A 144179-nucleotide genomic window follows, 5' to 3' on the forward strand; every position below is an offset into this window, starting at 1 on the left:
AAATTACGAGCTAGACATCTTACGACTTCATTAACAATGTCGATTGAGAACGAACGACGACTATACCACTTAGCTAAGCTAAGAATTAAGTGAATAATCAAGTCAATAAACTTTGGGTAGTTAGATAGGATACAATTAATATACTGGCAAGTTCGATGTATTAGTAGCCAACTAACGTTAGGTAGCTAGCTAACATACAAGCAACTGCTGTAATGATATGCTATGCAATTTGTAAGGCTAGCGTAGCTAACAAAATGTCAGCCAATATAAAGCGTAACGTAACTTATTTGAAAAGTCATTACTTTATTACATTGCTCAATATTTTCTTAACATTTGTCATAATTAGATAAAGCAATTAATATGTATCTGCCTTCGTCGAACTTCGGCTGCATATTTTCCTTCATTTTCTTCAAATCTGAAAATGTTGTGAAGCTACGCCCATTTTCTGAAGAATTTCATTATAGGCCCTAAAAGCACAGAAATAGTGTTCACTGCTTGTCTACTTCGTATTTTGGCGAATGTAGGCCGACATCCGGGAACTTTTGGAATACTAACTATATTCATACTATTTACCAATAAGAATACTGTTGCGCCTGCTCCAGCTCTCAATCTCTGGCACTCGAGGGCGCCAGGTTGCCCTTCATTACGCACACACATCAGCGCTCAATAGACTCACCTGGATTCTTTCACCTTGTTGATTGCCCCAGCTATATCTGTCTGTTCCTCCATTGGTTCCCCGTGTCAGCATTAATGTCATTATGTTTTCATGTCCAGACGCTGTCCTGTCCTGTTTCATGTCCATTGTTAATTAAATGTTCACTCCCTGTACTTGCTTCTCATCTACCAGCGTCGATCCTTACAAATACTACATACTCAATTCACGTAACAAATAGTATGGTTAGTATGAGTATTCAAACACAGCTATAGTTTGATGCCATTCCATTTACTCCATTCCAGCCATTATTATGAGCCATCCTCCCCTCAGCAGCCTCCACTGGTCTCCTTGACTACGATCTTTATGCAGTTGAAGTCAGAAGTTTACATACACCTTAGCCAAATACATTTAAACTCAGTTTTTTTTTACAATTCCTGACATTTAATTCCAGTAACAATTCCCTGTCTTAGGTCAGTTAGGATCACCACTTTATTTTAAGAATGTGAAATGTCAGTATAATAGTAGAGAGAATGATTTATTTCAGCTTTTATTTATTTCATCACATTCCCAGTGGGTCAGAAGTTTACATACACTCAATTAGTATTTGGTAGCATTGCCTTTAAATTGTTTAACTTGGGTCAAATGTTTCGGGTAGCCTTCTACAAACTTCCCACAATAAATTGGGTGAATTTTGGCCCATTCCTCCTGACAGAGCTGGTGTAACTGAGTCAGGTTTGTAGGCCTCCTTGCTCCACACGCTTTTTCAGTTCTGCCCACAAATGTTCTATAGGTCTGAGGTCAGGGCTTTGTGATGGCCACTCCAATACCTTGACTTTGTTGTCCTTAAGCCTTTTCGCCACAACTTTGGAAGTATGCTTGGGGTCATTGTCCATTTGGAAGACCCTTTTGCGACCAAGCTTTAACTTTCTGACTGATTGAGATGTTGCTTCAATATATCCACATAATTTTCCTCTCCTCATGATGCCATCTATTTTGTGAAGTGATAGTTTGTTAACAAGAAATTTGTGTAGTTGAAAAATTAGTTTTAATGACTCCGACTTCAACTTTATGTAACAGTTTAAACTTTACGTCCGTCCCCTTGCCCCGACCTGGGCGTGAACCAGGGACACTCTGCACACGTCAACAGTCACCCTCGAAACATCGTTACTCATCGCTCCACAAGAGCCACGGCCCTTGCAGAGCAAGGGGAACCACTACTTCTAGGTCTCAGAGCAAGTGACGTCACCGATTGAAACGCCACTGTCGTGCACCACCGCTAACTAGCTAGCCATTTCACATCGGCTACATGTACATAGATGGCTGTTGTTTGCAGGATAAGAAGTGTAATAATTAACATGTCAGACAAGTTATCCAAATAATTATATCTGTCATTTTTTTTATGTATCTATAACCAAGAAAATAAGAACAAAATATTATATTTCCCTATACCACCCACCCATGGACAAAGACAACCATTTTACAATTCTAAATTATATTTATCCCTCAAATTAATTTTTAAGATTCAAATTCAATGTAGAGCGTAGTTCTATGACCTCTTTTCCATTGACCTCTTTTCCGTATCTATGGCGTGGTTTGTGTCATTGATGATGTCGTTTTAGGTCCTGGTGTGATGTAATGCCATATTTACACGCTAGTCGGAAGTAGGAAACTTGGCTTTTCTCCATAATTGTCAGCTCCACGCTCTCTAAAGCCTCCATGCACAGGGTTGCCATTCAGGATTTCCGGGAAAATTGTAGTCTATTAAATTCTATGCCATGGTAGGCTACTGTAGCCTACCATTTGATATAATAAATATGTTGAAATGACAATATAACTGGAGTCATGGTAAATCAATTTGTGCCACTTGTGTAGCCTACTTGGAGCTGGCAAACGGATTTAATAAATATCCTATAACTCAGTTTGTTGTAATCTTGTGTTATTTATGCAATTATTAATGGCCATCTTTAGTTTAGTTAAATTAAATTTAAAGTTATCAGTTGTGATCATGGTCACAGCTCTATCACAAATGTATCATTCGCCACATTTAATGTCAGTTTCACTGTGGACTACTGTCAGTTTCACTGTGAGATGTTGTCCTATCAAGGGCTATATGCTACCTGCATCTATACTGAACAAAAATATAAACGAGTTCATATAAGGAAATCATGTAATTTAAATAAATAAATTAGGCCCTAATCTATGGGTTTCACATGACTGGGCATGGATGCAGTCATGGGTGGGCCTGGGAGGGCATAGGCCCATCCACATGGCAGCCAAGCCTACCCACTGGGGAGCCAGGCCCAGCTAATCAGAATGAGTTTTTTTTGCCACAAAAGGGGCTTTATTATAGACATAAATACTTCTCAGCCCCCATTCAATTCTCTGGCAATAGCTCTGGTGGACATTACTGCAGTCATTCCTGCAGGCAGCATGTCAACGCTCTCTCTAAACTTGAGACATATGTGGCTTTGTGTTGTGTGACAAAACTGCACATTTTAAAGTGGCCTTTTATTGTCCCCCAGCACAAGGTGCACCTGTGTAATGATCATGCTGTTAAATCTGCTTCTTGATATGCCACACCTGTCAGGTGGATGGATTATATTGACAAAGGAGAAATGCTCACTAACAGGGATGTAAAGAAGTTTGTGCACAAAATTGGAGAAGTAAGCTTTTTGTGCATATGGAAAAAAAAGAGATTTTATTTCAGCTCATGAAACATGGGACAAACACTTAACATGTTGCGTTTATATTTTTGTTCAGTATAGCGCAGTAAACCATTGCAAAGTTGAATTGCAATTATAAACCCAGATTTTAATCAGAAACCTATGCCTATTGACTTATTTCAATCTCGCAAATAGGCCATTTATAAAGGTTTGCAGTCTTAACATCTCAAATCAAATCAAATTTTATGCATTCTGGAGCAAGAGACCCAACGTTAAACAAGGGGAAAATGACACGCAGATGGAAGTACAGGCAGAGACTTGTGACCAGTTTCTGGAACTGTTGGCGAAGAGAATACTTGCTGGATTTAAAGTCAGCACACTGCTGTGACACACCACAGCCCACCCCACTGAAAGCGGGCGACGTTGTACTCATTGGAGAAGATAACACACCCAGACAAACCTGGAAACTAGGAAAGATTGAGGAACTGTTTCCAGGCCGAGATGGCCTAGTTAGATCATGTTCAGTTCGTACTGCTTCAGGGACTTTGTTGAGGAGACCTATTCAGTTGATATACTGCCTAGAGATCTAGATGAACACAGTTGTTCATCGGGGGGGGGGGGGGGGGTGTTGTAACTTTAATGTGTTACAGAGTTAATGATTAAGTTAATTAATTGAGCTGTATCTAAAGATATTTCTTTACAGTTATTTACATATGTAATTGTCTTGGTTAGTATTGAATTACGCTTTTGACTGCAAGTTCCGGAATGCCTTGCGACAGGAATGAGAGAGATAACAGCCAGTTATGTGCAGGTGAAAAGTGATTCAGCTGACTTTCCGCTAGCATCTTACCTGCATTGCTCTGTAGAATCTAAAGTTGTTTAAATGTAACGTGAACAAGTATTATTACTAAAAGAAGCTTTCATATCAAACCCGACGTCCCGAGTCATTACTTTGAAGACAGTTAATCTAAAAGTCACATACACATGGTTAGCAGATGTTAATGCGAGTGTAGCAAAATGCTTGTGCTTCTAGTTCCGACAATGCAGTAATAACCAACGAGTAATCTAACCTAACAATTACATTTTTTTACATCAATTTCCATCATTAGTGGCTAGAGTTGAGTCAGTATGTTGGCAGCAGCCACTCAATGTTAGTGGTGGCTGTTTAACAGTCTGATGGACTTGAGATAGAAGCTGTTTTTCAGTCTCTCGGTCCCTGCTTTGATGCACCTGTACCGACCTCGCCTTCTGGATGATAGCGGAGTGAACAGGCAGTGGCTTGGGTGGTTGTTGTCCTTGATGATCTTTATGGCCTTCCTGTGACATTGAGTGGTGTAGGTGTCCTGGAGGGCAGGTAGTTTGCCCCCGGTGATGCGTTGTGCAGACCTCACTACCCTCTGGAGAGCCTTACGGTTGTGGGAGGAGCAGTTGCCTTACGAGGCAGTGATACAGCCCGACAGGATGCTCTCGATTGTGCATCTGTAGAAGTTAGTGAGTGCTTTTGGTGACAAGCCAAATTTCTTCAGCCTCCTGAGGTTGAAGAGGCGCTGCAGCGCCTTCTTCACCACGCTGTCTGTGTGGGTGAACCAATTCAGTTTGTCCATGATGTGTACGCCAAGGAACTTAAAACTTACTACTCTCTCCACTACTGTCCCGTCGATGTGGATAGGGGGGTGCTCCCTCTGCTGTTTCCTGAAGTCCACAATCATCTCCTTTGTTTTGTTGACGTTGAATTTGAGGTTATTTTCCTGACACCACACTCCGAGGACCCTCACCTCCTCCCTGTAGGCCGCCTCGTCGTTGTTGGTAATCAAGCCCACCACTGAAGTGTTGTCCGCAAACTTGATGATTGAGTTGGAGGCGTGCATGGCCACGCAGTCGTGGGTGAACAGGGAGTACAGGAGAGGGCTCAGAACGCACCCTTGTGGGGCCCCAGTGTTGAGGATCAGCGGGGTGGAGATGTTGTTACCTACCCTCACCACCTGGGGGCGGCCTGTCAGGAAGTCCAGCACCCAGTTGCACAGTTCGGGGTCGTGACCCAGGGTCTCGAGCTTGATGATGAGTTTGGAGGGTACTATGGTGTTAAATGGCACATAATAACGGCACAACTGCCAGAGAATTGCCGAACATTTTTAAGTTCATCCCAGTGTTTCTTGCACAGAGATTTTGAGATCCTCTGTCCAACTTATCACTCAAACTCACCTGTCAGATGTATCTATAGTTATGCACATTCACAAACCGGATTTATCTACAATTATAAACTGTGTGGTTTGAGCCCTGAATGCTGATTGGTTGAAAGCCGTTGTATATCAGACTCTGTACCACAGGAAGGAGAAGAAAAAAAACGTTTTACTATTCTAATTACGTTGGTAAACAGTTTATAATAGCAATAACGCACCTAAGGGGTTTGTGGTATATGGCCAATATACCACGGCTAAAGGGTATGTCTTAAGAACATCCAAATAGCACACCTGCTCGGCCTTACTGCTTAATAATAGCAGTCAAAACAAGTTAAATCGACATCCATTGATGGAAAATGATCTGGAGAGTTTTTAATAATGTATCTGATCTTTTCTCTTGCGAAATTCTTAAACTCTTAATTATTTTGATGTTAAACTAAATTTAGCTTCTTAGCCTATGTCGTTAAAATGACGTCGATATTTAGCTCGATAACGTTATGGGAAAAGGGTTTGATGGATAAATGTGCCAACTCGTCTCCCTGCAAAAAAATCGGCTAGTGTTAAGCACTTGTGAGCGGGTTTTCAGAGCTCACTGGCTAGACTTATTTTGCTGGTACCTGGCAACCCTGCCATCGCAGCGGGTGGTCAGAGAAGAAACGGAGAAGGAAGTTCAGGCTTTTTCTCTCGCGAGGAAGGACGCCGTTATCGAAATCCCTACAAACAACACGAGAATTCATCATTCACACGGTAATATAACCCAATCTAACACCGTACATACCCCGTGAGCCAGAAGTGGAGATACTGTATGCTTTGAAGTTGCATTCAACATTTAATTTAGAGGATTATTAATATAAGATAAACCACATCATAAATTTACAACGCGGCCACGGATATGGGCATTGAGGCCTAGTGTACCATTGTATTGCGTGCTTGTTGTACTTGTGGTTAGCACGCTAGCTACCGCAAATGCGAATTATAAATGGCTAACGTTAGTTAGCTAGTTTAGTATACCTTCTGCAATGGCAATTGTTTTTGCCCTGATATATTACATCTAAATACACAACTGTGACTCAATTTGTAGCCTCCTTTTTGTTGACGTTTTGTAAGATATGGCAGCATTCAGAAATGTTATTCCTTATTTACCATGCAAGTTAGCCCAGCTAGCTAAGTAGCCCACCTGCCGGGTAATGTCTGACATGTTAGCTAGTGTACTACTGTAATCATGGTTTGTCATGTAATAGCTTATCTTTCAGAATTTCTGCTGTTAAGAATACACATATACATGGATGAATATAGGCTTATCTAGAATGTAAATTAGACGGGCTAACTAGCGAACTTCTTTACAACTCCCTTGAATTGGCCTATATCAACGTTTCCCAAACTTACTGGGGGACCCCAAAGGCTGTACGTTTGTTGTTTAACCCAAGCAGTACACGGCTTATCCAAACAATCAACGTTTGATCATTTGAATCGGCTTTGTGAGGTTTCGAGGAGCGAGTTTGGGAAACGCTGGCCTAGATATAACTAGCTAGCTACATGCAATGGTGGACAGTCATGATTTAGGTTCAGGGACTTATTCAGTAACGTTACGTCGATTCTGTAGCAAAACCTTAAACGGAAGCAAACCGGCAGGGACCTATCTAAATTTGTCCAACAGAAACTCGAATTCGTTGCAAAACTGAACCGTTTGGACTAGTGATTACACCACAGTTTTTTTTAGCTAGTTTAGAGTCAATATCAAGACCTAGAATATCTGCAACGTTATTGTTTAAAGTTAGGTTGTAAACATATTGTCAGCGAATGAAGACATGCTGTATCATTTGTGCACAGTCGCCTGTTCGTTCAAGTACAGACATCTAGCTTTAATTCTAGTGCCATACCTCTATTTACTATTGCCAACAAGATAATGACCATAATTAATTGTAAATTGTTGATAAATAAAGTAATTTATTTTCACACCCCTCCACACAGTGGCATTCAAACCAAAATCCAGATATTTGCAAACGGGTATGTTTTGGAATATTTTTATTCTGTACAGGATACCTTAATTTCACTCTGTCATTTAGGTTAGTATTGTGGAGTAACTACGATGTTGTTGATCCATCCTCAGTTTAATCCTATCACAGCCATTAAACTCTTAACTGTTGTAACGTTACCATTGGCCTCATGGTGAAATCCCCGAATGGTTTCTTTCCTCTCCGGCAACAGAGTTGGAGAAGGACGCCTGTATCTTTGTACTGACTGGGTGTATTGATACACCATCCAAAGTGTAATTAATTTCACAATGGTCAAAGGGATTTTCAATGTCTGCTTTCTTTTTTTACCAATCTACCAATTGGTGCCCTTCCTTGCGAGGAATTGGAAACCTCACTGGTCTTTGTGGTTGAATCGGTGTTTGAAATCCACTCCTCGGCTGAGGGACCTTACATGTGTGAGGTACAGAGATGAGAAAAAAAAGTTAACTGACTATTATTGCACACCAGTGGAGGCTGGAACAGAACAAATGGAATAGTATCAAACAAACGGAAACCATGCGTTTGATGTATTTAATATAATTTACTGATTTCCCTCCAGCCATTATCACAAGCACGTCCTCCCCAATGAAGGTGACACCAACCTCTTTGTGTTGCACAGAGTGCAACTTGTCGAGCACATTTTTACTCCTGATATAATTTAGACTGCCATAACAAAGGGGTTGAATACGTATTGACTCATGACACTTAAGCTTTTAATTTAATTTGTAAACATTTCTAAAAACATAATTCCACTTAATGGGGTATTGTGGGTCAGTAACACACTTGCTTCCATTCAGCCACAAGCATTAGAGGTCGGGCACTGATGTTGGGTGATTAGGCCTGGCTTTCAGTCGGCATACCAATTCAACCCAAAGGTGTTCGATGGGGTCAGGGCTCTGTGCAGTCCAGTCAAGTTCTTCCACACTAATCTCGACAATTTCTTTATGCACCTCGCTTTGTGCATGAGGGCATTGTCATGCTGAAACAGCAAAGGGCCTTCCCCAAACTGTTGCCACAAAGTTGGAAGCACAGAATTGTTTGCACAGAATGTCATTGTATGCTGTAGTGTTAAGCTTTCCCTTCACTGGAACTAAGGGGCCTAGCCAAAAGGCTTCCCAAGTAGCGCAGCTTGAAGCGTCACTACAGAAGGGTACGATCCCAGGCTGTGTTACAACCGGCCGTGACCGGGAGTCTTATAGGGCGGCGCACAATTGGCCCAGCATCGTTCAAGTTAGGGAAGGGTATGGCCGTGGGGGCTTTACCTGGCTCATTGCACTCTAGCGACTCCTTGTGTTGGGCCGGGCGCCTGCAGGCTGACCTCGGTCATCAGTTGAACAGTGTTTCCTCCGACACCACTGGTGCAGCTGGCTTCCGGGTTAAGCAGGCAGGTGTTAATTAAGTAGCACAGTTTGGCGCGTCATGTTTTGGAGGATGCATGACTCAACCTTCGCCTCTCCCGAGCACGTTGGAGAGTTGCAGCGATGAGACAAGATCGTAATTGGTGATGAAACTGGTGAGAAAAAGGGGCTAGATACAAAAAAAATGTTTTTTTAATACAGCCCCAGACCATTATTCCTCCTCCACCAAAGTTTACAGTTGGCACTATGTATTGGGGCAGGTAGCATTCTCCTGGCATCCGCCAAACTCAGATTAGTCTGACTGCCAGATGGTGAAGTGTGATTCATCACTCCAGAGAACGCGTTTCCACTGTTTCAGAGTCCAATGGCATCGTGCTTTACACCACTCCAGCTGACACTTGTCCTTGCGCATGTTGATCTTAGGCTTGAGTGCAGCTCCTCAGCCATAAGAACTAATTTCATGAAGCTCCAGACGAATAGTTCTTGTGCTGACGTTGCTTCCAGAGTCAGTTTGGAACTCGTTAGTGAATGTTGCAACCAAGGACAGACGATTTTTATGACCTACGCGCTTCAGCACTCGGCGGTCCCATTCTGTGGGCTTGTGTGGCCTTAGCCGTTGTTGCTCCTGCAAGTTTCCACTTCACAATAACAGCACTTACAGTTGACCGGGGTAGCTCTAGCAGGGCAGAAATTTGACGAACTGACCTGTTGGAAAAGGTGTCTTCCTATGATGGTGTCACGTTTAAAGTCACTGAGCTCTTCAGTAAAGCCACTCTACTGCCAATGTTTGTCTATGGAGATTGCAAGGCCATGTGCTCGATTCTATAGACTTGTCAGCCACAAGTGTGGCTGAAATAGCTAAACCCACTAATTTGAAGGGTGTCCACATACTGTTGTGTATATATAGTGTATAGCTTCAAATACTCATTCTAACCGTACTATTTATGACGTAAATTGAGTATATAGTATGCTTATTGGTCATAGTACGGATATAGTGAGTATGGCAAAAGTTTCTGGATGTCGTACTACATTCGCCAAAATACAAAGTATACAGTTGACACTGTTTGTATACTTTTAGGCCCCATAATGGAATTCTTCAGTAAATGGGTGTGGCTTCATGTCGTTTTCAGTTTTGAAGAAAATATGCAGCCGAAGTCCAACGAGAGTGTATACAAATTCATTGCTTTAACTAATTATGACAAATGTTAGGAAAATGTAGAGCAATGTAATAAAGTAATGACTTTAGTAATGGTGTTAGTACGCTCAACTGACAGGAAACCGTTTACAGCGGGATGGGCAATTCCAGTCCTCGAGGGCCTGACTGGTGTCACAGTTTGCCCCAGCTAACAAACCTGACTCCAATAATCACCTAATCATGATCTTCAGTTTAGAATGCAATTTGATTAATCAGCTGTGTTTGCTAGGGATGAAGAAAAAGTGATACCAATCAGGCCCTCGAGGACTGGAGTTGCCCACCCATGGTTTACAGTATACTAAAATTAACTAATAGTATATAGTTATGAAGTATGTAGTGATTATTATTATTATTTGACCATGCTGGTAATTTATGAACATTTGAACATCTTGGCCATGTTCTGTTATAATCTCCACCCGGCACAGCCAGAAGAGGACTGGCCACCCCTCATAGCCTGGTTCCTCTCTAGGTTTCTTCCTAGGTTTTGGCCTTTTCTAGGGAGTTTTTCCTAGCCACCGTGCTTCTACACCTGCATTGCTTGCTGTTTGGGGTTTTAGGCTGCTTTTCTGTACAACACTTTGAGATATCAGCTGATATAAGAAGGGCTATATATATACATTTGAATTTGATTTGATATACAGTATGTTAGTATGGGCATTCGATCATAGCTTATGTGTCATGTGTCCAACTTTGCCTACTAATCATGGGATATTGTGTAGCAGCCTACAGTGGCGCAAACGGTCCACCTGTACCTTTATTGCAATAAGGTACTAAAGTAAAACTACAGAAAATGTGGCAAAGAAATGAACTCTTATGTCCTGAATACAGCACGTTATGTTTGTGGCAATTCCAACACATTACTAAGTACCACTCTTCATATTTTCATGCAAGGTGGTGGGTGCATCATGTTATGGGTATGCTTGTCATTGGCAAAATCCTAGAGGAAAGGCTGGTTCATTCTGCTTTCTTGAAAATGGCTGTTTAGCAATGATCAACAACTTGACAGAGCTTTTGCAAATATTGTACAATCTAGGTGTGCAAAGCTCTAATAGACTAACATCATAATCAAACTGGCTCCGTGTGTGTGTGCTCCATCGTGCGCATGTTGAGTTTGTCTATCCCCACCAGACATGATCAGGACACACAGGTTGAAATATCAAAACTACCGTATATAGATTTGGGGACAGGTTGAAACACATATGAAACATTCATGGACATATAATGTTATTGTTCACATACATGTGTTTAGCAGATGTTATAGCGGGTGTAGCGAAATGCTTGTTTCTAGCTCCGACAGTGCAGTAATATCTAACAAGTATTATCTAACAATTTCACAACCTATACACACAAATCTAAGTAAAGGAATGTAATTAAGAATATATAAATATATGGACGAGCAATATCAGTGTGGCATAGACTAAGATACAGTAGAATAGTATAGAATACAGTGTATATATATGTATATATACAGTGGGGCAAAAAACGTATGGTGCTTTGTGGTTTGCTTAATAGAAGGAATTTGAAATGATTTTGATACTTAGGTAGATTTGATCAATTACATATACTTTTGATACTTAAGTATATTTAAAACTAAATACTTTTGGACTTTTACACAAGTAGTATTTTACTGGGTGACTTTCACTTTTACTTGAGTCATTTTCTATTAACTTATCTAATTGGGTACTTTTTCCACCACTGCCCTTAAGACACCCACATTAGGAAGCTTGCTCAACAAGAAGCCAATATTCTACCTGTTATTATTAGCTCTATAACCCAGACACACTCAGGTAAAACGTCACACAGGGAATAGAGCAGGAAATAAATCAGACTCTTTCTCAGTTGTTTTCTCCTTGAATCTGGGGCCCTGTCCAGAACCCAAGAGGAAAAAAATCAAGGACAATCAATAACATTTTGAATTCAACCTGAATTTCAAACAGGGTTAGGGTTGAGTGCCCTCTGGTGGAAGTCTGGTGTTTTGACAAATGGAACCAGACACTAACCACTTAATACTATTAACTACATTTGATTAACTGAGTTTATAGATATTTAATAATATTGACAATAAAATGTATATTTTTACTAGCTACAAGGCTAAGAGCTCATTAATTTCTCAGTTGCAGAACATAGTTCAAGTAGTCAGTTCTTCAGTCATCTTATATCAACCTTGAGGTAATTTGCCTATTATTTGCAGGTTAGAATATTGAAATGATGAGTTACGCATATTCTATGCCATGTCAGGATTTGTGGCCCTCTAATCAAGCCTAGTAAATTCACATGACTCAACCAATATTGAAACAAATGTATCCCAGTGGTGTAGAGTGGTGATATGTGCCAAACTAGTTAAGTGACTCATCCTTGAATTATGAGGTCCAGTTAAGCAAAAGACAGAGAACAAATCACATTTGAATTGTCACATGCTTTGTAAACAAGGTGTAGACTAACAGTGAAATGCTTACTTACGGGCCCTTCCCAACAATGCAGTACAATAAATAAATAATCATATTTTTTTATATTATTATTATTAACACAAGGAATAAATACACAATGAGCAATGATAGTACTGGTACCCGATGTATATAGCCAAGCTGAGTCGATGTGCAGGGGTACAAGGAATTGGGCTATTGAGGTAGATATGTACAGATAGGTAGGGGTAAAGCGACTAGGCAACAGGATAAATAATAGACAGTAGCAGCAGTGTATGTGATGAGTGTGTAAATGTGTGTGCGGTGAATATGTGCCTGTGTAAGTGGAGTGTGAGTGTAAGTGTGTGATTCCAGTGTGTGTGTGCATAGTCAAATCAAATGTATTTATATAGCCCTTCGTACATCAGCTGATATCTCAAAGTGCTGTACAGAAACCCAGCCTAAAACCCCAAACAGCAAACAATGCAGGTGTAAAAGCAAGTCAAAAAGAGTTGACTATGCACATACACAAGATGCTCTCAATGGTGTAGGTGTATAACTTTTTGAGGATCTGAGGGCACACGCCAAATCTTTTTAGTCTCCTGAGGGGGAAGAGTTGTTGCCGTGTCCTCTTTAAAAAAATGTTTTAATTGATTTATTTCCCTTTTTCTCCCCAATTTCGTGGTATCCAATTGGTAGTTGTTACAGTCTTGTCTCATCGCTGCAACTCCCGTACTGACTCGGGAGAGGCGAAGGTCGAGAGCCATGCGTCCTCCGAAACACAACCCGACCTAGCCGCACTGCTTCTTGACACAACGCACATCCAACCCGGAAGCCAGCCGCACCAATGTGTCGGAGGAAACACCGTACACCTGGCGACCTGGTCAGCGTGCACTGCGCCTGGCCCGCCACAGGAGTCACTGGTGCGCGATGAGACAAGGATATCCCTGCCACCCAAACGCTGGGCCAATTGTGCGTCGCCCCCTGGACCTCCCGGTCGCGACCGGCTGCGACAGAGCCTGGGCTCAAACCCAGAGTCTTTGTGACACAGCTAGTGCCTTAGACCACTGCGCCACCCGGGAGGCCGCCGTGCCCTCTTCATGACTGTGTTGGTGTGTTTGGACCATAATAGATCCTTAGCGATGTGGACACTGAGGAACTTGAAGCTCTCAACCCACTCAACCAGTTCGGCCCTCCGTTTCCTGTAATCCACGATAAGCTCCTTTGTCTTGCCCACATTGAGGGAGAGGTCTTTGACCTCCTCCCAGTAGGCTGTCTCATAATCGTTAATGATCAGGCCCACCACCTTTATGTCATCGGCGAACTTGATGATGGTGTTGGAGTTGTGTGCGGCCACACAGTCATGGATGAACAGGGAGTACAGCAGGGGACAAAGCACGCAGCCCAGAGGGGCCGCAGTGTTGAGGGTCAACGTGACGGATGTGTTGTTGCCTACCCTCACCACCTGGAGGCGGTCCGTCAGGAAGTCCAGGACCCAGCTGCAGAGGGAGGTGTTCAGGGACTTAACTTAGTTATATCTTGGAGTGCATTATGGTGTTGAATACTGAGCTGTAGTCTATTAACAGCGTTCTCAAATAGGTGTTTATTTTGTCCAGGTGGGAAAGGACTGTGTGGAGTGCAATAGAGATTGCGTCGTCTGTGGCTCTGTTTGGGCATTAAGTGAATTGGAGTGGGTCCAGGGTTCTGGGATGATGGTGTTGATATGAGCCATAACCAGCCTTTCAAAGCTTTTCATGGCTACAGATGTGAGTGCTATGGGACGGAAGAAATTTTGACAGGTTACTTTGGTGTTCTTGGGCACAAGGACTATCGTGGTCTCCTTGAAACATGTAGCACAGACATCAGGTTTTTTTAGAACAACCCCCTTTGTCAAACTGTTTTATTTGCTTATTGCTGATTGTCATAAATTCACTGACATTGGGATTGAAGAGCCAGAGAATGTCAAGGCTCTTTTTATTTGCAATAATGATGTTGTTTTGTGGTCCTCTCTGGCTATACAGGTCTGAATAATGTCGGAACAAGATTTGGCGGAGATAGTGCAGATAGCAGTGGAGGACTTGGGCCAGGGCGACCAGACTGGTAAGATCTATATTACAAAGTTCTGTCCAATCACCATAACTAGGGCCATGTGACCTGACAAGGAAAACCACAAGGGGGACATTCAAAAATGTCTCTATACATCCATTTGTCTGTATTGAAAAGGAAGGGTCACCACTGACTAACTATCCATTGGCTAATGGTGACGCTTCACTTCTGGCTTTAGATGTTTTATTTTAATGGTAGCTACTACCCATGTGGGTACATTAGCAACGGTCATCGAAATTGTTAAAAGGTTAAAGTAAAAGGTTAAAGTAAAAGGTTAAAGTAAAAGATATTTGCATAAAAAAACAGGTTATAACCGTTGCAGAAATGTTACACAAAATATCTGGTTGCACTATTTCTGAAAAGACTGCGCGCACACACAAATATTGAGATTTATAAACTGGCACATGCCATACATACACATGTTTCCCGTTATAAATCAGACCTGAATGAAAAACTGTGAACCTATAAACACGCATTATAACTCTTTCTGAATAGTGCCCATCATTCACCTTTTATGGTGACAATAATGCTGTTTTTTGCTGTATACTTTGGAAGATTGGAATTAGGCCAAGACAGTATATCTAAAGGAAATATCAATGGCAAACTTGATCAAATGTCTTTGGTGGTGTTGGCCAAATATTTTTTTTGCAGTGACATTTGCTGTATCTGATCTGTTTCAAATGGTTGTGGACCTGTAAACAGATTGTTTGAATTCAATAATGTTTTGCATTTACTTTCTCCTGAACCTAAATATGCTGCACTGCCCGCGATTTCTGAAACATTGACTACTCTGAAACAAATGAAAACAACAGTAGGCCTATTTACAGTGGTAGCCTATAAACTTCAACGCAAAAGATCAACTGTCTATTCACCTGTTAAATTCTACTGTATGTTATAAACCGTGCTTCCTTTCGGATGCATAGAGCAACAACGTGAAATTATAATAATCTAATAGGCCCAATGAAATGAGAGATGCACATGGTCATTTGTTGTATGGCTATTTTGGGAATATGAACTCATGGCCAGAAAAGGTAGAATGGTTATGATATACAGTACCAGTCAAAAGTTTGGACACACTTACTCATGAAGAGTTTTTCTTTATTTTTACATTTTAGAATAATAGTGAAGACATCAAAACTATGAAATAACACATAGAATCATGTAGTAACCAAAAAAGTCTTAATAATTTATATTTGTCAAAGTAGCCACCCTTTACCTTGATGACAGTTTTGCACACTCTCGGTATTCTTTCAACCAGCTTCACCTGGAATGCTTTTCCAACACTCCCAAAGGAGTTCCCACATATGCTGAGCACTTGTTGGCTGCTTTTTCTTCATTCTGTGGTCCAACTCATCCCAAACCATCTCAATTGGGTTGAGGTCAGGTGATTGTGGAGGCCAGGTCATCTAATGCAGCACTCTATCACTCTCCTTCTTGCTCAAATAGCCCTTACACAGCCTGGAGGTGTGTTGGGTCATTGTCCTGTTGAAATCAAATTACATTTACATTTACATTTAAGTCATTTAGCAGACGCTCTTATCCAGAGCGACTTACAAATTGGTGCGTTCACCTTAAGACATCCAGTGGAACAGCCACTTTACAATAGTGCATCTAAATATTTTAAGGGGGGGGGGGGTGAGAAGGATTACTTTATCCTATCCTAGGTATTCCAAAAATTATAGTCAAACCAGATGGGATGGCAGATTGCTGCAGAATGCTGTGGTAGCCATAATGATGATGCGTACATTGAATTCAAAATAAATCACTGATGGTGTCACCAGCAAAGCACCATCACACCACCTCCTCCATGCTTCACGGTGAGAACCACACATGCAGAGATAATCTGTTCACCTACTCTGCATCTCACAAAGACACGGCAGTTGGAACCAAAAATCTCAAATTTGGCCTCATCAGACCAAAGGACAGATTTCCACCGGACTAATGTCCATTGCTCGAATTTCTTGGCTCAAGCAAGTGTTTTCTTCTTTTTGGTGTCCTTTAGTAGTGGTTTCTATGCAGCAATTTGACCATGAAGGCCTGATTCACACAGTGGTATCTGAATAGTTGATGTTGAGATGTCTGTTACTTGAACTCTGAAGCAATTATTTGGGCTGCAATCTGAGGTGCAGTTAACTAATGAATTTATCCTCTGCAGCAGAGGTAACTCTGGGTCTTCCTTTCCTGTGGCGGTTCTCATGAGAGCCAGTTTCATCATAGCGCTTGATGGTTTTTGAGATTTTCCGCATTGACTGACCTTCATGTCTTAAAGTAATGATGGACAGTCGTTTCTCTTTGCTTATTTGAACTGTTTTTGCCATAATATGGACTTGTTCTTTCACCAAATAGGGCTATCTTCTGTATACCACTCCTACCTTGTCACAACACAACTGATTGTCTCAAATGGATTAAGAAGGAAAGGAATTCCACAAATGTACTTTTAAGAAGGCACACCTGTTAATTGAAACACATTCCAAGGGACTACCTCATGAAGCTGTTTGAGAGAAGGCCAAGAGTGCGCAAAGGTTTCATCAAGGCAAAGGATGGCTACTTTTATGAATCTCAAATATATTTAGACATTTTTGGTTACTTGATTCCATATGTGTTATTTAATAGTTGTGATGTATTCACTATTATTCTACAATGTAGAAAATAGTACACATTTAAGAAAAACCCTGGACTGGTACTGTATGTATTATGGCTACTCGATAAATTTGACTTTACAGTTTTCAGACGTAGCCTACAAACGTCAATAGAAAAGGTGAACAGTCTGTTCAACCGTTAAACTGTGTTTCGGATCGGATTGTATAGAATGGTAGCCTATACAAACTTGTTGTAGGCCTATAAGCTATTTTGTGAGTATGAAACCATCACAGTCAGAAAAGGTGAGGAATTTATTCTGCAATGATCATGGAAATGAAATAAATAATTGAAAATAGATGTGTAATTATTTTAGAATGCAAAGATAAAATACGTCTACTTTTGCTCTTCTCACTAACAGCAAATGATCTTATTATATTGAGCTACCTGTTTTTTTTTGTTACGAATATGTCAAGATATTAGTCCCCATTTGCACAAGGCTGCCACTAGAAACTGTGCGTACGCATGGTCTAAAGATGGCGGGAGGATAAGTACATTCTCTCATCAAGTTCAGTTTTTATACAGCCAATTTAATGCGTGAACTGGCGCATGAATGTTTTGGGGAATATTTTGCGTTTGCACAATGTTTATAAACGAGGCCCCAGGTGTTTTTGCATATATGATTTAACATAAGGGTGGAAGAGAGCAAGTGTTGCAGCCCTATCTGCCTTACCTGCTCTGTCTAGTCTGCCTCATTAGTTACTGTTGTCACATTTTCTTGCATAATTAAACAAATGTGTCAGTAGCAGGATACACTCGGATTAAAAATCAAAATCTATCTAAACATACTTTACATTGTTTGCGAGATCAAAGATAATATCACAATAATCCGTGTTCATTTTCGGTAGTTGCTTTTAAAATGAAAGCAATCAATCCAGTGAGATGAAAGTGACAGGTGGATTTTTGCACCCCTCAAACACAGGAAATGGATTGTTCAAAAAGACAAATCCTTAGGTGGGTGGGGCGTGTGCGCTGCTAGGGTACATTTGGATAAATCACTTCGAAAGAGCTACATACCAGCAGCAACAGTGCATCTTTTTTTGAATGATTGTGTGTGATGTGTTAGATGTGTTGGACAATCATGAAGATTCTGATGACAAGCCTGACAGGAAAAGGCCAAGGGTGGACAACAGCACCCAGGATGCATCTCTAAAGGTAGGTTACTTGTGGACTACTTCAGGGGTATATTGGATATGATATGCAGTTCTAAGCTGAGTCAGTCATGTGAGCATGTCAGTTTGTTTGTCCTATGAAAATAAATCAAATTGCATTGATGTAGTGTTATGTTCCCAAACAAGAACTCCAAAAAACACACACTGCTCAACAGAAAAATGGAACAAAAAATGAGCCACTGACAACCAGTATAAAACAGGTGGGGTTTTAAAATGGGTTCTGAAAGGCATCTATGGGGGGGTGCCTACTGTCTGGGTGCTGGTCAAGTAACACCCACCATGGACGCCCATGAGATTTGCCATATACGGAGATAAAAAGAAAACCCACACCAACTTCGGTTAGAAAGTGAAAGTAAACATGGCAGAGGGATACATCCGAGGTGAGGATTTACAGATTTACTCCCGTGTACACCTGTGTCACAGCTAGGGTCCGCCCCTACATATCGACCCCATGGCCGCGACACACATTCTCTTTCATTTTTCATCTTGGTAAGTCACTGGTAAGTGAATTATACTCACTGGCTGTTTGCAGCCTGGAGAAGCTGGCCACATGCCTAGCACCTCCTCTTGAGTGCTCCACTCGCTGCACGCGTTTGATCTGTATCTTCCGCCCGTGGTTTGTCGGGATTGTGTTTCGCTAGCGTTACACTACGACTCCATGGGGATCCATTAGTATGGTGGCTCTTGCTGCCACAAACTGTAATTCACCTTACACAACTTGCCCACTGGCTTGTTCTATGTGTGTGTTGTAAATTGCTTTAACATGCTGCTCCCGATGCCATAGGTGCAGGTTTTCTGCTAATTACCCCGTGGGCTTTTTGTCTTGCTCTTTCCCCTGCAAGAGTGTAAGAGTATCGCGGTGGGCTTTCCACTACGTTGAGACTAACTTTGGAGTTCCTTAATGGAATTACTCCATCATATGATGCTGTTCTTACTGTTTGCATATTAAAACCAGCTAGGTAATATTGCAGTTGGTGTAAAAAACAAACAAAAAACAAATAAATCAAATCCATGCACAAGTGGGTCGGCCAGGCTCGGGCTCAGGCTGGGGACGAGCTCCCTCCCTCAGGAGTAGTGTACCAGCGAGCTGTTAGTCCCTCTCCTGGGCCCAGTATCCCTCCTAGGAAGCATAGCTGGAGCCACCGCAGGCATTGCCCATCTGCTGCCAGTCCTGGATGGGGGCAGGAGTCGGACCTCTGGGACCACCTTAAACGGAGGGCGCATGCCCTGCATCAGGAGGTTGATAGCTTCGATGGCGATGACAGCTGTTCCCTGTTGACCAGTGATAAGCTGTTCCTGGGGGATGATGCTGGCACTGTTCACCACCGTGAGCGGGGCTACCAGGCTGACAGGCAATCAGAAGCCGGCAGTGGGGCTTCATCGCCCCCAGAGGCTCGAGAGGCAATGAGGAGCCTACTCACTCCGGTAGCCACTGCACTGGACATCAAACTGGTGGACAGAGATGACTCTCCATCTGTCCCCATCTCTGCTGAGTTCTGCAAGGCCTTGCAGGAGAACTAAGCCTCTGCCAGAGGGCTCTTCTGACTCACAGCAAAGACTGGACCATGGAGTTATGTTACGAGTCACTCGGCCTCCGGGAGTACCCGACCATGGATGCCATGATAGCTCCCATGGTCCTCCCGGACTGAGAGATTATAGTGTGGAACCCGCAACTGAAGCCAGGACCCCCCCAGAGTCTTTGATGCGGACTTGAAAGCCACATGGGTCCCTCTGCTCTCTTGGCTGCCTTACCAACGTGGCCATGCTGCTGCAGGCCTACCTGCAGAAGGTTGCCCTGGTTGCGGGGAGTTCCTCCGGGAAGCAATGGCGGTGTCTCAGCCTCCAGTACAGGAGTATTTATGCTGCAGTAGTTTGTGTCGGGGGGCTAGGGTCAGTTTGTTATATCTGGAGTACTTCTCCTGTCCTATTCGGTGTCCTGTGTGAATCTAAGTGTGCGTTCTCTAATTCTCTCCTTCTCTCTTTCTTTCTCTGTCTCGGAGGACCTGAGCCCTAGGACCGTGCCCCAGGACTACCTGACATGATGACTCCTTGCTGTCCCCAGTCCACCTGACCGTGCTGCTGCTCCAGTTTCAACTGTTCTGCCTTATTATTATTCGACCATGCTGGTCATTTATGAACATTTGAACATCTTGGCCATGTTCTGTTATAATCTCCACCCGGCACAGCCAGAAGAGGACTGGCCACCCCACATAGCCTGGTTCCTCTCTAGGTTTCTACCTAGGTTTTGGCCTTTCTAGGGAGTTTTTCCTAGCCACCGTGCTTCTACACCTGCATTGCTTGCTGTTTGGGGTTTTAGGCTGCTTTTCTGTACAGCACTTTGAGATATCAGCTGATGTACGAAGGGCTATATAAATACATTTGATTTGATTTGATTGGCTGATTTGTGTCCTAACCAAGACCCAGGTCCTGTCAGACTGAGACATGCTCCTGACCTACATCGGTGGGCTGGGTATTACTATAAATGACAAGAATCGTCTGCCTCCTGAGTGGCGCAGTGATCTAAGGCACTGCATCGCAGTGCTAGCTGTACCACTAGAGATCCTGGTTCGAGTCCAGGCTCTGTCGCGTCCGGGAGACCCATGGGGCAGTGCAAAATTGGCCCAGCGTTGTCTGGGTTAGGAGTGGGTTTGGCTGGCAGGGATGTTCTTGTCCCATCGCGCTCTAGTGACTCCTGTGGCGGGCCGGGCGCAATGCACGCTGACACGGTTGCCAGGTGTACGGTGTTTCCTGACACATTGCGGCTGGCTTCCGGTTTAAGCGGGCATTGTGTCAAGAAGCAGTGTGGCTTGGCTGGGTTGTGTTTCGGAGGACGCACGGCTCTCGACCTTCGCCTCTCCCAAGTCCATACGGAGTTGCAGCGATGAGACAAGACTGTAACTACCAATTGGATACCATAAAATTGGGTAGAAAAGGGGTTGAAGTTTAAAAAAAGGTGGCCTTCTTTGACATGGAACTGTACTCAGTCCTCATGAGAGCACGCCTGCCCACCAGAAGGGTTCAGGCGATCTTATCTTGTTTCGACCACTTTCGGCAGGGGCGGGTGGTATCCACCCTGACGTGCCATCGCCTGTTGGGCTTGCTGACGGCGGCCTCATTGCTGATTCCCCTGGGCCTGCTCCATCTCCGGCCTCTTCAATAGTGGTTCAACTCCCACCGGCTGCACCCAAAGCGCCACCGTCACCGCCAGCTGTGGGTGACCATGCAGTTCCTCAGGGCGTTGTTGAGGTGGCGCTGTTGCTCCTTTCTCTCAGGTGTTATTCGAGAGAGAGAGAGAGAGAGAGAGAGAAAGTGCCCGCCACCTTGGGACTGGAGCCTACATCCCGAGGTGGTGCAGCACCTGTGGGACAAGTTCAGGAGGGCGCAGGTAGACCTGTTTTCCTCCCTGGACAATGCACACTGCCCCCGTGGTACTCCATGTCGGTGCCACCAGGGCCTCTGGGCTTGGATGCTCTGGCTAATGATTGGCCAGGGCTGGAGCTTTACGCATTCCCCCCCTTTCCACTGATCCAGGCTGTGCTGGACAGGATCTGGATGGCGGAGCATCGTCTGCTAGTGGTGGCCCCATACTGGCCCAGACGACTCTAGTTCAGCCTTCTCCTGACCCTGTTGTCTGGGACACCTTGGCAACTGCCCCTGAGACCCGACCTGCTGTCTCGGGCCGGGGGAACTCTGTGGCATCCGAGATCGCACCGCCTCAGTCTGTGGGCTTTGCTGCTGAACGGCACCAATGGTCCATGTTAAGGACTACAGGAGGGGGTAATGAAGACCATGCAGAGCGCAAGGGCACCGGCTACATCTGTCGCATACCATATGCACTGGTGGTTGTTATACTCTTTGTGCATCGGTATTGAGGTTGTGCCCGAGTCATGCGGGTGCAGTATGTCCTGCAGTACCTGCAGTCTCGCTTGGATGAGGGCTTGGCAGCCTCTTTTACTGAGAGCGTATTTGTGGGGTGGATGGACAGGCCAGTTGGGTGCCATCCCTTGGTCTCTAGGTTTATGAAAGGGGTTTGTCGCCTGCGTCCAGCTAGGCCCCGTTCAATAGCTAGCTGGGATCTGGATGTGGTCTTGGCAGCTTTGGCAAAGCCATTGGAGTCTGCCTCACTGAAACACCTCACTATGAATGTGGCTTTCTTGGTAGCGATTACTTCCATGAAGAGGGTGGGTGAGCTCCATGCTCTTTCGGTCCGTTCTGAATGCTACCAAATGGACCCCAGTGGGAGGAGTATGTCTCTCTGCCTCAACCCTTCATTCCTCCCAAAGGTTCTCTGACAGGCATGTGAACATCCCTTTTATTCTGTCTGCCTACGACCCCCTGGCAGTGGCGGGGGAGTCTGGGCCTCCCACCGGCATGCGGGCACAGGCTGTCTATGTGGAGCGGACACGGTTAGTGAGAATAACAGGCCAGCTCTTTGTCTGCTATGGTGAGAGTCCTGGACGCTGGGCTATCAAAGCAGAGGCTCTCTCACTGGATCGTGACACGATTACGATAGCATACCGCCTCGCTGGCAAGCCAGTGCTGGGATCTGTGCTGGCACATTCAACACGAGGTGTGGCTGCGTCCTGGGCTCTACTGAGAGGTGTACCCCTCACTGATATATGTGCTGTGGCCAGCTGGGCTGCCTCTTGCACCTTTGCTAGGTACTATCGGGTAAATGTGGCACCTCCCTCTGCAGTTGCGTCAGCAGTCCTGGGCGTCGCCTCCCCTTCCCGTGATGGTGCCGGGACCCCCTTCCACATTGACGGCCCCTGCGTCTCGGTCCCGCGCTGGGACTTCGCTGCTGGCTGGCCAGGTCCGTCTAGCACCGACTAAATCTGGTACGGGCATACCAAAATATTGGAGTGATCCAATATAGTTAAACATAACCAATGTTCCCTATGTAACCACGGTTATGTGAGCTATATGGATCACTCCAATCCTCTACGGTGCTAGAGGCGCCTCAAATTATGTAGAGAATGTGAGTTGCGGCCATTGGGTCTATATATAGGGGCGGACCCCAGCTGTGACACAGGTGTACACTGGAGTAAATCTGTAAAGTCTCACCTCAGATGTATCCCTCCGCTGCGGAGTGATACCAATATATTGGAGTGATCCATACATTTCACATAACCGTGGTTATATTTGTCACCTTCGTTGTGATGCCAGCTGCAGAGAAGTATTTAGGATTACAGTATTGTACTGCGGATGCGTTACAGGCGGTGTTGAATGGTAGTGTTCTGTCCTCCCAGGATGTCGGCCTGGGGTAGGATTAGATGGTGTTAAAGTAGTGCAATGGTGGTGTTTTTTTAATGACGGTTAATAGTTGGTTGGGTTATTCTTATTATTTTTTTTCCATTTTCCCTTTTATATCACCAAGTATAATAGATTGTACAGTAGGTGGTGGCATGCAGCTTTAACTTTTGTTTGCGGACCGCCATAATACTATAGAAGAAGAACGAAAACCGAAGTTTGTAAGAATAGGTCTACTGTAGTGCTTAGTCTCTAAGCTCATTGTAAAGAAGGGAACTTATTTCATCCACCACACCAATGTGTAACATGCATTTACACACACACACACACACACACACACACACAATCAACTTACTCTCACTCTTTACCTCTTCTGCTCTCCAGACCTTGTTGTACTCCATCAGCCAAACGATCTGCCAGCGTCTGGACAACATGGAGGCCAAGTTGCAGCTGGTAGAGGTGACGTGCCGGACCCTGGAGAAGAAGCTGGATGCCGTGGTCAACAAGAACCAGGCACCCATCCAGGTCCCTATGGTGGCCGGCTCCCTTCTAGGTGCCACCCAGACCTGGAACAAAGTGCGCTGGTGAGTTGAAGTGTGGCCCGGGTCCATATTCATTAGGGTATATCATAGCAGGCCATTTTGGCACGACAAACAAAAATGAGAGTTTCTTATTTCTTATGTTCAGGTAGTCTTTTCTGTCTCAGTCTGTTTTCTTCTGGTGCCTAATGAATACAACCTGGTTAGGACTGGGGATCATGGTGGGATATAATTCGGGGACTGGTCAGGGTGAGATGAGGACTTGAAGACAAAGGGTGATACACTGGAGGATGTTGACACTTGTTGACTTGTACTTTGAGGGGTGAGGGAGTACTCATTCCCTTACAAGTGAGTGCTTAATTAGAATGCACCTTTTCCCATGAACACAATTTGACACTGGAGCCTGTTGAGGTATTTGACACAAGAATTCCCCGTCTGCCCCTGCAGTGTTGTTCCGCAGACCAATGTCATAGTGAGCCAAGACCGACCGAAGGGTCAGGAGGAGTCAGTAACTCGAGGGGCAGATTCACTGGAGAACCTCCTTAGCAAGTGAGTGACTGACACCTGTTTTTTTTAGAATCGCATATAGAACAAATACTGTTGTGCATGAAACTGTGATCTAAAGTCTGATCTACACAGAACCGTCGTAACACGGTGGTCCTATGAAACCTGCAGAGTTTAGTGACTCAAACAGAACACGGTGGAACGCAGTTTGGCTCGGCCCATGGGTCCCTGTGTTGATACATCGCTCTAACTAAGCCTCTGTGTTTGTTCCATCAGCACAGTGGGCGGGCGGAGGCAGAACACGTTCCTGGTGAAGGTGCCGGCGCCGGAGGACAGCCAGGAGGAACAGGAGAGCGGTTCAGAGGCCAGCGACTCGGTGTCCAACAGTGGCCAGGCCAACAACTCCCAGAGCACCCAGAATGTCACCCTCATCACCCTCAACTCCGAGGGTACGACCCTGTCGGAGCGTGCACACATGATACATGCATGCGCATATACAAACCTTCACAGAAAACCATAAACATGCACACACAGAGAAACTCAGAAACCACAGATACACACACACACACACACACACACACACGTCCCAAACATGGTTTGAAGTGTGCATTGTAAAGAAAAAGCCTCGTGATCTATTCATCCCTGTCACCATTTTGTGAATCGGGCTGAAGTCTTCTTAGTTAGACAGTTACATCAACACATTTGAACTCAAATGCAGCTGGAATTTGATTTGTGGATGTGATATGTTGCCTGGCACTTCTTAACACCCAAGTACTACCACCTGTGTTCGTGTATAATGGTGCTGTGTTTACGTTTCAGTTTGTATCATTACCAGCGTAGACATCTGTTGTAGCTAGTGTCTCACACAGACTGTTTTTAAGTCTCCTAGGATGGTCTCACTCTGTCGAGTCAGTGGCTTTCCCAGTGGTCACTGACACGCCTGAGGAGAGGAAATGTTTTTCTGATTGAGCAAAGTCTCTCACTCTGCAGCTCATGCTGTTGTTTTTGTTGTTTGGGCTGTTTTGAGTGGTTTCTGGAAGGTCCTTGGTTAGCTTCAAAGACGTTCCATGCATACATATTCATTTATTTGCAGCTGCAAGTTTCCATGGCGACGTGTCTTTGTCGGTGTTAGCTGGAGGGCACCATGTGGTTTTCAAAGGGTGTGCGTGTGTGTGAGATCCTTCCACTTTTTTATTTGTTTATTTTTATTTGACTAGGCAAGTCAGTTAAGAACAAATTCTCCACACCTCTCAAAAGCTTGGGGTCACTTAAAAATGTCCTTGTTTTTGAAAGAGAAGCAATTTCTTTTGCCCATCAAATTGATCGGAAATACAGTGTAGACATGGTTAATGTTGTAAATGACTATTGTAGCTGGAAATGGCAGATTTTTTTTAATGGAATATGTACGTAGGCGTACAGAGGCCCATTATCAGCAACCATCACTGTTCCAATGGCACATTGTGTTAGCAAACCAAGTTTATAATTTGAAAAGGCTAATTGATCATTAGAAAACCCTTTTGAAATGATGTTAGCACAGCTGAAAACAGTCGTGCTGATTTAAAGAAGCAATAAAACGGGCCTTCTTTAGACTAGTTGAGTATCTGGGGCATCTGCATTTGTGGGTTCGATTACTGTCTCAAAATGTCCAGAAACAAAGGCTTTCTTTTCAAACTCGTCAGTCTATTCTTGTTCTGCGAAATGAAGGCTATTCCATGCGAGAAATGACCAAGAAACTGAAGATCTCGTACAACACTGTACTACTCCCTTCACAGAACAGTGCAAACTGGCTCTAACAGAATAGAAAGAGGACTGGGAGGTCCCGGTGCACAACTGAGCAAGAGGACAAGTACATTAGAGTGTCTAGTTTGAGAAACGACACCTCAGAAGTCCTTAACTTCAGCTTCATTAAATAGTATCCGCCAAACACCAGTCTCAACGTCAACAGTGAAGAGGTGACCCCGGGATGCTGGCCTTCTAGGCAGAGTCGCAAAGAAATAGCCATATCTCAGACTGGCCAATAAAAATAAAATATTAAGATGGGCAAACGAACACAGATGCTGGACAGAGGAAGATTGGAAAAAATTGTTACGGACCGAGAAATCTAAGTTTGAGGTGTTCGGATCACAAAGAAGAACATTCGTGAGACATAGAAAAAATGAAAAGATGCTGGAGGAGTGCTTGACGCCATCTGTCAAGCATGGTGGAGGCAATGTGATGGTCTGGGATGCTTTGGTGCTGGTAAAGTGGGAGATTTGTACAGGGTAAAAGGGATCTTGAAAAAGGAAGGATATCACTCCATTTTGCAATGCCATGCCATACCCTGTGGACAGGGCTTAATTGCAGCCACTTTCCTCCTACAACATTACAATGACCAAAAGCACAGCTCCAAACTATGCAATACCTATTTAGGGAAGAAGCAGTCAGCTGGTATTCTGTCTATAATGGAGTGGCCAGCACAGTTACCGGATTTCAACCCTATTAAGCTGTTGTGGGAGCAGCTGGATCATATGGTATGTAAGAAGTGCCCATAAAGCCAATCCAACAAGTGGGTAGTGCTTCAGGAAGCATGGGGTGAAATCTCTTCAGATTACCTCAACAAATTGACAACTAGAATGCCAAAGGTCTGCAAGGCTGTAATTGCTACAAATGGGATTCTTTGATGAAAGCAAAGTTTGAAGGATCATTATTATTTCAATTAAAAATAATTATTTATAACCTTGTCAACGTCTTGACTATTTCCTATTCATTTTGCATCTCATTCCATGTATGTTTTCATGGAAAACAAGGACATTTCTAAGTGACTCCAAACATTTGAACAGTAGTGTATATACACTGAGAGGTATAAAACATTAAGAACACCTTCCTAATATTGAGTTCCACCCCCCATTTATCCCTTATAAAATCCTCAATTTATCGGGGCATGGGACTCTACAAGGTGTCAATAGCATTCCACAGGTTTGTTGGCCCATGTTGACTCCAATGCCTCAACAGTTGTTTGTCCTTTGGGTGGTGGACCATTCTTGATACCCTGATGAAGACAGCTTGTCTGTCGAAACGTTGGACATAAATATTTTTGCATCTGAGCTCCTAGAGTGTGCGGCTCTGCTTTATTTTTTTAAGTGTTCCACTCCGCTAGCCAGCACCTCGCCTAAATAGGTGTGGACCATTCTTGATACACACGGGAAACTATTAAGTGTAAAAAACCTAGCAGTGTTGCAGTTCTTGACACAAACCGTGTGCCTGGCACCTACTACCATACCCTGTTCAAAGGCTCTTAAATCTTGTCTTGCCCATTCACCCTCTGAATGGCACACAAACAATCCATGTCTCAATTGTCTCAAAATCCTTCTTTAACCTGTCTCCTGTCCTTCATCTACACTGATTTTTGAAGTGGATTTAATAGACGACATCAACAAGGGATCATGGCGTTCGCCTGGTCGGTCTATGTCATGGAAAGAGCATAATGGTTTTTTTTTTTACACTCTGTGTAGATAGGTCTAGCTATCCCATAGGAAGTGTGTTGTTCCTTGTTGAACTCTGTAATGCCCCAGGGAGATTCCTATTGTTAGAGAATGTATAATAACCTCTAGAGCTGTGTGTTGATGTACTCCTGATGGTCTCCACAAGGCTGTGCTGTGGTATCAGCAGTAGCAGAGATAGTGAAGGTCTAGGCTTATTTTAAATGTATTTTTTAAATATATATTTACGTTTTTTTTTACCAAGTATGTATTTGCTTTGTCATATTTTTGTTAGGGGCGGTTACATGTACATTATTGATGTCAATTGACACTTAATTTATACCTCCATGTATCTATCTGTAGGCTGCCAAAAAATACATTCATACAGAGAAAGGATCATATTGATCACACAGGATTGTGTAATAATAAAATTGGTATGTAAAGCGAAACAAAACATGATGTAGGCCTTCCTGTGAACTATTTTTGCTCTCTGTGTGTGTTTGCTTATGTGCATGTGTGTTACTGTGTCTATACATATACATATTCATTAAAACATTAAGCTCAAAAACCTTCACCCATGAAAAGGTGTTAGAGCTATTGCTGCTTCACACAAATATGTCTTATAGACACCGACCTACAAATACACTACGTGACCAAAAGTATGTCTTTTATTTGTATTTATTAAGGATCCCCATTAGCTGCTGCCAAGTCCTTGACGGCAGCTACTCTTCCTGTGGTCCTGCAACATTAAGGCATTTATATACAATTTAAAATATTGCATAACATTTTCCACAACACATTGTGTTCCCTCAGTCCACTACTCTACTACCACGTGTATATAAAAAATGAATGTGTACGCGTGTGTGTGTAGAGTGCGTGTCTTATCATGTGTAAGTGTGTGCCTGTGTCTCTTCACGGTCCTTGCTGTTCCATAAGGTGTCTTTGTACTGCTTGCATCAGTTACCTGATGAGGAATAGAGTTCCATGTGGTCATGTCTCTATGTAGTACTGTGCGTCTTGATTTCGGTAGTGAAGAGATCTTTGGTGGCATGTCTTGTGGGGTATTCGTGCGTGTCCGAGCTGTGTGCTAGTAGCTTAAACAGACAGCTCGGTACATTCAGCTTGTCAACACTTCTTACAAAAACAAGTAGTGATGAAGTCGATCTCTCCTCCACTTTGAGCCATGAGAGATTTACATCCATATTATTAATATTAGCTCTCCGTGTACATTCTAAGGGCCAGCTGTGCTGCCCTGTTTTGAGCCAATTGTAATCTCTCTTTGTGGCACCTGACCATAGGACTGAACATTAGTCCAGGTGTGACAAAACTAGGACCTGCCTTTTTGATAGTATTGTTGAGAAGGCAGAGCAACAGGTTTGCTGTTATGTGGACACCTGCTCGTCCAACATCTCATTCCAAAATCATGGACATTAATATGGAGTTGGTCCCCCCTTTGCTGCTATAACAGCCTCCACTCTTCTGAGAAGGCTTTCCACTAGATGTTGGAACATTTCTGCAGGGGCTTCCATTCAGCCACGAGCATTAGTGAGGTCGGGCACTGATGTTGGGCGAATAGGCTTGGCTTGCAGTCGGCGTTCCAATTCATCCCAAAGGTGTTCGATGGGGTTAAGGTCAGGGCTCTGTGCAGGCCAGTCCAGTTCTTCCACACCGATCTCAACAAACCATATCTGTATGGACCTGGCTTCGTGAAACATGGAAGGGCCTTACCCAAACTGTTGCCACAAAGTTGGAAGCACAAAATCGTCTAGAATGTCATTGTATGTTTTAGCGTAAAACGGTCCCAGACCATTATTCCTCCTCCACCAAACTTTACAGTTGGCACTATGCATTGGGGCAGGTGGCGTTCTCCTGGCATCCTCCAAACCCAGATTCATCTGTTGGACTGCAAAATGGTGAAGCGCACTTCAGCCCTCGGTGTTCCCGTTCTGCTTGTGTGGCCTAACACTTTGCGGCTGAGCTGTTGTTGCTCCTAGACAATTCCACTTCAAAATAACAGCACTTATAGTTGACTGGGGCAGCTCTAACAGGGCAGACATTTGATGAACTAATTTGAAGGGCTGTCCACATACTTTTGTTTTATATAGTTTTGTGGGTTATACCGAGTAGTTTTGTGGGTTATACCTAGTTGTTTTGGGGGTTATACGCAGAGTAGTTTTGGGGGTTATATCTTTTGTCACTGCACCCACCCACCCACCCACCCACCCACCCACTTAACTCCCCCTTTCACCTCTCTTTATAGACGACTACCCAGCAGGTACGTGGCTTGGCGACGAGAACAATGCAGAGATGCGTGTGCGTTGCCCAGTGTTGCCGGGCGACATGCTCCACCTCAGCACCAACTGCCGCACAGCGGAGAAGATGGCGCTGACACTGCTGGACTACCTTTTCCACCGCGAAGTGCAGGCAATGTCCAACCTGTCAGGACAGGGCAAGCACGGCAAGAAGCAGCTGGACCCGCTCATGATCTACGGCGTACGCTGTGAGTCACGCACACCAACCCACTCACTCACACGCTTGACATGGCACCAGTTGCCAGTGACTATTTGATCAATCTTTCCCCATTGATGAATCATAGGCAGGGCTCAATCCCTTCACCCTCTAGCACTTAGGTTATCCTTTGACCCTGTCATCAACCACTTGTCACACCAGCCACACCCTCAACTCCAAATGCTCCTGTGTTACCTGTTAAGATAGCACTGACCCATGTTGTAGTGTAGCTCTAGTTCCATCCAGTGTGACCTGAATCTCTCTGCATTCCCCAGGCAGGTTAGAACAACACATGCATTCATGCATAACACATTTTACAACATACCAAACTCCAATTGACAAGCACATGTAGGTCGGAGTGTTCATGATGGGGCCATAGCTAATGCGCTGACCCCTTTGATTCCTAATTAAGCTTAAATGGGTAATGAGGGAAGCTGGAGGGGATCCAGGGGAGGGGAGCCAGGGGAGGCTGGCTGTGGTAGAGGAGTATTTATTGGGACTAGTCGTGTGTGTGTGTGGTGAGGGATTTGGACTCTGTCTCCCCACATCTATTACTGTCTGTTGATCGCAGGAGTGGCGGAGTGTGTTGGTGTGTGCACTTGTGTGATGCAGTTGTTTTGTGTGTGTCTTTGTGTAATTCAGGTGTGTGTTTATGCAGTTCAGGTATGGTGTGTATGTGTACCTGTGTGTGGAGACAGATTTGGGCTGACACTGAGGTATGTGGGGGCTGGAGCAGGGCCAGGTGACTCACTCACAGTAGGCAGGTTTCCATTGTCCCAGGTTTATGTCACAAAGAAATCGTTGCATGTTCAATGGAAACGGCAGATAAAGCAGAAATGTTCTAAAGATCGACAACATTTTGTATCTGTTCGGCAGGTTAATTCTTCTGTCGACAAACTTTATTGTGATAAACTATGATGGAAACTGTTTTTCTAATAAATGATGATTGCCAAATAATTTTGAACGTACACATGGCACGTAATGTCACCCCCTAACTATAATGCTCCACCCAACATTTCATTTTAAATGCCCAATACCATTTTTCTTACTATAAAAATGTTTACCCATGCCTGAATTGCTTCGCCTTGCTTTTCTGTTTGGCTGGCAAATTTAACCATCCAATTCTTTCAGATGTACAGTGCAAGTGTCACCAATACACAGACCGTGGTGATACTTTGGCGCATGAGAATTGTTATAATATGGCCAATATAAATGATTGTGTTCTATCCATGCTGTCTTTCACGGGCTACCTGAGACCTGAAACAGCTAGGTGGAAGGACATACAGGATGTCGCCTATGTATTAATACTCAATTTGCCTAAATGGGTAAAACACTTCAACCACTACATTTCTATTCAACACTAGGTTTTTCTACAAAATGTTTTGTTGGTGTGACGTCATTACGTTCAGCTGTTTTTATTGACACGATGGTTAAATGGAAACTCACCCAAGCAGGCAATTGTCGCATCTATTTTAAATGCGACCTTTCTAAATGTCGACCAAAAATCGTTGGACAAGTTAATGGGAACATAGCTACTCCTCTGCCTGCCTGTCCAACTGGGACTGGTGAGAGAGCACCTGCCTTTCGTGCCTGTACACGACTGTCAGGCGTTCTGTGTGTTGGTGTGTGTGTGCTAGAGGCCAATCCCCACACCCCCTTCCCCCTCCTCGTGTCTCAACTCTTCCCCTCGGGTGATAGCAGCCTCGTTAATCGGGGTAGAAAGAAGCTGTCAACTCCTCCGTTTCACCCTCAAACCAGCTGCTAACATAACCCCACCCTCTCACATGTTATATATCCACCTACATGGTCCCCAGGGTCGGAGATTGGGATGATATGAGTACTAGCAGTGGTACCTGACCACCTGTACCTTGACCACCAGATTTAGAATCTAGCTAGAGTTTTCAGTGCTTCTGACATTTTCACAGTTCAGGCAGAGTTGAATTGTTAGTGGGACAAGGTTGCACTGTCCAAACTACACACACAGACTTGGCATGAACCGCTCTCCATCTTAAGCAATTATTATGACCATTTCTACCTTGTCATGGTGAGTTAACTATCTTAAACTGAAGTCATCCTGTGCCCTCGGTCCTTGTTCCCCTCAGGTCACCTGTTCTATAAGTTTGGCATCACTGAGTCGGACTGGTACCGGATCAAGCAGAGCATCGACTCCAAGTGTCGCACGGCATGGAGACGCAAGCAGCGCGGCCAGAGTCTGGCGGTCAAGAGCTTCTCCAGACGTAGCGCCAACACGCCTGGCAGCTCAGGTAGTCATGATACCTGGGGTCATCACACACACACACACACACACACACACACTTTATAGTAAAACTAGTCTTTCCTCTCACTTATGTAAGTGTTGGTGTATAAGGAACCCAGTGAGTAGTGCAGATGCAGAGTGTAGCAGATGGTTCTAATCTTCACAACACAACAACGCCTCCTGTCCTCCCCTCCCTGTGATCCATCACCTCTCACCCCTGACCAGAGAGAGTGGGACAGCAGGGGAAACCCAAATATCCTGTGAGCCCACACAAGGGGTGTACAGTCATAGCCTGCTCTTTTCCCAGACCACGCACCCATGCACCCTGCAGAGCACGTTCTCTCACACTCCCCTTAATAAAACTGCTTCGACATTTAAACTAACTTTAAACCGTTATTTATTAATGAATGTAGAGAGGGCTAACACCAAAAGTACAGTCTCCTCGCCTCACTGCCAATGGCTGGACTGGGGATTATTTACATACTACAGTTCATGGGTTGAGCCCCAGATGGCACCCTATTCACTATATAGTGCACAACTTTTGATCAAGGCCCATAGAGCTCTGGTCAAATGTAGCACACTATATAGGATTAAGGGTGCCATTTGAGAGACACCTGTGGTCATGCTGAAGGTTGGAAGATGGACCTCTTACTGGCAGGAAATACAACATATTGCTATGATATGAGCTGTACCAGTCAGATGTCTGTGCCTCGTGTTTTATATGCCATGATAATATTATTTTGAGAATGAGTCATTTAGGCCTGCTTTGTCCCTTTTATGAGCAGTGTGGTGGGATGTAGGCCTACATCAATCTAGCAACAAAAACCCATATTCTCAAAGCGAGCACGCACACACCAGTGTAAACTAATCACACACACCAAGCACACACACCCCCCATGAGATAATAGATGGAGCTATGGTGGGCTGATGGGGGACGTGGGTGTGATAGTGGTGGGTGTTTAGACTGAGGCCGGGGGGGTTGTGTTTGGCCGCTGGGTCATGAGTCTGTTTGGACTGCTAGCTTGAGAGTCCTTGTTGTGTATTTAGACATGATTGATACAGTATAAACACACACCATCATCCAGCAGATGGCCTGAGCTGTTGCCAAGTATTCCTCCAGAGGTGAATGGGCTTTTATTTCAGTTTGCTATCCCCCCTTTCCACCTAATGGATCTGGGGGAGTCTGTCAATAATCAATCTGGTCCTAGATCTGTGTCTGAGCTGGGTAGCTTCTATCTTCAACCTTACTGTTGTTAACTCTATTGCATTACACTAGTGCTTCATTCTGCTCTGTGCTAATGCCCTTCCTCCCCAGAGGGTGGCGCTGTGGCGGAGGTGGCTCACATGGAGGGGGTGACCCAGCAGACTCTACACTACACCCTGGCCAACCAGGCCGTCCAACAGGTCCAGATCCACCGCATAGGAGAGGACGGACAGGTCCAAATGGTGAGTGTCAGTCTCCTCTCCATCCTGCCCTATAGCCCTGATTTATTTCGGTTAATCTCTCTATCTCATCCTCTTTTGCTTCTCTCTCATTCTCTTACCTGCCCTGTTTCTCTCTCTGGCTTAAACCCTGTCTTCTATTTATCTCGGTTGATCTTTTTCCCCTCTTTTCTTTTGCGCTCCCCATTTCTCTGCCTTTGGTCTCGGTTCTTCTTTTCACAAACCCCTGCGCACACACAACTTAGCATGATGGCTAGGAAAAACTCCCTAGAAAGGCAGGAACCTAGGAAGAAACTTGGCCAGTCCTTTTCTGGCTGTGCCGGGTGGAGATTATAACAGTGCATGGCCAAGATGTTCATAGATGACCAGCAGGGTCAAATAATAATAATCACAGTGGTTGTAGAGGGTGCAACATGTCAGCACTTCAGGAGTAAATTGTAGTTGGCTTTTCATAGCCGATCATTCAGAGTTAGAGACAGCAGGTGCAGTAGAGAGAGAGTCCAAACCAGCAGGTCCGGGACAGGTAGCACGTCCAGTGAACAGGTCAGGGTTCCATAGCCGCAGGCAGAACAGTTGAAACTGGAGCAGTAGCATGACCACGTGGACTGGGGACAGCAAGGAGTCATCAGGCCAGGTAGCCCTGAGGCATGGTCCTGGGGGGGTGTGTGTGTGAGAGAGAGATTTCCCCCAGATATAACAGACTGACCCTATCCCCCCCGACGCATTAACTATTGCAGCATAATTACTGAAGGCTGAGACCGTCCAATGATACCCCCGGACAGAACCCTAGCCAAAGTATAGCCCCCACACCACTAGAGGGATATCTTCAACCACCAACCTACCATCCTGAGACAAGGCTGAGTATAGCCCACAAAGATCTCCCCCACGGCACAAACCCGAGGGGGGCTCCAACCCGGACAGGAAGATCACATCAGTGACTCAACCCACTCAAGTGACGCACCCCTCCTAGGGACGGCATGGAAGAGCACCAGTAAGCCAGTGACTCAGCCCCTGTAATAGGGTTAGAGGCAGAGAATCCCAGTGGAGAGAGGGGAGCAAGTCAGGCAGAGACAGCAAGGGAGACAGCAGGTATGTACGGCAGGACCAAATCAGAAAGATGGGTAGGAGCAAGCCCACGTAATGCTTTGTAGGTTAGCAGTAAAACATTGAAATCAGCCCTAGCTTTAACAGGAAGCCAGTGTAGAGAGGCTAACACTGAAGTAATATGATACATTTTTTTGGTCCTAGTCAAGATTCTAGCAGCCGTGTTTAGCACTAACTGAAGTTTATTTAGTGCTTTATCCAGGTAGCCGGAAAGTAGAGCATTGCAGTAGTCTAATCTAGAAGTGACAAAAACATGGATCACTCTGATCACTTCCTGTTGCCTGTGCACCTTCACGGAGTCACAATGTTGCTCTGTTCCAATGTCCACACTATCACTTAGAATGAAGACAGTGCTTTAACCTTTTTCAGTGATAATGAAGGAAAGGATCTTAGTAAATGTTATGTCTGCCATTGAAATGTATTGAAACCCAACTAAGGAGTAAGTACTGTACTACTATCAGATCTCACGTCTTCCACCAGGTTGTCCTGTGTTATTGAGGGAAGCATTAGCTTGATAGCCTGAGTGACAGTCTGTTTGTGGTTTCATGCCAACTCCGTGTCAGTTATTGCCATGTCAAATTGGGGAAACGTTGTTTATGTTTATAAGCTATTTGAAGAGCAAGACTGTTTTAGCTTGACAATGACAGCAAAATAGTTGGCAAGAGCACAAACAGATCTGGGATCAGGCTAGCAGCTTGACTCTGTTGTATATGTTTAGACTTGAAGAGGCAGAGAGCGTTACGGGAAATGCTGGTCATATTATAATCTATGTCAGGTCAGAGGGTGATGAAGCTGGCCGTGCCCCACGCTGACTAAAATGCTTTCTCAAAAGTCCGTAACCGGTTTCTAAAAAATTGACTAGTTATTTGGGAGAAGTATAGTTGTACACACAACGACAGGCTAAGAACTGGCTAAGAACAGGCTAAGAACAGGCTAAGGCCAGAATTCCACCCTTGCAGACTATAAAAACTAAAGGATCATTATTTGTGAAAAGTATAGTTTTGTGTTCATCTCGGTTGACCCAGAACTACAATCTTGCGTAATTTGGTCAGATGCTAGTATGTCCATGAGAGATCAGTTTTGCATTAATATCCAATGCAATATTATCATGTCAGAAAATGAGAAAAATATGTATTAGTGAGTAGACATGGGTTAAACTATTTGAAATAATTGTAAATACTTATGTGTTTGATTGAGCTTGCCTGGCTTAATGGTCCAATGTAGTAGTCCTAAACTGCAAAACCCACCCATCTGGCACTCCAAGCAGGCTAGAGCAAACGATCAATGTACATTTTGAAAGATTTCAAATAGTATTTGAATCTAGGCCTAGTGGGGAGAGAGTGAATCATGATGGGGAGCTTACCGTTGTGCAGATATTACCCTCTTGATATTCTACAGAGTATTAGCGGATGCAGCCAAGCCTGAAATTTACAAGTGCTGCTAATGCAGTGGAGGAAATGTAAAGCATAGGATCTGTCAGGCAGCGACTGCAGCAGGGCTCAGACTAGAGGCTGATGGTGGAGGGGTGAGAGTGGATGTATGTGTTAACGGTGCCACATACACATTGTGAGTTCTTGTTCTCTTTCTCATTCTCTCATATTGTTCTCTCGCTCATCTTGTTCCCTCATATTGTTCTCTCTCTCATCTTGTTCTCTCATCTTGTTCTCTCTCTCCATTATCAGATACCTCAGGGACACCTCCATATTGCCCAGGTCCCACAGGGGGAAGAGGTGCAAATCACACAGGACAGTGAGGTAAGTGTTTCTGTCTGCCTGTCAGCCTGTCTGTCTATCTATCCGGGTTTCTCAGTGAGTGACTGAGGGCCACTTAAATAGTCAGTAATGGTAGCCAGTATGAAAGTCATTAGGCAGAGTTCACCGTCAACAGATGTTAAATGTTAACGGTGCTTGTTTATATCTACCGCCTGCCTATGCATGGGTTATTATACTATTTGTTTCCAAATAATACCCAGATGGTCTGTGTCTCTCACTAGACAGCCTCACATGCACACAATGGGTTGGCTCTAAGAGAGTCAGACTCAGAACTACATGGTGTTTGAGAAATAATTATCTGCCTCAGCATTATAGTTAAATATTTGTAATAAGATGTGGGGTAGAGATTTATTTTGAGGCGACACTGCGCGCGGGCACACACTTGAGTAGACGTATACATACACACACGTACACATACATGCAACCATTGTGTGTACACACACACACACACACACACACACACACACACACACACACACACACACACACACACACACACACACACACCTGCACTGCAAATAGGGCTGACACATCGTCCAGGTATTCTACGGAGGTTCCTAACCTGTACAACCAAGACACAGGGAGGAAGACAGTTTGAGAGAAACTGAGGAAGACAAGCTCTGAAAGCCTTTCCTGCTCTTTGTGATCGGATGCCAGAAAATACATTTTTTCACTCTATGATTTTGTTTGTTTTGGGAGTTCAAAGCTTAGCAACAAAATCCCACTTTTCCCAACTGTCGCTCAGTGTGCGTTTTCATTAGAAACAGGGGCCTCTTCATCAAAGCCATTGGTTTCAGCATGTTGGAAAAGGAAATAAGGCTATTTGGGAGAGATTACCATGCTGCCTGTCCATATGGCAGCTCAGACAGCATTGAATATGAAATAGAATTAGGAGTGAAAACAGCACAAGGAATATAGGCTAAATTGGGCTTGTTTTTCATGTGGTCTTGTTAATGTCATGGCGTCTGTGTGATTTGTTTATGCTGTGTGAGTGAATGATGCTGTGATTGGTATGTTCATTATGCACTATGATTAGTGTGTGTTTACAAAATGTGTGATGCTCTCAGGCTGTCTGAATGATCTCTCTCTTCTCTCTCTCAGGGGAACCTTCAGATCCACCAGGTGCATGTTGGGCAGGATGGTCAGGTAAGTCCCTTCACCCCCTGCAGTAACTTTATCCTCAAGCTTCATTACGGAAAACACTTTAAAACATTTTGCAACAGAACATGTGAAGTCCAGGTAGCTCCTCCGTTTCAGGCCGTTTTCTTCAGTTTGGTGCCTAATGAACAAGACCTATGGAGTTTTAAGGAGGTTCCCACAGATTGTTCATTACTTCTGGGTTAGCTCAGTGTGCTGGTCCCCCTCTTTCCTGCAGACCCCTTAAATGCGCACCGAGAGGAGCTAGCTCTCTATCCCTGTCTGGTCTGCCTCTCACTCTGGCTCTCTCTCTCTCTCTGGCTCTTCCTGTCTCTCGAATGTCTTTCTTTCTAATCTCTTGTTCTCTTGCTCTTTCTCTGTTTTATGTGCCTCTCTCTCACTGTCTGTCTTGCATGCTTTCTCAACTTCCTGTCAGTCCCCCCCCCCCCCCCCCATCTCTCCATCCTTCCCTTCTCTCCTCTCTTTGTGGATAGAGGAGAGGATGGTGTGTTTAGGACAGAGGGCTCTGTTCTTCCTGTTTCTCTGTTCTTTCCTCTGGGATCAAAGGGAGCCTCCTGATCAAAGCACCAGGGCTGTGTGACGATCGCAGATCATACATCACAGATGGGCGCTGTGCAGACCAGGGCATTATTTCATATTCATGATCTCGATCGTCTAGAAGCCTGGCTGTAGAGGAAGTGGCTCGCTCTCTTTCTCACGCTCCTTAGACTGTTTTTCTTTCTGAGGACAGGTGCGTGTGTGCACAGCACCATTTGTGTGACGTTAACTCTTTCTCAGCTTATGGGTTCTGCTCTTACTAAACCCAAGCTATTTTTCAGCCAATTAGCTCATCCCTTATTCCAAGGCGCTGTCATTGTTGGGAGAACAGCAAATGTTAGGCAAGGAACTCCAACAGTCCTGGCTACTCCAAACTCTAGACTTGGTTAGCTAGTCTAGAGTAAATGCCCATATTGTGTGCCAAAGGTACTTTCCACAATATAATAGTTTATCACTTGTCATTTACTTGAACTCCAGCTGTTCTCTGTATCTCCATAACTCATTGAACTCGGTGATTCTCAAATTAGTATGTGTTGATTGCGAGACTACCTGGCTTAGAGCTAGCCTGGATGCCAGTCTGTTTCTGCTCTCTTGTCATGCCAATGTTGTTTGGCTTGACGATGACAATGGAGAAGGCACACACTGAGACTAAGAAACACTCACGTCCTCATTTGAACCGGTCGTTGAGTCCGGTGGGCCTGACAGCAGCATTCCTGTTTCTCTCTTGCATCTTGGCTCCGGTTGCAATTTGGTACTGGTTCTGATTTTGAAGCCAACAAAAGTGAAATAAAAGTTACAACTGTGGTACAACTCTATTTCCAATGTTATTTAGCAATAACGTGTTGTTAACTCTGTCTTTCTGCTTTATTTAGTACATATCACTTGTCAGGTCATGGCTCGTTCCTCATTGTTTTAACTATTAAATGTAAGACTATCAAATGCATCCCCACACACTGATGACATTGTAAAACACCTTCTGCCATTAACACTAGATCCAGCCACTCTGTGTAAACACACTGTGTAGTGCATTGAAGAGCAGAGTGTGTCTTAGATCACGGAGCCCCTCACGGTGCCAGAGTGTAGCTAACTAGGTCTGTGTCTCAAATGGCACCCTATCCCCTATAATATAGTGCACTACTTTTGACTAGATAGGGAATAGGGTGCCATTTGGGACGTATCCTCGCTGTGTATAGGTACTTAACGAGGCAGGGTCCTATCCCCCTGGCAGAGCATGGAAGCCTTGTCCAATAAAGACCCTCTTTCCCCCCTTAATTTTATTTGTAGTTTGCACCTCTGTCACGCCATTGTTTTGAACTTTCTCAAGCTGCCCTCTGTTGGTGGTGCCATAGTGGTGCCTTAAAGTGTTGACAAGCCAAATATTTAGTAGGAAACAACTTTGCCAGCATTATCATGTTGTCAAATTTACTTTTGACAGATGGCAATGTTGCCATTAACTAGCAAAGTTTGTCAGAAATACTGTAGCTAGCAATACTAATGTTAGCTAACTAAAACTGGCCTACCCCCAATCTTAGCTAGCTAGCTAACGTTATACTGCATCTAAAGTCAATCTGGTGACATCAAAAGGTTTTTCTACTAATTATTGCCTCATTTTGAATGTCATTGTATTTGCAAACCACTGTAATGAACTTTTGATTGAATCTTCATCGGTGCCCATTGACGATGCATTGAGTAGAATGCTCAGTCGGGAATCAGTCCAAAACTAACGTTCAAAACAATATTGTGACAAAACTTGCAATCCATGAATAGCTAGTATTTTTTTATTGTATCTGTAAAATGATATGAGGCCCGCGCCAAAACAAACACAATAACTTATTCTTCTAGCCTTGTGTTCCAGGTCTGGCTTTTCACACACCCACACACATATAGACATAGACACAGGCACATGGCACACACGCACATGCACAAACAGTGACTCAATGGCATCTTCCTTCCCTCCTTGCTAGTGTGTTTTCCCAGGGAGTGAGACAAGAATAGCACTAGCTGACTCTGTCAGTATTGTTCATATGAGAGCGTGGTGTGTTTGTGTAATTGCTCTGAACATGGATGCAACCCAGATAAAATAAAAGGAAGGACACAGACATTCTCTCTCACACACACACACATACATACACACACACGGAATAAAAAGGCACATAAGAATGGCGCGTGAGTCACTTCTGACTTATGAGTCACATCAAATCAAAGTTCATTGGTTGCTTACACAGTTTTGCAGATGTTATCGCAGGTGCAGAAAGATCTTATGTTTCTAGCGCCAACAGTGCAGCAATATCTACCGATAACAATACACACCAGTGGAGGCTCCTCAGAGGAGGAAGGAGAGGTCCATCCTCTCCATTTTAATTATTTATTTTATAGTGGAACATTAGTTACCCTTTTTAGATAAAACTATACTAAATATATTCATGTCACCAAATAATTTCTCAAAACACACTGTTTTATGAAGGTCTACAGTAGCCTCAGCAGCACTTTCTTGTGTAGCACCATGGTGTAGCCGGAGGACAGCTAGTTTCCATCCTCCTCTGGGTACATTGACTTCAATTCAAAACCTAGGGGGCTCATGATTCTCACCCCCTTCTGTAGATTACACAGTAATTATAACTTCCTAAGGACGTCCAACAACCTGTCAGAGCTCTTGCAGCATAGGCCCCCCGAATGGGGCAGCGGTCTATGGCACTGCAATGCTAGAGGCATCAGTACAGACCCTGGTTCGTTCCCAGGCTGTGTCACAACCGGCCGTGATCGGTAGTCCCATAGAGCGGCGCACAACTGGCCCAGCGTCATCCGGGTTAGTGGAGGATTTTTCCCGGGGGGGTAGGCCGTCATTGTAAATAAGAATTTGTTCTGAACTTACTTGCCTAATTAAATAAAAAAACTAATGAACTGGCATGTTGTCCACCCAATCAAAGGATCAGAGAATTAATCTAGTACTGAAAGCCTAAGCTACAGCTAGCTAGCAGTGCATAAAAGTATGGTGAGTTGTTGACCCAAAGCGAGAGAAAGACAATAGTTGAACAGTTTTGAACAAATGTATTTCTTCAAAAATGAAGAGAGAGAGCTAGCTATATATATATATATATATATTTTTTTTTTTCACTTTCACTTCATTTTGCTAGCGAATGCAGCTAGCTAGTTTAACATACTCAAACACCCAGCTCAAACAGAGAGGGATGCTGTGTTAGCTAGTTGGCTATGGAAATCCAACACTGGAGCTCTTCCAAGTCAAGGTAAGTTTTCGTTTTGATGAATTCATTGCAACCTGTGCCCACGGAACTGCGTACTGACTGTACACTGTACTGCACGATTGTTTGCGTGTGAGTAGGGGTGTATTCATTCTGCAGATTCTGTTGACGAATGATTCTTAAACGGAAGCAAACAGGAGGAAATGGGATAAATATACCTGCATTTCGCTAATAGAAACTCTTATTTGCAACTGTTAGACTGGTGATTAAAACTTAGATCAGATAGATGCAGGCAAGAGTGTGCAAGGTGGTAATCAATGTCACGGTCTCTCACTTTGATTACTCAAATTTCTCAAGACCTGTGCACCTACATTGTAAACTTTAATTTACAGGCTAGGTTGTAGTGAAAATGTGAGTGTCATCTAGTAGCCTAAACCTATCGATGTTACTTTGAGCTGGGTGAATGGAATATGCTGTAATAGAAATAAGGCTATGTTCATTAAAAAATATATTGTCCTCCCTCATCTTAAACGGCCCTGACCGCCACTGACACACACATCATCTAAAAGTTTAAAAAAAATGACAAGAAATGAAGACATATCAGAACAGAATATATGCATGTGAATAGTGTATGGACAGTTTAAGTTAAGACACTTACAAGTGAAGTCAGATTTATCCAAATAACTACTTGATTGTGTTCTGTTCATTGGGCACTGGTAATGCTCGAACATGGTGAGGTCATAGCATACATTGTCAAAAGACCATGGAGAAATGTGGTTGTTCATTTGCAGCATATCCATTTGGGCCTGTGAATGAATCTGCTACAATCTACAAGGCCAGTTTCCGAGTAGGCAGGCTACAGCTACACTTAGTCTCTGTGATGTCATTGTTCTTCCAGTGCAGTGGGATAATGCTCACTCAGGCTATGTTAGCGTAACTTATAGCACACTGCTGGAAGACTTCCACATCTCCACCCTCCCTCCTCTGCTCTCTTATCTGGGCCGCTCCTCCCTCCCTTTCTCCATCCCTCTCCTTCTGCTATAGATAGACTGGCCCTGTCAGGCAGAAGCTGGGTGCTTCCCTCTGCACCTCTCACTTCCTCTCCTCACAGCTGCTGACCGCTGCCCTCTGAGGTGTGGCGGGGATGCTATGTTTCATGTGGTGACTGATGTTTCTGTGGTGGTGGGATCCACAGTGGTCGTTTGGGGGATTGTGGCTTGTGTAAGGGGCGTGTATTCATGGTCCAGACACAACAGTTGTAGTATAGGCCTGAGTAATTACAGTGGTGTGTAACATACTGGGGATTGGGACTTCCTATCACAGGTCTAGTTAATGGGTGAGGGTCTACAGTCTGCTCTGAGTTTAGAGGGGAAGACTAAGAGAGAGGGTTTTGGCTAAAACTAGACAGACGGAGACTGGCCCCCATCTTGCCCTCTACGCCCTCGCGACTTTACTGTGACTGCCATAGTTTCTGGACATTTCCAGCCTACTAAGAGACCTCAGCACGGTATATCACTTACCCTGTGTGTGTGTGCTCCTGTAGGTTTGTACGCTCGAATGTGTGTCCATCCCTCATTGCCAGTTTACTGCCAGTCTATGGCTGTTGAGGTCCTGGCAGGGCTGGATTATGGATCCAAGCAGTCCGATAACTTATTCATGATGCTGGAAGAGCAGGCTGGCCTGTGAATCCATAAAGAAATACTCTTCTGCAGCACTCCCCCTCAGCCCTCCTGAAGCCTCTCATCTGCTGTCCTCTCTGCTCTGATCTAACCATACCCTGATGGACACTGAATGTGTGAGAGAGGGGGCTCTGTCACACACACACACACACACACACACACACACACTAGACACCCTTACCTGTCACCACCGGGAGCTGAACCACATCTCGCTCCTGGAGATAACCATAGACGTCACCCTCTAAATTTACTGGCACCTTCTTCCAAGTCTGTGTCATTCACTGAGGCTGTACCAGAACATTCTGAATCCATGGGGGTCAGTGAGTCCTCCCCCCCTCACTCCCCCCATGCAACCTCCTGTAGAGCCTCGGACCAGGCCACCTCCTGTCAGACAGATGTTGCGTAAAACACCTGGAACATCCTGAGGTTCTGCTGTTGTGGAACAGCAGTGGGAACCGGGTCAGGGATCAGTGGTCCTGGCCGGATGGCTCAGTGTGTCCTGGTGTCTGTCCAGAACCCCAATCCCCTCTCACTTCCCCAGGCCCATCTGTCTGTCAGGGGCTGTATACTGTACACCAGAGGGAGAGAGAGACAGGGAAGGGGAAAGCGGGAGCGATAAGTGGATGGGGGGGGGATAGGTAGTGGGAGATGAGATACGGGGGAAGCAGCACCATATCGTAGCAGGGTTGTTTGGAACTCAGCTCCCTCTGCTTCTAATCTGTTGCTTCCCTCTGGGGCTCTGCGCTGGACTCTGGCTGGACTGAATTTAGCTCATGGCCCAGAGAACACAAGAAAAGCACCAGGAGATAGATGGCTGCACTCAAACTAGTGAATGCCATTTGGCAGTTTGTGTGTGTATGCGTGTGCACTTTTAGAGTTCACAAGCACGTGTGTAGGAGTTTGTGCTTGTTTGTTGGGTGTGGTGTGTGTGTTTCTAATAGCAGGTTGACATCAGTTCCTCTCACAGACGGCTGCAGTGAGTTTGCTACAAATTAGGCCTAGGTGTGGACCTTCAATCACCATGTCTCCACTGTCACTAATGTTTGACACAGAGCAGATGTTGAGGAGGTCCACAGGGTTAAGCACACAGACTTAGAACACAAGACACTCCGGATCGAACCGCTGGACCACAGCCCGAATTGACATTTAATAGTCCTATTTCTCTCTGTCCAAGAATGTTGTTGATAATATCATGGGAAAGCTTGTTGAGCATTTTGGGATCCACAATGCAGGAGGGAAAGAAAGGGGGGAGACCGAGTGGGAAGAGAGACAGTTGAAGTAAATGGCTCCCCCTGTAAATAATGTCCATGGAGGGGTGATGTACTTCCAGAGATACATTAAACATGGGACATAAAACATGCATGTTAGCAGTGTAGGATTTAAAGCTGGTACTATAACAGAGGATCCCATTTCAAAGGAACTGTTTTTAGGGAGCCTGCACCATCTCATATAGACCTATGGCATTATGGGAGGAAGATAAGGGGCTTTCCCTCAGATCACAGATCATTCTGTAGATCTCCAAGATCATAGATGGAGGTCACAGATCGCATGCCAAAATGTCTGCCTAGTTGGTCTTTGCTTTGCTGTGTAAGTGTTGGTGCACATATCTTTGTTTGATGTTTGTGTATGTGTTTTTCAGTGCAAGTCTATGTGGGGAGAGTCATCTGTGTGTGTTTGTACTGGGCATAGCTGAGAAGTACTCGATGTCCCTGGTAGTGTGTTAACAAGAACCAGATTTCTCTGGTAGCAACTTCACTGTGCCTGGAGCAACACCACCACACCCAACCTACAGACTCCTGCTGGGTTCTAGCCCACAGCCACCCCACGAAGATGCAGGGCTTAGTGTCTCATTCCCCATTTAGGGGTTAATCATAACTACTACCTAGTGTGTTTTCACACATAGTTCTGAGCTATAGTTTGAATCAGAGTTTATTTGTTAGATTGTATTTTTTTTTTAAATTTTCCCATTTTGCTTTTACATTGTCAAACCACTACAATTCCTAAGCAAAACCACTTATCCATTCAAGTAATTTGTTAATTGGACACAAATGCTCACCTTAAATCCATCTATGATTATCATGAAGCATCACTTGTGTCCAAATCTTCATATTACTTTCGCTTTTGTCTTCCAACAACATGAAGGGAGGAATTTGCAATAGCCGCTCTAACTTCAACTTGAATAGGTTATATTCAGTAGTCTATAGCCCGTCTCCCCTAACCTGCATCGGATACACTCATCAATGCACTGCTACTCACAGAATGTCTGAGATATCAAGTTATGATGCTGCATGCATTTTATCAAAAGCTTGCAGTCAAACAACTAGTAATACTGGTTATTTTCCTGTGTTTGGTCTGGACTGCATTCTCACCTGCCGCTGAATCGGACCAAGATAACTCTTTTTGAGCAAACCACGGTGCTTTGTTTAGTGCGGTGCGTTGTTTAGGAACCAAACTAAAGGGGTAAACGCACCAGAGTTCTGAAAAAACGCTACAAACCAATTAAGTGTGAAAGGCCCCGTAGTCACATTTTCCCCGGTGTGTCGTTTACATCAATACATGACTAAGGGAAAATTCCTCATCCTTTTGAAGTTGTCTGTAGGCGAGCAGTGATGGCTTCGACAAATCTGTTGTTTACTTTTGTCACAGCCAGGAGGTAGCATGATTAGCCCCCCCAAATGATGTTAACAAAGCTGCATTGCAAGCCGTAACTTCCTAAGTGTCAATACTTGAGAAGAACCTGTCCATGTTTTATTTTCTGCAAGAACGTTATTTGTTGCAGTAATATCTGAATATGCTCTCATAGTTCCATCAAGCCACTGGTGAGTTTTGCAGCTTGTAATCAATCTGCATCTGAGTGCCCAACAGAAAAGGAAGCACACAATACTACTTTATTGTCCATGTTACAGCAAACAGACTGATGTGGGTGTGAGAATACATAAGGAAATAGTTCCAGTTTTGCGTAACAATATTCCTGTGACTATTACAGAGGTATGCATGCAAATAAAAAAAGGAACCAAACTTAGTTTGAAGTGTTTTTGAGGACATTTCAACTTGCAAGGCTGCTTTGCTAACATCGGTACCATGAATTACATGCATTTTTTCCCTGATGATTCTAATCATGCTAACCCCTGGCTGTGACAAAAGTTAACAACTGTTTATTGTGAATACGGTCACTACGGGCCTACAGACACAACTCAAGGTTGTGTGTGTAGGCCAAAGAGGAATTTGACCCCAAAATCTATTTTGTATGTGCTATCCCTTTTAAGAATACACAGCCAATAAACACACATGTTCCATCCCATCCCGCTTTGATGACACAAGCAAGCAAAGATGATGAAGGGGATCCCTTTAAAAGGGTCCATCTTTTGTTTTCTTTTTCTGATGAAGACTGCTCATATAAACAGCAGTAAAAACACTGAATGATGCCTCTATATCAGGATAAAGAGGCTTTTATTTACGTCTGTAAATAAGCCAGAGATGTTCTTTCATGTAAGACAGTTGTTTCGTGCGCCATGTGGGCGGCATGTGAAAGCACGGAGGCGAGGGTGCGGCCGCTCCCTCCCAGGCTCCCTCAGAGCGGTGTTGCCAGAGGTTGCCGGGAGGTCAGAACGTTTTTGTCGTTGTCTTACAGCATATATATCATGTCCATCTAAACAAACAAGCTAATTAGAATCATGATAAAGTGATCATTGTAAATAATTATTTTAAAGGCTCTCGTAAAAATGCATTTGTCAATCAGCTAGGCCAAGCTCGATTTTTGAGCCAGAGAACAGACACGAGTGTATATAGTACACTGGGGGCCTGCCTCGTTAAAATAAAAAGGCCCTGCTAAATTACAGAAGTTATTTCAGTCATCGCAGAGGCCGACCGAAGGCCTTTGATTATACTGGTCCTGGATCAGAATTCAAACTGATCTGGTTTAGTCAAAACCACACTAGCCTTGACTGAAACTGTAGTCTACTGAAAGGCATGGGAGTTGGAGGAGAGAAAGAAAATAATATAAAGCAGGGTTAGTGTTAATGGAGGTGTCAAGCCTGTGTTTAGGAATGGTGTCATCGAGTGGGTGGAGGAGAAACAGTAGATGCAGCAGAGAGTGTGGGAGTAAGTGCCTTTAGGACAGATTTACAAAGGTTAGGGCTTTATTTTCATTTGTATTTCTGCGACTCCTCACATCCTAACTCCTTGCCACCTCCTCTCTTGAATATTAAGATGGTGGTTACATGATAGTGCCAGGAGTTTTTCCCTTGCCACCTGACGATAAAAAATAATAATAATAAAAAACATTGAGCCTACCTACTGTAGTTATCTACATGTTTTTCCTGGTCAGGTCACATGGTTAGGAAAAACTCCTGGCCTTAGTTCTATGACTTGAACTGATTCACTCCGGTAGGCATTCCACTCATAAGCAAAGCAAAATATTAAAGTTGTGGAGACTGTACAGATGTGCTATCTTATTTTGATCACTCTGATGTCGCTGAGATTTTCCTGCTAAGTGCACAAAATACCAGCGACAGTGTGTGAAAACCTTGTGAAGACTTATAGAAAACGTTTGACCTCTGTCATTGCCAACAAAGGGTATATAACAAAGTATTGAGATAAACTTTTGTTATTGACCAAATACTTATATTTCACCATAATTTGCAAATAAATTCATTCAAAATCCTACAATGTGATTTTCTGGATTTTTTTTCTCTAATTTTGTTTGTCATAGTTGAAGTGTACCTATGATGAAAATTACAGGCCTCTCTGATCTTTTTAAGTGGGAGAACTTGCACAATTGGTGGCTGACTAAATACTTTTTTGCCCCACTGTATCTGAGTTGACTTGGAGAGGGTATTTTTCAACTGACGCTCCAGGGGTAGGCTTAACTAATAGAGGATCTTCTTCTTTGTGACTGAGTGTTGGGTTTACATCTGAGCATTGTATTCTATGGAGGGATACAGCAGACTGACAGACTTTTGGAAGGATTGAGTAGGAAAGGGGACTCAGAGCATCAACTCCAGCTGCTCCCTCTGTGTCCTGATGCCCCCCCCCCCCCCCACACACACATCTGTCCTGACTGGCTCAGGAGAGCTGCTGCAGATGTTGTTGACGGCCTATAAAGCAGGGAGGAAGTTCCAACCTCTCAAACTCCAAACGTTTATTTTTCCTATTCTTTTCTTTTTACACGTTAGATCTGAGAGGATATGAGTGATTCTATTGGGACTGATAGAAAACAGATTGGAGTGGTGCCTCTGATTTATTTGAGCGGTACCTCATAAAAGTGTTTGTATGTGCTTGTAGGTCTTTGTGTGCTTGTGGGTTGCAGTGAAACAGAGCTCTTTGACAAAACATGCATTCATGCACTTAGATAAATGTGCACACACACACTACCCAGTGCCAGAGACCTGGGTTACAACATAATTCATTATTTCAGATCAATTGCACAGTCAAACCTTAACCGTTGAAGACCGAAGGGTTGTGTACAAGTTAACAAAACAAATATGCTTTCTTTTGTTTTCTAACAACTGTCTTTTTGCCCAGTATCTTTTCATTATCCAATCGAAACCAGAATCATACGCAACCAAAAGTGCAGTTTGAATTGGGACAACAAAAAAAGAGGTTGGGCTGGGAAAAAGGTCCTTGTTTGCACAGTTGGTTATTGTGTTTCAATCTGGCCCTCTCTGGCTGTTTTTTGCATTAAGACGTATTTGTTGTTTGGTTCTCTGCCTTCTTGCGCCCGACGCTGTATTTCTTCAGTATCCTGTCTCCATTACTGTTGAAAGCATTATGGCATAAAGGACAAAAAAAAAGATAGATTTATCCACTTTTCTGTTCTTTTCAGAAGGTCATCGCAACTAGCAAACTCTGCTGAAGTGAATTTAAGCTGACTTGTTTGTTCGCTGTATTTTCTCCTCCAGCTCTCTTTTGGCATGGAGACAGCGTGGGCTGTTCTGAAGCAGCCTTCTAATTCTCCCTTACACACACATACACACATACATACATACATACATACATTCATTCATTCATTCATTCATTCATTGGGCACCGCTAGTATGTTACCGGTGTGGACAGACAATAAGAAATACTATTTAGGGGCTCCAATCCCACAAGCCGGAGGACAACAGTAACTAATGCACTTAAGAGCAGCCGAACTACCAGGTCCTATTCTCATTTATGTGGTTTCTCTCGCCAAGTTAGATTTTTCTTTCTATTGTGTGTTTTTTTTTCTGACAACTCACTGCAAGTGGATGTGATTTCGAACTTGCGTAATCCGTGTGAACTTGGGTCTAAAGCACAAATGAGGCTATTGGAAGCAGTGCAAGAGTTGCTTGCCTGTGTAAAAGTCAGAATATGGCACTGAATGGATTGCCCCCACCCCCCGGGGGGGCTGCGTGTGTCTGACTGTGTCCAAGTGTGAGATGGTGTGTAGTTTATGCCGTATCGCTAACAGATCTCTATCATGTGTTTGGGTTAATGTGGTTGATGTGTTTCCCGAGTGTCAGACCCATAATTTCATACTACAGTTTGAGTGTTTTTGATCAGAACACAGTCCCTCCCCTCCTGACCTTTTCCTACAATGTGTTCTGAGAAAAAGGTGAGGAGACCGGATTTGAGGAATCATGGAATGTCAAATTGGGAAAGAGATGAGCTCTTTTTGCAAACCAAGTAGTGGGACAGGAAGTGGTCCCTGGGAGACTTCCTGTATTCACTGTAGAGATCTCACACAATGTTCCAGAACTTTAAACGCCTCTGCTCTCTGTGTGCTCAGATCCTCACAGCTGAGAATGCTCTCATGAAGGGTTGAAGTCGCAACCTTTAATTGAATTGTACAAGAGTTAGTCAACCCTTGAATCCTCCGTCCTCCTTGATTGCACACGTACAGTGCATTCGGAAATTATTCAGATCGCTTGACTTTTTCCACCTTTTGTTCCGTTAGAGCCTTGTGCTAAAATGCTTTTAAACATTTAAAAAAAATCCCCTCATCAATCTACATATAATACAAAGCAAAAACAGATTTTTTGAAATGTGTGCACTTACTACAAATAAAAAAACTGAAATCACATTTACATAAGTATTCAGACCCTTTACTCAGTACTTTGTTGAAGCACCTTTGGCAACGATTACATTCTCGAGTCTTGGGTATGACGCTACAAGCTTTGCACACCTGTATTTGGGGAGTTTCAACGATTACAGTCTCGAGTCTTGGGTATGACGCTACAAGCTTTGCACACCTGTATTTGGGGAGTTTCTCCCATTCTTTTCTGCAGATCCTCTCAAGCTCTGTCAGGTTGGATAGGGAGCATCGCTGCAGTTATTTTCAGGTCTCTCCAGAAATGTTCAATCGGGTTCAAGTCCGGGCTCTGGCTGGAACACTCAAGGACATTCAGAGACTTGTCCCGAAGCCACTCCTGTGTTGTCTTGGCTGTGTGCTTAGGGTCGTTGTCCTGTTGGAAGGTGAACCTTCACCCTAGTCCGAGGTTCTGAACGCTCTGGAGCGGATTTTCATCAAAGATCTCTCTCTACTTTGCTCTGTTCATCTTTCCCTCAATCCTCACTAGTCTCCCAGTCCCTGTCACTGAAAAACATCCCCACAGCATGATCCTGCCACCACCATACTTCAGCATAGGGATGGTGCCAGGTTTTCTCCAGACGTGATGCTTGGCATTCAGTCAAAATGGTTCAGTCTTGGTTTCATCAGACCAGAGAATCTTGTTTCTCATGGTCTGAGAGTCCTTAAGGTGCCTTTTGGCAAACTCCAAGCAGGCTGTCATGTGCCTTTTACAGATGGAGTGGCTTCCGTCTGGCCACTCTACCATAAAGGCCTGATTGGTGGAGTGCTGCAGAGATGGTTGTCCTTGTGTAAGGTTCTCCCATCTCCACAGAGGACCTCTGGAGCTCTGTCAGAGTGACCAGTCGGTTCTTGGTCACCTCCCTCTCTGATTGCTCAGTTTGGCTGGGCGGCCAGCTCTAGGAAGAGTCTAGGTGGTTCCAAACTTCTTCCATTTAAGAATGATGGAGGCCACTGTGATCTTGGGGATCTTCAATGCTGCAGAAATGTTTTGGTACCCTTCCCCAGATCTGTGCCTTGACACAATCCTGTCTCGGAGCTCTACGGACACTTCCTTCGACCTCATGGCTTCGTTTTTGCTTTGACATGCACTGTCAACTGTGGGACCTTCTATAGACAGACAGGTGTGTGACTTTGCAAATCATGGACTCTACAATCAAGTTGTAGAAACATCTCAAGGATGATCAATGGAAACAGGATGCACCTGAGCTCAATTTTGAATCTCAAAGCAAAGAATCTGTATACTTTTAAATAATATATTTATGTTTAAAAAATATATACATTTGCAAAAATGTCTAACATGTCTTTGCTTTGTCATTATTGTGTGTAGATTGAGGATTTTTTTTCTTAGTTAATCCATTTTAGAATAAGGCTGTAACATAACATAAAGGGAATGGGTCTTAATATTTTCTGATGGCACTCTAAATATACTAGTAGACAGTCAAATGCTACACCTAACACACTTGGAATTTTGCTTTACCTAGAATCAGAATCAATTAATCATTATTCGCTAATCATTAAGTACCTGCCCTGCCTTGTTTACCTACACTGTTTCTCCCTAACGCATACCAGCTCCACCATTTTTACCCAATACCTACTTCCTTACTTACAGTGGGGCAAAAACGTATTTAGTCGGCCACCAATTGTGCAAGTTCTCCCACTTAAAAATGTCTTCCATTTCCTAATAATTGCTCCCACAGTTGATTTCTTCAAACCAAGCTGCTTACCTATTGCAAATTCAGTCTTCCCAGCCTGGTGCAGGTCTACAATTTTGTTTCTGGTGTCCTTTGACAGCTCTTTGGTCTTGGCCATAGTGGAGTTTGGAGTGTGACTGTTTGAGCTTGTGGACAGGTCAAATCAAATCAAATTTTATTTGTCACATACACATGGTTAGCAGATGTTAGTGCGAGTGTAGCGAAATGCTTGTGCTTCTAGTTCCGACAATGCAGTAATAACCAACAAGTAATCTAGCTAACAATTCCAAAACTACTACCTTATAGACACAAGTGTAAGTGGATAAAGAATATGTACATAAAGATATATGAATGAGTGCTGGTACAGAGCGGCATAGGCAAGATACAGTAGATGGTATTGAGTGCAGTATATACATATGAGATGAGTATGTAAACAAAGTGGCATAGTTAAATTGGCTAGTGATACATGTATTACATAAGGATGCAGTAGATGATATAGAGTACAGTATATACGTATGCATATGAGATGAATAATGTAGGGTATGTAAACATTATATTAGGAAGCATTGTTTAAAGTGGCTAGTGATATATTTTACATCATTTCCCATCAATTCCCATTATTAAAGTGGCTGGAGTTGAGTCAGTGTGTTGGCAGCAGCCACTCAATGTTAGTGGTGGCTGTTTAACAGTCTGATGGCCTTGAGATAGAAGCTGTTTTTCAGTCTCTCGGTCCCAGCTTTGATGCACCTGTACTGACCTCGCCTTCTGGATGATAGCGGGGTGAACAGGCAGTGGCTCGGGTGGTTGCTGTCCTTCCTGTGACATCGGGTGGTGTAGGTGTCCTGGAGGGCAGGTAGTTTGCCCCCGGTGATGTGTTGTGCAGACCTCACTACCCTCTGGAGAGCCTTACGGTTGTGGGCGGAGCAATTGCCGTACCAGGCGGTGATACAGCCCGACAGGATGCTCTCGATTGTGTATCTGTAGAAGTTTGTGAGTGCTTTTGGTGACGAGCCGAATTTCTTCAGCCTCCTGAGGTTGAAGAGGCGCTGCTGCGCCTTCTTCACGATGCTGTCTGTGTGGGTGGACCAATTCAGTTTGTCTGTGATGTGTACGCCGAGGAACTTAAAACTTACTACCCTCTCCACTACTGTTCCATCGATGTGGATAGGGGGGTGTTCCCTCTGCTGTTTCCTGAAGTCCACAATCATCTCCTTAGTTTTGTTGACGTTGAGTGTGAGGTTATTTTCCTGACACCACACTCCGAGGGCCCTCACCTCCTCCCTGTAGGCCGTCTCGTCGTTGTTGGTAATCAAGCCTACCACTGTTGTGTCGTCCGCAAACTTGATGATTGAGTTGGAGGCGTGCGTGTACACGCAGTCGTGGGTGAACAGGGAGTACACGAGAGGGCTCAGAACGCACCCTTGTGGGGCCCCAGTGTTGAGGATCAGCGGGGTGGAGATGTTGTGTTTTTTATACTGATAACAAGTTCAAACAGGTTCCATTAATACAGGTAACGAGTGGAGGACAGATGAGCCTCTTAAAGAAGAAGTTACAGGTCTGTGAGAGACAGAAATCTGGCTTGTTTTTAGGTGACCAAATACTTATTTTCCACCATAATTTGCAAATAAATTCATTAAAAATCCTACAATGTGATTTTCTGGATTTTTTTCCCTCATCTTCCCCCCCCCCCCCCCCCATATACCAGCTTAAGCATTTTAATTTAGTACCAACTACATTCCTAGCCTACTGTCATGACATTCCTGCTCCACCTGTATGTAACTGACTAGGGTTGAATGTGTGTATCCCTAATAAACCGATTAAGCCTAGTCTTTCTACAGGGTTCATATGAAGGATGGCCTATCTGTATTTATTTCACAGCCGTCTGTCTTTTTATGCAGAGCTGACTTGAACTTTTGATGTGCCGCAGATGCATATAACAGAATGTTTACAATCGATTTGTCTGTCTGTAATGGCCCTTGGTCAGTCTGTTTCGCTGTGATCAGTTAGTGTATACACAATCACTCAGACTACAATCTGCAGCCTTCAGTTTGTGTATGTTCAGTCAGATGACTCTCAGCAAGACCCCTCTCAGACCAAGGCTATGACCCTCTGTAAGTGGTCAGTGTGTGTACGGACCCCTTGTCAAGCATTTCGCTACACCTGCAATAACATCTGCTAAACGTGTATGTGACCAATAACATTTGATTTGAATCACACACACCCTGTTAGTGTGTGCGTGTATATTACAATACCACAGAGCAGTGCCACTGGAGCAGATTTGGGGGGTTAAGAGCCTTGCTCAAGGGCAAAATGGTAGTAGGTAGGATATAGGATATTAGACCCAGCAACCCTCCAGCTGCTGGCTCACTCCTGCAGGATTCCTCTGTCAGCCCTGGGATTTGAACCGTCAACTCTCTGATTAATGGCCCGTCTCTCAAGGCTACCGTCACCCCAAATCAGCCGGTCTCTAGTTCACTATGTCTATCTAATTTTGTGGCACTGATCTGGCTAGCGTAGCCTTCCTTTTCATCTAATAGCTCCCATCAGGCTGGCTGGGAATGGTGTGTTCTGGCTGCATCAGACATTGTGGTGAAGTGAAAAAATCTGTCTAAATCTCCTGGAGCCTATCCTCCCCCCAGAGCCCGGTGGGTTAACACGACTCACAAAACACATTACAGAGTCAGCGACTTCAAAGTGAAGGTCGGGGTTTGGTTGGGGGTGGAAGGGGGCGGGTTGGTAGGGCAAGTGGGTCACATACAGCATCTGTAATTGGGGTTTTTAAGGTTTTGTTTTTTTCTCCAGATTCTGATTCATCCCCAAATTGGGAATGTCTGTTAGGCCTGCACCCAGCTGCTCTACTCTACTAGCATGGGAGTAAGTCAGACTGGGTTAGAGCTGGAGACGGCATCAAATACCAGAGAAGCTTCACATCATGCAAGAGGTAGAGAGAGACGGAGCATGTTGTAGTGTAGAGTATTAAATGCAAGCGAGAGCCAATGGTTTTATTTACACACACACACACACAGCTGTCTTACTATACCTGTGAGGACTTTTTGGGGACCAACAGTTGATTCGCATTCAAAATCCTATTTGCCTTAACTCCTAATTCTAACCCTAAACCTAACCCCTACGCCTTAAATGGCTTTTTCCCATTTTAGGACCGGCCAAATGTCCTCACTTGTTCGAATTCTCCTTGGTTTACTATTCTTGTGAGGATTTCTGGTCTTCACAAGTATACTATCAAACACACACACAGCTCACTTAATATTTCCCTCAATCAGTCTTGCTGGGTCAGATGTATGTTAGCTTTGCATGTCTGTTTGCACATTCAACAACTTATTACAGTTGGCCTACTGTATGTTATCCAATTAGGTCTAGAAGTCATAACTCTAAACCTATAGCCCCGGTTTCCTATAGTGTGTGTGAATGTAAATCTACAGGAATACCCCACACCATGTTTCAGCTGCCCCATCGTGCTCTATTATTAATGAGTGTGTTAAAAAACGAGCTCTGGCACAGCTTGGCTGTAGTTCAACACAACAGGGTATAGGGGTTTCCCCTTTCTCTCCTCTTCTGTGTGTTTTATCTTTCCCCTTTTCTCTCGCTGTCTCTCTCTCCTCTTCTGTGTGTTTTATCTTTCTCCTTTTCTCTCGCTCTCTCTCTCCTCTTCTGTGTGTTTTATCTTTCTCCTTTTCTCTCGCTGTCTCTTCTGTTTTTTATTTTTCCTCCTTTTCTCTCGCTCTCTCTCTCCTCTTGTGTGTTTTATCTTTCTCCTTTTCTCTCGCTGTCTCTCTCTCCTCTTCTGTGTGTTTTATCTTTCTCATTTTCTCTCGCTGTCTCTCTCTCCTCTTCTCTGTGTTTTATCTTTCTCCTTTTCTCTCGCTGTCTCTCTCTCCTCTTCTGTGTGTTTTTTCTTTCTCCTTTTCTCTCGCTGTCTCTCTCTCCTCTTCTGTGTGTTTTATCTTTCTCCTTTTCTCTTGCTGTCTCTCTCTCCTCTTCTGTGTGTTTTATCTTTCTCCTTTTCTCTCGCTGTCTCTCTCTCCTCTTCTGTGTGTTTTATCTTTCTCCTTTTCTCTCGCTGTCTCTCTCTCCTCTTCTGTGTGTTTTATCTTTCTCCTTTTCTCTCGCTGTCTCTCTCTCCTCTTCTGTGTGTTTTATCTTTCTCCTTTTCTCTCGCTGTCTCTCTCTCCATGGCGGCTGTGCATGGGAAACAAAACACTTTTTCAAATGGTAGGGCTCTTATTGGCTGATCTGTCTTTAAGCATTCCCTATTGGTCCCCTGCATCCTCCGAGACTTGTTTGCTAGATTTTCCCTAAAGAAGGAGCGTTCTCTCCTTCTAGTGTTTGTGTGTGGCGCTAGTCTGTGCTTGTTACACCCTGATAGTTGTGACTAATAAAATAATGTAAACACACATTGGAGCATAAATGTCTTTCTGCTGTTTGTTTTAATTGGCCTCTATTCAGGGAAGTGTAGCCAGCCAGTTAGTTACAGAGCAGACCCAGGTCCTGGCAGTAAACTCTTGATTCAGAGCATTAGCTAACTGGCAGAAGCAGCTAACACTGTCTGCATCTGAAATGGCACTCTATTCTCTATATAGTGCACTTCTTCTGACCTGAGCCCTGGTCAAAAGCAGTGCACTATGAACCCTGGTCAAAATCAGTGCACTATGGAAGGAATAGGGTGCCATTTTGGGTGATGCTAAGCAGACCTCTTCTGAGGATCGTGTGTGTTGAAGTTTGACACAGACACATTGGTTGACCCTTGCACAAGCACTCACCACAGACAAAATTGTTATTGTAATTATAGTAACAATAGTTTTGTGATTCATTTAAGCAAATTAATTGTGATAAAGGTTTCCTCTATTTTTTTCAATTACATTTTATATTAATATCTCCCCTTTCGCTCCCCTCTTCCTCCCTCTTTTTCTTGTACTTTTTCTCTCCCTCACATTCTATCCCACCTCCCCTCTTTCTCTCACGTTCTCCCTCCCCCTGGTCAGGTGCTGCGTGGGGCCCAGCTGATAGCAGTGGCGTCAGCTGACGGAGGGGCCACAACAGTGGAGGGCTCCCCCCTACAGGCCAGTGACATCCAGGTGCAGTACGTCCAACTGGCCTCCGTCAACGAGCACACCGCTACTGTACAGGTGAGGAACGCACACAAACACCCGGAGACAGACAGACACACGTCCTTAGATGAACTGGCCATTGAGTCCGGTGGGCCTGACAGCAGCATTTCTGACCTTCTCTTTTGCATCTTAGCATCGGTTCCAAGTTCCTGTTGCTCAAACTCCTGAGGTACACCTTTTACATTTACACACATCCAGTAAAGTAGACTGCAAAGGTACATTAGAGGTCTGTGCGGGACTGATTTCCTCATCACTCTGCCGCAGCTTTTCATACTGTAACCGCCCGGTCCCACTGGCTTTTTGTCGGGATTCCTACCCGCTCCCTCAAGAACTGGTCCCGAACCCAACCGCAGTCCCACAAATGTTATTTTAGGTGTATGTGGCGCAGATCACTTGACCGCCATGATCCCAGCTATTTTGCATTCAGTAGGCAATATCAAAATGTGTAAAAAATAACCCAAGAAATCGGTTAAATTACCAGAGTTTCTCATGTGGCCCATTATTTATATTAGGCTATCAGTATTACTGGGCTACGTCAGCGAATAGGCTGAACTTAGTTTGAAAGAGAGACAGAATTGGCTCGAGCATGGACACTTGCACTTTCTCTTGAGCTATGTGTTGCATAATAACCTACCTTAATAGGAGCAGAACGCTTGGAGGCAGAGATAAATATGAGTGATCAATATTTATTTCCAGACAATGTGGTAGGCTTAAACTATAGCTTAATCATATTTAGGAAGTACATTTCCTTCATTTCCTTGCATATAGCCTACTCTATTTAATAGAGACCACACGCGCAGCTGATCTCGCAATCCCAACTAGGAGAGGTAGGCTACTTAACTTGAGGCAGCAACAATGATGGGAGCGGATACATGCACTTTCTTTTCCATTTTGCATAGCCTATAGCCTAACTTCTAGGAGCGGGACGATTTACAGGAAGAGACAAATACATGGGTTATCAATATTCATTGAAAAGGAAAAGACGCATCATTGTGCCTTTTTCAATGATGATCAAATGTTTTGGTTGCACCTTGACTCACATTGGTTGAGTGCCCTCCACTTCTTTCCATTATCAATATTTATTTACAGACACTGTAGTAAACTCTAACCTAGTCATGATGGTGGCATCACAGGTCTCTGGAGGGGGGTGGATTAGTGTAAGGTATTGTGGAGGTGAGGGAGAAATTGATGGAGAGGATATGGATGAAGTAGGTATTTGCAGATGATGTTAGAGTAGGTGGTTGAATGGGTGTTGTGTGTAGGGGTGTTAAAGCTGGGACATTGGGGGTAGGTGAGGTGGGGGAGGAGTATAGAGGGTTGGGTTCTAAATATACCTGAGTGGTTAAGAGCTCACACAGACATTCAGTCTCTCACACCCCCTTTAAATGACTCACACCATCTTGTGCAATATCCCAGTAAAACTATGTGGTGCGATGCTCTCCCTCCTTATAATTAGTGACATGTTGAAATCAAAGTGCCAGTGTCATAATTAGCAATGTCACCAAACTGCTTGCGACACTCCGCTTTTCTCCCTATTGTCATGCTTCCATTCAAAGCGAATGCCCTTCTCCTTTAAGTCCTAGAGTTGGTGTTTTAATTTAACAATGTAAAATGCACAGATGCAGCTTCAGAAAGAGGAAAGTAATAATTACTAGATTAGCTTTGAATCCCTTGATGGTTGAGTTCAGAGAATGGGAGCCATGTGTTGAAAGCAGTAAGGGTGCACAGGCACCCACAGCAGTCCCTCCTTTTATGTGGTCAACTTGGCAAGGCCAGAAACACAACAAAAGAACGAGACCTTCGCTTAGTTTTTCACTCTTGTTTTTTTTTCGAAAACCATGTTGAATGCCACATGTCCTCCGTAATGCTTGGTTTGCTCACTTCCCCAAAAGTCAAGTTTTATATGGATATCTCTGATTCGTCCCATCACCGATTCGTCCCTGCGTGACATTATAAAAAGAGGACCCGAAAAAAGCTTGGCACTTTTAAGTGATTTGTTTGGCTGTTTGTAGAAATGCCAGTCCTGCTCGGAGTTGGAGTAATTTGAGTCTCCTTGTTAATTTGGACCGATGTGATTGTATACCTATGCATACACAGAATGTCCTGCCCACCACCTATCACTTTTTTTGGGCGACTAGCTGAATGAGGCATGGCATCCTCCGTCATACCTGGTCTCTCTTTGTCGGTTGTGTAATTTGTCCCACCCATCCCCCATTCCCCTCTTGGAACCATAGACATCCTAAATTAATGAATTTCTGTCCCTCACTTCCACCAGGCTTGTGTTTGTGATGTTTCTATAGGTGTATACATGATTGCCACTCCATACATTGTGTTTAGCTGCGGTCTGGGTTCTCAGCAATCAGACCGTTGTTTGTGTACATTTTTGTGAATGGGCTTTATTTGTTCTAATGGTTGATTGTACACAGACAGCTTGACAGAAATCAACAAAGTTGACCGGACCCTGATCAATCTCCAATTTCCTGTTCCCAAGAGATGAAATTAAGCCTCTTGGGTTAACCAAGGGCATATGAACCGGGCAGGGGAGAGAATACAACTGTTGAACAGCCACCACATTCTGTTCTGTTAGGCTATTCAAAGAGAGACTACTCCATTGTCATTTAACAAGGTTTTAGAGGCCCACTCCTTATTTTGAAATTCAACAAAACGGTGGCCACCAAACCTCCACCTTGTTTGCTATAAAGCTGAGGGATTGGGGTTTGAGAAATGTAGGCTAACATTCAAATTCATATCAAAACGTCTGTAAATGTCAGAGTGGGCCTTTTAAACATTAAGCAAATCAATCACAGTGGACTTGTGAGATGTACACTCAAGGCCAATACTGACCGTTGGGTTGCCGCCCTTTCCAGTTCTAAGGTCAGGGAAAGGTCACTACATTTTCCCCTCCCTGAAATGTGTCGAACTGTTTTCCCAAACATATGGTAGCATTTATAACTAAGCTCTTGAAAAATTACTTCAGCTTTTTATTTATTTATCTTTTACATTTTTTCTCCCTCTTTATTTAATAGTTTCCATTACACAAGCTAGATCAAATAAAGTACACAAGCTAGATCAAATAAAGTACACAAGCTAGATTCAAATAAGATATTTCCGAACAGGAAGGCCTGTTTGGCCTCGTGACAGATTATGCTATGTTTTTTTACATTTAGCCTTGTGACGGTTTAGACACTGGTCAGGTCTAAAGCTGGCCCTATTACACCCTAACAGGGTCTGGTCCTGGGCGGGGTACGGTGCCAGAGACTGTGCCAGAGATGCCTGTTATAACCAGATGAAAAACAATTGCGGAGATGAATAAGAATACTTTTTTTTAGTTTGACACCTGGGTCATACTCATTAGGCACCAAATGGAAGAAAGCTGACTGAAACAGGGAGGGACTACCAGGACTTGCTCAATAACAACCTCTTGTTTTATATTTCTGTTGAAAAACACGTTTAAATGGTTTCCTATGGTGTGCTCTAATGGATACGATCCTGGGATATGCTTGGGAGGTGGTACAACTTACTATTAGAGATGTGTTTGGTTGGATGCTGTAGCTAGGTGGTTTCATAGTTTAAGCTGTGAGCTTTCTGTTGCAGGGCTGATTTCATGGCTGTTACTTATGTTGATGTCATGAGAGTTTGGTTTAATCTAGTGAAATTTTTTCAGTGTGGATATAATACTGTTGTCCAGATCAGACACCAGCTGGTATCAACTCACCTTTGTCTTGTGTTGGCTAGTCTGGTGCACCAGAAACGTCTTCTGTGCGCAATAGCTTGGGTAACTTTGGGATCAGTGGAGGCTTCTCAGAGGAGGAAGGGGAGGACCATCCTCAGTGAATTTCATATACAAATATGCTAAATATCTCATGTCATCAAATAATTGATTAAAACACACAATTTTGCAATTAAGGTCTACAGTAGCCACAACAGCATGTTGTAGGGTTGCACCATGGTGTAGCTAGAGGACAGCTAGCTTCTAATCAAATCTAAGTTTATTTGTCACATGCGCCGAATACAACAGGTATAGATAGACCTTACAGTGAAATGCTTACTTACAGGCTCTAACCAACAGTGCAATAAATACAATTTTAAAAAAGGTATTCGGTGAACAATAGGTAAGTAAAGAAATAAAAACAACAGTAAAAAGACAGTGAAAATTAACAGCAGCGAGGCTATATACAGTAATGAGGCTATATACAGGCACCGGTTAGTCGGGCTGATTGAGGTAGTATGTACATGTACAGTGGGGCAAAAAATTATTTAGTCAGCCACCAATTGTGCAAGTTCTCCCACTTAAGAAGATGAGAGAGAACTGTAATTTTCAGCATAGGTACACTTCAACTATGACAGACAAAATGAGAGAGAAAAAATCCAGAAAATCTCATTGTAGGATTTTTAATGAATTTATTTGCAAATTATGGTGGAAAATAAGCATTTGGTCACCTACAAACAAGCAAGATTTCTGGCTCTCACAGACCTGTAACTTCTTCTTTAAGAGGCTCCTCTGTCCTCCACTCGTTACCTGTATTAATGGAACCTGTTTGAACTTGTTATCAGTATAAAAGACACCTGTCCACAACCTCAAACACTCCACTATGGCCAAGACCAAAGATCTGTCAAAGGACACCAGAAACAAAATTGTAGACCTGCACCAGGCTGGGAAGACTGAATCTGAAAGAAAGTTGAAGAAATCAACTGTGGGAGCAATTATTAGGAAATGGAAGACATACAGGACCACTGATAATCTCCCTCGATCTGGGGCTCCACGCAAGATCTCACCCCGTGGGGTCAAAATGATCACAAGAGCGGTGAGCAAAAATCCCAGAACCACACGGGGGACCTAGTGAATGACCTGCAGAGGAGCTGGGACCAAAGTAACAAAGCCTACCATCAGTAACACACTACGCTGCCAGGGACTCAAATCCTGCAGTGCCAGATGTGTCCCCCTGCCTAAGCCAGTACATGTCCAGGCCTGTCTGAAGTTTGCTAGAGAGCATTTGGATGATCCAGAAGAAGATTGGGAGAATGTCATATGGTCAGATGTAACCAAAATAGAACTTTTTGGTAAAAACTCAACTCGTCCTGTTTGGAGGACAAAGAATGCTGAGTTGCATCCAAAGAACACCATACCTACTGTGAAGCATGGGGGTGGAAACATCATGCTTTGGGGCTGTTTTTCTGCAAAGGGACCAGGACGACTGATCCGTGTAAAGGAAAGAATGAATGGGGCCATGTATCGTGAGATTTTGAGTGAAAACCTCCTTCCATCAGCAAGGGCATTGAAGATGAAACGTGGCTGGGTCTTTCAGCATGACAATGATCCCAAACACACCGCCTGGGCAACGAAGGAGTGGCTTCATAAGAAGCATTTCAAGGTCCTGGAGTGGCCTAGCCAGTCTCCAGATCTCAACCCCATAGAAAATCTTTGGAGGGAGTTGAAAGTCTGTGTTGCCCAGCAACAGCCCCAAAACATCACTGCTCTAGAGGAGATCTGCATGGAGGAATGGGCCAAAATACCAGCAAGTGTGTGAAAACCCTGTGAAGACTTACAGAAACGTTTGACCTCTGTCATTGCCAACAAAGGGTATATAACAAAGTATTGAGAAACTTTTGTCATTGACCAAATACTTATATTCCACCATAATTTGCAAATAAATTCATTAAAAATCCTACAATGTGATTTTCTGGATTTTTTTCTCTCATTTTGTCTCATAGTTGAAGTGTACCTATGATGAAAATTACAGGCCTCTCTCATCTTTTTAAGTGGGAGAATATGCACAGTTAGTGGCTGACTAAATACTTTTTTGCCCCACTGTAGATGTGGTTAAAGTGACACTGCATATATGATAAGCAGAGAGTAGCAGTAGCATAAACGAAGGGATGGCGGGTGGAGGGTGGCGGGACACAATGCAGATACCTCTGTTAGCCAATGTGCGGGGGAACTGGTGGTCGGGCTAATTGAGGTAGTATGTACATGAATGTATAGTTAGTGACTATGCATATATGATAAACAGAGAGTAGCAGCAGCGTAAAAGAGGGGTTGGGGGGGCACACAATGCAAATAGTTTGGGTAGCCATTTGATTACCTGTTCAGGAGTCTTATGGCTTGGGGGTAAAAACTATTAAGAAGCCTTTTTGTCCTAGACTTGGCACTCCCGTACCGCTTGCCATGTGGTAGTAGAGAGAACAGTCTATGATTGGTGGCTGGGGTCTTTGACAATTTTTAGGGCCTTCCTCTGATATCGCCTGGTACAGAGGTCCTGGATGGCAGGCAGCTTAGTCCCAGTGATGTACTGGGCCATACGCACTTCCCTCTGTAGGGTGATTAGTTTAATCACGTAAATATAATTAACTAGGAAGTCGGGGCTCCGAGGAAAATATTCAGATTACAAAGTTATAATTCTCCTAATATAAATTTCAGATATTTTAATATCTGATCAATTAGTCTTCTAATTAATGAATTATTCTTTACCTCACGTTAGTCTCATTCCAAACGTCTTAAATTGTTGGTTTCTGAACGAACAGTCTTCACTATGAATCATCCATACATCAATTGTCTCAATCATTTATTTATTAACTAACAAAATAATCACAGAAATGCATAAACAAACAAACAAAGTAGATATAGTTCCAAAGAAATGATAGGGGATGTGCCCTAGTGGGCTAAACCGGTATGGCGTGAAATACAAAAGACACCACACAGTTGATAATTCTAACAATTGAAATGCTAATCCTTTGCACATGAACGCTCACTCATTCGGGAATAATTGCAATCAATATATTTACGCTCAGTGTGTCGTCGTGATCTCTGTTGGAATTGTCCTTTTCTGTTGGAGAGTTCATCCGAGATTCTCTCTGCGTCCCTGGAGTCTTTGGTTAGAATGGATATTTCAGAGTAACATACAGAAATGTTCTTATAGATCGATGTTTCAGCGGTTGTCGGTCTTCGCGTTCAATGGTACAGAATTCCTAGCTGCAAACTAGTAATTAGTATCAAAGATTTGCTCTTATTCTGTCGGTATCGATAGTCTCAGAGTTTAACCAAGTGGTATGTTTAAAAGATTCAGCAACCATTACAACCTTAGCTCCCTCGATGGTTGAGGTAAGCATGGTCTCTACTCAAACCTTAGCTCCCTCTGTGATCGAGGTACTGGTCTACTGGGAAATTCCCAAGGTGGTGGTTATATCCAGAACCCAAGGAAAGGGCTGTCCCATGATGACAGATCAATGTCTGTGCTCATGGGGCGGGCCTATGACTTAGTTAAACTCCAAAGGGAATTGGAGTTTCCTTCATTAAACAGTTTAAAATCACATTACATAATTTCACAAATAGTTTAATCTTTACTCATTCATGTTGTACAACAATTAGATGCAAGCCTCACAACATATTCTTGTATAAACTGAGTTCTGGTAATGTGGCTGTATTGTTTCACAAACATTAAACGAAATGGACCGGTCGTAGCTGGATTCTCCCCGACCGTGTACACATTCTCCAAAACATGGACATTGTTCAGTTCTCAAGTTCTATGATGTAGAAGAGGTTCCTTTGATCTCCTGTGAAACCTTCTCTCTATACTGTCTGGCCATGAGGAGAGAGACTCCTCTAGGAATTTATGACCTGCGATAACAGAGCCTGGGTGTAGGGGGAAGAGAGAGAAGTGGTGAGAGAGAGGGGGGGGGGGGGATGGTACTCGCTATCCCCAAAGAGGGCCACGTCATGACACAGTCGTGGGTGAAAAGGGAGTACAGGAGGGGACTGAGCACGCACCCCTGGGGAGCTCCAATGTTGAGGATCAGCGTGGCAGATGTGTTGCTAACTATCCTCACCTCCGGGTGGCGGCCATTCAGGAAGTCCAGGATTCAGTTGCAGAGGGAGGTGTTTAGTCCCAGGATCCTTAGCTTAGTGATGAGCTTTGAGGGTACTATGGTGTTGAACGCTGAGCTGTAGTCAACAAATAGCATTCTCACGTAGGTGTTCCTTTTGTCCAGGTGGGAAAGGGCAGTGTGGAGTGCAATAGAGATTGCATAATCGGTGGATCTGTTTGGGCGCTTTGCAAATTAGAGTGGGTCTAGGGTTTCTGGGATAATGGTGTTGATGTGAGCCATGACCAGCCTTTCAAAGCACTACATAGTCATTTAGGCAGTTTGCATTCATGTTCTTGGGCACAGGGACTATGGTGGTCTGCTTGAAACATGTTGGTATTACAGACTCAATCAGAGACATTGTGAAAATGTCAGTGAAGACACCTGCCAGTTGGTCAGCACGTGCCCGGAGCACACGTCCTGGTAATCCATCTGGCCCCACAGCCTTGTGAATGTTGACCTGTTTAAAGGTCTTACTCACGTCGGCTACGGAGTGCGTGATCACACAGTCGTCCAGAACAGCTGATGCTCTCATGTATGCCTCAGTGTTGCTTGCCTCGAAACGAGCATAGAAGTGATTTAGCTCATCTGGTTGGCTTGTGTCACTGGGCAGCTCGCGGCTGTGCTTCCCTTTGTAGTCTGTAATAGTTTGCAAGCCGGTGTAGTACGATTCAATCTTAGCCCTGTATTGATGCTTTGCCTGTTTGATGGTTCGTTGGAAGGCATAGCAGGATTTCTTATAAGCTTCTGGGTTAGAGTCCCGCACCTCGAAAGTGACCGCTCTACCCTTTAGCTCAGTGCGAATGTTGCCTGTTATCCGTGGCCAAAAGTTTTGAGAATGACAGAAATATACATTTTCACAAAGTCTGCTGCCTCAGTTTGTATGATGGCAATTTGCATATACTCCAGAATGTTATGAAGAGTGATCAGATGAATTGCAATTAATTGCAAAGTCCCTCTTTGCCATGCAAATGAACTGAATCCCCCAAAAACATTTCCACTGCATTTCAGCCCTGCCACAAAAGGACCAGGACATGTCAGTGATTCTCTCGTTAACACAGGTGTGAGTGTTGACGAGGACAAGGCTGGAGATCACTCTGTCATGCTGATTGAGTTCGAATAACAGACTGGAAGCTTCAAAAGGAGGGTGGTGCTTGGAATCATTGTTCTTCCACTGTCAACCATGGTTACCTGCAAGGAAACACGTGCTGTCATCAAAGGCTTTGCACAAAAAGGGCTTCACAGGCAAGGATATTTTGCTGCCAGTAAGATTGCACCTAAATCAACCATTTATTAGATCATCAAGAACTTCAAGGAGAGCGGTTCAATTGTTGTGAAGGCTTCAGGGCGCCCAAGAAAGTCCAGCAAGCGCCAGGACCATCTCCTAAAGTTGATTCAGCTGCGGGATTGGGGCACCACCAGTACAAAACTTGCTCAGGAATGGCAGCAGGGAGGTGTGAGTGCATTTGCACGCACAGTGAGGCAAAGACTTTTGGAGGATGACCTGGTGTCAAGAAGGGCAGCAAAGAAGTCACTTCTCTCCAGGAAAAACATCAGGGACAGACTGATATTCTGCAAACGGTACAGGGATTGGACTGGGGTAAAGTCATTTTCTCTGAAGAATCCCCTTTCTAATTGTTTAGGGCATCCGGAAAAAACTTGTCTGGAGAAGACAAGGGGAGCGCTACCATCAGTACTGTGTCATGCCAACAGTAAAGCATCCTGAGACCATTCATGTGTGGAGTTGCTTCTCTGCCAAGGGAGTGGGCTCACTCACAATTTTGCCTAAGAACACAACCATGAATAAAGAATGGTACCAATACATCCACCGAGGGCAACTTCTCCCAACTATCCAGGAACAGTTTGGTGACGAACAATGCCTTTTCCAGCATGATGGAGCACCTTGCCACAAGGCAAAAGTGATAACTAAGTGGATCAGGAAACAAAACATTGATATTTTGGGTCCATGGCCAGGAAACTCCCCAGACCTTAATCCCATTGAGAACTTGTGGTCAATCCTCAAGAGGCAGGTGGACAAACAAAACCCCACAAATTCTGACAAACTCCAAGCATTTTTTATGCAAGAATGGGCTGCCATCAGTCAGGATGTGGCCCAGAAGTTAATTGACAGCATGCCAGGGCGGATTGCAGAGGTCTTGAAAAAGAAGGGTCAACACAGCAAATATTGACTCTTTGCATCAACTTCATGTAATTGTCAATAAAAGCCTTTGACACTTATGAAATGCTTGTAATTATACTTCAGTATTCCATAGTAACATCTGACAATAATATCTAAAGACACTGAAGCAGCAAACTTTGAAAATTAATAGTTGTGTCATTCTCTAAACTTTTGGCCACGAATGTACGTAAAGTCACTGTGGGGACGACGTCCTCGATGCACTTATTGATAATGCCAGTGACTGATGTGGTGTACTCTTCAATGCCATCGGAAGAATCACGGAATATATTCCTGTCTGTGATAGCAAAACAGTCCTGTAGTTTAGCATCTGCTTCATCTGACCCTTTTTTTGGTAGACTGAGTCACTGGTGCTTCCTGCTTGTAAGCAGGAGGATAGAATTGTGGTCAAATTTACCAAATGGAGGGCGAGGGAGAGCTTTGTACGCGTCTCTGTGTGTGGAGTACAGGTGATCTAGAATTTTTTCCCCCCTCTGGTTGCACATTTAACGTTGATAGAAATGAGGTAGAACTGATTTAACTTTCCCTCCATTAAAGTCTCCGGCCACTAGGAGGGCCACCTCTGGGTGAGCGGTTTCCTGTTTGCTTATTTCCTTGTACAGCTGGCTGAGTGCGTTCTTAGTGCCATCATCTGTCTGGGGTGGTACATAAACTGCCACGTAAAGTATAGCTGAAAACTCTCTAGGCAAATAGTTTGGTCTGCATTTTATCGCAAGATACTCTACTTCAGGCGAGCAAAATCTAGAGACTTCCTTAGATTTTGTGCACCAACTGTTGTTTACAAATATGCACAGACCGCCCCCCTCGTTTTACCGGAATGTGCTATTCTATTCTATGCGGGTGCAGCGTATATCCTTCTAGCTGAATATCCATTTCATCATTCAGCCATGATTCTGTGAAACATAATATATGACAGTTTTTGATGTCCCGTTGGTAGGATTTTCGTGATCGTACCTTGTCTATTTTATTGTCCAATGATTGCACGTTGGCGAGTAATATTGACGGTCACGGCAGCTTTCTCACTCGCCTTCTGCAGATCCTTACAAGGCACCCCGCTCTATCTCCTCTGTACCTACGTCTCTTCCTCTTGCAAATAACTGGGATTTTGGTCTTGTCGGGTGTTCGGAGAATGTTATGTGTGTCCTGCTTGTTGAAGAATCTTTGTCTAATCCGAGGTGAGTGATCGCTGTCCTGATATCCAGAAGCTCTTTTTTTGCCGTAAGATATTGACTGGCATTTTTGCCGTAAGCTTCTGGGTACATTGACTTCAATACAAAACCTAGGAGGCTCATGGTTCTCACCCCCTTCCATAGAATTACACAGTAATTATGTCAACTTTTGGAGGATGTCCTCCAACCTATCAGAGCTCTTGCAGCATGAACTGACATGTTGTCCACCCAATCAATGGATCAGAGAATTAATCTAGTACTGGAAGCATAAACTACAGCTATCTAGCCCTGTATTGCATAAAATGTGGTGAGTAGTTGACTCAAAGTGAGAGAAAGAGAATATTTGAGGGAGAAGCAAGTGAGAGAAAGTGTCATTTTTTTCTCCAGTTTCACTTACTTAGCTAGCAAGTGAAGCTAGCTTGTTTAGCCTATTCAAACACTCTGCTCAAACAGAGGGATGCTATGTTAGCTAGCTGGCTATGACTATCCAACACAACACTGGAGCTCTTCCAAGTCAAGGTAAGCGTTTGGTTTTACAAATGTATTGCCGCCGGTGTAAGTGCTAAACTGCTTACTGACTCTACAACGTTAGTGCATGATTGTAGCGGGTTTACTAACATGTTAGTTCTACTAGCTATATTGACTATGACGTTACTTTAGCTTATAAGGTGACAATGATGAAGGCTGTGTGTAGTGGTGATATGGGTAGGCTTGGAAAGTTTTTTTTTCTTCTTTTCGCCTGGTCACATACAGCTGATGTGCTGTGCATTGAAGTCCACAAGCGAAGGGACAAGGTGAGAGGAGGAGAGCGCATAGATGTGAGAAGGAATACAACATGGCTGCTATGAAAGTGAACTGTGTTTACATGTGATCAGGGGTCTATTCATTCCGCTGATTCTGTTGAAAAGCGTTTCTGAAACGGAAGCAAACCGAACAAAATTTGTCCAATTTTTTTCCAACTCGTTTGCAACTGTTGGACTAATGACTACACCCTATATCAGCTAGATGCAGGCAAGAGTGTGCAAGGTGTTATTGAATGTGTCACTGTCTGTCATCAAATTTTTCTCTCGACCTATGTGCACCTATGTTGTAAACTTTAATTCATAGGCTAGGTTGTTGCAACCTCATGATAGATATAGGGAAAATTTGACTATCAAGTAGTAGCCTAAACCCATCGCTGTTACATTGAGCTGGGTGAATGGAATATGAATGAAAGTCATCCAATATGCTGTAATAGAAAAGGCCTCCCTCATCTTACTGCTGGGGAGTAGGTTATGTGTTGGCACTCCTCTAGTGTTTTACCTCTGTTCCTAGAGAGTTGAGCTGAGTTTACTGCTGTTGCTGTGCCGGTGCAGCTGCACTACATTGAGAGTAAGATAATTTAAAGATGCAGCTCAGGTTTTTTTTTCTGTGCCCAAATTGGGCTTAGTTTGTGGGCAGGGGCGTGGCAGTGGCAGTGGTTGTGGTCAATGGTGTGTTACATTTTTTGCTGTTTTAAAGCTACTTTCCTGTAATTCTACACATTTGCCATGAGGCAGAGAGAAACAAATTCTGTTTTAAAGCTAATTTCCTGCATATCTAGAAAGTTTTGCCATGGGGCTGAGAAAGTTTTTAAAGCCAATTTCCAGTTTTTAAAGCCAATTTCCTGTTTTTAGCCATTTAAGTTAGCACTGAATGTTTTCCCACGCTAAATCATTTTCAAAAATGCAGAAAAAAACCCTACAGGTGTGCTTTTGGGGAGAACTTTGGCATCTCGGCCAGGAAAGAATCACTCAACACGGTTTTCTCTCTCTATGTGCACAGTGGCTCTTCCTTGACTCATCTTTTACTGGGGTTTACCCATTCCACCTCTCCGTGCCTCTCGGATCGGAGGTTGGCCCAGGAGATAATACGTCTGCATTTTATTAGAGACTATAGCCCTTCCCTGGTGAGGATGACAAGCACGCAGATGAGCTTCCCTGAGACGATTTCTGATATTTTGTGCAGAAATTCTACGTTTGTGCAAATCAACAGTTTCATCAGCTGTCCAGGTGGCTTGTCTCAGGCCATCCCGCAGGTGAAGAAGCCAGATGTGGAGGTCCTGGGCTGGTGTGGTTACATGTACTGTCCAGTTGTAAGGCCCTTTGGATGTACTGCCAAATTCTCCAAAACAATGGAGAGGCGGCTTATGGTAGAGAAATGAATATTCAATTCTCTGGCAACAGCTCTGCTGGACATTGCTGTAGTCGCATGGCAATTGCACGCTCCCTCAACTTCAGACATCTTTGGCATTGTGTTGTGACAAAACTGCACATTTTGGTGGCCTTTTATTGTCCCCAGCATAAGGTGCACCTGTGTAATTATCCTGCTGTTTAATCAGCTTCTTGATATACCACACCTGTCAGGTGGATGGATTATATTGGCAAAGGAGAAATGCTCACTAACAGGGATGTAAACAAATTTGTGCACAACATTTGAGAGATGCTTTTTGTGCGTATGGAACTTTTCAGGGATCTTTTTTATTTCAGCTCATGAAACTTGGGACCAACACGTTGCATTTTTATATTTTTGTTCAGTATATTTCCTCTTCAACAAAATTGTTTAAATAAGGCTTGAAATGACTTATGCTTTCTAAATATACATGGTATAATCAAATGATAAAACCACTAACCTTCCTTATAACTGTAAAGTACATATTTTCTTGATAAAAAAAATCTGCCCCCACCGCTGTGAATGTCACACAGAGATCTAGCTCATTAGGAACTATGACAGTGTTTTTTGTTTAAAATCTATTAAGCATTTTAGATTAATGGCTATAAATCAATCTCTGAATGTGCTATAGTGATGAAACCACTCTCCCCTGCTGTTGCTGTGCTACGATGTAAGGATTGCAGGCATGTGCTTTGTCATATGGTTCAGCCATGAGTTGATGGACAGTCGGAAGAGTGAATGAAATGGTAGGAGGGACATCCAAGCTTAAGTGGTTTCAGGTTTCACATCCTATGTCACACAGGCGCAACAAAATATACTACTGTGTCCTTGGGAACCTATGCTATTGCTCTGTGTACACAGAACGATTTATAAGTAAACATGTCGGTCTGAACCAGTACCAGAAACACGCATGTCCCCTAAACGGAAGACTTTACATCTAAGAGGTTTGAAGACGTGCATCCATAGATGCTATACTCCAAATTAGGTGCTGAGTGGTTCTGGAGAAGACATTTTAAAGTAGTCAACGTCATGAACATTTTTCCAAATTACATGAAAAGCATACTGCATAATCTGTTCGATTTTGAGTTCTGATATTTGGCAAGCGTGGTAAGGATTACAGAAGAAGTTCATCCTAGGTCAGTTGTCAAAATTGTCCTGATGGTGCCGCTATGGGACCATAACTTGAACCCTGCAATGTCTGCTTGCAGCTATATTTTATAACTTGTCTCTCTCTTTCTCTCGCTCTACTTTGGTTTCATCTTCATATTCCCTCTCTCCACCTCTCCCCTCCAACTCACTGCTCTCGGTCTCTCTCCTTCCTCCGCTGTCCTCCTCACTCTCTCTTGCCTGGCTTCCCTATATTCTCCTGCATTTCTCCTACCCCTCTTGTCTCCCTTGTTTCCTCCCTCCCCATCTCTTCCTCCCACCCCCACTCCCCTTCTCCTCCCTCCCCTCCTTTCCTTCCCCAACTCTCCGTTCCCAGGCAGCAGAACTGGCCCCAGCCATGCAGGGTGAGATGGAGGTGAAGGAGGAATCCATCCATCTGCCAACAGGGGAGAATGGGGAGGTGGTGCAGATCGTCAGTTCTGTGGGCACCTGAGGGCCTGGAGAGAGATGGCCACCACAGAGATACGGAGGTGTGGATGAAAGGGATGGGGAGTGGGGGATTCAATAAATAAAGACAATTAAATGAACAAACAATTAAATAAGAGAGAAAAATGAGCAAATGTCAACAGAACAGATCAAGAGAAGTGTTTTAGTTATTCCTCTGATTGATTGTCATCATCAGAAGAGGACCTGGCCTGGGATTAAACCCCACCCATGAAGGATGCTGCTCAGGCAGACAGACCCTCACTGGCTACACCTCAGCACTGGAAAAGCATGGAGCTATAAGAAATTAAGCTGATTGGCTCAATTTACATTTACAGTAGGCTATGCTAACCCCCTGGACACATACTTCACACAACCAATACTGTTCTGTTCTCCTCTATAGCATCCTGCAATCGTGTCATGTTGGACTGCTGTGGAAAGTAGTACAAGCCTAAAATGGGCACTTATTCATGGTTGAGTTTTCATGATTGCCCATCATTTCTGGTCTGGACCCCGGCTTTCGTTGCCATCTCTTCCCAGCTTGTTTTCATATTGGTTAACCCACATACAGTGGGGTCCGAAGTTATTGACACCCTTGTTAAAGATGAGCAATAATGACTGTATAAAGTAATGAAGTAATTAAATTACTGAGCTATATTGAATGCTAAAAAAATATGGTAATTATATTTTATACTAATACAATTGCTCAAATGTTTTGTAAACTCAGCAAAAAAAGAAACGTCCCCTCACAGTCAACTGTGTTTATTTTCAGCAAACTTAACATGTGTAAATATTTGTATGAACATAACAAGATTCAACAACTGAGACATAAACTGAACAAGTTCCACAGACATGTGACTAACAGAAATGGAGTAATATGTCCCTGAACAGGGGTGGTCAAAGTAACAGTCAGTATCTGGTGTGGCCACCAGCTGCATTTAGCACTGCAGTGCATCTCCTCCTCATGGACTGCACCACATTTGCCAGTTCCTGCTGTGAGATGTTACCCCACTCTTCCACCAAGGCACCAGCAAGTTCCCGGACATTTCTGGGGGGAATGGCCCTAGCCCTCACCTCACGATCCAACAGGTCCCAGACGTGCTCAATGGGATTGAGTTCCGGACTCTTCGCTGGCCATGGCAGAACACTGACATTCCTGTCTTGCAGGAAATCACGCACAGAACGAGCAGTATGGCTGGTGTCATTGTCATGCTGGAGGGTCATGTCAGGATGAGACTGCAGGTAGGGTACCACATGAGGGAGGAGGATGTCTTCCCTGTATGCAACGTTGTTGCCGGTGATGTCAAGCCCTCAGTCCAGCCTCTCTCGGCCTATTGCAGACAGTCTGAGCACTGATGGAGGGATTGTGCATTCCTGGTGTAACTTGGGCAGTTGTTGTTGCCATCCTGTACCTGTCCCGCAGGTGTGATGTTCAGATGTACCAATCCTGTGCAGGTGCTGTTACACGTGATCTGCCACTGCGAGGATGATCAGCTGTCTGTCCTGTCTCCTTATAGCGCTGTCTTAGGCATCTCACAGTACGGACATTGCAATTTATTGCCCTGGCCACATCTGCAGTCCTCCTGCCTCCTTGCAGCATGCCTAATGCACTTTCACGCAGATGAGCAGGGACCCTGGGCATCTTTCTTTTGATGTTTTTCAGAGTCAGTAGAAAGGCCTCTTTAGTGTCCTTAGTTTTCATAACTGTGACCTTAATTGCCTACTGTCTATAAGCCGTTAGTGTCTTAACGACCGTTCCACAGGTGCATGTTCATTAATTGTTTATGGTTCATTGAATAAGCATGAGAAACAGTGCTTAAACCTTTTACAATGAAGATCTGTTTTGGGATTTTTACGAATCATCTTTGAGGACAGGGTCCTGAAAAATGGGTGTTTCTTTTTTTGCTGAGTTTATTTCGTCCCATATTCCTGGCACGCAATGACTACATTGAAAATGACTTACATGTAGAGTATCCAGAGAGAAATAAACGTTTTGTTTTTCCTGCTGTATTTCTGTGGAGGACACATCCATGTGAATAAAATATTTTGTGTTGCCACAAATGTAAGTTTTGCTCTTACATTTCAACTGTATTTTCATCTTCTCTTTATAGACAGTGGTCAACAAACTCCAAATCAATCTCACGAGGTTCAAGATGTACAGAAATATGCTTCTGTGGAGATAAGAGAGTGGGAGGGAGCGCTCACTGCTCAACACTTGGGTGTTTGGGTCCATGGTGTGTGATGATATGCTATTGCTGTGCTATTTTTGAGCTAGCCTTTGTTTTTCCATTTACATTACTTTAAGGGCCTATCTTTTCTAAGAGGAAAAACAAAACCAACATGAATGATGGCTGTGCCCAGCTGGTGGCTGTCCTATCGCCTCAGGCCACAAAATATCAGCTGACATTTTCTATTAATTAGCCAACAATTCTACATGTTGAACCGCCAATGTTTGTCGACACCCAGCAGGTGATCTACTGCCCCCGACGTTCATGTTGGTCTTTCTTCCATGTAATGTAATCCAGGTAAACAAACTTAACTTTCTGGTAAACAATTAACCATGATACACCGATAAAGATTCACATGGAGTTAGACATGCTCAGGTTATATACATCCACCGTGGAGTTATATTACAAGATGGCTTACGTTATCTGATGTAAGTTTCCACACTTGACATACTCGTGTGGATTAATTGTACAGATCACTCATTCTTTCACTCACTCCCTCCCTTCACAAAACACATCCTCTGTGTGTGTGTGTGTGTGTGTGTGTGTGTGTGCACACCTGTTCATGCATACAGTACATGTTGGGGTGTGTGTGTGTGTAAGGAGCGATTCTATTCCAGATAAATTGGGCTCTTCGGCGCACTTTAGTGCATATGGGAGATTTCCCAGACACAGTGTGACGTAATGATGTACAGTATTTTGGAGCAGCAGCAAGAACCAGTCGTACTAGGAGAGCAGAACTTGATAACATCTGTTGTTTCCCTTTATTTTCTCTCATTCTGTCTGCCTACGCTCTGTCTCCTCTGTTTCAATCCCACTCGGTTTCTCCTTTCGTCTCGCTGTCTTCCTCTGTCGAACTCTGACTCTCACACACTCTGACACTGTAGAGCAGTACGTTTTGGCATGGGCAGTCCCAGCCTCCCCTGGCCTGCTCTTCCCTCCTCCCTTCCCCCTCTGAAACCAAGGGGGACCTGGCCGTCCTATCCCCTCTTTCCTCAAGATTAGCAAACAGCCTTGGGTGTAACGGCCTGGATCCTTCATGTTTTACAACCCTGGGCCCTGGCAACTGCATGGGCCTTCTGAGCTCCGGCACGGAAACCTGCTGAACCTGCAGATAAATGATGCAGGGACGGGGTGGCTAAGTTTGGAAGAGAGACTAGAAAACCGGGCACCAGGAAAAGGTGACTAAGGGGACAATTACATTCAGAGGGGGGGGGGTCTTGCATTGGAATTATATTGAATTATGCTCATCTTTTTGTGGAACGTTTCATTCCAAACTCATGGGCATTAATATGGAGTTGGTCTCCCTTTGCTTCTATAACAACCTCCACTCTTCTGGGAAGGCTTTTCACTAGGTGCTGGAACATTGCTGCGGGGAATTGCTTCCATTCAGCCTCAAGCATTCATGAGGTCGGATACTGATTTTGGGCATTTAGGCCTGGCTCGCAGTCAGTGTTCCAATTCATCCCAAGGGTGTTCAATGGGGTTGAGGTCAGGGCTCTGTGCAGGCCAGTCAAGTTCTTCACCGATCTCGACAAACCATTTCTGTATGGACCTCACTTTGTGCATGGAGGTATTGTCATACTGAAACAGGAAAGGGCCTTCCCCAAACTGTTGCCATAAAGTTGGAGCACAGAATTGTCTAGAATGTCATTGTATGCTCTAGCGTTAAGATGTCCCTTCACTGGAACTAAGGGGCCTAGCCCGAACCATGAAAAACAGCCCCAGATCATTATTCCTCCTCCACCAATCTTTAGTTGGCACTGTGCATTGGAGCAGGTAGCGTTGTCCTGGCATCCGCCAAATACAGATTAGTCAGTTCTTGTGTTGACGTTGCTTTCAGAGGCAGTTTGGAACTCTGTAGTGAGTGTTCCAACCGAGGACAGACTATTTGTACGTGCCTCAGCACTCGGCGGTCCCGTTCGGTGAACTTGTGAGACCTACCACTTTGCGGCTGAGCCGTTGTTGCTCCTAGACATTTCCACTTCACAATAACAGCACTTACAGTTGACCAGGGCAGAAATTTGACGAACTGACTTGTTGGAAAGGTGGCATCCTATGACGGTGCCACATTGAAAGTCATGGAGCTCTTCAGTAAGGCCATTCTACTGCCAATGCTTGTCTGGGGAGATTGTGTGGCTGTGCTCGATTTTATACACCTGTCAGTAACTGGTATGGCTGAAATGGCCCGAATCCACTAATTTGAATGGGTGTCCAAATACTCTTGCGTGTATATATAGTGTAGGTTGGTGCGAAATCTGTAGTCCCGTGCGCTGTATCAGCACCACGGACAGCGCCATACACACTAAAGTAACAAGGCCGTTTTGGTAATGAATACAGGCTACAAGATAGATGGTGCAATTTGCCTATTAAGCAGCCTATTTGAATGCAACCGTACACACCACTGTCTTACCAAAATAATGCTAGCTAAATGCTGAAAGTAATAGCCTAGTTATACATTTATGCAAACAAAAATACCGAATAGCAGTTTGGCTTAGAATACCGACACAACTGCGCATGCGAATGAATGACTGCATACAGAACAAAAAGGAGGTAGTAGGCCTAGTAAACAAAATATCAGATCGCTAAAGGCATGACACAATCTATATTTAGGATAGTTACAGTAAACAAACGCAGTAAAAAAAAGGCGTCTTGAGATCCAAAACAGCATACAGCCTACTACAGTGAGATGCAGCCATGCACAGCTGTCTTGCCAAATAAATAGGCCTACAGTATAGGCCCGCTTCAAACATGGAAAATTAAGCGCTCATCAGTTCAGCAACACGTTGTGATATAGCACAATACACTTCTGTGGATCAAATTCGACCCATGGAATCAATTAAGCAATGCCAGCCTAGCATAAACAATACCAACAGTTCCATTTACAACCACGAAAACCATAATCGAATATCTTTCTATGACTAAACGTACCGATATGTAGCTATACCCAGGGGCGTCATTTGGGTTCTTGTATTGGAATTGTATTGCTTTCTGCTTATATCATGCTATACCACAATGAACATAAGTTCAAATGCTTTTAACCAATAATTCAGGTTGGTGCGAAATCTTCACTGCGCTCTCAGCACCATGGACAGCGCCTTACACACAAAATAAAGAGGTTGATAAAGCAAAACAGCTAGATTGTTTCTTACCCTTTCAGAAGAGTTGAAGCCTCCTTGATGCTCTGTGGAACTTCCTGAGTAATCGATCATTACATTTTCCCTGAAATCTTCTTGTAAGATTCCCCTCAAATGCCAGTTGGATTAGTTGAGCTTCCCTTGGGTATAGCATGCTTCTGTGCTGACTGAACAAGTTTGTCAAATTGGGAAATTTGGAATCGCGTGTAGCTGCGGATATCCCAAAAGCCAATCCATGTTTCAATGCACTAAGCACGGTCGGCATAGCGGAGAGAGGCCCAGAGAATCATTGCAGGGTATCAAGTGGGGTCCATTTGGAGAGGGCTATATCAGTCTGCAAAAACTGGTGAACGTCACTAAACTTACAGTAGCTATCACCTAATCTGTTTTGCTAAGTTCCAGCAGTGGTTTCACCTTTTTCACATCTATATACTCATGGCTCTCTGTGTCAAGGGCACACAGGCCTCCACCAGTTGGTTGTTGCGTTCTTTCTGACATTTCACCAATGACAGCATCCAACATGCTGAAGAACAGTCTTTTACACTCAACGGATATATTTTCACATCCTGTAGGACCCTTGGTCCTGTCTACCTTCAGTTGTGTACCAAGATTCTCTGGTTTCTTTAACTATTTCCTCAGTGACAATCTCATTCATGAGCCCCACGAATTTCATTTGGAATATTATGTGACGTGTATGTGGCATTTTGGGGTATGGTGTTAAACACCTTGGCAAGTTCCTTTTTGGACAGAATATTCCATCATAGACAGAACAAGTCCACTACTCCCCTCCCCTCTTGACTATTGCATCCAATGTCCCCTGCAGTGATTGCTGGTTTGAAACAAGGAACTCAATAATGTCGACATTCGGAGACATATACAGTACCAGTCAAAAGTTTGGACACCTACTCATTCAAGGGTTTTTCTTTATTTTTACTATTTTCTACATTGTAAAAACTATGAAATAACACAATCATATAGTAACCAAAAAAGTGTTAGACAAATCAAAATATATTTTAGTCACCCTTTGCCTTTTTGAATGCTTTGCACATTCTTGGCATTCTCTCAAACAGCTTCATGAGGAATGCTTTTCCAACGGTCTTGAAGGAGTTCCCACATATGCTGAGCACTTGTTGACTGCTTTTCCTTCACTCTGCGGTTCAACTCATCCCAAATCACCTCAATTGGGTTAGCTGGTTCCAGCTAGCTAAATAGGCTAAGGCTAAAAACACTAATGCTTTTTTTAGCTAGCTAAGAAGCTAAATAAACTCTAGTGGTGGGGTGTGAGGCAGCTTCAACGGTAAACTTGACCCCGCCCTTATAAATCAAACCACGTTATTCACTTAGCCTACCACAGTTGAAGTGTTTTTTACCACTTTTTATGGAAACGCAAAGGAGTCATATCTAACCGGCCAGGTGGCTTTCCAATTCCATAGCCCCCATACACAGCCACGGCACTCTGTCTATTGTGTTGACAAAGCGCAGCAGAGATACAGATTTTGCGCCAACCTTTCACTTTGCAATTTTTATATAGGGACAAAGCTAAAATTGAAGGGGCACAAGTTTCAAATGAGGGAGTTAAGCCACCGTTTGCCCCCTCGTGGAGCCGGATATGAATGACTCCCAACCTCCTCTCAACACCCACATGTTCCCTTGTTCTTTTGATGGCAGGCCCATCAAGGATCCAGCCTGGTTGTAGATTGATATGTGCTTACCCACCTCCTCACACTGTCATGAACGATCCAATGATTTTCCATAGTTGTATGTATGTATGGCATGACGTATATATCATGACAATGGCTGTCAGGGGAGTTGGCTAAAGCACATTCTGATCTGGGACCAGGAGATTCACTGTTGTTTACTATATCAACGCTTTATTGCCAAAGTGAAGTTTTCCAATGCTTGAAGGGTTATCCTGGGATACGTAAAATGCAGAGAACATAGTTTGGCTTTTTTTCCCCGTCCAATCATATTGTTTCCAGGGAAATAAATCAGCACTTGTTATAATCTTGTGAAAGCAAAGCTCCTCAGAGCCAGGATGTGTCTGATGCTGGCTCACACTCAGCTGAAACACCAGGGCAGAGTCACTGTTCATGAAGCACATTTCCTCACCATCTTTTTACATCTCCCAGGCTCTGACATATGGATCTCTGTAGAGTGGGTGATCCTGTGCCAGGGGATTCGCGGCTGGCTTATGGTGAGAGCTATTGTTTGTATGTTGAGTAGGGAATGAGTGAGTGTTTGCATTTTCTTTACACTGGTTTGATTAGAGAAATGGGTCATTGAGTGCGTGGAGATTTCACAGAGTCTGAGGAACTCAGGAGCTCCCATTATTTATCCAACTGCCTGCAGGCTGGAGAGTGCAGACCACCAAGCATTCTAATGGGAACAGTCAAGCGTATTAAATGCTCTTTCTTATAAATGATTTGTCCCTTGAGGTAATTGCCAATATCGCATGATGGGTGAAAGCTATGTGATAAAAGTCAAACATTTGCTTACAGCTATTCAATTGTGTTGCATTAGTGAAGTGAAGGAGGAAATATGCATATTGAGTGTTTGGGTGAGCCAGGCCAAGGACACATATTTGAGAGGCCCACGCATCATGTCCAAATCATCTGAAAGTATCTAAAATTGATTGTGTAGCTCAACAAAGTCCCTTATAGATGATTTGAACATGATGTGTGAAAAATGCTAATACCATGCTAGTACCAAGACTTAAATAGGATTTTCCCCACAAATGCTAAAGCAATAAAACAGTGCCATGAAACTAAACCAAATCATACCTTGTCCATAGACAAGACAGGGTAAGGAAACCAGTATGTCATTTTGTAATTTGAATGAACTCTTTTTTTAAAGCGGCAATCTGCAGTTGGCACAATAACAAAGGGAACTCCCAGCCCCTATTTCATTAAAAAGCTAATGGATGGGGCTGGAAAAGCCACTCACAAATTCATGATGATTTGATTTGGATCTCTTTTAGTACCCATTTGGATTAATCTTCCAAGAGTCCTTAAACATTAAAATACAATTTATAATACAAACACATTTTCACATGGATGCAAGGACTGACCATCCATAATATGAAAATTATAGTTTAAATCATGTTTTGAGGCTATATTGGCCTAGTGTTTGTTGACATTTGCTTTGTTTACAAACATCAGCGTAAAACAAGCTTACATTTTGGGTTCTGATGAGGTATGACAGTTTAACTGAGCTCATGATGCATTTTATAAATGTGTATTCTTCAAATATTAAATTATAGGCTAAATAATGGATGTAGCAACTGCAGATTGCCTTTTTAACCCATATTGGATCAAATGTTTGATTTTTTTCTGACAGTCTGCTAAACGTGTTCCATTAGGCATGCACCGTTTATGTCACGTGTCGACTCCAGTTCTAATGGGAAAGTCTGTTTCATATTGAAGAAAAATGCCTGTTGTGACACTTGTTTTTATGGAGACTTTTTGTACAGAAAATCGCAACATGCTTTACTCGTCTTCACCAGGAGATTGTTGGATGTTCTTCTTTTTGACAAGATTTGTTCAAAATCCCCACCTGGATTAAACGGAGTATTCATGCCGTAATGGGTCGAGATGCGGAAACAGGCGTAGCGTGCGCCTACATATTTTATTTTAGACGTCCCCTAAATAATTGAAATTGTGAAATAAAGACAATTCCGAATAAGAATATATGCCCCAAATGACGAAGTCCATCGGGAAAACCAATCACTCAACATGCGGACACCCTGCATGCTGTGGCACCAGGCTTGAGATGGAGCAGGAAGGGTTGTGGCTCAAAATCCGGTTTTAACAGCGACAAGAAAAGTGTGGCCTACAGTTCTGATGGAAAGAATTAGAACTATCACAGCCTGGAAATATTACATTTGGACGTCGTATGTGAGTTTAACCTCTGAAAACTACATTGTGTGTGTCCTGTCCTCCCCGAAGCCTGTTTTGCAGGCCACAGTGATGTCCTCACGTTGAACTTCCGGAAGTGATGACGTGAGAATTTAACAACTTTTGACAGATTCAGTCCATAACCAGCTCGTAACTTGCGATGTTCACGTACATTTGGTTAAAAAATACACAGTTATTGATGACATTTAGTCTAGTTAAGGTTAGGGATACGTTTAGGCATTAACTCCGAATGGTTAAGGTAAGGTTTAAGGTTAGGGATAGGCTTAAAACAAACATCTCAAAAACAACTTTCTATCACTGTATTTGAACATGCAACCTTTGGCACCAGAGGTGGATGCTTATGTTCCTCATGCCAGACGGTTTGCAACGTACCTCAACTTCGAACATGCAACCGTTGGCACCAGAGGCGGATGCTTATGCCCATCCACAACGCCCTAGCCAAACCGAAACCTACTTGAAGGTAACATCGCTCACTGTTGCCCCTAGTGGCCTGTTCCCACGCCATCTCCTGCTGTCCTCATACAAGGATGGACATCGAATACTAACTTTTATCACAGGTGACCTGACTGATTTTGAGCCCCTTCCTGTAAAGTGTAGGACCTATGTCTCATGAGCTGAAATAAAAGGTCCCAGAAATATTCCACACTCACAAAAAACACATTTGTCTCAAATGTACTGCCCAAAAAATGTGTTTACATCCCTGTTAGTGAGCATTTATCATTTACAAAGATAATCCATGCACCTGACAGGTGTGGCATATCATTAAACTGATTAAACAGCATGCTCATTACACAGGTGCATCTTGTGCTGTGGACAATAAAAGGCCACTTTAAAATGTGCAATTTTGTCACACAACAAAATGCCACAGATGTCTCAAGTTTTGAGGGAGTGGGCAATTGGCATGCTGACTGCAGGAATGTCCACCAGAGCTGTTGCCAGATAATTGAATGTTAATTTCTCTACCATAATCCGTGTCGTTTTTGAGAAATTGGCAGTACGTCCAACCGGCCTCACAAACCTCAGACCAGGTGTATGGCATCGTGTGAGCAAGCGCTTTGCAGATGTCATCATTGAACAGAGTGACCCTTTTTTAAAAACTTTAGTTTATTTGGTAAATATTTTCTTAACTCTTGAACTGCACTGTTTGTTAAGGGCTTGTACGTAAGCATTTCACGGTAAGGTCTACTTGTTGTATTCGCCGCATGTGACAGATAAAGTTTGATTTGATGGTGGTGGTGGGGTTATGGTATGGGTAGGCATAAGCTACGGACAATGAACACAATTGCATTTTATTGATATCAATTTAAATGCACAGAGATACCGTGATGAGATCCCGGGGCCCATTGTTGTGCCATTCATCCGCCGCCATCACCTCATGCTTCAGCATGATAATGCACGTCCCCATGTCACAAGGATCTGTACACAACTTCTGCAAGCTGAAAATTCCCCAGTTCTTCCATGGCCTGCATACATACCAGACATGTCACCCATTGAGCATGTTTGGGATGCTCTGGATCAACATGTTAGACTGAGTGTTCCAGTTGCCGCAAATATCCATCAACTTCGCACAGCCATTGAAGAGGAGTGGGACAACATTCCACAGACCACAATCAACAGCTTGATCAACTCTATGCGAAGGAGTTGTGTCGCGCTGCATGAGGAAAATGGTGGTTACCAGATACTGACTGGTTTTCTGACCACGCCCTTACTTTTTTTGAAGGTATCTGACCACCAGATGCACTTCTGTATTCCCAGTCCTGTGAAATCCATACATTAATTAAGGCCTAATTTATTTATTTCAATTGATTGATTCCCTTACAGTGCATTCAGAAAGTATTCAGACCCCTTCCCTTTATCAACATTTTGTTACGTTACAGCGTTTCAGCGGCAGGGACTGGGAGACTAGTCAGGATCGAGGGAAAGATGAACAGAGCAAAGTACAGAGAGAACCTTGATTTAAACCTTCTCCAGAGCTCTCAGGACCTCAGACTGGGGTGAAGGTTCACCTTCCAACAGGACAATGACCCTAAGCACACAGCCAAGACAAGGCAGAAGTGGTTTTTGGACAAGTCTCTGAATGTCTTTGAGTGGCCCAGCCAGATCCTGGACTTGAACCTGATCAAACATCTCTGGCGAAACCTGAAAATAGCTGTGCAGCGATGCTCCCCATACTACCTGACAGCGCTTGAGAGGATCTGCAGAGAAGAATGGGGAAAAACTCCCAAATACAGCTGTGGCAATTTAATATATTTTAGAATAAGGCTAACATAACAAAATGTGGAAATAGTGAAGGCTGTCTGAATACTTTCCGACTGCATTGAACTCGAACACAGAAAATTCTTTGAAGTTGTTGCATGTTGCATAGTTTTTTTTGTTCAGTATATGTCCTTTGAATTGGTTTCTGTGCGTAAAGACAAGTAGCCTTCATAGTATTTAGAATATTGTGTGTGAAATCATCCAACTTCAAAATGGAATTTTAAAATGTGATATGCTACACATGATGTGTCCATATCCTGTCACGCTAAGTACTGCATTCTGAGTGGCACATGCAACGGTTGGTACTGACTTCAGGTCTGAGGTAGATAAGCTTATGGTTGCAACATCAACAGGGTTAGGCTTTTTATTTACAATGTCTCTGATAGAGTGGGTTTTGTGATGTAGCAGGGGAAGTAAGTTATGTCTCGTGGGTTTCATAACCATATCTTTGTAACAGTTCAGTCTGGAGGCGAAAGAATCACACCTGTTTAGGCGAGGTGCTGGCTAGCGGGGTACAACACTTGAAAAAGAAAGGAGAGCCGCACACTAGGAGCTCACCGGGTTGTTTCTGGTGTTTCTCCGCTAAGTTCAGATTTGCTAATTGATGTCGTAAGTGTGTGCTGATAACAAAGCCCACCTTCGATACTGTTTTCAGCAAGTGACGGAATACCAGTATGCTGTCCAAAGATTTCCTCCCGTACAGATATCGGTGAGACTTATGTACTCCAAAAACCATGCCTAGGGCTTTGCGTTCTATCTGTGCATAGTTACTTTCTGCTTTGTCCTATGTCCTCAAAAGCGATTGGCTTCTCTTCACATGAAGGCATGATATGGGACACAACTGCACCCACACCATATGGACTAGAATCACAAGCTAGTTGGATGGGCAATGACGGGTCGAATTGTGTCAATGCCTCAGAAGTGTTTCCTTGATTTTCACAGATGCTTCCTCGCATTGTTCTGTCCATTTCCATGTTTTGTCCTGAAAATGCAACTGAAGCAATGGCTTCAGCTTCGTTGCTAAGCTCGGGATAAAGCATCCGTAGTATTTCAGTAACCACAGAAAAGAAGGTAGTTGGTTAATGTTCTGAGGAGTTGGGTCATCCAAGACAGCCTTGACCTTGGACGGAGCCTTGTGAAGGCCTGTGGCATCGACAACGTGTCCAAGGTATTCAACCGATGGTTGAGAGAATGTATGTGTTCTTACGAACTCGCAGTCCGTAGTCCTTTTTAGGTTGCTTCCAAGTTCTAGAGATGGTCGTCTTTTCCAGTAACTAATATGTCATCCAAGTAGCATTGTACTCATGGCAATCCACTGAAGATCTGGTCCATTGCCCTCTGGAATAGGGGTGGTGCAGTTGTGATTCCAAATGGGAGACAGCACCCGAAGAGCCCCTTGTGTGTCAGGACGGTCAGCAGTCTCCACATATCCTGATTCCACCATTCTTCTTAAGGACTTGTATGAAGGGTGTAGCCCATTTACTCACACAGACCAGCTCCAGAAACTTTGGTTTGCTGACTGGCTTAATGCTACGCTTCATTGTAATGTATTTCATGCTGCCCAGCTCTCCATTAAAGACTTGTCCATGTTTCTTTAAGATGGCGTGTAGGTGTGTGTCTCCATGTGTCATTGTACAAACTGATGGCCAGTGAGTCCAGTGTGATTTTCCACAGCCACAAACGTCTCAGTAGTGATGGATAGTCTCCTTTCACGACAGTGGCAGCTTTCAGTTTGTCCACTTAACTGAACTGTGACATCAGTGATGCCTTTCACAGTGACAGATCCACCTGTGTAATTCTTTAGTACGATGTGTGCTGGCTGAAGTGGAAGGTGTTTGTCTTTTTGTAGACTTCTGTCTGACATGAGATACAGCTGCCCCTGTGTCAATCTCTATAAGATCCGGCAGCCCCTCTAGCAAGGAAGAGACATAGTAACTTTGTGGGCCCCCCACCAACAGTCAGTATATTCAGTGTGACTTCCACGTCTGATGAGTCACTCAACTCTTTTTATTTTTGGAATGTCTCTTTCTTGATTTCAGTTTTTGCGGTTTTCTCTGAGCTCTTTTTGTTTCTGCAGACTCATTCGATGTGGCCCCACAGTGGAAGCATGTGCCTTGATTTCCCTGTCTCAGATTTTCAGTTGAAACTCTGCACTCATCCCGATGAACCCATCTGCTGAGCCTCTTTAGCAGCTAGTTCCTTGGACACATTGACTTCAATGGCCTTTGCCAAGGCAAGGCCAGATGACTTTCAGTCAATATTCTCTTTTGTGTAGCTTCACTCTGTAGCTCACATACTAGTCTGTCTCTAATGGTGTTATTTAGAACATTGTTAAACTCAGTGCTCGGATTCTCCCTCTTCCACATCTCTCCTGTGGAACCTAAGCCTTTCAGTAATAACTAGTGGTTTTGGTGAAAAGTGTCCCTGTAGCAACATCAACAGGGTTAAGCTTTTGGAAAGGTATTTCATTTATGCTGTCTCTGATAGTGGGTTTTGTGACGCAGCAGGGGAGGTAAGTACTATGTCTTGTGGATTTCATAACCATGTCTATATAACAATTCAATAATGATGAGACGAGTGATCGGAATTCAGTTCAACCATTTTATCTAGAACGTAATCATCTACAACATTCAACACCCATGATGCTCCGCACACACAACCAAGGTAAGCACAGAGGTACAGTGCAACCTTAATATACAACAGTTTGGAGAGAGACACTGGGAAGAAAGAAGGGAGGAGGATGAGTGGCTTCCCAGGAACTCTACAATTGTGCTCTTTGGATGATTCCCATGAAGGCAAAATGTGATGCAAATATCAAGAAAATGTAATAAAAAAATGGAGGTCCGTATTGGAGTGTAGCCTATTGCATTGTATCATTTGTAGTAGAACACTCTGACCTTGTTAAGAGGTTTGGACCTCTCGGCCTAAGTCCTAGACTATAAGGTACTGGGTTAACCACCAAGTTTGCTGCATTAGTGGTAGAAGTCTGATGCTGTTACAGTGGGGTGACGGGAAGTTGGAGGTAAGGATGACAGAGCGGTCTAAGGCGCTGCGTTCAGGTCCCAGCCCCCCCGGCGTTGTGGGTTCGAATCCCATTTCTGGGACAGCATTTAGCCTAGATACTGTGGGTTGTACTCAAGCACATACTCAAATCTTTTTTTAAGTTAGATGCTTTTGTAGTTTCTATTTTTTATTATTTTGTTCTTATTATTTTATCTGAGTATGTATTTTTCACTGCTCAACCCTTATGGTGGTTTGAGATTCACCAGACACCTCAATTGGTGGGTCACAAAGTAAAAAGTTAATAAACAAACAGGCCAGAAAGGTTTGAAGGTTTGCCAGTTTGAATCCCAACAGGAAAAAAGTTATGTTGATAGTGTACAGAATTGAATAGATCTCAACATAATGGAATGCTTGGCCTAGTTCTGTGTGTCTTTTAGTGAAACAAATATTTGATAAGAAGTATGTTTCGGAAGACAATGAGGTCAGGCTTTTTTTACGAGTCGCAATGCAACTCTCAGCTCCACAAGCAGTGTTCTCACAGTTATGAACCCCTTAAACCCACTTTTGTTGGATATGCTCTGTACACTCCAGTAGTTTCATATTGTTGCAGTGAAGGGATTTCTATAATAAGCAAAGTACTGTTTTACTGGAAACCTATTAGAGTCCAGATGTTGACCCTGGGTTTGAACTGTGAAACCTAGCTATCTGTTGCATTTACCATCCTATTTGTTTTTGTACACATAGGCTGTTTCCTTTTTGTGTCTTGACCAGCGGCTCACTGGATTGAGATGGTCTGTTAGGCATACTCTTTTATGCCCCACAAAATACCTGGTCACGCAGTTTTAACAAGCCTAATATAGAGTAGGCCGCCTTGTTTTTCCGGAGCTAAGGAAAACTCGGGAAGGTCACTAAGTTTGGAACGGGGTATGGTCTGATTCCACGGGAGAACAACCAAAACGAATGGGTTTGATCACGCCAAAACACTCTCTCACTGTCTCTCACTTGATGAAAGCCAAATAAACTCCATTGAGCTTTTTCATTGAGCAAAAAACAACAATCTGGTAACACTTTACATGACACCCAGTGTCATAAAATATTATGACATGGTCATAACCATGTTATAATATGTCATAACAGCTGACATAACTTGTCGTAACCTGTCATGACCCATATATTTACACCTGTTGTGACATACTGCATTGTTGTATGGCTGAGTATGACACCTACATAAGTGTCAAAACCTACATTTATTCAAACGTTTTCTTTTCCCTGCCAAGAAAATGTTATATAAAATAAACATACACAAGTAGGCTATGATAGTATTATGACAAGTTATGTCAGCTGTTATGACCGTGTCTTAACGTGTTATAATGCTGGGTGTCAAGTAAAGTGTTATCAAAAATCACTTCTCTCTTGGCCTGGAAAAGGCTGTCTTTGATTTACCTCCTTGTATCTTTGTTATGGTTACATATATCATTATGCCAGAAGTGGCACGAGTACAATGGCTCGCTGGGAGCCAAGAAGTGGTTGATAACAAAGTTCGGAGTGTTTTCCTCTAGACGTTCCGTGCCAGAAGGTCAGCCCAAGGGAACGGGGGCTAACAGGCCCATCTTTCTTTCTCTCTGACGATTGCAGCATCTGCATCCCACTGGATCTGATTACCATTCAGATATACTGTACTGTGTACGCAATCAAGTTTATCTTGAGTGACTTTGTGTGAGTGTGTGAGTGATTGAGTGACTAAGTGAGGGTTTGGCAAGTGTGTACAGTGCATTCGGAAAATATTCAGACCCTTTGACTTTTCCCACATTTTGTTACATTAGAGCCTTGTTCTAAAATGGATTCAATAATATTAGCTGACAAAGGTGCTTCCACAAAGTACTGAATAAAGGGTCTGAACACTTATGCAACTGTGATATTTGTTTATTTTACTTTTAATACAAACATTTCTAAAAAAACGTTTTTTGCATTTTCATTATGGGGTATTGTGTGTAGATTGATGAGGGGGGAAATAATTTCATCAATTTTATAAGGCTGTTAAGTAACAATGTGGAAAAAGTCAAGGGGTCTGAATACTTTCTGAATGCACTGTATAGGAGGAGGTGAGTCTGTCTTAGTGTGGTTTTTAAGAGGGAGGCTTTGTGTGGGAATGTGTGTTGTGTATACTCTTAAGTGTGATTGCGCTTATAGCCCTCTGGTGTGCTGGGTCGTGAGCGTGAGAGCAGCTCAGTGCCCATGGATTGTCAGCAGGCAGGCACACTGTGTTCCAGACAGACGTGAGGGTCGCGCCCTTACAGCACTCACACATTCACATGCCAATCATTTCCCGGCTCACTTAACCCCAGTCAGCCAGCCTGCATGATGCCTCTGCCCTGCTAGACAGACTGACACTGAGGAGGAACAGGAGATAGTCACCCACAATAGAGTCTCCATACAACTCCCTGGCTAGACAAAAGGGGGAGTGACAGAGAGTGAGCGAGTTAATTAGCAGGTATTATCTTCTGTAATGTGTGTTTGTGTGAGCAGGTAATGCTCTGTGCTGCTTTCCCTTGAACAAAGAGTGTCTTACTGAAGTCACGAGAGGGATGGGGGGGTATGGAGAGTGAGGGATGTACATAAGAAAAGTGGGATGGAGGTATGGAGAGTGAGGGATGAAGGTAAGAAAAGAGAGGTGGAGGGAAGGATGGAAGAAAGAAAAGCGAGGGATGAGAGGGAGCAAAGTGAGAGAGGAAAGGAGAACGGTAATGGGAAGTAGAAAGACATTGGTGATAGGAAAATGAAACTTCATTTAGGTTGAAAATGCTGTATCCCTGAAAAATGGAATTTAGTGTTTTCTGGCAACTGCGTAGGCTCACTTTATACTGACTTGGATTCTACATTGTATTGGACAATGAACAGCTGTTATGATTTGGGTGCTCTGCAGCTACTTGGCAGTTGATGGCAATCTGGGTGTTGAGGCTCTTTGAATTTAACTTACAAATCTGAGTTTAGAAAAGGTGCATAGAGTGTATGCAAGGATTATGTATGGTATAGGCCTATACAGGGACATGTCATTTGTAGATTTGTTCAGTTTTTTTAGGGCTGATCCCATTTAGTCGGCTGGTTGATTGTTTGGTCAGTAGGCTGGCTGTTGGTCGACTGAGATTTTTGTTTTTGTCGAGCAGTTCGCAAAAGTATATAAAAAAAATGTAGATTCGCACTTGGATTAGTGAACTAATCCATTGGAAGCCGCAGGGATGGCACAATCCATTACACTGTTACTGAAAATGTATATGGTTATATTATGTAAGAACAATGGTGCAAATATTACTACTACAAATATACTACTACAAATATTATTTTATAACAAATGCGCTTTCTCCTGGGTGGATAAGAGGTCGCTGTCCACTGTTCTGAACCGATCGTCAATGATCCATTGAATTGCCGCCTTTCCCTAGACCATAGACCATGTTGCTATCTGCATAAGATCAAAGTTAACCAGTATATTTGTGTTGAGAACAATGTGGCGGAGGCAGCAGCGGAGTGAAGAGACGAGGAGACAGCCCTTGCCTTAATTGTGTAAGAAAATGAAGGAGAGAGGAAACCCCAACTTAATTAGGGCTATAATTAATAGGCTAACTGTTAAATGTGTTTGGCTTTATACACTGAGTGTACAAAACATTAAACTCCAATGCTCCTCACAGTTGTGTCAAGTTGTCTGGATGTCCTTAAGCTGATCCCTTCCAGAATGTCAACAAAGTTACAAGATGTCTGTACACTTTTATTCTCATAGTGTGCGTGTGTCCTTCCATATAAAACAGAGTGCACCTGTATCAGGAAAGGTAATTGACCTAATGGTAAATGCTAACTCTGAAATATTGTCATGTCTTGCATGGCATGCATTCAAATGTATTAAAGTTATTATATTAAAGCCACTTGGACATTTATGTTTCCATCATTACACAACATGTCGTAAAGTGGCAATCAGCAGTATAAACAATAGCAAAGAGGTCTCCCCGCCGCTGGTACGGTGAAAAGCTGATGAGCCTGGAGAAATGTAACCACTCTCAAATTCAAAGACAGAGCCATGGATACAAGGCCTGACCATCCATAATATCACAATTATGGTTTTAAACCATGTTTTGAGGCTATATAGCGTTTGTTTACAAACGTTGGAGTAAAACAAGCTTGTATGTTGGGTTCAGATGGGGTATGACAATTGAACTATGCTAATGAGGCATTTATACATTGAATACATCAATGGACACATATAATTTAATGAATTTATAAGTCCAAAAATGATGTATGTAACAACAGTTGATTGCCCACCCCAGGCTGGCAAACCTGGATAAGGTGTTCTTTGCCCTTGATGTGATGTTCCCCAAGGTGACATTCTGGTGAAATCCTCCCTATTCCTGGTCATGTATTATGTCTGCATATCAAATTGCATCAGTCTACCATAATTATATCTAACGTATAAATGTATAATATCCTACTAAAGCAAATGTGTGACACTCCCTGTGACAATCAGTCCCACACCTGGGTCTAGGGGTGTCAAATTCAATTCCTGGATAGCTGCATGTCTGCTGGGTTATTTCCTTTGAATTTGTATTCAGGTTAGAGGAGTTCCAAACTAATAAACCAACAGACACTCGCCCCACCAGGAATTGAGTTAGACACCCATGCCTTAGTCCTTACATTGAGTTCTGAGCATAATACATTTTAAATGCCAGAATTCATAATTAATTGGGCTTTCAAAAATAATATGGTTGCTGGGGTAGGTTTATTTTGATTGCAGATTTTCTGAAAATGATCAAGTTATACGGCCTATCTAAACAGCATCTGCGCCCTGATTTTAAGTCCCATTGAGAGGATTCGATTAAGCTGGCCAAGGCGGAGATTTCACCGGGTGAAAAGTGATTGCATTCGTTTTGAAACCGGGCTGCCTCCTGGGTGTGAGCCAGGTGACATGGCAAAGTCGTCTCAAAACAAAGTGACGTATGTAAAGCACATGGAGTAATGATTACAACACAAAGTGTTTCCTCTTGATAAAAACGCATACAGTGCATTCGGGAAGTATTCAGACGCCTGGACTTTTTCCACATTCTAACATTAGAGCATTATTCTAAAATGGATGAAATACATTATTTTTGTCATCAATCTACACACTTTACTGCAAAATGGCAAAGCGGAATTTTTTTTTTTTTGCAAATGTATTTCAAATATAGAACAGAAATACCTTAGTTAAATAAAGGTGAAATTAAATTTAAATGAAATATTTACATAAGTATTCAGACCTTTTGCTATGAGACTTGAATTTGAGCTCAGGTGCATCCCGTTTCCATTGATCATCCTTGAGATGTTTCTACAACTTGATTGGAGTCCACCTGTGGTAAATTCAGTTGATTGGACATGATTTGGAAAGGCACACACCTGCTATGTAAGGTTCCACAGTTGACAGGGCATGTCAGAGAAAAAAAACAAGCCATGAACTCGAAGGAAGTGTCCGTAGAGCTCCAAGACAGGATTGTGTCGAAGAGCAGATCTGGGTAAGGTTTCCAAAGAATTTCTGTGGCATTGAAGGTCCCCAAGAACACAGTGGCCTCCATCATTCTTAAATGGAACAATTTTGGGACCACCAACACTCTTCCTAGAGCTGGCCACCCAGCTAAACTGAGCAACCGGGGGGAAAAGGCCTTGGTCAGGGAGGTGCCCAAGAACACAATGGTCACTGACAGAGCTCCAAAGTTCCTCTGTGGAGATGGGAGAACCTTCCAGAAGGAAAACCATCTCTGCAGCCCGATTGGAGTTTGCCAGAAGGCACCTAAAGGACTCTGACCATTAAAAACAAGATTCTCTCGTCTGATGAAACCAAGATTGAACTCTTTGGCCTGAATGCCAAGCGTCACGTCTGGAGGAAACCTGGCACCATACGCATGGTGAAGCATGGTGGTGGCAGCATCATGCTGTGGGGATGTTTTTTCGGCGGCAGAGACTGGGAGACTAGTCAGGATCGAGGGAAAGATTAACAGAGCAAAGTACAGAGAGATCCTTGATTAGTGCTCAGGACCTCAGACTGGGATGAAGGTTCACCTTCCAACAGGGCAACAAGCCTAAGCACTCAGCCAAGACAGCTCAGGAGTGGCTTCGAGACAAGTCTTTGAATGTCCTTGAGTGGCCCAGCCAGATCCCGGACTTGAACACAACAGAATATCTCTGGAGAGACCTGAAAATAGCTGAGCAGCGACGCTCCCCATCCAACCTTACAGAGATTAAGAGGATCTGCAGAGAAGAATGGGACAAACTCCCCAAATACAGGTGTGCCAAGCTTGTAGTGTCACACCCAAGAAGACTCGAGGCTGTAATCACTGCCAAAGGCGCTTCAACAAAGTACTGAGTAAAGGGTCTGAATACTTATTTAATGTGTTTTCTTATTTTTTTATAAATTTGCAAAAATGTCTAAAACCCTGTTTTTGCTTTGTCATTATGGGGTATTGTGCATAGTTTGATGAGAGAAAAAACAACTATTTAATCCATTTTAGAATAAGGCCGTAACGTAACAAAATGTGCAAAAAGTCAAGAGGTCTGAATGCACTGTATGTATACTTTATCTGCCTTAAAATAGTTTGAAAATGTTTACATTTATTTATGGAAAATACATGTTGTATGTTCCTGAACGATGCACCATGCTGCTTTGTGGACAATATGTCCTGGTGGCGCAGATTAAAGTTCTATTCGAGCAGGGCGCTCCTGCTAGTTCACGTCATGGGCCATAGCCCGGTGCACACTGGTTCAGCTTAATCAAACTCCCTCATTCATATGCGGAAACAGTGTCAAACAAGGCATATCCACATGGGCAGTAAATGAAATACACTTCATCAAAGGTTCAGATGCTATTCAATTAGCTAACAAGGAAACTTCTAAATTAATTACACTGTGGGAAGGAGATCATCTCACTTTAAAGGAAAAACAGTAGACGTTTTTGGTGTTTTGTGTACTTTCTCTGTCAACCTTATCACATACTGTTGGGATATGGAAAAAATAACAGTAGATTGGATTGTTAAGCACAAACTGAAGTCCTTTTAAGTATGTGCCACTGCACTATACACTGGATGTGTCTTCATGTTGTCTTTTTTCTTACCTGCTGCCTGGACCAACCAGCTGCCTGGCTCAGAACCAGTCTTGTCTGGCCCAGTCCACTCTTGCTTCTTGCCCCTCACTGTGCTGGGTAACACAGGGTCACAAACCAGGCTGGAAAAGTAAGTGAAAAAAGTTGTCCGCTAGTTTCAAGATAGTAGGTAGCTGGCTATGCAGCCTCAAAGACAAGAATAGGCACACAAAAAGGGCAAGAACATAATTTCTAACCAGTATGCCTTCCTGCCATCAGGGCACAGGATCGTGGAAGTGACTTCTAGCTTTATAGCTGCCTCCGTAAGGCTACTGAGTGAGTGCTGCGCTCTGTCCTTGGCACCCTAGCTGGCTATTTAGGGATTTATGGATACATTTATTAACAGGCTACACCCTCATGCACTGTATTTGATTTGCTAACGTACGTACACATGCCTTGTTCATGTAATGATGCATATGTGTTTTACATTAGTGTGTTCGATATATCTGACAGCACAAATGAAGTTCCCTCTGGGAAAATAGTCATACACTGCTATGATGTGTTTCCAAAAGCCTTCATTTCTATATTGAATCCATTTGCCACGTGAGTGCTGCAACATGACTGTGTTGTTCATCTCCTCCACAAGTTATATACTTACAACACCAGTCAAAAGTTTGGACGCCTGCTCATTCAAGGGCTTTTCTTTATTTTACTTTTTTTTTATTGTAGAATAATAGTGAAGACATCAAAACTATGAAATAACAATGCTAAGTGTGCAAGCTGTCATCAAGCCAAAGAGTGGCTACTTTGAGGAATCTCAACTATAAAATATATTTTGATTTGTTTCACACATTTTTTTGTTTACTACATTATCCACATGTGTTATTTCTTAGTGTTGATGTCTTCACTATTATTCTACAATGTAGAAAATAGTTAAAAAAACACAAAAAAAACCTTTGAATGAGTAGGTGTGTACAAGACACATTCTTATTGCTCTTCCATGCTGGCAACACTTCTGTCCTCTGTTTCCCCATACAGTATGTAGAGGGGCTGAGGGAGGTGAAGCAGGGACAGTAGGAGTTGGCAGAGTAGGCCTATATGTAACCGGAGCTGGATGTGGAAAATAAATGAAGGATATGGGATATTTTATGCTGATAATTGGTAAATTCATGATCTACCATAACCTTTATTTGAACCAATTCAGAAATAGATTATGTTAAGGGGGTTAGGGTTAAAGGTCCAATGCAGCTGTTTTTATCTAAATATCAAATCATTTCTGGTCCTGGGTAACAATTAAGTACCTTACTGTGATTGTTTTCAAATCAAATGTAAAAGAAAATACCCATATGGTACATCTTCTTAGGAAAGAGCAATTTCTCAAGCAAAACTTTGGCTAGGACTGTCTGGGAGGGGTCTGTATGGGGAGGGGAAAACAGACATTTTGAGGTTATTGGCACAGAGCTTTGAAACTCTATTTCTTATTGGTCTATTAACTAATTTACCTTCTGGTGATGTCACCAGGCAGGCCAAAACACCATCAAACCAAAACAGGTTGAAATTCCAAGCAGTCTTTTCAAAAAGCTCATACACTAAAAGGGGATTATCATAATTTTCACAATTTCACAGTATTATTCCGTCTTCACAGTGTGGAAATATACACTGAGTGTACAAAACACGAGGAACACCTAATATTGAGTTGCACCCTCTTTTGGCCTTAGAACAGCCTGCATTCGTCAGGCATTGATTCTACAAGGTGACAAGCATTCTATAGGAATGCTAGCCCGTGTTGACTCCATTGCTTCCCACAGTTGTGTCAAGTTGGCTAGATGTCTTTTGGGTGGTGGGCCATTGTTACACATGGGAAACTGTTGAGCGTGAAACACCCAGCAGCGTTGCAGTTGACACACTCAAACCTGTGCGCCTGACATCTACTACCATACCCCATTCAAAGGCACTTAAATCTTTCGTCTTGCCCATTCACCCTCTGAATGGCACACATACGTAATCCATGTCTCAATAATCTCAAGGCTTAATAAAAATACTTCTTTAACCTCTATCCCATTCATCTACACTGATTGAAGTTGATTTAACAGGTGACATCAATAAGGGATCATAGCTTTCACCTAGCTTGATTACTAACAATGACGAGATGGCCAATAGGGAGGAGGTGAGGGCCCTTGGAGTGTGGTGTCAGGAAAATAACTTCAGGAAACAGCAGAGGGAGCACCCCCCTATCCACATCGAAGGGACAGTAGTGGAGAAGGTGGAAAGTTTTAAGTTCCTTGGCGTACACATCACAGACAAACTGAAATGGTCCACCCACACAGACAGCGTGGTGAAGAAGGCGCAACAGCGCCTGTTCAACCTCAGGAGACTGAAGAAATTTGGCTTGTCACCTAAAACACTCACAAACTTTCATAGATGCACAATCGAGAACATCCTGTCGGGCTGTATCACAGCCTGGTACGGCAACTGCTCCGCCCACAACCATAAGGCCCTCCAGAGGGCAGTGCGGTCTGCACAACGCATCACCGGGGGCAAACTACCTGCCCTCCAGGACACCTACACCACCCGATGTCATAGGAAGGCCAAGAAAATCATCAAGGACAACAACCACCCGAGCCACTGCCCGTCCACCCCGTTATCATCCAGAAGGTGAGGTCCATACAGGTGCATCAAGCTGGGACCGAGAGACTAAAGACCAGCTTCTATCTCAAGGCCATCAGACTGTTAAACAGCCATCACTAACATGGAGTGGCTGCTGCCAACATACAGACTCACATCTCTAGCCACTTTAATAATTAATAATTGGATGTGATAAATGCATCCCTAGTCACTTAAAACAATGCCACTTTATATCATGTTTACATACCCGAGATTACTCATCTCATATGTATATACTTTACTCTATACCATCTACTGCATCTTGCCTATGCCGTTCGGCCATCGGTCATTCATATATCTTTATGTACATATTCTTATTCATTCCTTTACACTTGTGTGTAAAATGTAGTTGTTGTGAAAATGTTAGATTACTTGTTAGATATTACTGCACTGTCGGAACTAGAAGCACAAGCATTTCGCTACACTTGCATTAACATCTGCTAACCATGTGCATGTGACCAATAAGATTTGATTTGACTTTTAAATGATGTCAACCTCAACCATTGATCTTTTCCAGTGACGAAGACATGGATGTCTCATGGGTTACACTTTTTGGGTTACCACATGATTCCATATGTGTTATTTTGTAGTTTTGATGTCTTCACTTTTATTCTACAATGTAGAAAGTAGTAAAAATAAAGAAAACCCCTTAAAGTAGGTATGTCCAAACTTTTGACTGGTACTATTACACTAGAAAACAGCTTAAAAATAGCGATGTGGAATCCCGTTCTCAGATCATCCTGGCTCAGTGGAGCGCTGGTGTGTGCCTCTGGCTGTGTACAGTAGGACTGCTAAATCGACTTAACCTATAGAAAGCTCCCTCTAAACCCTTTGGTAAACTCCCAGTTAATCAGTCAGAGACTTAACACTGTCCTGTGTCTCAGTAATGGCAGCGCTGGCTGTTCCTATGCACAAAATCCCATCCCCCGAACAAACGACTGAACCTCCACACTGTCTCTGTAAGTTCTGTTGTTTTCTTCATCTCCCCTAATGAGCTCCAGAGCATGTGGTGGAGGGAGAGTGGGAACAAAACGAGAAGCAGACGCTTATTAAATCTCTCACAATGAAACAAATCACCAGTGGTACATTAAGCTAAGCACACTGAGTGCCGAGCGGCAGTTATGATTATCTGGGCCTTTGAGTGTCTTGGCTGAGGCACCCGCACGCGTGGTCTGCTTCAATCAGGGCCTGCCGTATTGTGACGCAAAGCTGGGCCATGCCAGGGTTCTAATGCGAGTGAGGAGAAGAGAGGAGGGGAAGAACAAGAGAAGAGAGGAGCTACAATGTGAGCCTGCCTGCATGGTTGATAAATCCTGGTAATTAGCCTATTCCAGCAATCATGCCTAAGCAAAAAGTGTTTTATTTTCAGGGATGAGGCCTGCCTGCTCTAGCTCAGCCTAGCTGGAGATGATATAAGATGATATGACTCTGGTTGTGTGCATGACCTGTTGTCTTCAGGCTCACTGATGATTTAGCACAATTAGAGAGTGAGAAAGGTCCAGAAAACATCCCGATATTGTGTCACTGCCATTCTTCCGCCCTAGGTGCCCCCCCACAAAAAAATAGAATAGTCTCAGTAAACAAAATGACAAGATGTCAAAAATATGTATTTTCCAGACGTTGAAGTTAGGTACAATTTCGGTTCTGAATGAAAGGTGAAAATGTATTTTCCACATGTTCAAAATATATATTTTCCAGGACGTTGAATAGGGATATTTTCCAGATGTTAAATCAGGTACATTTTTGGTTCTGAATGGAAAAGAAGCAATTTATTGACATGTATGTTTTGGACAAATCAAGGCGTCTATGATTGGTTCAGATTTAGTCTGGACTGGACCAAAAATCTATGTCTGTGGACTTTGAAATCAAGCCCGATCTGGACCGCACCAAATCTGAACCAAACATAGACATCTTTCAGATTTGGTCTGGACTGGACCAAAAACCAATGTCTGTGGATATGAAAATCAAGGCTGGTCCGAACTGCACCAAAAGAAGATGTCCAAAAGGCGTCGGCATCGGTCCGTGCTTACTGAGGTGTAGCCTACAGTGTGCCTGAAATATCATTTTATGAATGCCCATCTATGTGGTAAGCCTACCATTTGTAAAACAGGCCGTTGCATTGGCTTTATTAGTCCTGATTCCTGTGACTAATCAATTTGGCTATTTAAGCTCTGAATATCAGCTACCCAACTTTATCAGGAGTTATCGTGAGCCTAAGTGTTTACACAGCGGGAAATGCAGAAGTCATTTTTTTCTCTCGCTATGATCAGCGTGTCAAAAATGTACGGATACAAACTTGAAACCACTGATCATGACCCTCGTCAATCTGACACCACAGGCGGCCGCCTAATCCTGCCTAGTGAGTGGGCCGGCCGTGCTAGCAATGATCAACAAACCACTTGACAGAGCTTGAAGAAATGTTTTTACAATAATGTGCATATATTGTACAATCCAGGTGTACAAAGCTGTTAACCCTTGTTCACACGGCAGGCCTTAATGCTCAAATCAGTTTTGTTTTCCAAATCCTTTTTGGACTACTGAATATCCAAGCAACCAAATCGGATGTGTGTTCAAACAGCACTCATTTCCTGACAAGGCTACAGACATAAACTGAACAAGTTCCACAGACAGGTGACTAACATACATTGAATAATGTGTCCCTGAACAAAGGGGGAATTGGTCAAAATGAAAAGTAACAGTCGGTATCTGGTGTGGCCACCAGCTGCATTAAGTACTGCAGTGCATATCCTCCTCATGGACTGCACCAGATTTGCCAGTTCCTGCTGTGAGATGTTACCCCACTCTTCAACCAAGGCACCTGCAAGTTTCCGGACATTTCTGGGGGGAATCCAACAGGTCCCAGACGTGCTCAGTGGGGTTGAGATCCAGGTCTTTGCTGGCCATGGCAGAAATTGTGCACAGAATGAGCAGTATGGCTGGTGGCACTGTCATGCTGGAGTGTCATGTCAGGATGAGTCTGCAGGAAGGGTACCACATGAGGGAGGAGGAGGTCTTCGCTGTAACGCACAGCGTTGAGATTGCCTGCAATGACAACAAGCTCAGTCTGATGATGCTGTGACACACCGCCCCAGACGATGACGGACACTCCACCTCTAAATCGATCCTGCTCCAGAGTACAGGCCTTGGTGTAAATCTCATTCCTTCGACCATAAACGCGAATCCGACCATCACCCCTGGTGAGACAAAACCCAGACTAGTCAGTGAAGAGCACTTTTTGCCAGTCCCGTCTGGTCCAGCAACGGTGGGTTTGTGCCCATAGACGATGTTGTTTCCGGTGATGTCTGGTGAGGACCTGCCTTACAACAGGCCTACAAGACCTCAGTCCAGCCTCTCTCAGCCTATTGCAGACAGTCTGAGCACTGATGGAGGGATTGTGCGTTTCTGGTGTAACTTAGGCAGTTGTTGTTGCCATCCTGTACCTGTCCCGCAGGTGTGATGTTCGGATGTACTGATCCTGTGCAGGTGTTGTTACACAGGGTCTGCCACTGCGAGGATGATCAGCTGTCTGTCCTGTCTCCCTGTAGCGCTGTCTTAGGCGTCTCACAGTACGATCATTGCAATTTATTGCCCTGACCACATCTGCAGTCCTCATGCCTCCTTGCAGCATGCCTAAGGCACGTTCACGCAGATGAGCAGGGACCCTGTGCATCTTTCTTTTGATGTTTTTCAGAGTCAGTAGAAAGGCCTCTTTAATGTCATAAGTTTTCATAACTGTGACTTTAATTGCCTACTCTCTGTAAGCTGTTAGTGTCTTTAAAAACTGTTCCACAGGTGCATGTTCATTAATTGCATGGCAAACAGTGTTTAAACCCTTTACAATGAAGATCTGTGAAGTTATTTGGATTTTTACGAATTGTCATTGAAAGACAGGGTCCTGAAAAAGGGATGTTTTTTTGTTGTTGCTGAGTTTGGTAATGACGAGTGTGTGTGTGCAGTGGTGTAGATTGATTGTTGGTGGTGCTTGTGCTTCCAATCACTCAGAGGTTAAGTAGAAAGCTAAGGCGACAACAATGCCTGTGATGGATGTTTCCCAGTTGCTTTGATTGTTCAAAATCAGAGGGTAAGAACACTTTTAAAGCCTCAAAGGATAAGATGATCCAACTTTCAAAACAATTCCTTTTTGGCGAGCTGCATCAGCTACCTACCTAGGTAGATGTGTTTAGCTTTCTAGCACATTTGAGTCACTTTAAATTGCCAGTGTAAACATGGCTTTAGAGACTTACCCAGAAAGATTCACAGCTGTAATCACTGTGAAAAGGTGATTCTAACATGTATTGACTCAGGGGTGTGAATTTTTCTGTATTTCACTTTCAATAAATTTGCCCAAAAAAATCTAAAAACATGTTTTCACTTTGTCATTATAGGGTATTGTTTGTAAATGGGTGAGAAACAAAAAAATATGTAATTTAATCGATTTTGAATTCATTATGCGGAACCAGTACAGAACGGAAACCCGAGTGCCCCGCCTCAGCTAACGCATCAGCATCTGTGGTGCCACCACCATGCTTCACCGTAGAGATGGTGCCAGGTTTTCTCTACATGTGAACCTTGACATTCAGAAAAAATAATTACATCTTGGTTTCATCAGAGTGTGCAAAGCTGTCAAGACAAAGGGTGGCTATTTTGAAAAATCTCAAATATAAAATATATTTGGATTTGTTTAACACTTTTTTGGTTACTACATGATTCCATATGTGCTATTTCATAGTTTTGATGTCTTTACTTTTATTCTACAATGTAGAAAATAGAAAAAATTAAGACAAACCCTGGAATGAGTAGTTGTTTCCAAACTTTTGACTAGTACTGTCTATTAGTAGTGGCTGCAGACAGCTGTCAGCAGGGCTTTTCATGGTGCCTTTACTTGCCCTCACTCTCGTATTCTCTATAAGACTCTCTCTTGCCTTATTCTGTCATATGTATCACTGCCACGGTTCCTCTATAGTCTCTTCAGATGCTATAGTCTCTATCTGTAGTCCCTCAGTATCCATAGTACCATACCGCCCAAACAGATCCACAGACAACGCAATCTCAACCGCACTCCACACTGCCCTTTCCCACCTGGATAAAAATAACACCTATTTGAAAATGCTGTTCACTTGACTACAGTTCAGCGTTCAACACCATAGTGCCCACAAAATTCATCACTAAGCTAAGAACTCTGGGACTAAACACTTCCTTCTGTAACTGGATCCTGGACTTCCTGATGGGCCGCCCCCAGGTGGTAAGGGTAGGCAACAATACATCTGCCACGCTGATCCTCAACACTGGGGCCCCTCGTGGGTGCGTGCTTAGTCCCTTTTTGTACTCCCTGTTCACACATGACTGCGTGGTAAATATGATAAATATTCCCTTACCTTTGATGATCTACATCAGGAATCCCAGGTCCACAATAAATGTTTGTTTTGTTCGATAATGTCCGTTAGTTATGTCCAAATACCTTCTTTTGTTAGCGCGTTTGGTATACATATCCAAATGCTCATTCTGGTCAGCGTTACATCGGACAAAAACATCAAAAAGTTATATTACAGGTCGAAGAAACATTTCATTAGAATCAATCATTAGGATGTTTTTAACATATTGCTTCAATAAAGTTATTCTTTTGTGTTTTCATGAGCAATGGAACGCAAGTGGATGCCATGAGGAATAAGCGTGATCAGAAAATGGCTGACTGCCAGACACCTGATAGATTCTGCTCTCATTCACTCCCACAACACAGGAGAAGTCTCATTCAAATTTCTATAGATGGTTGACATCTAGTGGAACCCCTAGGCAGTGCAACATCATTAGTATCTCAAGGGGATTTCATTGGGGACTCTGGTGAATACAAACAAAGCTCAGATTTCTCACTTCCTGTTTTGATTTCTCCTCAGGATTTTGCCTGCCATATGAGTTCTGTTATACTCACAGACATCATTCAAACAGTTTTAGAAACGTTAGAGTGTTTTCTATACAATACTAATAATAATATGCATATATTAGCAACTGAGGAGCAGGCCGTTTACTTTGGGCAACTTATTCATCCAAGCTACTCAATACTGCCCCCCCAGCCATAATAAGTTTTAAAGCATTCATGATGACAGAAGTGAGTGCTATGGGGCGATAGTCATTTAGTTCAGTTAGCTTTCTTGGCAACAGGATCAATGGTGGTCATCTTGAAGCATGTGGGGACAGCAGGCTGGGATAGGGATTGATTGAATATGTCCGTAAGCACACCAGCCAGCTGTTCTGCACATGCTCTGAGGACGCGTCTAGGGATACCGTCTGGGCCGGCAGCCTTGCGAGGGTTAACACGCTTAAACGTTTTACTCACACTGGCCATGGAGAAGGAGAGCCCAGACTTTGGTAGTTGTTTAATTTGTCTGGGAGGAAGACGTCGATGTCCTCGACAGGGCTGGTTTTCTTTTTGTAATCCATGATTGACTGTAGACCCTGCCACATACATCTCGTGTTTGAATTGCAACTCTACTTTGTCTCTTTAGTGATGCTTTGCTTGTTTGATCGCCTTGCAGAGGGAATAACTATACTGTTTGTATTCGGTCATGTTTCCAGTCGCCTTGCCATGATTAAAAGCGGTGGTTCGCGCTTTCAGTTTTGCGTGGATGCTGCCATCAATCCACAGTTTCAGGGTAGGGAAGGTTTCTATAGTCACAGTGGGTACAACATCTCCGATGCACTTGATAATAAACTCACTCACTGAGTCAGCGTATACGTCAATGTTATTGTCTGAGGCTATCCGGAATATATCCCAGGTCACGTGATCGAAGCAATCTTGAAGCATGGAATCTGATTGGGCAGACCAGCATTGGATAGACCTGAGCATGGGCGTTTCCTGTTTTAGTTTCAAAATTAATTCATGGTCAGATTTGCCGAAGGGAAGGCGGGGGAGGGCTTTGTATGCATCCCGGAAGTTAGAGTAGCAATGGTCCAGAATGCTACCAGCTCATGTCGCACATTCAATATGCTGATAGAATTTAGGAAGCCTTGTTCTCAGATTAGTTTTGTTAAAATCCCCAGTTACAATACATGCAGCCAAAGGATATATGGTTTCCAGTTTACATAGAGTCCAGTGAAGTTTTTTCAGGGCCGTCAAGGTATCTGCTTGGGGGAGATATACACGGCTGTGACTATAATCGAAGAGAATTCTCTTGGGAGATAATGCGCTCGGCATTTGATTGTAAGGAATTCTAGGTCAGGTGAACAAAAGGACTTGAGTTCCTTTATGTTGTTATGATTACACCATGAGTTGTTAATCATAAGAAATACACTCCCGCCCTTCTTCTTACAAGAGAGATGTTTGTTTCTGTCAGCGTGATGCATGAAGAAACCGGGTGGCTGTACCGACTCTGACAACATATCCAGAGTGAACCATGTTTCCGTAAAACAGAGAATATTACAATCTCTGATGTCTATCTGGAAGGCAACTCGTACCCTAAATTCATCCACCTTGTTGTCTCGAGATTGGACATTTGCGAGTAATATGCTCGGAAGCGGTGGATGGTGTGCTCGCCTTTTAAGTCTGACCAGTAGGCCACTCCGTCTGCCTCTCCTGCGGCGACCGCGTTGTTTTGGGTCGGTCTCTGGGATTAGATCCCATGTCCAGGGTGGAGGTCCGAACAAAGGATTCGCTTCAGGAAAGTCGTATTCCTGGTCGTAATGTTGGTAAGTTGACATCGCTTTTATATCCAATAGTTCTTCCCGGCCATATGTAATAACCCTAGAGATTTTCTGGGCTGACGATGTAAGAAATAATACGTACTTTTTTTTTACTGCATAGTTTCCTAAGGACCTGAAGCGAGGCAACCATCTCTGTCGGCGCCATCCGACTCTATGGTCTTGCCACATACATATAGAATAACAGACGCTCTTTAACACATTCCCTCAGTACTTACTATACACATTTCAATCAGCTTATTATACACATTTCAATCACTTAACTATTATTTCTTAATGTCCAAATTTCTATATTTTTTAAAATCCAAACTTCAATCAGCTTAATAGCCAAATTGTAATCCTGTTATTATCCCAATTTCAATCAACCCACATTCACTACACTCACACAATTCACATCCACATTCACTTTGTGCTATTACTTGATTAAGGACTACTGGTACCGCCTCAATTTTAATGTTTAGTTTTATTGGTTTTCTTCTATTTTTGTGTAAATTAATTTAAATGGACTGAAATCAGAAGACATGTCCCTCAATTGTTTACGGATGATGTGTCTGCTTCTGGGCAGAGGGTCTCATCCTCTTTTGGTCAGACGGGATTTTCCCTCACTCATCATAAAATGTGCCACCGGCTTTCCTCGCAGACCCCCACTGGAAAGCTCCGCAGGCAGAATCCATCATCCTGTTTGTTTACGCCAAATTGTCGTTGAAGTCAATCTTATATGAATCATTGTTTATTAACGGCTAACTGGAGAGGTTCCAACAAACTTGTTGCACCATAGTGAACATCTGTCAGGAGCTCTCCCGGGGCAGTCCCTTAAATTCTCTTATATACTGCAGACAAGTTATATTTGCATGATTTAGCTTATTCATCATTCATAATTAATTCATCATTAACATTTGCTTCATTCATGTGACTGACCAATACCTCACGAGGCTTCTTCCCTCTCTACTGAGACTTTGAAACTGAGATAACTTTCGTTCTCACTTGCATGAACACAGATATTTGTTACTAGAAAAGCACAAACATAACATTTTCCATCACAGTCTCAAGGCTTACAAATCCTTCTTTGACCTGTATCCTCCCCTTCATCTAAAATGAGTACGTTTACATGCACAATAATATTTCAATATTAAACTTATGGCAGTAGGCAGATTATGCAATAGTTATGTAAACACCTTACTCTGCTTATCTTAATCGGCGTGAGGTCAACATTGAAGTAAGCATATGCCAATTAAAACAGTTTTTCTGAGAAATCTCTCAAATTATTAGGACATGTAAACACCTTAATCGGCGTTCCAGCGGTGTATTTGTTCTGCACACATGCTAGCCAAGTGAGCCTCCCTCTTTAGCGCGAGTGAAGTGAGTTCGGAACAACTGAATATATGCATCTTATATACATTTTCACATACAATCTTTATATGTCCGAACTCAGAATCAAATATGCTTACCAAAAATAACAGTCGCTGTGGTAGAACGTTTATTTTGATTGCGGATTTTCTGCATTTATCAGAGTGCCATCAAGTAGCCTGATTTCAGATGTGTCCATGCAAAGCATGTAAACATTTTGATCATGTTATGCAGGTGAGTGAGGACCCAAAAGCGCTTTAACAGAAACAGAGTATTTTAATGTCAAAACACAGGGAAGACATAGATCCTCTTCAGATGTATCGATTGACAACATAGACAACCCGCAGAGAGGGCGACAAACAAATTATAAAGTCCTCTGATCTTAACAGGAGAGTCCCCTTCTAGCAGCAGAGGAGAATAGCAGGGTTAGCGCCGACAGACTGCTGGTCTCTCCGGGTAGGCGCGGGTTGTAGAGGACAGAGGTACCTGATAACACGTAGCATCTGATGAAGAGGCAGATTACGACAGGACAGGACAAGGGTGAAGCAAACCAGAATCTGACAAAGACAGAAGCCGAAACAGAGAGAGAAATAGGGACCAAATCAGAGGGAAAAAAGGAACAGGTGTGAGAGAGTAAACGAGGTAGTTAGAGGAGATGAGGAACAGCTGGGGGAAGGAAAGGGAGAGAAGGTAACCTAATACGACCAGCAGGGGGAAACGAAGAGAAGAGAAAGAACAGGAACAAGACATAACATGACAATACATGACAGATCAAACTATTATATCAATCTGATTATCCGCAATGATCACATTATTGTGTGCATGTAACTATACTCACTGATTGAAGTGGATTTAACCTCATAGTCCGCCCCATCCCGCATGCGGTATCGTTACTACAGCCTCAAGCTCATTACCATAACGCAACGTTAGCGATTTCTAAAAATCGCAAATGAAATGAAATAAATATGCCTGCTCTCAAGCTTATCCTTTTCTTAACAATCCTGTCGTCTCAGATTTTCAAAATATGCTTTTGAACCAGAGAAAATCAATAATTTGTGTAAGAGTGGTGATAGCTAGCTTAGCATTTAGCGTTAGCATTTAGCACGCAACATATTCACAAAAACCAGCCAAGGAATCAAATAAAATAATTTACCTTTGAAGAACTTCAGATGTTTCAATGAGGAGACTCTCAGTTACATAGCAGATGTCCAGTTTTTCCTGAAAGATTCTTGTGTAGGACACATCGTTCCGTTTGTTACTATGCATTTGGCTACCGAAACTAACCGAAAATTCAGTCACCTACACGTCGAACTTTTTTTCCGAAATAACTCCATAATATCGACTGAAACATGGAAAACGTTGTTTGAATCAATCCTGAAGGTGGTTTGTCATATATCTCTCCATTGAAACCCCAGTCCTTGAAGCAAGCTTTGTTCTCTGATTCGAATGGAAAAATACTGGGAGCTGACTTTTGCGCACCAATTGCCACGCAGACACCAAGCGGGACACTTGGCAATTGTAGTCTCTTATGGTCAATCTTCCAATGATATGCCTACAAATACGTCACAATGCTGCAGAGACCTTGGGGAAACAAGACAAAGTGTCCGTTCATTCCTGTCGCATTCACAGCCATATAAGGCGATCATGGAAAACGTAGCCTCAGAAATCCTGTTCATTTCCTGGTCGGTCAAACATCTTGGTTTTGCCCGAAGCATTTGTTCTAGGACACTCACAGTGAAAATCTTTGCAGTTCTGGAAACGTAAGAGTGTCTTCTTTCCAAAACTATCAATTCCAAGCATATTCGAGCATCTTTTCGTGACAAAATATTGCGCTTAAAACGGGCACGTCTTTTTATCCAAAAATGAAATACTGCCCCTATAGGACTAACAGGTTAACAGGTGAAATCAATAAAGAGCGTGTTTTGTTTTTGTACAGTCAGTGTATAATGCCCCCACAGGGCACGAGTGGTCACTGGATGGTTTGATGATCATCAAAACCAGTAAACCAAATGCCAAGGCTGCCTCAGTCACCAGATCTCCACCCAATTAAACACTTATGGGAGATTCTGGAGTGGCACCTGATGTAGCGTTTTCCACCACCATCAACAAAACACCAAATTATGGAATTTCTTGTGGAAGAAGGGTGTTGCATCCCTCCTATAGAGTTACAGACACTTTTAGAATTTATAGTAAGGTTGAAGCTGTTCTGGTTTGCTGTGGCCCAACACCCTATTAAGACGCTTTATGTTGGTGTTTCCTTTATTTTGACAGTTACCTGTACATCCGTTAGAAGTAGGCTATTCAACCACGCTTGCTTACTAGTCTAAGAGGGCAAAATCACACTGAGAAACTTCTCCAGTCTCAAGCAGAAGTTTGAATGATTCAAGGCATTAATTTGTCATGCTTTCTATTCAAAAAAGGACAAAACTAGACTCCTATTGAGAGCTACCACACCCAAAGATTAATTTTATAGAACTTAGTAAGAGTTGAGCATGTATTTTAGTGCATGTCTGCAGGACTGTGAACCCCAAAGAATCCAGAGTTTAAGATCATTGTAAGACTGGAGCCAGAGTGTAAAAGGTGTGCCTGAGAGTTTAAGAACATGTAAGAATGCAATGTAAGTGTACCCGCATTTCAACAATGTACCCCATCAGAACCCAAAATAAGCTTGGTCAACAAAGTAAATGTAAAAAAAACACTATATAGCCTCAAAACATGGTTAAAACTATTATTTTGATATTGTGGATGGTTGGTCCTTGCATCCATAGATCTGTCTATGAATTTGTGAGTGGTTACATACAGTTGAAGTCGGAATTTTACATAAACCTTAGCAAAATACGTTTACTCAGTTTTTCACAATTCCTGACATGTAATCCTAGTAAAAATTTGCATGGCTTTCGACCTTCGTCTCTCCCGAGCCCGTACGGGAGTTGTAGTCATGAGACAAGATAGTAATTACTAACAATTGGATACCACGAAATTGGGGAGAAAAAAATATAAATAATAATTTCGTCTTAGGTCAGTTAGGATCACCATTTTATTTTAAGAATGTGAAATGTCAATATAATAGTAGAGAATTATTTATTTCAGCTTTTATTTCTTTCATCACATTCCCAGTGGGTCAGCAGTTTACATGCACTCAATTAGTATTTGGTAGCATTGCCTTTAAATTGTTTAATTTGGATCAAACATTTCGGGTAGCCTTCCACAAGCTTCCCACAATAAGTTGGGTTAATTTTGGCCCAGTCCTCCTGACAGAGCTGGTGTAACTGAGTCAGGTTTCTAGGTCTCCTTGCTCGCACACACTTTTTCAGTTCTGCCCACACATTTTCCATAGGATTGAGGTCAGTGCTTTGTGATGGCCACTCCAGTACCTTGACTTTGTTGTCCTTAAGCCATTTTGCCACAACTTTGGAAGTATGCTTGGGGTCATTGTCCATTTGAAAGACCCATTTGCGACCAAGCTTTAACTTCCTGACTGTTGCTTCAATTTAGCCACATAATTTTCCTCCCTCACGATGCCATCTATTTTGTGAAGTGCACCAGTCCCTCCTGCAGCAAAGCACCCCACAGCATGATGCTGCCACCCCCGTGCTTCACCGTTGGGATGGTGTTCTTCAGCTTGCAAACTTCCCCCTTTTTCCTCTAAACATAATTATGGTCATTATGGCCAAACAGTTCTATTTTTGTTTCATCAGACCAGAGGTTCATCTTAAAGGTCAGGTCAGGCCTCTGAATCGCGTTGGACTTGGTCAGGAAAATGTCTCTACCCAGTAGGCTGATGTGAGTGGCTGGAGAGTTCAGATAGGGAGCCTTAATAGTATTACCTTCCCCCAGGTCAATTGTTGTATCTTCAGTCCAGTACAGCCTTTGAGATATCCCAGCGACTCCCATCGTTCTCAATGACTTAGATGTGAGCCCCAGGCCAAGGTGTTGGCCTGTAGATCCAATGCAGGAGGTGTGAGCTCCAGTGTCTATTAAAAATGGTACCTCTTGATCGTTGACCTTCAGAGTAATGATTGGTTCTTTGGTACCATCTGAAATTTGTACTGGTGACACTGAAGAAGGGGGTCATGGAATCCCTATTGTTGATTATTCTGTGGTGGGAACCACGCCTGGTTTGTCACAGGAGGCTGTTGGGGCCATCCATATTGTCGACCATTCATTGGTTGAGTCTGGGAAAAGCCAGGTGGAGGCTGTCCAGTGTATGCTGGTATTCCACCTCCACCACCTTGGGAGTTCCCTCTGCCAGCATTCCTTCTCCATTGACCCTCCCTCTCTGCTGCCAGGGTGGCTGCTGCTGCTGAGCAGTTGGGGTTACAGCCACCATTAGATTGCTGGTCTTCCCTTTGTCCAGCTGGGCCAGCTGGGCCTTCTTGAGCTGTGTGTCAAGTCCAGTTTTCCTTGCTTTGTCTTCAGCCTTCATCTTTTTCCAGGCTCTGCAATGGTGTCTAATGTGGTCCTCCTTATTAGGGCCTTCAAATCGCTCAGTGGTTTCTCCTTGCCATTCTGTCTTCATCTTATCCATCCAGGCGAGGATATCATCATCTTTAGTGAAGAGCAGTTCACCCAGTCTTGCAACATCTCTGGTGGTGGGTAACATTTCCCTCAACTGTCGGTAGAGCACTTGACTGAAATGGGTGAAGGGCAGTTCCACTCTCGTGTTCAGTGAATTATTCACATTCTCTCTCCTCTCTCTTCTTCTCCTCCCAATTGTTTCTCCATATTCCGTTCTCAGTCGTTTCAGTTCTTCTTCCTCTCCTCTGTTCTCTTCATTCACTGTGTGATTACCACTTAGACTTTGCCCTTTATCTTCATCATTACGACCTCGTCTGATAACCTCAACAGCGTTATCCACTTCTCTCTGTACTTTCTTTTCTTGAGCTGCCACGAGGTCTTTTGCCGTGGTAATTCTTGGGTAGAGAGGTGTTGATTGTGTCTTGGCATCATTCCATATGTATTTGTTTAACCATGACAGTTTACAATATAAGATAACACCAAGTAATTTAGTCTCCTCAAGTTGTTCAACAGCCACACCATTCATTACTAGATTCAGCTGAGGACTATAGAATGATTTGTAACCAATACAATGCTCTTAGTTTTAGATATGTTTAGGACCAGTTTTTTACTGCCCCCCACTTCAAAACAGACTGCAACTCTTTGTTCTGGTATTGCCCTCAGGTAGCCTGTTTCTGGTCTCAGGTTCAGGAATGGCTGAAAAAGCATAACATTAATATACAATTCACCCTAGAAATAGCATTGCTGGGAGATCTGGAGAGGCTTAAATTATCATTAAATATATTAAATTAATTTATCATTTTTTTATCATATTCATTTAATGTTATTATCATTAAATTACTAACATGCTAATACTCTTTGTAAAAGTATTTATCTTCAACTCACAATCTGTGGATTCTATTCGATTAAATTGTATGGTAAACATAATGGTAATTGAAAGATATACAGTGGGGCAAAAAAGTATTTAGTCAGCCACCAATTGTGCATGTTCTCCTACTTAAAAAGATGAGAGAGGCCTGTAATTGTCATCATAGGTACACTTCAACTATGACAGACAAAATGAGAAAAAAAATCCAGAAAATCACATTGTAGGATTTTTAATGAATTTATTTGCAAATTATGGTGGAAAATAAGTATTTGGTCAATAACAAAAGTTTATCTCAATACTTTGTTATATACCCTTTGTTGGCAATGACAGAGGTCAAACGTTTTCTGTAAGTCTTCACAAGGTTTTCACACACTGTTGCTTGTATTTTTGGCCCATTCCTCCATGCAGATCTCCTCTAGAGCCGTATCAAAATAAACACACAAAAAAGCACATTTGAATGACACTGAAGAGTAACACTGTTACATCCAATGCCTCCCCACTATATCAGTTCACTAATAAAGGACTGGTAAAGGCCCAGTGCACTACTTTTGGGAATTTGTTTTTCAGAACTCATACTTCCCACGGCTATGTTAGTCCATATGGTCCACAGGAGTTGGCTATACAGCAGAAACCGATCTGTGACCAGGCTGTGTCCACAAGGGGGTTGAAGGAATTCTGCACGTGATCACCTGGGGAATTTCTCCTGCATGGGACACATGAGTTGTCTATCTCCGCATTGGTCCGATATCTCTGCATTGGACTCTAGGGGTGTGAACACTTAAATTATATTGGGATCGTTAATGTTTGGAAAATATCCCTAACCAAATATATATATATATTGTTTTTTTACAGAATTTTAATCAATGTAGTTATTACAAAACTTTCACTAACAGCTCCCGATCATCATCATGAAGGGAAAAATACAAATGTAACATCCCTAACCCAACAATGCTGTCTACAACGGTAGTAGGAGGAGATATGAATCTTTGAAATGATTTCCCATGGATATAAAGCCGCACGTCATCGTCGTGAACAGTTGGAAAAATGGCAGAGAATGAGAAAGGGAAGTGACAGCAGCGAAGTCCAGCATGGCAATACTTTTAGAAGTTAAATGAGAAGGTGGTTAAATAAATGGAAATGTTGCAAGGTGGAATGAGCTACAGTGGCAGTACAGGTGCAATTCTTAACCATCTGAAAGGGAGTCACTGTGAGACCCAACCTGTTGCTGGTAGCGATGCGATAAGGGAGAGAGTGAAAAAGTCACGGCACTGATTACAGAAATAATTGCAGTGTATAACACCGTAAGTGGCGTTAACAACAACTTGTTGGACATCTATGAACAAGATGTCACAAATCACTGCAATGAGCCGTCACATTGATGAGAAGTAGGACATGAAGTCCCATGTACTGACAAATAAATAAAATACCCAAATCCCTTAATGACGCTGCGACTCTGATTCTTTCACTTTAAAATGGAAGCCAAACAAAAACCATTGATTGGTAACAGAACGACACTAGGCAATATTTCACAACATTATGCCAGTGTGGACAGTAGCAGACTAATATAACAGTATGCCAGTGGCAGGGAGGACAGTAGCAGATTAATATAACAGTATGCCAGTGGAACAGAGGACAGTAACAGATTAATATAACAGTATGCCAGTGGCAGGGAGGACAGTAACAGATTAATATAACAGTATGCCAGTGGCAGGGAGGACAGTAACAGATTAATATAACAGTATGCCAGTGGAACAGAGGACAGTACCAGATTAATATAACAGTATGCCAGTGGAAGGGAGGACAGTAGAAGGTTAATATAACAGTATGCCAGTGGCAGGGAGGACAGTAACAGATTAATATAGCAGTATGCCAGTGGAACAGAGGACAGTAACAGATTAATATAACAGTATGCCAGTGGAAGGGAGGACAGTAGAAGGTTAATATAACAGTATGCCAGTGGCAGGGAGGACAGTAACAGATTAATATAACAGTATGCCAGTGGAACAGAGGACAGTAACAGATTAATATAACAGTATGCCAGTGGAAGGGAGGACAGTAGAAGGTTAATATAACAGTATGCCAGTGGCAGGGAGGACAGTAACAGATTAATATAGCAGTATGCCAGTGGAACAGAGGACAGTAACAGATTAATATAACAGTATGCCAGTGGAAGGGAGGACAGTAGAAGGTTAATATAACAGTATGCCAGTGGCAGGGAGGACAGTAACAGATTAATATAGCAGTATGCCAGTGGAACAGAGGACAGTAACAGATTAATATAACAGTATGCCAGTGGAAGGGAGGACAGTAGAAGGTTAATATAACAGTATGCCAGTGGCAGGGAGGACAGTAACAGATTAATATAGCAGTATGCCAGTGGAACAGAGGACAGTAGCAGACTAATATAACAGTATGCCAGTGGCAGGGAGGACAGTAGCAGATTAATATAACAGTATGCCAGTGGCAGGGAGGACAGTAACAGATTAATATAGCAGTATGCCAGTGAGGACAGTAGCAGACTAATATAACAGTATGCCAGTGGCAGGGAGGACAGTAGCAGATTAATATAACAGTATGCCAGTGGAACAGAGGACAGTAGCAGATTAATATAACAGTATGCCAGTGGCAGGGAGGACAGTAACAGATTAATATAGCAGTATGCCAGTGAGGACAGTAGCAGACTAATATAACAGTATGCCAGTGGCAGGGAGGACAGTAACAGATTAATATAACAGTATGCCAGTGGAACAGAGGACAGTAACAGATTAATATAACAGTATGCCAGTGGCAGGGAGGACAGTAGCAGATTAATATAACAGTATGCCAGTGGAACAGAGGACAGTAACAGATTAATATAGCAGTATGCCAGTGGAACAGAGGACAGTAGCAGACTAATATAACAGTATGCCAGTGGCAGGGAGGACAGTAGCAGATTAATATAACAGTATGCCAGTGGAACAGAGGACAGTAGCAGACTAATATAACAGTATGCCAGTGGCAGGGAGGACAGTAGCAGATTAATATAACAGTATGCCAGTGGCAGGGAGGACAGTAGCAGATTAATATAACATTATGCCAGTGGAACAGAGGACAGTAACAGATTAATATAACAGTATGCCAGTGGAACAGAGGACAGTAGCAGATTAATATAGCAGTATGCCAGTGGCAGGGAGGACAGTAGCAGATTAATATAACAGTATGCCAGTGGAACAGAGGACAGTAGCAGATTAATATAACAGTATGCCAGTGGAAGGGAGGACAGTAACAGATTAATATAACAGTATGCCAGTGGCAGGGAGGACAGTAGCAGATTAATATAACAGTATGCCAGTGGCAGGGAGGACAGTAACAGATTAATATAGCAGTATGCCAGTGGCAGGGAGGACAGTAGCAGATTAATATAGCAGTATGCCAGTGGCAGGGAGGACAGTAGCAGATTAATATAGCAGTATGCCAGTGGCAGGGAGGACAGTAGCAGATTAATATAACAGTATGCCAGTGGCAGGGAGGACAGTAACAGATTAATATAGCAGTATGCCAGTGGCAGGGAGGACAGTAGCAGATTAATATAGCAGTATGCCAGTGGCAGGGAGGACAGTAGCAGATTAATATAACAGTATGCCAGTGGCAGGGAGGCCAGTAGCAGATCCATATAACAGTATGCCAGTGGCAGGGAGGACAGTAGCAGATTAATATAGCAGTATGCCAGTGGCAGGGAGGACAGTAGCAGATTAATATAACAGTATGCCAGTGGCAGGGAGGACAGTAACAGATTAATATAACAGTATGCCAGTGGCAGGGAGGACAGTAACAGATTAATATAACAGTATGCCAGTGGCAGGGAGGACAGTAGCAGATTAATATAACAGTATGCCAGTGGAACAGAGGACAGTAGCAGATTAATATAACAGTATGCCAGTGGAAGGGAGGACAGTAGCAGATTAATATAGCAGTATGCCAGTGGCAGGGAGGACAGTAGCAGATTAATATAACAGTATGCCAGTGGAACAGAGGACAGTAGCAGATTAATATAACAGTATGCCAGTGGCAGGGAGGACAGTAGCAGATTAATATAGCAGTATGCCAGTGGCAGGGAGGACAGTAGCAGATTAATATAACAGTATGCCAGTGGAGGACAGTAGCAGAGGACAGTAACAGATTAATATAACAGTATGCCAGTGGAAGGGAGGACAGTAACATATTAATATAACAGTATGCCAGTGGCAGGGAGGACAGTAGCAGATTAATATAACAGTATGCCAGTGGCAGGGAGGACAGTAGCATATTAATATAACAGTATGCCAGTGTCAGGGAGGACAGTAGCAGATTAATATAGCAGTATGCCAGTGGCAGGGAGGACAGTAACAGATTAATATAGCAGTATGCCAGTGGCAGGGAGGACAGTAGCAGATTAATATAACAGTATGCCAGTGGCAGGGAGGACAGTAGCAGATTAATATAGCAGTATGCCAGTGGCAGGGAGGACAGTAACAGATTAATATAACAGTATGCCAGTGGAACAGAGGACAGTAGCAGATTAATATAACAGTATGCCAGTGGAACAGAGGACAGTAGCAGATTAATATAACAGTATGCCAGTGGAACAGAGGACAGTAGCAGATTAATATAGCAGTATGCCAGTGGCAGGGAGGACAGTAGCAGATTAATATAACAGTATGCCAGTGGAACAGAGGACAGTAGCAGATTAATATAACAGTATGCCAGTGGCAGGGGGACAGTAGCAGATTAATATAGCAGTATGCCAGTGGCAGGGAGGACAGTAGCAGATTAATATAACAGTATGCCAGTGGCAGGGAGGACAGTAGCAGATTAATATAACAGTATGCCAGTGGCAGGGAGGACAGTAGCAGATTAATATCACAGTATGCCAGTGGAACAGAGGACAGTAACAGATTAATATAACAGTATGCCAGTGGAACAGAGGACAGTAGCAGATTAATATAACAGTATGCCAGTGGCAGGGAGGACAGTAGCAGATTAATATAACAGTATGCCAGTGGAACAGAGGACAGTAACAGATTAATATAACAGTATGCCAGTGGAACAGAGGACAGTAGCAGATTAATATAGCAGTATGCCAGTGGCAGGGAGGACAGTAGCAGATTAATATAACAGTATGCCAGTGGCAGGGAGGACAGTAGCAGATTAATATAACAGTATGCCAGTGGCAGGGAGGACAGTAGCAGATTAATATAACAGTATGCCAGTGGCAGGGAGGACAGTAGCAGATTAATATAACAGTATGCCAGTGGCAGGGAGGACAGTAACAGATTAATATAACAGTATGCCAGTGGAACAGAGGACAGTAGCAGATTAATATAACAGTATGCCAGTGGAAGGGAGGACAGTAACAGATTAATATAGCAGTATGCCAGTGGCAGGGAGGACAGTAACAGATTAATATAGCAGTATGCCAGTGGCAGGGAGGACAGTAGCAGATTAATATAGCAGTATGCCAGTGGCAGGGAGGACAGTAGCAGATTAATATAACAGTATGCCAGTGGAACAGAGGACAGTAGCAGATTAATATAACAGTATGCCAGTGGCAGGGAGGACAGTAACAGATTAATATAGCAGTATGCCAGTGGCAGGGAGGACAGTAGCAGATTAATATAACAGTATGCCAGTGGCAGGGAGGACAGTAGCAGATTAATATAACAGTATGCCAGTGGCAGGGAGGACAGTAGCAGATTAATATAACAGTATGCCAGTGGCAGGGAGGACAGTAGCAGATTAATATAACAGTATGCCAGTGGCAGGGAGGACAGTAGCAGATTAATATAACATTATGCCAGTGGCAGGGAGGACAGTAGAAGGTGCCCCAACTGTGACTACTATGATTTCCCATTGCAGGCAATTCAGTTGCAGTCATTCTGTTACAGATTTTTGGGGTCATTCTGTTACAGATTTTTGGGGTCATTTTGTTACAGATTTTTGGGGTCATTCTGTTACTATTTCTGGGGTCATTCTGTTACTGATTTGGTAACAGAATGATATGTTTTAATCACTTAATAAATCATAAACCAAATTGTTATCAGTAAAGCGCTAACTAATTGGAAGGTCTACCATTATTTGTTTCTTCTGTGACCTTTCATTATCCTCCCTCATGAGGGAGAGAAATGAGAAAATATCTTATAGATATGTGAGGTTTTGGTAACAGAACGACATTAGGCAATATTTCTTCTGTGGGTTTTTGGTAACAGAACGACACTAGGCAATATTTCTTATGTGGGTTTTTGGTAACAGAACGACACTAGGCGATATTTCTTCAACTTTCAGAAGGCAAATTATTCATACAACACTCAATACAAATGTTGATATTAGTTGGCAGGGGTCTTTACTTCAACAGTATTATGTTTTGATGTATTTCTAATACTTTTTGTGAATTTTTCTGCTAGATGCTTTCTAAGACCCCTTTTCTATTCTGTTTGACCAGAAATCAAAGGCTTTGCTTATTCAAACATGTTACGGTTGGAAAATGGTTGAAAAAGTATATATGCCTTGAAATAAAATAAATATATAGACTCTTAGCTTTCACTTGACACCAAATGTGATGTGCTCCTATGAACTTCATGTTAGTGCTCATGGCCTTTTACATGGAAATGCCCATGTCTTGATCAACCCACACACTTCCTACTATGCTCCAGAGTTCCTCACAATGCACCTCATATCCGTTCTCTCTCTTCCTGCTCTCTCTCGCTTCCTGCTCTCTCTCTTTTTTCTTCCCTACAGAGCTGTACCCGGCACACAAAAAAAAACATAGAAAATACTGTCTGCCATTAAGGTTTTGATGGATATAAGTATGGATAATATCTCTTTGGTGGGAAATAATTTGTCTTGGGAGAACTTTTTGAGGCATACGTATAAGTAATTGGTGGTTGAGTCGGATTTGACTTGTGCGTATGGATTGTTTCCTGGGGAAGAGATTAATGTAAATGTGTCTGGGAGATGAATGACTGGTAGTGGAGAGAGCTACTGCTGCTGGCTTTCTCTTTAGCCGAGATGCATTCTTGCTTTACGATGCACTAAGTGCTACCTGAGGTTTTATTGGCAGAAACATGACGTTGTATTCCAGAGAATGTGTGTGACCAGGTATAGGTAGTGTAATAGGAGTGTGTGTGTGTGTGTGTGTGTGTGTGTGTGTGTGTGTGTGTGTGTGTGTGTGTGTGTGTGTGTATTGTACAGGTCTGTGTGTGTTCTGTCCGGATATGTGCGCATATTTCTGTGTGTATGCCATTTATAAAATCTGCTAACATCGTCTTAGTTGAATGTATCTACTTTTTGGGTGTGATTGCCTTGCATGGGTTATAGTGTTTGAGTGTGTGTCTTAACTCTGTCTGAGTGTGTGAGGCCTCGGCTGGGGCTGAATGGCCATTGGGGTGTTCTGATAAGTAACGGCTCTTCCTCAGAATGGAATGTTTTGAAGCAAAGCAACATATTTAACATATGCATGACAGTTGAGAAATACTGGCTGACCTCTCACCCCTGACTGGGCTGTCATTGGTAAATACTGTACATACAATGCAGACTGTATCCCAGAGCTCCAGTGTATTAAGTATCCAGGGCTGGGCCAGATACTAATATATAGCCATTCCAGTAGGATGTTCCTCTATATATTTACATTGAGAAGTGCATCTGCTCAAGTTAGACTCTCTTTCAATGTATCTCTAACTGTGGATTCTATCATGGGATGAAAAAAAATGTTTTTACAGTTTTCTACAGGCTTTTTATGGGTTATTATCGTTTAGTTTTAACATAGCTGTAAATGTCTATAGAATGAAGGAATCTCACCAAGAATTATATGTTGGCGAGCGCTATTGACTTCAAAGCCAAACTGAACACATGCGTTACTATAATATAATAGCGTTTATGTTGTCAGATTTCTCGCAGCAAAGATGACAAATTTCCCCTGGCTTGAAAGCGTGATACGACAGCTTGACATATTATCTAGGCCCCCCTATTCAAGTGGGTAATTGTATCACTTGATGAAATATTGCTGTTCACTTTTATTGTCTTCTTTTTCGAGAGTTGGGCCTAAGTCTCCTGGTTGTACCAGACATTCTGTCAGACATAGTTGGTTTAGTCAGATATACTGTTCCATTATTCCATATCCATTGCACTATGTCAGGCAATGGAAGAATGCCTCGGTGGAAGAGATGGCTGTGATGGTAGCAGCAGAGAAGGCATACAGGCAATGACTCAAGTTTCCCTGTGAATAGTATTCAAAGTATTCAGTATTACCTAGTATTAAGTCTTACCATCGACATATTTTGATAAGGCATCCGATCTCGGTCATTAACGATATATCTTCACTCAGAAAGCCACATTAGCCGGGCTCTGAAGTAAGCTCTCGTGCTGCGCAGACATATTTTCATTAGACATGTGTACATTATTTATAGGGTTACCTAGGAAAAATCTGACCTCTCTGATATGAAAATGGATGACCCTCCCTTCAGTAAAATATATTTTACCTAAACCCTCCCCAGTGACGTAGGCAGAAAAAAATAATCATCAAAAAATCATAATCAAATCATCATAAAAGCTTACCCTATACCCTACCGTAACCCTACACAACAAACCATCTAAGATGTGATTTCGCATTACATACCATATAGTCTTGTAGGCCTATGTAAATCCATGACTATTGCATTTAGCATGCAACTCACATAGACCTACACATAATAAAACATTGGCCTATAGCTTCTTCGGGATCAGTGTCCCTTCCAGTTAAACACTCTTTCCCATGCTTGTTCAATGAACCATTAACAATTAATGAACATGCACCTGTGGAACGGTCATTAAGACACAAACAGCTTACAGACAGTAGGCAATTAAGGTCACAGTTTAAACTGAAAACTTAGGACACTAAAGAGGCATTCCTACTGACTCCAAAAGAAAAGGAAAAACACCAAAAGAAAGATGCACAGGGTCCCTGTTCATCTGCGTGAACGTACCTTAGGCATGAGGACTGCAGATGTGGCCAGGGCAATAAATTGCAATGTCCGTAGTGTGAGACACCTAAGACAGCACTACAGGGAGACAAGACTTACAGCTGATCATCCTTGCAGTGGCAGACCACGTGTAACAACACCTGCACAGGATCGGTACATCCGAACATCACACCTGCGGGACAGGTACAGGATGGCAACAACAACTAGCCAAGTTACACCAGGAAGGCACAATCCCTCCATCATTGCTCAGACAGTCCGTAATAGGCTGAGAGAGGCTGGACTGAGGGCTTGTAGGCTTGTAGGCTTGTTGTAAGGCAGGTCCTCACCAGACATCACCGGCAACAACGTCACCTATGGGCACAAACCCACCGTCGCTGGACCAGACAGGACTGGCAAAAAGTGCTCTTCACTGATGAGTCGCAGCTTTGTCTCACCAGGGGTGATGGTCAGATTCGCGTTTATTGTTGAGGGAATGAGCGTTACACCGAGGCCTGTACTCTGGAGTGGGATCGATTTGGAGGTGGAGGGTCCGTCATGGTCTGGGGCGGTGTGTCACAGCATCATCAGACTGAGCTTGTTGTCATTGCAGGAAATCTCAATGCTATGCGTTACAGGGAAGACATCGTCCTCCCTCATGTGGTACCCTTCCCGCAGGCTCATCCTGACATGACCCTCCAGCATGACAATGCCACCAGCCATACTGCTTATTCTGTGTGTGATTTCCTGCAAGACAAGAAGTCAGTGCACTGCCATGGCCAATGAAGAGCCCAGATCTCAATCCCTGAGCACATCTGTGACCTTGTGACTTGTTCAGTTTATGTCTCAGTTGTTGAATCTTATGTTCATACAAATATTTACACATGTTAAGTTTGCTGAAAATAAATGCAGTTGACAGTGAGAGACTAGAACAGTGGTCACCAACCGGAGAAGCATCTGACAAAGTTCTATTTACAATTCAATTAAAATCTTGGAAAAGGTAGGCTATTTACATTATCTGGAAATAATTATTGTTTCATGCATTTGCCTATTTTAATATATAATAAGAGAGGTTAAATTGTCTTCATGTAAAACATTTTATTTAACCTTTAACCTACACAAGTCAATTAATTAAGAAGAAATTATTTTTTATGTATCCCTTTCGTTTTCCCTCCCCACGACCTCTCTACTGCTTGCTATGAATTCTATGTGATGGTGTATGCATGTATAGGTCAGTACTTGACTTGGATTGAAATTAGGAGTCGGTACTCATTTTGTGCGTCGGTACCATTTATTTTTAGGTGCAGGAACTCCTCAATACTTTTGAGCTGATATTCTATAAGAGATGCAGGAACTCAAGCAGAATAACATTTGAGGTGCTTGTACTCAGTTCCGGTGAGCTCCTGCCCAAGTCATGTACTGTGCTCAGGTAAAAAGACAAATAATGTCCTGTTTGGAACACTGACAAGTAGAGCATAAAAAATAAACAAATATCTGTTTGGAGGCTGGCTCCTCAGTGTGTGGGCCTGGGGGGCTTGAAAAAATTTTACAAATAAAATGGATAGCAGAGAAAATGACTTTACTCTCACTTTTAGTACTAGGTAAGACCAGAGACTTAGATATGTTCTGTTCTTCGTCCTGTAAGCATTACATGGTGACGTAGGGCTGCAGGCCAGAAGGTTGTGGGTTCACAGACCACCATGGACAAGAGTGGAGGTGAAAAGATCTCCTTTATAGTAAAAGCATTGCATTAATCTATCTATGAGGGTTTTACATTCACACAAACTACCACAATTACAGGCTAAGAATGGACAGAGAGAGGCCTATGCGTTCATCTTATCATATTTCTCTAATGCCAAATTAGTATTTTTGGCAGTGGCGATTTTAGCATCAAATCAAATTTGATTTGTCACATACACATGGTTAGCAGATGTTGATGCGAGGGTAGCAAAATGCTTGTGCTTCTAGTTCCGACCATGCAGTAATATCTAACAAGTAATCTAAATTTCACAACAACTACCTTATACACACAAATGTAAAGGAATGAATAAGAATACAGTATGTACATAAGGATATAGGAATGACCGATGGCCGAACGGCATAGGCAAGATGCAGTAGATGGTATAGAGTACAGTATATACATATGAGATGAGTAATGTAGGGTATGTAAACATTATATAAAGTGGCATTGTTTAAAGTGGCTAGTGATACATTTATTACATACATTTGTCATTATTAAATTGGCTACAGATGAGTCTGTATGTTGGCAGCAGCCACTCAATGTTAGTGATGGCTGTTTAACAGTCTGATGGCCTTGAGATAGAAGCTGTTCTTCAGTCTCTCGGTCCCCGCTTTGATGCACCTGTACTGACCTCGCCTTCTGGATGATAGCGGGGTGAACAGGCAGTGGCCCGTCACCTGGTTGTCTAGGTCTTAATTGAAAGGAAAAACAAAAACCAGCAGACACTAAGCCCTCCGTGAAATTAGTTTGACATCCCTGCCCTAGTGGTTTACTCAAATGGGTTACATCTGGATAAAAGATGGGTGTGTAGTGCGATCTATATGGGCAATAAGTAGGCTGTGAATGTGATTTTCAAATGGGCTGCCCACCTGGGACCAATCTGGGTTTGTTCTCAGTCTCCATGCAGGCCCCAGATGTTGCACTTTTTAAATTTCATTTGTAAAATCTTTATTTCAACAGGGAAGTAATTTGAGACTAAAGTCTCTTGCAAATAAGTACAAAAATGTATAAGTATAAACATAAATATACACAATATACACATTAAATACACGTTAAGATACAAAACACAGTCAATTAAAACAAACATATTCTTCATTATAAAATCCTATACCAGCTGTTTAAATTGCCCTAGGGACACCAAAGCATCCACTCGAAACGTCTTTTGGAGATTATTTCAAAAATAGGGTGCAAGGAATGAAGTTAAAGGCTTAGTCGTACTACCACAGGTGGAGTCTACATCTACACAAATGATCTTCAGGTTTGGGAAAAGATACAAAGATGGTTAAACCAGCTGTGATCTTCAACAGCTTCAACAGTATGAAAACACCCATAAACAGTTTGACTGCTGTCACCATTTTCCACTGAAAATGATGGAACAAATGATGATGATTATAGCTGCAATATGTAGCTTTTTGGGCGACCCGATCAAATGCACATAGAAATGTGAGTTGTAGATCTGTCGTTCCCATTGAAGTCTAAGAAGCTGTAGATTTGTTCTATCTGCGCAATGTCTATGCTTCCCGTTCTGTTTTTGAGTATTTTACTTTCTGTTTTGTACACCAGCTTCAAACAGCTTAAAATACAATATTTTTGGTTATGTAAAATATATTTCACACCGGTTTAGATGGTACAATGATTCTCTACACTATACTTGCTTGGTCACATAAACTTAAATTAGTCTTACTATTATAATTCTTGTAACCAGGAAGTGGCGGAGCGATTTCTGCATAGTGCATCTTTAAATGACAGAAAAGGTTTTGGCAGAAGGATCGTATTTGACAGTGGTGGTAAGCAGAAGCTCTCTTCTGTGTCATACTATGCATCCTGATGTTTGAATCACCATATTCTGACTTGTGGCGTCTTGTTTAGATGAAGAGGATATTCTTGGTCCAAATATATTCTTGAATATCCCGATTCAAGTCTGTGAGACGATTGGAACGGATGCTACAGTTTGAGGTGGATGGAAAATGTTCAACCTTAGGGAGACAAAAAACATTTTTTAGCAATGGAATGATCAGCATACGACACAGAGATGAGGTGTTTGTGTTTTCTCACATTTGGAATAGGGGGGCAGTAGGAGGGGCTCAAGGATAGATTATTTCCATAATCACCACTTCCAATAATCTCTTTCATGTCTGTTTTTTTCTCCCCCCTCCACAATTTTAGAGCTGAACAGTTGTTGGCCATGCTTTCTGTTCCGCCAAGTGGCAGAGACAAGCGTGTGGAACAATCCCCTCCATCTCACAGAAAATATTGTGTTTGGTTTGTTGCGTGCGAAAAGGCCATGAAGGGTATGTAGGGCTCTCTACATTTCTCCCTCAATGGACAACCGTGGGTTTTCAGGGTGTTCAGACAAATTCAGGTGCGATATACATAATATAAGCCTATGATCTTTCTTCACCTCTTGATAAGAAACAAGTGTTTTGATAGAGGTTGGGTTACACACTATTTGGCAGCGACTGTGGATCTGGTGTCACTGGGCTGCCCTGGTCCAGGCCTATCATCCAGTCCTGTCATCTGTGTTCAGTCTCATGGTTAAGCCATGTCTCTGCTGTCTGGCTGCCTGGTCTGCGTGTTACAGAACCCTAGCCCCTGTAATGGTTTGATCAGAAGGTGAATTATAGTCTGCAGAAGGCCACTGACCCCTAGAAGATACCACACTGCTCCCTGTGGGACTCACTCCTCTCCCTGATAGGACACAGCCAAGCCAATCTTGCTCGTGATTCAAGCCATTTGAGCAAAACCCTGAAACTAGAGAACAAAGTTCATGCATCATGTTGTATTGGTGATTTTTTTTCGATCAGTATTTTTTCCAGTGTCTTTGAGGGATGATGGGATAGGGTAATAGGGGTTCTTCTCCGTGTTCATTTTTGTATTCATTTTGGTCTTCTTCTCCTCCCCTCTCTTCTCGTCCTCCTCCTTCTCCTTCTTCTTACAAACAAACAAACAAACAAACAAACTATTGTTTGTTCAAGTTCACAAACACTTCACAAACAATGGAGCACACCTCAGTGATGGATGTGGACATGCAAACACTCATTATCACATAAACACAAATATGTTTAATAGCTATTGGGGCATCCTGATGGGTGACATACTGCTGGATTTGTGGTCCAACACACACAAACACAGGGAAATGGTGCTAAAGTGTCAGTTTAGTTCCCTTTACAACACAAATGATAGTCCATTTACAATGACAAATGAATGAATCTCTGCACCCAGAACCGAATGTCGCATTTGCACTGGCTGCTGGCCAAAATGTTTATGTTAAAATTGATTTCATGATGACTTGCACACTTTCAAGGCCCCCAGTACCAGACGCAGCAAAGCAGCCCCACACCATTATCGAACCTCCCCAATGTTTGATTGTAGAGAAGGTGTTCTTTTCTTTTCTATTATTAGTGGATATTGGCCTAATCCTGTCCTGCATGCATTGTTTGTAGTTTTCCTCTGGACATGTAGGAGAATCTTACAGAACTCTGAATGCAGGGTTTCAATGGGGTGTTTGTCCCATTTGGTGAAATCTTGTTTTGCAAGTGGACCCCACACATCGCTGGCATAGAGTGCAATTGGTTAAATGACACATTCAATTAGTTTTAGCTGTATTTCTTCTTTTTTTTAATGGCGTAGAATGCCCTGCGTGCTTTCTCTCTCAGTTCATTCACTGCATCATTAAGGTGTCCAGTTGAGCTTATTTTGAAGCCTAAGAAATTGTAGTGTGTGCAGTACTCTATATATTTTGTACCAATTACCAATGGAAAATCTTTTTGTACCAATGTACCAATGGAAAATCATTATTTTAGTCTTTTTGGGGTTTACTGCCAGGGCCCAGGTCTGGCAGTACTGCTCTAGCAGATCCAGGCTCTTCTGTAGGCCATGTGCTGTGGTTGACAGCAGGCATAGGTCATCTGTGAAGAGTAGGCATTTAACCTCTGAATTGTGGAGACTAACACCAGGGGCTGAGGATTTTTCTAGAATAGTGGCCAATTCGTTGATGTAAATATTGAAGGGTGCAGGGCTCAGATTGCAACCCTGGCCCTGGTTAAAGAATTATGTTATTTTCTTGCCAATTTTAATGCTGCAGATATTGCCAGTATACATTGATTTAATTATGTCATATGTTTTTGCCCCTACACCACTTTCAATAACTTTGTAGAGCAGTCCTGTATGCCAAATAGAATCAAATGCTTTTTGAAAGTCGATAAAGCAAGCGTATATTTTGGTAGACATGTTTATCTATCAGGGTGTGTAGGGTGTAAATATGATCAGTTGTGCAATGTTTTGGTAGAAATCCAATGTCACGACTTCATCCGAAGTTGGTGCCTCTCCTTGTTCGGGCGGCGTTCGGTGGTCGTCATCACCGGCTTTCTGGCTGCCATCGATCCATGTTTCTTTTTCCATTTGTTATGTCTTGAGTGTACACACCTGGATCCCATTAAGTTATTATTATTTCCTTATTTAACCCTCTGCTTCCCATGATGTTTTGTGCGTGATTGTTCCTGGTTTGTGTTAGTCGTTTGTGTTTGTGTTAGGGTTTGTTATCCCTGCGTGGAGTATTTTGGCTGATTTATTTTTCTGAGTAAAGTACTCAGTTCTGTGTCCTGCGCTTGACTCTGTCCTCACCTCTGCACAACTGACATATGACATCCAATTTGGCTTTTACTCAAGACATTGTGCTTATTAAGGAAGTTTAGAATTCTTACATTTATAATACTACAGAAAACTTTCCCCAGGTTACTGTTCACACAAATGCATCTGTAATTGTTAGGGTCAAATTTGTCTCCTGTTCTTAAAGATTGGTGTTATGAGTCCTTGATTCCAGATTTCAGGGAAATAACCTACACTCAAGATAAAATTAAACAGTTTTCATATAGCCAATTGAAATTTTGCATTAGTGAGTTTGAGCATCTCATTTAGGATGGCATCAGGTCCTCATGCTTTTTAAAATTTGAGCGCATTAAGTTTCTTATAGAGCTCCTGGTCAGTAATTGGGGAGTCCAATGGATTTTGATTGTCCTTTATAGCTTTTTGTAATCCATTCAACTTCTCATGAATTTGGCATTGCTCTGCATTTGTGTCAATTTGAACGGTGTTGTAGAGTGTTTTAAAATGGGTTGTCCATATGTCACCATTTTGTATCGCTAATTCCTCGTTTAATTATTATTATTTTTCTTCCAATTTTGCCAGAAGTTGTTTGTGTTTATTGACTCCTCAATTAGTGTCAGCTGCTTGCTGTTGTACTGTGCTTTTTTGGTTCTGAGTGTACGTTTATAGAGTTTTAAAGTCTCACAGTAATGGAGGCATAATTCACCATTATTTGGGTCTCTGTGCTTTTGGTTGGATAGTGTTCTAAGTTTTTTCCTTATAATTTTACAATCTGCATCAAACCAGTTGTCATCTGTGGTATTTTTTTTTTTTTTTTTGTCCATTTCAGTTGTGCTTTTTTTTGCCGTTTGCCTGAATATATAGTTGATGTTTTTACTGCTAGATTGATGCCTTGTTTACTGTGAGTGAATGTGGTATCCAGAAGGTTTTCTAAGAGTGTTTGGATATTTTGGATACAGGTTGCTGTCTGGTATTCTTCTGTGCTGTTTTGTGCCCATCTGTATGAATATCTGATGTTGTACAGCTTACTGGGCTGTGAACGTGTGGTTGTTTCCATGTCTGTTCTTTTGAGGAACAGTGTAATTTGGTTATGATCAGACAGAGGTGTTAGTGGCTTGACAGTGAATGAGCTGAGAGAGAAAGGGTCAATGTCTGTAATCATATAGTCTGTGGGGGGGGGTATATATTGCGCAAAGTAACACACATTCAGTACAAGTTATTTTTTCAATTTTAACCAAATGTGATATTTACCAAATTTGAGGGGATCAATTAGATTTTGTGGTTCGGATTTGTACCAAATGATCAGTCCTCCAGAGTCTCTGCCTCTATGGACAGAGCTGTGTTTCTGTGATGGCATAATTACCTCTCTGTAGCCTGTGGGACAGTGAGTAACAATGTCTGCCTTATCTCTCTTCAAAATAGGATAAATAGATAGGATAAAGTAATCTTCCTTAAAAGATTTAGATGCACTATTGTAAAGTGGCTGTTCTGGATGTCTTAAGGTGAACGCACCAATTTGTAAGTCCTCTGGATAAGAGCTCCTAAATGACTTAAATGTAAATGGTCTCCAGCTCTCTCTCTCTGTGGCTTGCCTGTGTATATATTGCATAGTTTGTATAAGTAACTCGACTACTGTACTGTAATTGCCTGCAATGTCTTCCATAAGGGCCCGTTGTACCATGCCATTGTAGCCTTCTTCTCTGGTTTGTCTCACTGCCCCAGAACAGCCCCCAAACAGACCCCTGTTGTCACACCCTGACCGTAGAGAGCGTTTTATGTCTCTATTTTGGTTTGGTCAGGGTGTGATTTGGGTGGGCAGTCTATGTTCTATGATTTTCTATTTCTATGTGTTTGGCCGGGTGTGGTTCTCAATCAGAGGCAGCTGTCTATCGTTGTCTCTGATTGAGAACCATACTTAGGTACCCTTTTCCCCCACCTGTTTTGTGGGAAGTTAACTTAGCTTTTGTTCAGGGCACATGGCCCAAAGCTTCACAGTTTGGTTTTTGTTCTTCGTTTTGTCGTCGTCATTTTTGAATAAAGAGAAAATGTACGCTTACCATGCCGCACTTTGGTCCAGTCCTTCAGCATTACGCCGAGTCCCACTTTTTAGTTTTTACTCTGCATTTCTTTTCAATTTCTTAATTCAATTATTTGTACATCGCAAATGTACACAGTCACAGATCCCTCCCCTACAAAGGCAATCATATAGGGCTGCATGGAATGAATTACTCCTGCTGGACACAATGGCAACACTGGAACTTTTACATTGTTAATTTCCCAAAACAAAATGCTCATGCTGCACGTGGAAGATGTAAGATGGCGCCGGACGTTTTACGTCCTCCGAACCGATTGTGTTTTTTTAAAAATAAATTTGCAACTTTAAACGTATTTTGTACATAATGTTGCCGCTACCATTATTCTGGACAACAAGACTGCGATTACTCACCACAGACTGGCAGAATCCTTTTTTGACGAGCCCGACGCGGACGATATACTGCTTTCCTGGGAACAGGCCCAGATCCCCGTGATTTGCGTGAAGAGGAGGCGGACAAAAAGGGGCTGTAGGGTGGGCTGCCATCTGAGAATTCGTAGGCGATCTAATAAACCCCCACTTCCTTCCATTCTGCTAGCAAATGTGCAATCTTTGGACAATAAAATAGAGAACCTACCCGGAAGATTAAACTACCAATGGGACATTCCTGTAATTCTGCTTCAAGGAGACGTGGCTGAAACGACACTATCAACCACAGCTGGCTTTGCTGACAATAAAATAGAGGACCTATTGCTCGTCTGAGTAGAGAAGATTAAACTACCTAAATAGGGACATTCAAAACTGCATTAATATCTTATGCTTCAAGGAGTAGCCTGGGACTTTAATGCAGGGTAAATCCGTTTTAAAAATCAGCATGTTAAGTGGTAACCACCACCTTTACTCCACACACAGAGACACATACAAAGATATCCCTCGCCCTCCATTTGGCAAATCTGACCATAATTCTATCCTGCTAATTCCTGCTTACAAGCAACAATTAAAGCAGGAAGCACCAGTGACTAGATCAATAAATAAGTGGTCAGATGAAGCAGATGCTAAGCTACAGGATTGTTTTGCTAGCACAGACTGGAAAATGTTCCGGGATTCCTCCGATGGCATTGAGGAGTACACCACATCAGTCATTGGTTTCATCAAAAAGTGCATGGATGACATCATCCCCACAGTGACTGTACATACATACCCCAACCAGAAGCCATGGACAGGCAACATCCGCACTGAGCTAGAACTGCCGCTTTCAAGGAGCGGGACTCTAACTCGGAAGCTTATACGAAATCCCACTATGCCCTCCGACGAACCATCAAACAGGCAAAGTGTCAATACATGACTAAGATCAAATCGTACTACACCGGCTCTGATGCTTGTCGGATGTGGCAGGGACTTGCAAACCATTACAGACTACAAAGGGAAGCAGAGCCGAGAGCTGCCCTGTGACACAAACCTACCAGACGAGCTAAACTACTTCTATGCTCGCTTCGAGGCAAATAACACGATCTCCGCAGCTGATGTGAGTAAGACCTTTAAACAGGTCAACATTCACAAGGCCGCAGGGACAGACGGATTACCAGGACGTGTACTGAGAGCATGCACTGACCAACTGGCAAGTGTCTTCACTGACATTTTCAACCTCTCTCTGTCCGAGTCTGTAATACCAACATGTTTTAAGCAGCCCACCATAGTGCCTGTTCCCAAGAACACTAAGGTAACCTGCCTAAACAACTACCCGACTATTGACCTGTACAGTGACTTGTGAAAGTATTCGGCCCCCTTGAACTTTGCGACCTTATGCCACATTTCAGGCTTCAAACATAAAGATATAAAACTGTATTTTTTTTCTTGTGAAGAATCAACAACAAGTGGGACACAATAATTTTGCACGCCCAATTTGTCAGTTTTTGATTTGTTAAAAAAGTTTGAAATATCCAATAAATGTCGTTCCACTTCATGTTGTGTCCCTCTTGTTGTTGATTCTTCCAAAAAATACAGTTTTATATCTTTATGTTTGAAGCCTGAAATGTGGCAAAAGGTCGCAAAGTTCAAGGGGGCCGAATACTTTCGCAAGGCACTGTAGCACTCATGTCTGTTGCCATGAAGTGCTTCAAAAGGCTGGTCATGGCTCGCATCAACACCATTATCCCAGAAACCCTAAACCCACTTCCGTTGAAGTTATGCTTTAATCATTTTTTAAATAAAATGTTGTAGGCCTGGCTGAATGCAATAACTAAGATACGTCTGTCTGGTGTCTGTGTCATTGAGTTTTATTATGTTTTTAGGAATGTGTTATACTTAGCATGTTGAAGGTCTATTGTCAAAGCCAAGCAGTATATACAACATGGAAGGCTACTACCCAACTGGTTTCAGTTCAGTTTAAATGAACATGGGTTACCACACAGCAAGCCAGCTGCCTGTAATTTGTGTCAATGTTAACATTACTGCCCATACCCCACTATATTCTGGAGAGGATATAGGGACAGAGAATGCATTACTTTTACACCCTGGCTAACTCAAAGATATAACTTACTCTTATTAATGCCAATATAGGCATTCAGTTGTAACTGTTCTGACCTTGTCCAACTCCTGATCATTGATGATATATCGGTATTTTATTTCCTGCCTTTTTGTAAATATGGTGCTGTTCATGGCCAGCTGTAAAGCGTTGGCTTCTGATATCATGTGTCTTTTTACTGCTCTGCTGGCTATAGGATGGTCTTAAAGTAAATTTGTGAATAAATAAAATCCTGGCTCTGGGAATCAGAGTCCCTGCCTGCTGACTAAGTAGGCACTGACACGGGCTGTGACAGAAATGTCATTCTATTCTGTTAATAGTGCACTACTCCAGGCCCCATAGGACTCTGGTCAAAAGTAATGCACTTACTTTTGTCCCCACCAGGACAACAACCCACAAAACACATCAAAAAGCACTCTGGAACAGTTCAAGAAGAAATGTTGAGCTGTTCTGAAGTGGCCAGCGAAAAGCCCAGATCTGAATCACATTCATAACCTATGGTGATAGCTGAAAATAGCATTTGATGGAGGAGACTCCTCAAACATGAAAGAATTAGAGCAGTTTGCTGCTGAAAGGTAGGCCAAATTGACTGTAGAAAGGTGCAGCATTGTTGGCTACAAGAAGCATTTGTCTGGAGTTATCTTGGCCAAAGCTGTGTAACCAAGTACCAGCTCAGGTGTGTCAATAATTTTGTCCATGCCATTTGTCTTTATTTTCTAAATTCAAAGCGTAAACATATATCTTTTTTAAAGAATTGGTTCTGCAATGTTGGAAATCTAATAACAACGTGTGGAGACTACATTTCTTCAATTTTAACTTATTAGAGTAGAAATGTGGAATCTTTTAAGAAAAGTGCAAGAGTGCCAATCAGATGGCGATTTTAGCATGTACATCTTGGTGGGGCAAAAAAAAGTGGGATGCATGCCAACAAAGCCACAACACAACACTAAACAATACATGAATTGCACTTTAACGGTGACAAACGTTGCCCACAAACTGTTAGGGCCTACATAAGAGGCTACCCGTAACTTCGATTAAGACATTAATGAGCGAGCTAGGAGTGACGAAGTCAATATAACTATTTGTTTAGCACTTTTGAAATGTACAGCGACAGAATTCAGAACATGGGCTGTTCTTACAGTGTTCTCCCTGTACACCAAATCAGAACCGCAGGATAAATAAAGGGGGCGCATAAGCAGACAATGAAAGCTCACAATATTTGATGATTACATTTCCCTAAAACAGGTTATAGGCTACATGTGCACCACCAAGTCAGAACAGTAGGGAAATTAAGAGGAGTAAATAGACCAAATAATTAGGGTGAGGCACATGGGCTACTAACATCTTACTACACAACATACACTAAGTATTACTTTCTTAGCTACAGTATACATATCTCCCTGGCATATTACATAATTTATGCAGCAGCATACAATACATTTTTGGACTCACCTTGTTGTGCTGTGCTCATTTGAACAGAAAGGTGGTGCGGCAGTCTTTCGTGAGCAAATTTTGTCATCAAAGTCTGGCATTCTCTGGATTTATGGTGCTTTCAAAACAACTGGGAACTCTGAAAAAACAAGGTTGAATCATGATGATTTTGAAAGTATGATGTTGACATGATCAGTCCAATCAAAGCTACCTTGAGCCTTCTTGGATGGGCACTTCTAGGGTAACTATGGCAGCACGCAAGGGGCTAGAATTTTCTAGCTCTACCCTTAGACTTGGCGGTGACGTAGTGTACCCATGACTGACAGTACACTGAGCCAATCAATGCTGCCTTTGCCCCACCACCACAGAAAGCACGGGGCTAGAATGAAACACCTGCATTTTGGAGCTGCTTTACACAAGAAAAAAAAGAGACCATGTTTGTATGAGGTTTTAATAACCCAATGATATGTGACATGTATTAATGCCAAAATAACATGCAAGACAGACAAGCCAACAAATAACACGTATTTTGATGCAACTGTATAAGGAATATGATGCCATTTCAGGACTATATACAGTGGGGCAAAAAAGTATTTAGTCAGCCACCAATTGTGCAAGTTCTCCCACTTAAAAAGATGAGAGAGGCCTGTAATTTTCATCATAGGTACACTTCAACTATGACAGACAAAATGAGAAAAATAAACTCCAGAAAATCACATTGTAGGATTTTTAATGAATTTATTTTCAAATTATGGTGGAAAATAAGTATTTGGTCAATAACAAAAGTTTATCTCAATACTTTGTTATATACCCTTTGTTGGCAATGACAGAGGTCAAACGTTTTCTGTAAGTCTTCACAAGGTTTTCACACACTGTTTCTGGTATTTTGGCCCATTCCTCCATGCAGATCTCCTGTAGAGCAGTGATGTTTTGGGGCTGTTGCTGGGCAACACGGACTTTCAACTCCCTCCAAAGATTTTCTATGGGGTTGAGATATGGAGACTGGCTAGACCACTCCAGGACCTTGAAATGCTTCTTACGAAGCCACTCCTTCGTTGCCCGGGCGGTGTGTTTGGATCATTGTCATGCTGAAAGACCCAGCCACGTTTCATCTTCAATGCCCTTGCTGATGGAAAGAGGTTTTCACTCAAAATCTCACGATACATGGCCCCATTCATTCTTTCCTTTACACGGATCAGTCGTCCTGGTCCCTTTGCAGAAAAACAGCACCAAAGCATGATGTTTCCACCCCCATGCTTCACAGTAGGTATGGTATTCTTTGGATGCAACTCAGCATTCTTTGTCCTCCAAACACGACGAGTTGAGGTTTTACCAAAAAGTTGGTTTCATCTGTCCATATGACATTCTCCCAATCTTCTTCTGGATCATCCAAATGCTCTCTAGCAAACTTCAGACGGACCTGGACATGTACTTGCTTAGGCAGGGGGACACGTCTGGCACTGCAAGATTTGAGTCCCTGGCGGCGTAGTGTGTTACTGATGGTAAGATTTGTTACTTTGGTCCCAGCTCTCTGCAGGTCATTCACTAGGTCCCCCCGTGTGGTTCTGGGATTTTTGCTCACCGTTCTTGTGATCATTTTGACCCCACGGGGTGAGATCTAGCGTGGAGCCCCAGATCGAGGGAGATTATCAGTGGTCTTGTATGTCTTCCATTTCCTTTTCACCCATCTTCCCATTATCCCCTCTGTATTCATATCTGAGTTCTCTGTTTGTCTGTTGCCAGTTTGTCTTGTCAGGTCTTACCAGCGTGCTTTCCCGTCTTTCTTTTTCTCAAGTTCTGTTTCCTAGTTTTTCCAGTTCTGACTATTCTGCCTGCCCTGACCCCATGCCTGCCTGCCGTCCTGTACCTGCCTGACTCAGACCTGATCACGAACCCCTGCCTGTACTCAACCTGCCCTTTGCCCTGCCCGTGTTTACAATAAATCATCTGAGTACTGTACTATCTGCCTCCTGTGACTGCATCTGGGTCATATCCTGAGTCGTGATAGGATCAGCCTATCTGACTCTTCTCCAACCATTTTATCGATTGCTTAATTAAGCATTTTCTGCAGCAATTATTAGACAAAAACATCACAAAATCCGAGAGCAGGGATGGGCTACTGGCGGTCCCCTCAATTTTTCAAATAATATATTTTTGGGGAACTCAGCCGGAATCTCGTTTTACTGTTGAGAGTTAGAATAATAGAATACACAAGGTGCAATTTCAAAATTTGATTGTGCATCAGCAGTTTTTTTGTTTGTTATGTCAGTTACTGACATTTACTCAATTGTCAGCAAAACATGTTTGGATTGGTAAATTAGTCTAGCTATCTAAAATGTTTTGTTTGGAAAGTGGTGGTATGGATGTGGGTACTCAGACCCGTGCGCTACTGTGGCACCTCATAATGACTGGCTTAGTATTGTGCTTTGTTTTCTCTCTGCAATGCATATCCAGTGTCCACAGATCTGTGGGGCTTTGGGTGTCTTCCAGAACTAAGTCTAAGGGCCGGCAGGTAGCCTAGCGGTTAGAGCGTTGGGCCAGTAACTGAAAGGTTGCTGGTTCAAATTTGTTACAAATATGTTGTTCTGCCCAGGACAAGGCAGTTAACCCACTGTTCCCTGGTAGGCTGTCATTATAAATAAGAATTTGTTCTTAACTGACTTGCCTAGATAAATAAAGGTTTAAAAAAATAATCTGCTACACTGATCAATGAACTCATCTTCAGTCCCTCTCCTGATTGCCAGCATTTTCATGGAGGAGAAGAGGGGGGCAGGGGGTAGGGAGGGAGAGAGAAATTTACTGAGCATTTCCTGGGCATCCTCCAGATGTGTGTGTTTGGGACCAGTGGGGCCCCCAGCTGCTTTGCTTTTCTCTTTCTCTCGCTCTCTCTCTCTCTCGCTCTCTCGCTCTCTCTTTCTCAAAGGGAACTCTCAGTTGTCTACAGTGAGCCAACGATGCAAAACACACTCAGTACACACGGAGTGATGTGTTTTTAATGTGAGTGACTGATGACTGACTGATGTGTGTATATTTCTGGTCTTGTCCCCGCAAGGAAGGTGCGGCGAGCAGCCAACCAGCGTGGAGCAGGACTACCTGAGACAGGTAGGCGTGTGTTTATGTGCAAATGTGTACTGTGCTTAATTATGTGTGTCGTACACCAAAAGAACATCTCTTGGATGCCAGGAACACCCACCAATCACCCCCCGCCCACACACACACACACACCTCCCTAAACTTATGTCTGCTTGTTTAAATGGACAGACTGACGTCTTTGTGTTTACCTTGCCAGTCTCCCTCCAGTCAGTCAATGTGTGGGCTGAAAGCTCCAGGAACATCAGCAGTGCTGTGCTAGTTATCCTAGCCTATCCCTTTGTCCTCCTGTCTCCTCTGTTTGGCAGTGCCATCAGAGTTGATACAACTATTGTGTTTACCCAATGCCTCTGAAATCAATGGCAGGTTGAATCACTCACAGAGGGATTTTCATGAAGCAGTGTTTTGTTGGCTTGGACCACTGGGCGGGTGGGTAGTCTGGGTACCTTTACACACTGTCAACAATCCCACACACTGAGCTCTCCTGAGGGCTTCTCAGCTCTGCTCCAGGTGGTCATTTAAGGAGTCAATGAGATGGAACCTGAGAGTGCCCCGAACACAATACTACCGTTGGGCAGTGTGATGGTGGTATAGCTGGGGCGGCAGGGTAGCCTAGTGGTTAGAGCAGTGGACTAGTAACTGGAAGGTTGCAAGTTCAAACCCCCGAGCTAACAAGGTACAAATCTGTTGTTCTGCCACTGAACAGGCAGTTAACCCACTGTTCCTAGGCCGTCATTGAAAATAAGAATTTGTTCTTAACTGACTTGCCTAGTTAAATAAAAAATAAATAAATAGCTGGTGTGACTACAGCTGCATGTGAGAAATAGCTGGAGACCCCTCTTCTAGACAGTGTTTTAGGGCCACTCTGCAGGTGTCTAACAACAACGCAAAGGCAAGGTTCTGTGTTTGAGCCATGCCAATGACAACTGCTATCACTCTCTCTTTTCCTACATAGAGTATGGTGATGGGCTAAAAATAGGCTCAATCGATGACAGACAACTGAATGAACAACAAAGATGGAATGCAATATGAAATGATTTTTCGGAATTGCCGTGTCCCCCGAAGGAAGATTGTAAGAGCCAGATGATGTGATGGCAGGCAGCCATGCTGGGCTTTGAACCCCCCCCCCCCCCAATTAAGGTTATTATAGCTGGTGGAGGTGGTGTGGAGATGGATGGTTATCAAATGGTGAGAGAACGAGGGTAAGATCCCATATAAATAGATCCCAATATTTACTTCCTGGTGTGATAATCCTGGTGTGATAATTGGAAGAGTGATCCCATAGGTTAAACAGCAAGAGTGAGGAATATGCATTATTGTGCCGGGCTTATAGGCTACAGGTAACTAGATGAATTACATTCCGCACATGGCTAATAGGGAAGAAAAGAAGAAACAAGGCACTATGCTGATGATACGGTTGTATTCATTCCCACTATGCCCGCAGAATGGGAAACAAAGAGAAACCCCCCCAAAGAGAATATAAGTTAATTACCAGAGAGAAGGGACGCAATGAAGCAACAATTGGATCTAAAGATTGAAAACAATAAAAATCATTAATTACATGTAAACGAGATGCATGTGAGAAAAAGAACATGAGCAAGATTATGCTGTAATGGAAATGATATTCAAATTGTCCATAAAGCATGGCGCCAAGCGCCGGAATCAAACATTTTCTGATGTGTTTAGATGAAATGCTACATATGCTTGTACGTAGAACTCAACCACACATGCTGTAATACGATTTTTATGATAAAATGAGTCACCTGTTTTGCTTCAAACCCAGTCATGCATGTGGTAATACAAAGCGATAGGGACACGTGCCAAAGTGCGTCTGACCCAATGCTGGCCTGCTGAGTGTCTCACAATGTTACATATGGTGGAATAATGAATGACCGCCACCGCTATTTACATGAGTGTAATTGGATACTCGCCAAGTAACGTAGCTATTGATAGCTGTGGTAAAAGGACCAATGTGCACGGAGGATGACCAATAGATTGGGCCTAAGATATGAGGTGTAGGCAGAGCATGACCAGCCACCTAGATTTAGCTGCTGGAGAGCAAGGGTGGAATTATACCTAGTGTGGCTGCTGTGGTTGCAGCTCCAGTTCTGAACAAGTGACCAGTGTAGTGTTGAGGTGAAAGATAACACCTTTTATATCACTTGAGAAAAGAAGAAGATAAACAGAATTTGGATGAGGGTTGTAATGAGGAGCAGAGCTGGGTCGAGCGTGAATATATATTAGCATAAGACAGGATTGAACCAGGAAGGAACCATGAAAGGCACCTTGATCAAAGTGTTGCGAGTGCTAAGCAAGGATGTGCAGGTGCACGCTAGCAGTAAAGAAACCAACTTGGTGGAACCCATTACTGGGTAGCCTTAATTTGCAAACAGAAGTTGTTGACTGTGTGACCAATCTTTGTCAGTTGGGTTGGATGTTTTGAAGCTTGCATAGAGAAAAAAAATCTGAGTCAGTTCAGGCAAGATCTGACCCCGTTCTTAGAAACTGAAGCTCCACTTGCAACATTAATGCAATTTGCATTAATAGTCTACAGGCAACGTAACTGGAGCTGAAAGCCACAGTTCTTAATTGAAATATAACTGTCGATCGCCACCCTGCCATTTGGTTTGTGCGAGGAGACTGGAGAATGCAGAATTATTCAAGATGGAACAGATTTTCAAGTGGTTGCAGAAGACATTTAATGACAAAACGAAATACAAATTAAATGATAATCCCTAGAGTGATGAGAGTTAATGTCAGGACTGAGCTCATAAAGCATGGATGAATATTAATCACTGAAAACTCAATTGATAAAATTACCTTGATATTGCCAAGCACCACTTGTGGAAATAGGCTACGATTATGCATGTAAGACAACTTTATAATGTCAAATATGAATGACTATGCTTACAGACTTACGGAAACATGTAGTCTCTGATTATTATGCGATACCAAACCATGATTGCTAACGATGGAGTGTCGGCGAGGCTGTTCGACAAGCTGCTCTTGGGTTCCCTGTAGTTCGCTTCCACTCTTACGCAACCATAGTTGTGAGCAGCACAGCAGCAATCGGCCTATGTAGACCAGTGGAGGGAGTTTTCACGGGGTCCAATACATTCAAATACATAAATAGGGAGGAGAGAGCAATAGCAAGGGGAGAGGAAACAGCACAACCCGTGGGCTACACACCTAAAACCAAACAAAGACTGCAAACATGTCCTAGGTCCGTGCTAGATCACATGACATAATACAAAAGACATAGCCCCATGATGAATGAATAAGATTGCCACCAGTAAGCATTTCAATGAACTGTGAAGCCTACACCACGCCTATCCTGTACATATGACAATACCATTTATGTTATTGATTTCTGTAGGCACGACAGCCGCTACAATTTAAATTTAATTTTAATTTCACCTTTATTTAACCAGGTAAGCTAGTTGAGATCAAGTTCTCATTTACAACTGCGACCTGGCCAAGATAAAGCAAAGCAGTGCAACACAAACAACAACACAGAGTTACACATGGAATAAACAAGCGTACAGTCAATAACACAATAGAAAAAATGAAAGTCTATATACAGTGTGTGCAAATGGTGTGAGGAGGTAGGCAATAAATAGGCCATAGTAGCGAAGTAATTAGAATTTAGCAGATTAACACTGGAGTGATAAATGAGCAGATGATTATGTGCAAGTAGAGATACTGGAGTGCAAAAGAGCAGAAAAGTAAATAAAAACAGTATGGGGATGAGGTAGGTAGATTGGGTGGGCTATTTACAGATGGACTATGTACAGCCGCAGCGATCAGTTAGCTGCTCAGATAGCTGATGTTTAAAGTTGGTGAGGGAAATATAAGTCTCCAGCTTTAGCGATTTTTGCAATTCGTTCCAGCCACTGGCAGCAGAGAACTGGAAGGAAAGGCGACCAAAGGACGTTTTGGCTTTAGGGATGACCAGTGAGATATACCTGCTGGAGCACGTGCTACGGGTGGGTGTTGTTATCGTGACCAGTGAGCTGAGATAAGGCGGAGCTTTACCTAGCATAGACTTATAGATGACCTGGAGCCATCTGGCGACTAATATGCAGCGAGGGCCAGCCGACTAGAGCATACAGGTTGCAGTGGTGGGTGGTATAAGGGGCTTTGGTAACAAAACTAATGGCACTGTGATAGACTGCATCCAGTTTGCTGAGTAGAGTATTGGAAGCTATTTTGTAGATGACATCACCGAAGTCGAGGATCGGTAGGATAATCAGTTTTACTAGGGTAAGTTTGGCGGCGCGAGTGTAGGAGGCTTTGTTGAGAAATAGAAAGGCGATTCTAGATTTGATTTTGGATTGGAGATGTTTAATATGAGTCTGGAAGGAGAGTTTACAGTCCAGCCAGACACTAGGTTTTGTAGTTGTCCACATATTCTAGGTCAGAACTGTCCAGGGTAGTGATGCTAGTTGGGTGGGCAGCATGCATTTGGTTTTACTAGCGTTTAAGAGCAGTTGGAGGCCACGGAATTAGTGTTGTATGGCATTGAAGCTCATTTGGAGGTTAGTTAACACTGTGTCCAAAGAAGGGCCAGATGTATACAGAATGGTGTCATCTGCGTAGAGGTGGATCAGGGAATCACCCGCAGCAAGAGCGACATCATTGATTTATACAGAGAAAAGAGTCGGCCTGAGAATTGAACCCTGTGGCAACCCCATAGAGACTGCCAGAGGTCCGGACAGCAGGCCCTCCGATTTGACACACTGAAATCTGTCTGCGAAGTAGTTGGTGAACCAGGCGAGGCAGCCATTTGCGAAACCAAGCCTGTTGAGTCTGCCGATAAGAATGAGGTGATTGACAGAGTTGAATGCCTTGGCCAGGTCGATGAAGACGGTTGCACAGTACTGTCTTTTATCGATGGCGGTTATGATATTGTTTAGTACCTTGGGCATGGCTGAGTTGCATCCGTGAACAGCTCGGAAACCGGATTACACACCGGAGAAGGTACAGTGGGATTCGAAATGATCAGTGATCTGTTTATTAACTTGGCTTTCGAGACTTTAGAGAGGCAGGGCAGGATAGAGTGTTTCCCCCTTTGAAGAGGGGGATGACAGCTGCAGTTTTCCAATCTTTAGGGATCTTGGACGATACAAAGGAGAGGTTGAACGGACTGGTGATAGGGGTTGCAACAATGGCGGTGGATAGTTTTAGAAATAGAGGGTCCAGATTGTCTAGCCCAGCTGATTTGTACGTGTCCAGGTTTTGCAGCTCTTTCAGAACGTCCACCGTCTACCGATTAGCAGCACAACTATTACACTCAACTGAACGACTTGATTAGTGTAGTGTTAGCTAGCTACATAGTTGTCTTTGCTGTCTTCGTATCCAAGATAATTGTGTAGTTTAGTGTGTAGTTTTAGAGTGATTATCTTAATTTACCGAGGTTAGCTAGCCAGCTATTTGTCGTCCTTAACGTAGGAGACACTGCTAGCTAGCCAACAGCTAGCCAACGTCTACCGAACAGAACTTCCGCACTCAACAACCCGGTCGCATTTCGCTTCGCTCCACAGGTAGTATCACATTTTTCATTTCATTTCATTACAGTACAACAGCTTGATTTGTTTGATCGTAGCTAGCTACATAGCTAGCTACATAGCCGTCTTTGTATCAAAGATAATTGTGTAGTCTAGAGCGATTTCCTAGGTTAGCTAGCCAGCTATTGTCGTTCTTTTAACGCAACGTAACGTAATCAACACTGCTAGCTAGCCAGCTAGCCCCGAATAGCAGCACAGTAGAAACTATTACACTCAACGGAACGACTTGATTAGTGTAGTGTCAACAACGCAGCCACTGCCAGCTAGCCTACATAGTCAACAACGCAGCCTCTGCCAGCTAGCCTACTTCAGCAGTACTGTATCATTTTAATCATTTTAGTCAATAAGATTCTTGCTACGTAAGCTTAACTTTCTGAACACTCGAGACGTGTAGTCCACTTGTCATTCCAATCTCCTTTGCATTAGCGTAGCTTCTTGTGTAGCCTGTCAACTATGTGTCTGTCTATCCCTGTTCTCTCCTCTCTGCACAGACCATACAAACGCTCCACACCGCGTGGCCGCGGCCACCCTAATCTGGTGGTCCCAGCGCGCACGACCCACGTGGAGTTCCAGGTCTCCGGTAGCCTCTGGAACTGCCGATCTGCGGCCAACAAGGCAGAGTTCATCTCAGCCTATGCCTCCCTCCAGTCCCTCGACTTCTTGGCACTGACGGAAACATGGATCACCACAGACAACACTGCTACTCCTACTGCTCTCTCTTCGTCTGCCCACGTGTTCTCGCACACCCCGAGAGCTTCTGGTCAGCGGGGTGGTGGCACCGGGATCCTCATCTCTCCCAAGTGGTCATTCTCTCTTTCTCCCTTACCCATCTGTCTATCGCCTCCTTTGAATTCCATGCTGTCACAGTTACCAGCCCTTTCAAGCTTAACATCCTTATCATTTATCGCCCTCCAGGTTCCTCGGAGAGTTCATCAATGAGCTTGATGCCTTGATAAGCTCCTTTCCTGAGGACGGCTCACCTCTCACAGTTCTGGGCGACTTTAACCTCCCCACGTCTACCTTTGACTCATTCCTCTCTGCCTCCTTCTTTCCACTCCTCTCCTCTTTTGACCTCACCCTCTCACCTTCCCCCCCTACTCACAAGGCAGGAAATACGCTCGACCTCATCTTTACTAGATGCTGTTCTTCCACTAACCTCATTGCAACTCCCCTCCAAGTCTCCGACCACTACCTTGTATCCTTTTCCCTCTCGCTCTCATCCAACACTTCCCACACTGCCCCTACTCGGATGGTATCGCGCCGTCCCAACCTTCGCTCTCTCTCCCCCGCTACTCTCTCCTCTTCCATCCTATCATCTCTTCCCTCTGCTCAAACCTTCTCCAACCTATCTCCTGATTCTGCCTCCTCAACCCTCCTCTCCTCCCTTTCTGCATCCTTTGACTCTCTATGTCCCCTATCCTCCAGGCTGGCTCGGTCCTCCCTCCCGCTCCGTGGCTCGACGACTCATTGCGAGCTCACAGAACAGGGCTCCGGGCAGCCGAGCGGAAATGGAGGAAAACTCGCCTCCCTGCGGACCTGGCATCCTTTCACTCCCTCCACTCTACATTTTCCTCTTTCTCTCTGCTGCTAAAGCCACTTTCTACCACTCTAAATTCCAAGCATCTGCCTCTAACCCTAGGAAGCTCTTTGCCACCTTCTCCTCCCTCCTGAATCCTCCTTCCCCCTCCTCCCTCTCTGCAGATGACTTCGCCAACCATTTTGAAAAGAAGGTCGACGACATCCGATCCTCGTTTGCTAAGTCAAACGACACCGCTGGTTCTGCTCACACTGCCCTACCCCGTGCTCTGACCTCTTTCTCCCCTCTCTCCAGATGAAATCTCGCGTCTTGTGACGGCCGGCCGCCCAACAACCTGCCCGCTTGACCCTATCCCCTCCTCTCTTCTCCAGACCATTTCCGGAGACCTTCTCCCTTACCTCACCTCGCTCATCAACTCATCCCTGACCGCTGGCTACGTCCCTTCCGTCTTCAAGAGAGCGAGAGTTGCACCCTTCTGAAAAACCCTACACTCGATCCCTCCGATGTCAACAACTACAGACCAGTATCCCTTCTTTCTTTTCTCTCCAAAACTCTTGAACGTGCCGTCCTTGGCCAGCTCTCCCGCTATCTCTCTCAGAATGACCTTCTTGATCCATATCAGTCAGGTTTCAAGACTAGTCATTCAACTGAGACTGCTCTTCTCTGTATCACGGAGGCGCTCCGCACTGCTAAAGCTAACTCTCTCTCCTCTGCTCTCATCCTTCTAGACCTATCGGCTGCCTTCGATACTGTGAACCATCAGATCCTCCTCTCCACCCTCTCCGAGTTGGGCATCTCCGGCGCGGCCCACGCTTGGATTGCGTCCTACCTGACAGGTCGCTCCTACCAGGTGGCGTGGCGAGAATCCGTCTCCACACCACGTGCTCTCACCACTGGTGTCCCCCAGGGCTCTGTTCTAGGCCCTCTCCTATTCTCGCTATACACCAAGTCACTTGGCTCTGTCATAACCTCACATGGTCTCTCCTATCATTGCTATGCAGACGACACACAATTAATCTTCTCCTTTCCCCTTCTGATGACCAGGTGGCGAATCGCATCTCTGCATGTCTGGCAGACATATCAGTGTGGATGACGGATCACCACCTCAAGCTGAACCTCGGCAAGACGGAGCTGCTCTTCCTCCCGGGAAGGACTGCCCGTTCCATGATCTCGCCATCACGGTTGACAACTCCATTGTGTCCTCCTCCCAGAGCGCTAAGAACCTTGGCGTGATCCTGGACAACACCCTGTCGTTCTCAACTAACATCAAGGCGGTGGCCCGTTCCTGTAGGTTCATGCTCTACAACATCCGCAGAGTACGACC

At 43.3% G+C, this 144179-nt stretch overlaps 1 protein-coding gene across 2 annotated transcripts; it reads left to right on the top strand.

The window, feature by feature from the left end:
- Window positions 1–6070: 6070 nt before the first annotated feature.
- Window positions 6071–74730, top strand: LOC115109541 (protein BANP-like). 2 transcript variants are annotated; one of them, XM_029634536.2, is made up of 14 exons: window positions 6071–6245; window positions 14490–14568; window positions 18278–18366; window positions 24018–24217; window positions 24620–24721; window positions 24953–25125; window positions 30395–30634; window positions 32745–32906; window positions 34215–34345; window positions 37129–37200; window positions 38320–38364; window positions 57538–57681; window positions 72563–72716; window positions 72869–74730. In XM_029634536.2, exons 2-13 carry the CDS (start codon window positions 14499–14501, stop codon window positions 72677–72679), a joined length of 1545 nt encoding a protein of 514 aa, XP_029490396.1. In that variant the 5' UTR covers window positions 6071–6245; window positions 14490–14498; the 3' UTR covers window positions 72680–72716; window positions 72869–74730. The 2 variants fall into 2 exon arrangements, with proteins under 2 accessions (XP_029490396.1, XP_064865871.1); XM_065009799.1 differs by having other exon boundaries at window positions 72563–74730.
- The last annotated feature ends 69449 nt before the right edge of the window (window positions 74731–144179 follow it).

This window comes from Oncorhynchus nerka, linkage group LG25 (assembly GCF_034236695.1).
Source record: "Oncorhynchus nerka isolate Pitt River linkage group LG25, Oner_Uvic_2.0, whole genome shotgun sequence".
NCBI lineage: Eukaryota > Metazoa > Chordata > Actinopteri > Salmoniformes > Salmonidae > Oncorhynchus > Oncorhynchus nerka.

Excerpts from the sequence above, each read along its gene's own strand:
- LOC115109541 (XM_065009799.1), top strand. The coding sequence starts at position 14,499 with ATGTCGGAACAAGATTTGGCGGAGATAGTGCAGATAGCAGTGGAGGAC. Across the intron at positions 25,126-30,394 it reads CATCACCCTCAACTCCGAGG|ACGACTACCCAGCAGGTACG; the intron begins GTACGACCCTGT and ends CTCTCTTTATAG. Across the intron at positions 34,346-37,128 it reads AGGACGGACAGGTCCAAATG|ATACCTCAGGGACACCTCCA; the intron begins GTGAGTGTCAGT and ends CTCCATTATCAG.